The 144179-nt window shown below is 35.1% G+C and overlaps 4 protein-coding genes across 5 annotated transcripts; 1 reads left to right on the top strand and 3 right to left on the bottom strand.

Annotated features, from left to right (window-relative positions):
* The first annotated feature begins 356 nt into the window (after nucleotides 1-356).
* LOC149411449 (uncharacterized) lies at nucleotides 357-25818 on the top strand. The gene is made up of 3 exons (XM_089647023.1): nucleotides 357-1008; nucleotides 12898-13418; nucleotides 24516-25818. The coding sequence occupies exons 1-3, from the start codon at nucleotides 387-389 to the stop codon at nucleotides 24738-24740; spliced, it is 1368 nt and encodes a 455-aa protein (XP_089503149.1). The 5' UTR covers nucleotides 357-386; the 3' UTR covers nucleotides 24741-25818.
* On the bottom strand, nucleotides 13959-18953 carry LOC149411450 (uncharacterized). Of its 2 annotated transcripts, none has more exons than XM_089647025.1 (2): nucleotides 18912-18953; nucleotides 13959-15374 (listed from the first exon to the last, which is right to left on the bottom strand). In XM_089647025.1, coding segments are annotated over exons 1-2 (729 nt in total). In that variant the 5' UTR covers nucleotides 18913-18953; the 3' UTR covers nucleotides 13959-14646. The 2 variants fall into 2 exon arrangements, with proteins under 2 accessions (XP_089503151.1, XP_089503150.1); XM_089647024.1 differs by lacking the exon at nucleotides 18912-18953 and adding an exon at nucleotides 16564-17035.
* Nucleotides 25819-26584: 766 nt separating the features above from the next.
* On the bottom strand, nucleotides 26585-64458 carry Rsod (superoxide dismutase family protein Rsod). Its single transcript, XM_089646661.1, has 16 exons — nucleotides 64327-64458; nucleotides 58477-58609; nucleotides 56575-57466; nucleotides 55815-56083; nucleotides 55104-55290; nucleotides 52477-52698; nucleotides 51313-51486; nucleotides 50624-50797; nucleotides 49278-49449; nucleotides 48793-48898; nucleotides 46925-47076; nucleotides 46408-46620; nucleotides 32557-32782; nucleotides 31426-31609; nucleotides 28103-28386; nucleotides 26585-27019 (listed from the first exon to the last, which is right to left on the bottom strand). Exons 1-16 carry the CDS (start codon nucleotides 64456-64458, stop codon nucleotides 26895-26897), a joined length of 3645 nt encoding a protein of 1214 aa, XP_089502787.1. The 3' UTR covers nucleotides 26585-26894.
* Nucleotides 64459-64686: 228 nt separating this feature from the next.
* Mlc2 (myosin regulatory light chain 2) lies at nucleotides 64687-70022 on the bottom strand. Its single transcript, XM_089646978.1, has 3 exons — nucleotides 69896-70022; nucleotides 66415-66627; nucleotides 64687-65597 (listed from the first exon to the last, which is right to left on the bottom strand). The coding sequence occupies exons 1-3, from the start codon at nucleotides 69896-69898 to the stop codon at nucleotides 65178-65180; spliced, it is 636 nt and encodes a 211-aa protein (XP_089503104.1). The 5' UTR covers nucleotides 69899-70022; the 3' UTR covers nucleotides 64687-65177.
* Nucleotides 70023-144179: the final 74157 nt, after the last annotated feature.

The raw sequence follows: 144179 nt of genomic DNA on the forward strand, positions 1-144179 counted from the left end.
AAAACACAATTTTGGAACCACCAAGAACTCAGGATGATGCTATTATATTTAGAAAAAGAAGATACCTCAACCGCATGGAGGAACCATTCTTTGACAATAAAGACAATTTTGATGAAAAAACTATTACGCAAGACAGGGGATATTATGAAATGTCATCTAGAAAGAGTGGAATGAAAGTCAGAAGGTTTTCAGACGGAGACATTAACAATTCAGAAGAAAATACATACGAAGAGCTTATGTTCAAGACTCAAAAAATGGAAGCTACCGTCATAAGAGAAAAGAAAAAACCTGGTATTTTAAAAAGGGTTCTAGGAAAGCAAACTTTAAAAAAAGATAAAAACCAAAATAAAGACGACAATCAAAAACAAATTGATTCGAAAAGTACTATGAATGCTTCTCAGCGCATTGGCAAAATCAATGAAAAGGTAGTTAAAAAACTAAGTCCGATTTTGTCCAGTAATTATAAATTTAACGATGTAGCAAATGGAAATAATGGAAATGAAGTAAAAAGTGTGAAATATCAAAAGTATTCTGAAATTTTTGAAGAAAGTTTGAAAGATGTAAATGAACTTGAGCATATTTCGAATGCTGCTTGTATTCAAACGATAAACGATATTGTCATCCCACCACCTGGAGAATTTGATGCATGCGAAGCATTTTATGAAGACCCTGAGATAAATATAAAAACAGCATGTAAAAGAATTGAAACCAATGTAGCAAAACCTGAAAATTTCAATAACTATGACGTATTTTACGAAGATCCTGGAGAAGATTCTAAAACAGTGTTCAACGATCATTTGTACGAAGTAACTGATCCATTCATCAACTGTTATGATGAAGAAGAACTGAAGGGTTTTGAAGGAACTGAACGGACAATAGAAGTGGAGGAATATTTGGAGCCCATTCAACATTTTGACAGGACCCCAGAAGCAGTTATGGACAATCTGGCTGAAGAGATGATGAAGCTATTTGATGCCAGCATGCAGACAAGGGACATTCTAATAATAGGTAACTATTTTTATCCATTAACATACAAATTTTTAGATAAAATAAAAATGCTTTATCGAGATATCACGTATTTAGATGGGGCCAGATGTTTCACAAAAATTGAATACTTTATCATATTTCAAAGATAATATTCTATTTTTGTGAAAGTTCAAAAAAGTTTAAAATTTTAATCCTTTAACATATTAAGCCTTACCAATAAAAAAATCACTTCACAACCGTTAAACGGTGTTTTCATTACACATTGTACAAAGAATGTACAATTTTCTATTTTTAATCATTACAAATAAAAAATGTATTTAACTGGCTGCGAAAGAACTGGCAACATTGCATTTTGACAGACTGACGCATGCGCGTGATGCGCCTTATTGTGAGAAATTAAAAGATTTCACTTTTTAAATATTACGGTGTATTTCAAATATAAAAATCTAAAAGGCAATTTTTCAAAATAAAGAAATTATATATAAAATTTAAAATACCTTAGACATATTTAGAAATTCAATGAGAAATTATTATTATTTCAAGTTTATACAACCCTCCTTGGCTGGATAAGCAATTGAAGGTTACACCCGCCCTGTCCCACCCCGGTATAGGTGACTTATGGTCACCCCTTCGGAGCTCTCGCATGAATCTAATTTTTGAATAAACGGCTCTACAAAGTATATAAATAAAGCTAGACCTTCAATGTCCCCGCATACGGTGTTAGGAAGCGGTATGCGAGCGCTTACAGGTATTAATCCAAAGACAACACAGAACAATAAGCATCAAACAATCAAGTAACAAGTTTCAGGCAAATAGTTGGTGGAGGGAATCCACACTCCAGTACCTGTAAGCACAAAAAGAACAAAGTGAAATAATAGAGTGACGGGGGAGTTTCGCCGAGCCACGTCTGGCAGTCCTGTTGAGAGATTGGTGGTGGTTGGGGTGACTGGTGCAGGTCAGGACTTCCACACCCCTTAATAAGCAATGATAAGCTGGATAAGCAATGTATATATCATTCCGTTAACCATTTTATGTCATTATAGTGATATATTTTTGGGGTATTATGCTGTCTTGCGCTATCACCTTCTTCAGCCAACGTTTCAGACAACATTACAGTGTCCATCATCAGAGCAGATGTGGCAAAAGAAGAAATAATACTCCAAAAATAAATCACAATAAAACATTTGGCTGTGACAATCTTAAATCACTATTTTATGTCAGTTTCTATATTATTTAAGGCTTTCATATACATGGTCATTTATCAAAAGAATAAATTTTTCTCCACTTTTTTTTTAGTACCTACGATGATTTGCTAACAATATACTATCGGTAATTTAATCCAATATTGTCTTTGTATTCCTCTCTTCAAAGAAATGAATTAAATTCAAAATACGGGCGGACACAAATATTTCATCTTAGTATGTTAATGCATAACTTGAAAAAGTGTATTTTAATAAAATAATTAAATTAAAACCATCTATGAATGCGTAGATTATAAATTACGTTAAATTTACCCTTAAAATAGTTCCACTTTGCTCATTTATAATGTTTATTACATATATAATTTCGTAATTTGTTTATAAATATAAACGAGTATATAATATTTTTACATGGGACGCTACACGTTTGGATGTTTTTACACAGTAAACAATTCTGTATTTTTTATTTGTTTAATTATGTTTTAGTTGTTGTAATTTCGCATTTCTATAATGATTTCTGAATCACCGCTCCATTGCAAACCAAAATCACTATTGCATCAATAAATGAATAACATAAAAAAGCGCATTGACTTTAAAAAAAGGCAATAGGTATTCAATTTAAATAAAAATTTGATACGTTTATCCAAGAAACTGACTAGGTTACAAAACAATTCATTATAAATTTGTGATCATTATAAAAGGTAGCTGCCAAAAATATGGGAAAAAATGGTTGAAAGATAATATTGTTAATTCTGAATTTGAAATATAAGATCGAAAAATATGACGTTTAATAACTAGGTAGCAGTGGTCCAGTATTTAAGACGCTGTCCCGGTAAGACAAAAGATCCTGGATATGATTTCTAGATTTCTGTTTTATGTTTCGATCAAAGTGATCATGCACAGATAACGAATGCTAGCAAATAATACCATTTATTTAATTAACTACCCGTACCCCGCCACGCCTTGCTGTGGCTCAGTCTGTCTATGTATATAGAAGCAATAACGCATTTTGCTTTTACATCGAACAGGTGGCGCTGTTATCCAAAAAAACATGTTTGTCCAACAGATGGCGCTGTTTTTAAAGAAATATATAATATAGGTATATAAAAACACACACGCATTAAAATTCAACGTTGTGTCAAAATGTCAAAGCAATTGGTGAATAACTTTCGGAGATTTAAGATTTTGAACAAACGAACATTTTCATTTTTATTACTCGCATTAATAAAACAGTTTAATCTTAATGGCGAATGAAATAATGAGAATGATCAACTTGTTGTCTTATGAAACACAAGAGAGGAGAATCCCATACAAACACATATGATTTCTTTATTTTCTCTTGGAGCAATAAACCGAATGTTCTTTTTCTGGAGGCGCTTCCGAACATCTTGGGCGAGGGGCATTCTAACAGTGTAATAAAAATTTAATTTTTGATGCATTAAAAAAATAATATATCATTGAAGAAGAAGATAATACTACCAAATCTGAACGAAACGTGAAACAGAAATCTAGAAATCGAATCCAGGATCTCTTGTTTAACCGGGACAGCGTTTTAAATACTGGACCACTGCTACCTAGTTATTAAACTTCATACTTTAAATTCAGAATTAACAATATTATCTTGCAACTAATTTTTCCTATATTTTTGGCAGCTACTTTTTTTAATGATCATAAATTTCTAATGAATTGTTTTGAAACTTAGTTAGTTTCTTGGATAAACATATTATTTTTTTTACTTTATTGGATGCCTTTTGCCTTTTTCTAAAGTCAATATACTTTTATATGTTATCCATCGCCACCCACAAGTCGTAGAAGCAAAATAGTGATTCAGAAATCATTATAGAAAAGCGGAATTACAACAAATAAAACATATTTAAACAAATAAAAAATACAGAATTGTTTACTGTGTAAAAACATCCAAACGTGTAGTTTAGTTCCTTATAAAAATATTATGTATATTTAAAGAAAAATTAAGAAATTATGTACGTAATAAACATTATAAATGAGCAAAGTTGAACTATTGTAAGGGTAAATGTAACGTAATTTATAATGTACGCATTCATAGATGATTTTAATTTAATTATTTTATAAAATACACTTTTTCAAGTTATGCATTAACATACTAAGATGAAATATTTGTGTGCGCCCGTATTTTGAATTTAATTCATTTCTTTGAAGAGAGAAATACAAAGACAATATTGGATTGAATCGCCGATACTATATTGTATTTGTATGCCTTTCTCGAAGGAATTGTGTTTTTATACGGACAAAACTATTTATTCATATTCATATTGCGTATATGCAAGCGCAAACAAATAATTTGTCTTAATATTGCAAAGCAATACTTTGCAAAAAGCGTATTTATAAAAAAAAATAATGAACGCCATCTATGAACACGTAGAATATTACGAGCTTCGCATTGAACCTAAAGTTTAATAAATAAAATATATTTTATTATATTGTATTATTCATGGCTATTTTCAAAACTTCTTGAAATTTCAATTGACGTTATCTATTGGAAGGGAATAATCAGGTTGCTGAGACCGGTCGGTGGCTAAGTTGACATCGCGTTTGGGTCCCACCAAGGCGTAGTGTGTTCAATTCCTCGGCTGGCTAAGTCCTCCGTCACAACATAAGCAACATTTTCCGCTTACTGTGGTGGTAGTAGAAGATTTTCAAATATTATGAGGTTATTCATAACCCGGGAATGTTTGTCTTTCTTTTAAAAAACTAAGAAAAAAAATATTTCCAACTGGTTCATGGAAGCTTGCTTTGTGAATTTGTACTTGTAGTAACAAGAGGAACCCTTTGAAAACCTTATTACGTGCACAATCAGTTTTGAAGTGAGTTTTATTATCATAAAACGCTTTACTATCACAATAATTACTATAATCTAATCAAATTACAGTCTTTCATGTTTTTCATAATCGATTTCGGGATAAGTAAACAAACATGTCGATAACACGCTTATATTTTATATTATAATAATGTACAACGCATATTAGATCATCATCCCATCATTAACTATGAAGAGTTGTGCTTTTGGAAGGACCCTCACAAGATAAGAAATAAGCAAATAAAACGTGAAAACATTACAACAAACATTACCCCAGTATTATGGGCAAACGCATAGACACTACATGTATTTTGAAAGCTTAAAAAGTCGTATGAATAAATAAAATAATTGTTTGTGAGCAAGTGTGTACACTAAATTGCAGAAGTTAAATAAAGTGTTTGTGTTTAATTTTTCTGTGATACAAATTGCAAAGTGTTTATAATTCAAGTGTTGCGTGGGTATTGATAAAGTAGATAATATATTTAGATACGTGTAAAATGATAAGTCTCTAAATGGGAATCCTCACACTGATATAGTCAAAGCAAAAATCATTGAAATATTGTAATCTAGATAAATAAAGAAGAAAAAAGCAAAAGAGTTCGTTAGTTAGAAAAGTATCTGGAATCTACATATTGTAATCAGGCCATGGGCTCATTTTAGTTACGTGACTCCTCACAATAGTGACTCTGTCTGTATAGTGTAAAACAAGGGAACTATGTCGCCATCCAGTTGGGCAGTGTTATGAGACGGGTTAATGTAGGGCTGTAGGAAGGGATTTATTCATGCGGGTCTCGAAGACGTCCAGATTGTATGAAGGAGGAAAAACAGACGCCTGTAGCTTACACAAAAACGAGTCGAAGATTTGACCCGTTCTCATGAAGCGGGTGCACCGGAGATCAATAATGCTAGCTCCTAAGAGCAGGCTATACTAAAACACCTGTAGAACAGACTTAGCATGCCCACATTGCGCCTGTGCGTTAGAGATGGATATCGGTGTGTTAACAATGGATTGTCAATTATACAGATCGCCCTCCTTTGCACAAAAGCAATTAGGATTTTTTAGATTTATAGGGCTCCAGGTCAGAGGTGGCTCTCAAATTCCATTGTTGTGCGTACTTTAGATTTGTACAAGGTTAGCAGATTCTTCAATAGTCAATGCTTACCCTATACAAGACGACCCGTTTTTTATGGAGCCCCGATACTTGAGCATCTCAAAGGAGTACCTACTTCCATCAAATTGCACACAGACAGTCATTGATCTTCCTCTTTGCCTAAATCAGACAAGCTAAGGTTAACCTAAGCACGAACCTTCTCGAGGTGGTGATCGACTGTTTGAATGTAGCCTAGTCTAGATGTAGCCTAGATGTTTTCTGGTTCCACAAGATGTCTCTCCTGGTTTTTGTACCTTCTTCACTTTTAAGGCGATCCACCTCGACGTGTAACATTCGTAATCGGACGAAATCACGCACTCCTTAAGCAGATGGCGATAAGGTTGAACGATTTATACAATAACAACAACATTTGGAAAGTTTAGGCGCATTTTTTAAAATATTTTCCTCTCATAATCTAAAGAACTTAATTTTCCACAATATACAATAAAACTATATTCGAAAAGGGGTTCATATGTGGGAGATTTTGTACTTTTTATAAGCCAGTCCCTTTATTTTCTTCTAGGTTTATTTATAAAAAAATTTAATTTCTTTATATTATTATCAGAAAATATTTTATTGCATGAGTTTCACAAAATGTAATAGCCATTCTTTTGGCGATTATTTATTTACAAGGATCAAGACAGGTTTTAAGCGAGAATTTCAACCTTATCGCTATCTGAATAAGGTGTGTGTGATTCCGATCGATTCCAAATGTTAAACATCGAGGTGAATCACCCCATAGCATCTTTAGTTCCTCCATCATTACAACTTTGTATTTGCTGAAATTTCTGTTGTATTTACTGACGCGTTATTATGATTCAACAATTATTCGTTCTGATGTCTGTAGTCTGTATTATTTTCAAAACACTTGTCGGAAATCTAAATAATGCTGAAGTCTGTTATTGCTGGACCAGGAAGTTGATTTTTGGCTTTTCAAAACACTGAGTTGCAATTTTACGAATTTGCTTACAAATACAGAATTCGTTGAAACATCACAACATTTTTGCGAACTCAGCGGAAACAAGAAAACAATTGTTAAAATAAGTTGTTCAGTTCGTATTCAACTTTCAAAACCGTAACACGTTACACTTGGTCATTCAGTGATTTTTGTTGACAGTTTTTTTTTCAAGTGTCGTTGGTCAAAATTAATAACTATAATTGCGTTTCCAAATTTTTGGTTAGATATTGAAAAGTGGCCAGTTTTGATATATAATATCAAAAATATGCATGGGTATTTTCTATGGTATTTCTATTGAAAGTATCATAACTTGTGATGTATACTCAATACTAGAAAAATTCTAACTTTTATACCATTTGTCGTAATACACATGAAAAAAATTTAATTCTGTCCACAACATTAAATTTAAAACCTTCAAAATTTACAGTTAAAACATAACTTAATAACGTTAATGTGACTTTTAAAACCTTTTAATCATTGATCATCTTACAAGCCTTTTTTGACTTGTAATGTAGTGCATTCATAGAGTGATATACCCATAAATAAACCACTCTCGATATACCCTTAGAACATTAAACGCACTTTTTCAATACTGCTACCAACCGTAGGACCCAAAATGTCCGTCTAACTTAAAACAATACAAAAAAGTATTTATTTGTATGAATTAAGTTTAATTGTAATTCCAAACACACTCTCCTATCAATTTTGTGAAAGTGAATCCAGGATTTAAGTAGAAATTCGAAAACTAAAAGCCTGCGCCAAGTTCTTCAAAGTGGAGATTGTAAATAATTCCAAATTAGGTAACTTTTTTTTTATATATAATAGGTTTTTCGTACCTTCATAAAACATAATACATTTATATTTTTGTAACTAAAGAATCCTGAAAATCTGTAAATAGTCTTAATTAACTAAATCGTGGTGAGTTTTGTGAAAAAACCTACAGTGGTCAGAGCATTTGCCCGGAAAGTACTGAGTTCAAAGCAAGTTTTTAGTTGATGATTATTTTTTATTTTTTTACTATTTTAAGGGTATGTAAAATCCTAATCATAATAAATTTATAACTAACAAAAAAGTGTAAAGTATTTGTGAAAATTTGTAGAAAAGAAAAATAAAATGAAAACTGTAAAAAAAAAGTGCTGTGTATGTAAAAGAGCATAACGATAAAAAAAATCCTTTAAATATTTATAATTTTTTTTTTAAATTATGTTTGCATTCATCAAACCGCAGGATTTCTAAAGAAAACCTTGTAGCATTGGAACAAGAATAAAGAAATCTAGGATCTTTTGTGAAAGGTCGATCCAAACGCGTCGAAATAACCAGATTATATTTATAAGAAAACATTTGAAACAAGAAATCAAAAATCTGTGCCATTTTATTAGAAGAACCAAACTTATTAAATCACAAGTTTTGTAAGATAATTTCGGGACATGGACACAAGAATTAAAAAAACAGTTATTTTGCATCGTGTTTATGGAAGTTCATCTTCAACTGTCTAGAGCCTAAACTATGCTTTTTATAGCTTGTGATGAAATAGTGCCGTTGTGTAAAAACCTATAAGATACAGTTCCAAATTCATCAGACAATAAGAAGACCACTGCTGTAAGAAGAATATGTTAAGAAGACGTTGGAATAAGAACATATTGCTATAAGAAAGCATAGAAACATTGTAAGAAGTATCCAGAAATCTTTGGCGTATTGGAAGAATCGCAGCTCCAAACTCATCAGATCGGCCAATTTTTGGAAGACTGTAATACGAACATTGTAAGCTGACATTGGAACAAGATATGTCTATAAAAAGACCTCGAAACGTTGTGAAAATAATCCAGAAATCTTTGGTGTGCTGGAAGAATCTAACCTAACCTAACTAATCAAGGTTTTGAAAGGCAACCTAGAAACATAGACAGGAGAATCCAGTAAACAGTTCACGTTTCATAATCTAACTTATGAAATCATCAAAGTTTTGAAAGACATTAATACGAGAATCCAGGAAACTGTTCGCGTTTGTGGCTTTCCGTATTTTAAAATAATCATTGGAAGTATCTTTGCTCTAACCCGTGTGATGGGGCGCAACTCCTCGGTACAATGTGCTGGTGCGTGAAGATTACCTGCCCCTTGCTGCTGAACCTTGGCCAGCGCGCCTGGGCGGAGTTGGCCGACTTGCTGAGCTATGCCGTCATGGGGCAAGGCTCCAGCGCGCCGGCGTACACGCCAGACTATTGTAGCAGAGGTCTAACTTGTTTAATACTTTAGATGTCGTTTATACTAAGGCATTCTTCTTCTTCTTCTTCTTCTTCTTCTTCTTCTTCTTCTTCTTCTTCTTCTTCTTCTTCTTCTTCTTCTCCTCCTTATTCTTATTTTGTATTGTGCTATACATAGTGTCCGGAAACTAGTGCATCACCATGCACCTTCATATTATTATTATTTATTTATTTATTTATTCACTTTCGGGAAATCGACAGTTTACATTTAATCAGTTTTTACATAAGTAGTATATAGTAAAATAAAACCAATTATGGATTTCCTGCTTGTGACTTTAATTGAGACAGCGTAATATGGAAGGTTATTTAAATTTGTGAGAAAGGAAAATGAATTAAAAAAATTATACAAAACAAAAGATTATATAAAACGAAAAATTTACAATACAATACATTTATAGCCATGGAGAGAGGTTGTAGGTATAAATCAAATCATAATAGAGATATAAATAATAGAGACATAAACATTATTCACAAACCATCAGAGTAATATTCTTTTATGGACTTCTTGTATTTGGTAAGTTCGTAACTGAAAATATCAACCTTGGATAATACGCTATTGTAATTATTGCATAGTCTGTTCAGGCAAGAATTCTGCTTAGACGTATAGTTTATTTAAGGCGATGCACTACGTCGTGTAATATTTTAAATTGAGCCGCTATCAATAGCAACCCTTACGTAGATGGCGATAAGGTTTAAATTCCCGTTTAACACCATCCGCCTGTTTTGCTTTATGCAAGAAAAAAACATGGCCAAAAAGTGCCTTTTATTTTATTTTGTGGGTGTTCAGGCATAAATAATTTTTTTTTTTCGATCATTTTATAAATAACTTAATTTGCCACATTATACAATAAAATCAAAACCGAAAATGGGTTCGTAAGTAGGAGATTTTGAACTTTAAAGCAGTTTTCATAGGCCTTTACATTATTTTTTTCTGGGCTTATAAAAAGACTTCTAAAAAATACTCGATTATTTTAAAGACCAAGATGTATTCTAATCGCAGTATTTAATAAAAGCTTCTGAAACCTTTCTAGGCGACCAAATTTTCAAACCAAAAACACATGATTTTGCATCACTACGTATGGCATCGCCTTAAGGTAAGATCTTTCCAGTAAATTCTTAATTCAAACGTTGTTCATGTATGACAGTTAGATATTCAAAAATATATGTGTATGAACGAAATAAACGATAGGACGAGGCGGCATTTTCGTATTCAAAAGTTACGTCGAATACTACCTCAAGGCCGACTAGAGTACAGGCCTGGGCGCCTAATGGATTTTGAGGTGTCTAGTGCTCAAGTCAGTGACGTGCCATAATAGAGCAACAGCAGATTGCAAATGGCGGCGACTGTTGTTGATACTACTAATTAGTATGTTGTTTTGCCGCATGTATCTAAATAAATAGAGTAATTGGACTATTTCAAACAGTAAGGTTTACTTAACGACAGTAGTGACTTCGTAATCTGGCAGTTGCGCGCCCAGGCCTGTACTCTAAAAAACAAAAGAAGGAAACGTTATTTATTGGCTGTTAAAACATTTACTAAATAGTATAAAACAAAGTCACTATCAGCGTTTATCTGTGCGCTTAGTTCTTCTAAACTATGCAACGGATTTTGATAGGGTTTTCACTATCATTTAGAGAATTTCTTCCGGAAGGTTATAAACGGTGACCGGATAAATCATCACAATGATAATTCATCACATCTTTAAAAAGTTATATAAAGTCATGGAAAGTGATGAAACAAAAACTTTATTAACTGGGTTGAGTAGGTTAGGTTAGGTTAGGTTTTTTTTTCATTGTTTCTAATGACTTTATATCAATTTTTAAAGGTGTGTTGAATTGTCACTGTGTTGAGTTATCATGGAACCGTTAAAAACATATAAAACAAAAAATAACATATATCAAATTTGAGGCACGTTCTAGAGTGGAAGATACTCTCAGTATCGCCAAAGACCACCATTCAGCAATGAAACGTTGCTTAAAGTAGCTTTAGCCGTGTTTGGTGACCCAATATGAATAGCCAGGTACTTCCTCAACTTCCTCTTTACCATCTCCTTTCCCTCCCCACTAACTTCAGACTCACAACATAATCCAATCGGGGATCCCATAGTCTCACCGGCTCCAAACAATTGGGAGCAGTTGGGACTCTTAAGTGGTTTGATACAGCAAAACAATGCGTGTATAATATTGTTAAAAAAAAATTATTTAGATTTTCATTGTCTTTCAATGAAAATGTAATTTTTATTTAATACCAGGAAACGTAATGTTTTCGGATGATGTCATAAATGTCATAATCTCGTGTTCAAAAGAATGTATATTATTTTTCTACGAAATACAGAACTTTTGATGTTGAAAACGCAATAATATTCCATTTTTTTATGCCTTATTGAAAGCATAAAAAAATGGAATAGTTTCTCAGAATATGATTCTGAAATCAGTTTTCAAGAAAACATTGTTGAAAATAATTGTCAAAATGAAAACTGAGAAATGTTGTAGTTCTTAGAAATTTTAAATACATCTATCTACACATGAGGGATTGGTGTCATATATAAACATTTACCATTTTGTTTAAATAATACCATACCTCAAAATATTAATATAGAAATATATGAACCTGCTTATTGTGGTTTAAAGCCAAAGAATCCACCTCGATTTCACCAGTTATCCCATTTTTTTAGGTTCTATAAATTTGGCACAATATGACTAGCAATCGCTAATAACGTTTTTGCAAACTTGGCATAATTTTCCAAAAATCACTTTAGTGGATAAGTTCCCTACTAGAAGACTCTAAAAAAATTCTGGACCGATTTCACTGAAAATTTCAAAGTTTGTTCTTATTAGTGCCAGGAGCTTTTAGAGAGTGATTTGAATGGTATAAAAATTCTGGAATCCCAAGGAGACATGAATCAAAAAATATATTTGTATTAAAATGAGGCGTATGTTATGAACGAAGAATGAGGTGTAAAGACAATGTAAGACGTGGAAGTGAATAGTTGATGAAGTCCGGGAAGCCCGAGTAGGATATGGCACGACCAAGTGAATCCAATAATTATATAGCCAGTACAGAATAAAAATGTTCATAAGGTTAAATATATTGAAGGTTTTCAATTTATAGTTTTGAAAAGATTCTTTTTACAATTTGATGTTTTTTTTATTCCGTTCCATCAGTTCCAATTTAAATGGGTATAAATATGTCGATTTGTTATCAGTAAGAAGTTATGTTATTTACTATAGAATCCCCAATCTGAGGTGTATTGATCGCCGTGAAAAGTGGGATGAGGAAGGAAATAGGAAAAAGGAAGGTTATTTTCATATTTGGTTAACACACGGCTAACAACATTTCAATTAACGTTTCGATTCTTAACAGATGTCGAAACTGAGAGTATCTTTCACTCTGGAACATGGCGCAAATATATTGACAATAGATAATTTATTTAGTTACTCTTTAGAACTTAGTTATTTTTAAATCCTAAAATACAATGTTTAATTTATAGTTTTTTTTTATTTTCAGGCCCACAAGAACTACCATCGCAAACAACGTGTCCAAACAACAGACAGGAACACCCCTCCAAAGACAGAAATCATAGCGACGAATCAACGATGAACAAACCAAAGCCACCCATAAGTAAAAAGCCAGAAATCCTGCCAGTTTCAAAACAACCAACACCCAATCCAAGGATGAAACAAAAACCAACGCCCAACCCAAGGATGAAACAAAAAAATCAACTAACCCCTACAGAAGAAACAGTAAAACCAAAGCCAATAATTAAGAAAAACTCTTGTGATGAAGTTATGGATGATGCAGAATCAGCCAATTCTGATAGACCATTCGAAACGTTGCAGAAGTGGAACGAATCTCTGACAAACAGTGTAAAGAGAAAAAAAGAAGCTGTCAGGGTCAGTATGGAAGGAAGGCCATTACCAGTGCCAGTTGAGAATGAGTTTTACTATATGGAGGTTGGGAGGAAAGAAGCAGAAGATCTCCTGGAGGGGCATGCTGATGGTACATTCATTCTGCGACCGTCAAGTCAGGTGAGGCAAATAGTTTTTTATTCTTCTTTGTTCTACATGTGCTTCTTGTACTTGCTGTTATTTTGTTCTCTTTGCTCTTATTGTTATTTTTGTTCGTTTTTCTTCTTTTTGTTAATGTTCTTCTTGTTATGCTTTTTCTTATTCTTATACGTCTTTGTAAGTCGCAAGAAAAATTTTCTGAGAGAAGGGGAAGGGAAAGGCTTTTGATTCTCTTTGGAAGCTGGAAGAGTGGAGATTCTTCTACAATGTGTTCGGTTGTATGTATTCATTACGCATTAAAGAAACAGAATAACACAAGGTTGAACACCTCAGTGCCCATGATTTTAGTTAGGCGTTCACGATACAGAAATTCATTATTTCACACCCCACAACAATGCACACCTGCATGTTTGTTGGGAGCTTGCACATGCTCCTAACAAACATACTATATAATGCACACATCTGATCAGTTTAGCATAGATCTCATTGAGCACCTAAAGGTTCTTCTAGTCGGGTGTTGGCAAAATGACAATTCATTAAGACGCTTACATCGCACTCCACAATAAAGCACATCGCATGCGTAGTTTTTGCAGACAGTGTACGCTGCATATGTCTGAAATATTGGACCAAATTAAGTTTCCCAAACACTTTTTTCTCAGAGCATTTGGCTATACTAATAATTACTGTATTGCAATCCTTTGAATGAAATTTCAAATCTATGAAAATGACTGCACATATTTCTTGAATTTCTTAAACAAAATGTTATATTTTCAACGCCAACGCTTTTATAAAGTTATACATATTGTTGGTATATAATAATAATTTAATCCAGGTAGTTTAATGCGATTCAATCCATAATTCAGACTAAAAACATACTCAAAATTAAAACAGAAAAGAAGTGAAAAACATTAATTAGAAATTATGTAAATAGTCGAGGAGTCATGGAAGATATTTGACTCATCTCCTGTCTGGCCATCAGCGGAGATTCCATCCAGGCAGCCATGGCAGTAATGGTGGTATTCTTGGATTGCGTAGTCTGCGACAAAAGCTTCCCATGTGGTGGTGGAGAAGTGCTCTGAAATAGCGCATCTCAGTAGGCGGAATAGTTAGCGAAATACATTATAGCAGGTGACTTTTAGCTTATTTGCCATTGGGATGCAGTGTAATCTACTCACAATACTAATGCATACAGCGATATGCAGAATGCGTTGAATATAAAATTTATAATACTAATATGTTATTTAGATGATTAAATGGAAGAAGTAGAATCATAGCTTGTGGTAGATTCTGAAGAAGATTTGCTGCTTCCATAAATGGCTGAAAATACTGCCTGCTGTATCTTAATCTGAACAGCCAATCTCTTTGCTGAAGACAGTCTGTCCAAGTGAGGCAGAAGAGTCATCACAAAATGATAGTTCTCACTTCCCTTTGCTGTCTTTTTGTCTGCACCATCCGCCTTCAAATCCTCAATTTGCGAATCAAAATTCCTCGTCTCGAACGCTTTTAGCTTCTTCTTTGGAGGGCCCCGTAACGAAGAACTCTTATTTTGGCTCTTCATTAAAGTCTTCAATTTTACTCTTCTAAATTTTCCATCATTGTCATCTGAAAGTTGTTTAGCGGAGGTCTTCATAAGATCTCCGTGTTCTTCGATCAGATCTTTTGATGTTAGTTCTTCGAATGTGTTGTTTTCTGTGACATCTGGTTCGATCTCTATTCTTTCTATTCCGAATGGAGTGTTGTCAAATTCATCTGTTTTTTCAGTTTTGATCTCGTTGGTGATTGATGTGTTTTTATCTGTTGGTTTTTTGGGTTGGAATTGGTCTTTAAGGAACATCAGGGAGTTGTAATGAGTCCAGCAGACTCCATCCAGGGGATCGTTTTCGTCTGAGATTCCTTGGGACGGGTTCCCCTGTTCTTTTTTAAATTCCTTGCGAAAGTGATCTTTTAAATTCTTCCATTTTGTGCGAGCTTCCTTCACTAGAACAAAAAGAAAACTTATATTAGTTTTTTATACAGCAAAAATTTTACATCTTAAAAAAGGAGAAAAACGTTATACAACATAACCAATGAAAAATCTGACAAGATGGAGGACTTTGCTAGCAGAAGATCTAACCCCCCATGCTTTGGTGAAAACCCGATGCGAATGAAAACCCGTACAGCTCGACCAACTAACTGATCTGACGTCAATCATTGTATTTCCACACATTTTAATAAAAGTATCAAAAACATCATTAATTTAGTATACAAATGGCCAATGTAGGTACTACTGACCACAAAAATACATTACATTGGTGAAAATAAATTTATGCATAAATTATGCAAAAAAACACACATTTATTTATTAGGTATTTGCCGCAAATGGGGCTATAAATATTATGCCATTAAACATCAATATAGGTTAACATAAACATCAATAACGTAAACATCAATATAATCTCTTCAAGAACCATGTTCACTCCTTCCTCTCCTCAAAAAGACCCCCATACATCATCCCCAAAGATAACATAGGCCCTTAGGAAATTATTTTCCTCATGCAGGGTACGTACTTGACTTACTTCAACCAGTGAGTCCTTTCATTATTTGGAGTAAAAATGAAATTTTGGTCTCCGGTGACTGTTGATTTTTTTTTTTTAAACAATTTTTGAAAAAAATCACCCACAAATTGTCATTGGCTACTTCAGCCGAGTAGCCGTCAAAACTATCATATCAACCCTAGCTGTCCAATTCATTTACATTTTCTACCCCAAATAATGTCAAGAATCACTTGTAAATTTAGATCGAAATAAACCTATATTAAGAAACAATGCCATCTAGCGGAATAAACTCTAACCAACGAATAATCGATCAAAAATATCTAATCAAAGAAAAAGGTAAAAATGCTGTTTTGCAATGGTGTAGTTCAAACTAATATCGGTAGGATCGCTCTCGATTTAAAAATGTTTTCCACAACATTGTTATTTTCAATTCAATTACCAACAGAACAATAAAAATTCCCGCTTTTATAATTTAATAGTAGGTACCTTGCACAATATTATTTTTAAACAAATCGATTTAAATAATCGAAAAAGACATTATGTTATATGACATTGTATGACTGTCATTTCAGATAGGTACTTTAGTAAAAAATAAATTAATGCAATACTTTAAAATTATTATTTTGACTTACTTGAACAATCCATGAATGTTGCTATTTCTCCCCATGCTTTTTCCATATAAAATCTATTATAATGTTGTTTGCCTCTCCTGTCCCACAAAAACTTTCTTTTCTTCACTTCACTTATCAAAAGTTGAGTGTCCATTGTTTATGTGGAAACAACAAACACAATAACTTTTACACTGATAAACAAAATGTTTAAAAAAGTTTAAATCATCTGTCAAACCGAGATTGGTACCTGTATTCAATATTGTGAGAAGTGCCGTACTTCATAACATTTCATAACCGTTCGTAACACATTTATTATTATATAAACACCACGTTTTAACACTCATAACTAAATTCTTTTATGTAAAATCTATCAAGGAACAATTAAGGAATGCTGTCTGATATTTACTCATATTAATTTCGTTGTTTTTGGGCAAAATTCCGGGATGAAATTACTAATTCTGTTACTATAGAAAACGCTCTAGTGAACGCTTGTCGCTACACGCTAGTGCGATCGCTACGCTCACATAACCGCGCTCTGCCGCTTTGTGTAATATACAGTGCGGTTAGGAAAAAGATTGCTAAAATAAATAATTTACAAAATAATATTTTCATCGTACACTAGTAGTTCTGTGAACAGTAGACCTCGTGTCCAAAATAGTATGTTTCTAACTTTCTATTAGTTAGTAAGTGGATCAAAATAAAAAATTTACACAGAAATCATAAGATTTTCAAGTAGGTACTTAAATAACTACCTACTAAATTTTAAAGCATATAATTTTTTTTTTATTTCGAGTAAGGAATTATATATTTTTGCAGAGAAACGTCTCAATCTCAAATAAACTAAATTTTCAAACATTCTACAGGCAGGCTTGTACCATAATATTGAATGTCGAAGTTGGCCATCTAGTCAAAGTAAGGCTTGCTTGGATTTTAAAGTGAGCAGATTTTCGAAAACGCGAATCAGTCAACAATCTAGTCAAAGTTAGTCACCTATTTAAAGTAAGCCATCTCGTCAAAGCATGGACCTAAAAATTCCCGTATGGAGCAGTATCTCACACACAGACGCTTCAAAATCTCTGCATTAAAATCACATACAACACGAGACTCAGAACGAACTTGAAGAGACTACACGACTGAGAACAAATACCGACTTTGTACGAATTTACACACACTGACTGAACATTTTTTAAATTCAGACTTAGTAAAAATAAACTCATACAAGACATCGGACAACTTCCGACTCATAAACTCATACAAGACATCGACAATTTCCAGTGCAACTTTACCTTTAGGTACACACACAGACTACCTAATCATATCCTGATGGACCACGACCATGCCTGGTCTGACTCAGATTCAGACGCGGATGAATAAGTAACGAGCAATAGGTATTTCCTAATCTCCTGAATGCCCTCCCAAATATATAATTTTTATATATCTATAATATGTATATTATATTTACCAATATTACTGAAGGCCGCCTCTGTTTCAAGTTGACAGACGGCCGTTTCCTCCTGAGTATGGTTTTCTGCGAATTTCCATATCTCCATAGGCGAATGCGGAGGAACATACAAACAATGTACATACATTTGAAATACCAACGGTCTAGTTAAAAAAAGGACTTCGCGACGCTCAGTCAATAAAAAGCTTGTAAAACTTTTGTTGTAATGCCGCATTCAGATGCCTGTAATACAACGAACGACAATACGAACATGCAATGCAATTTACTGCCCAAACAATTCGCGTTGCGTTGCATGTTGCATTGCATATTGCATTGCACGCGTCTGCAAGTTGTTTTGGAAAATGGATAATATCTTTGGAATCACAAGACCCAAACACTACAATATTTTCGTAATATACTATATTTTGAGCAAGATTTTGAAAAGATTATGTTAAGAAACTACGAATTGATGGAAATATGTAGTACATCTGGTCTTGTTTCCAAAGCTCACAATCGTAACTGGAATCGACCAAAATTTGTTTCGTGATCGACCGACGTAACTCATAGATTTCACTACACTTCCAAGTGAATTTGAGTCAAGGTTAAAAAGCATATGAAATACTAGCCTTTAGTGGTAATATTTACTCTTTTCGCAGCATTTTTATCGTAATGATCTCCTGATCATCCTGTAATCTGTCCTGTCTCGCTCTGCAACCGCTCGCACCCGCTCTTACCCGCTCTCCGCTGGCAACGCCGCGCGCCGCCGCTACCAAACGCTCCGAGAATCGATCTCTCCTAACCAATGTTTGTGTAACGATATTAATTTTATGCCATTCTCATTCATTCATTATGCTGAAACGTGACCCGTGAGTGGTTTATTTATGCGTGACCCCTTGCTGTAATACACTGCTACATAATAAGTACTTACTGTAATGATGCTGCTTTACTGTTACCTACGTCGTTACGTCCGTAAATAAGCAACTCACGTAACGTCGCAATGCATTTTCCGTATTGGTCACATTGAAATTTTTCTACTGAGAATACCAGAAAATGCTTGCTTTTAAATACGTACATCGTAAGTGATTTACTTATGCGTACATTCACTTGAATTTCACTTTTGTTTTAGGAAATGAATGAATACAAATCTTGGAAGCGGAAATTAACCCACTTCTCGACTTTGATCAAACTGAAACTCGGCAGATAGAATCGTCAATGACAATGCATTTTATAAGCTTTTGGTGGCAATCATGTACACACACGCGGACATACACGCATTAATTTCTGTGAAATCCGTTGACATTACAGCAGTTAATATACGACATAAATGTTGGTCCTACCCGATTGGCATTTGGAGAGGGTGGTAGAGTTGTTGACTGCAGTACCTGGGTAGAAAAGTGCAATACTGATATAAAAATTAAGACATTTAAAAAAAACGTCGTTTTTTACGCGTTGATTTTTTATTTGCTTGTATGGAATGATCCTCTAATTTTTTTTGCAATAGGCGCTCTACAAATTATCCAATTATTATTATTATTATTATTATTATTATAATGATTGTGACAATTTTAGTTCAAAACTAACCTTTATTATTTTGTTGATACGCTGTGTCCGGGGGTAAAGTGCACTAACTTCGGAGGGGGGTGATTCTACATATGGCAAAATTGAAAAAGTTGAATAACTCTTTTTCGAAATTCGATTGTTTTTCTTCCCACACAAAAATAATTTTCCACAGAATTGTTTTCACAAAGCAATTCAGTTCCTTCCCTCTAGCACTGTGAAGCGATTAACTTCTAGAAGTAGAGATTTTAATCCGTATTTGGAGAAATCCGGATTTTTTGATTTTTCACAGTGGAGTCAGATATGCATTGTCATCGACGATGAGTTTATCTGCCGAGTTTCAGCAAGATCGAATGTCGGGAAGTGGATTAATTTCCCCCTTCCAAGATTCCTTCTTGTTTAGAAAACCCGTTATTTTTTCTCTTATAAAAATATGTTTATACAAAAGAATATATATTTTTCCGTACAAAAAATTTCAATTATTTACAAGAAAACTACTTTAAAACCTGGGAATTTCGATCAATGTTATGATTTATTTTACTTGTAGAATTACCTCTCGAAGTTAGTGCACTTTATATTATGCCTTATATTTAGAATATACATAACATAAGTAAGAAAAAATTATTTCAAATGTAAGAATGTGAAACAATATTAATAAATGTATAGAACAAAATATTGTTTTGTCTGAAACTGCACTAATTCATGTATACGGACAGGATATTTTATCATAAATTAGAGTGCTTAATTTGAAAAAAAAAATCAATGAGGCATCCTCTTTATATTCTAATATAATACCCAAAAAACGGTTTATCAGTTTTTTATATTTTTATTAATTTTGGTGTTTTTAATTTGACTTTTTTAAATCCGGATTTTAGTTACACAAATCCGGATTTTCTAAAATGGCTCCGGATTAGCAATCCCTAGATAGACGTGTGTTGTGAAAGTGTCTTTGTGCCTGAAGAAAGCTCAATTTTTCGTTGCTTCTGGTGAAATTTTTCACACATTTAAACCATCAAAAATCCAGGGCCCTTAGCCGAATACCGTTAGTTAGGTGGCAACATCAGTTTTCTTTAATCGGTATAGTCATACCACTTGGTAAAATGTCCCTTCACAGCACAAAATAAACATACCTACTGACAAAGGTGGAATAGGATCGGATCAGGATGGGAAGGCCCGAGGACCGAAGACGAATGGCGAGATACTGCAGCCAGTTGAGAACATTTGTGGAAAAGACCAATTCCCATCCAAGGATGTACGATGTACAGTTAATTTTGTTAAAAATAAATCTGCGAAATAATCATGTGCTTAGATCACTGACATAGATCATTGGAGGGGACCCACCCTTTCCCGACGGCTGTGTGAGGAAACTGATTGTTTAACCTCCTTAGCCGCACACGTCAGGACTCTAATTTTTTTTGTAAAAAGAAGTTAAATTTATTTTAAAACAATTCTAGACCCTCGAATGTCCCTGCATGCATGATTGTTAGTACGAAATAATGTATGCATACTTACATTAATAGTAACACAAAATAAGAAAACATCTGAAATGTGTTCGCCTGGTGGTTTGGCATCTAAAATTAAATAATAAATAAGGAGCACAATATTTATAAGTGGAAGTGTGATTGAAACATAAAAATATACAAGCCGCGTATCGAGGGCAGTTAACCCCACTATCACGGGGCAGTCCCGGCAAGAATGAGCGTGGCAAGCGGCCTGGCCACAACGATCCCAAGCACCCGCGTCCCTTAGCCAGTTTTCCAAGAGTACCCTCGAAGAAATGTAAATGGGGGGAGGGGGGGAGATACTCCCAAAGACCCTAGGGAATGAAGTGAGCCTCAGGTCACCGGAGGCAGGACGGAAGGGGACCGGGCTCGCGCAAACATTCCCCAGGCCCGCTCATGATGCCGGGGGAGGCACCCGTAGTTCGTGGGACAGCCGCACCGGATTAATGTCACCTTACTGGATGCAGGAACAGGGTCTATCCGCCCCCATGGTGGGGAAATGAACAACACAGTACGATAGAGTTCAGTTCGACAACCTATTCATAAACCAATTTGTTAGGAACAAATAAAAAGGCAAATAACAAACGTAGAAAATAAGTTGTGATCAACAACAAATTGACCGTTCATAATAGAAAAAAAAATAAGGGAAAAAAAGATTAACATAGTATTAAAGAGCTAAAAACACAAAAAGAAACAGACGTAGATCAAAAACATAAAACAAACTGACATAGATCAGAATTATTAGGCCTGCTCTAAAGCCAAATATGAATACCATTTCGATCATCTGGATCACGCCTGGAACAACCTATATTTGCCACCAGCGGGATTCGCGAATTTTCTAATAAGTATGGCATCATTCCTATTTTGGCTGGTGTCAGCATTTCGTTGTGGGTGGTTTATTTATGACTAGCCAACGTGTACCCGGCGAAGCTCGACTTTTCTCTGCTTTCAATAAACACAAAATCCATGTATTATATATAGAAAAACCTTCCAGAAGAAATTCTCTAAATGATGGTAAAAACCCTATCAAACTCAGTTGCATGGTTTAGAAGAACTAAGTGCACAAACAGACAGACGCGGATAGTAACTTTGTTTTATACTATTTAGAGATACCAATATATTGTCACGATGCGATGTCGGAATACGTGTTCCTAAAAAAACATTTTCGCATTTCGTCATTATATAGTATATAACAGGTTAATGAACAAAAGTTATATTACCTATATTATTACGAATTTACTAAAAGTTTATCAGGAAACGGCCTGTAATCCCGTTTTTAGTTCATTATGATCTGGGATGTTCCGGGATGTTCTGGAATGTTGTGAAATGCTCTCGAATATACTGGACTGTTCTAGAAATTTCTGGAGAGCGAAACTTTCAGCCCTTATATCTTCAAAAGCTTGCCCTTCAGGTAAAAAAGGGAACCTTCTTCATGCATGGCAGATAGAGGGCTCCAACACCATATAACTCCCTTGATCGTACCGCGACTCGTTTCTGAGTTTTAGTGGCACGCACATTGCACACTTACTTTTATAGTATACACGGTGTCCGGAAACTCGTAGTACAAGCGGGAAACTGGAGAATCTACACCACATGGGGAACCCAAAAAAACATAAAGTTTTTTGATTTGAGCATTTTCAAAAAAAAAAAAAAACAAAAAAAAATATTTTTCGGCTATTTTAGGGTTAAAGTTTTTTCTGGTGCTTAGGGTTGAATAACAGATGTTTTAACCCTGCAGAGCAGAAATATTTTATGATTACACCGGATTAAATGAAGGGTGATTTCAAAATAATGCTTCAAATCCGAGTTTCTTCATTTGTTTTACTTTCAAATAGTTTTAATTAGTTGGGTACTTTAATCTTCAGTAATAATTTATAAGAATTTGATTAAAAAAAAAAAAAAAAAATCAACTTCAAACTCGATTTACTCGATAACGAAAGCTCAAATAAAAAAAATATATATTACAAAATCGACTCCAAATGTGATGTAGATTCACCAGTTTCCCGCTTGTACTACGAGTTTCCGGACACCCTGTATATTGATTTCGTCCCTCGGTGGCAAAAAATCATCAAATGACAGAAACCTTATTCAGAGATATTTGCAATCAAAGATTTTTTAATATATGAAATGATCAAATCTTTTAGATGAAGGGTTTTCGCAAGTTTTATTTAAATTTGTAAATAAAATATTGTGTTTGATGAGTTTGTCCTTCCACCAAAAAAAATTGGGTATTATTATGTAACACACTTTGCAGGTCATAAGTCGCAGCTCCAAAAATTTTATCGCCTTTAGCCCGTTTTTTATCATCTTCTTTAGCAGAATTGCAATCTTCTTTTCTATTTCGATGGCTGTCAAAGTCCCATTCAACCACAGACATAGGAATTAATAGACGAGAAGATAATGGCGAGGGGTAAAATCAACTGTTGAAGAACGAAGGGAGTGAAGCTGACTGTGATTCGTCAATAAATCAATCTGACAGTAAATAGGCATCTCGCATTATAATATCACCATTTACTTCTTAAAAGTAAAATCTGCTTTTGAATGAATAGACATTTTTACACGGGAGCGCAAATTACTCGCCACATTATGAACAAATTTGCAAAAAAATTCGGTTCTATTTTCAGAGTCGAATATTTCGTTTAAGTATTTAGTTAAGACACTTTTATAAATGTTCATAATTTACTTCCCAGCAACCAACCAGCTTTGTGTTTCGCGTCCAGACGTTTCTCGATGTGATAGTAACAACTGATTCATATTATACGATGTGAATATGCTTAAAATAAAGTAAAATAATGCTTATATATGGAATGTAATACGACAATTGGGTTTATTCTCTTTTTCACATCTATTTTTACAAGTTTTCATAGTACAAGTCAACATTTTGCCGTGTTATTTCGTAAAATGAACCGATGATGCCTCGACCATAGTTCGCACAAGAATGATGACGTCACGTTTTCAAATTTCACTTGAGGCCATACGCGAGCACAGCCGGCTCCAATGGAACCGGTATGGGGAGTGGGGATAATTCGCTTTTAATCACTTAGGGCAGGTCTACTAATATTCATATGTCTATGCATTCAACATTTTTTTCTGTTCTTCATCTCCAAAACTCAAAAATCAAACCAGCAAAAACTCATCAAATTCTTGGAGATTTTTTGCTAGTTCGAAATGTGTGGGAATTGAGATGATGATTTTAAGAAAATCAAATACTTAAGTAAGGCAATAATGAACAGTTAGTAAAGATCTGCTGATTTTTCCTGAACAGACCACACTGAAAGGGATTCATTTTGGCATCTAACTTAAGGTGAATTTTGCTGCAGATGGACGATTTCTGAAGGAGTCCCAATCCCAATAAGTAATGTAGTGCTGTAATGATATATGAATATCAATTGGACGTCTTCCATCTAATAATGCAACCAAAGGATTCATCTTGTCTAATACATAGAATAATATAATGTTTTTGTTTCTTCCAGCCCACCCACGCCTACACCGTGACCCTAACCTACATGGGCCGCATCTACAACATCGGGTGTCGCAGGCGTGACGACGGCCGCCTGGCTCTCGGCTTCAGCAAGACCAACGAGCAGTCCTTCCTCACCATCAACCATCTCATCGAGCACTACTACACCGAGAAACTGGTGCTACTAGTGGAGGGAAAGAAGGTGGGCAGCACGGCGCTGAGGAAACTCAATGTTTGAGGTTATGGAGATAGAAATCCTCCAATATTCAAAACCATAACCTCAAACATCCATATCCTAAAACATTTAGGCATCATCAAAATACTTAGGTACTTAGGTAAAAATCCCACGACATCCTGCAGAAGTGGACGGTCCATTCGATAGATTCCTCTATAATTTTTACGCAGATGACAGTACAGTCCATGATAGCTTTTTGTTTTCAAACCTCAAAGAACGCACAAACTACAACAGCTTGGAAGGCTTTGAAGCAGAGAAGACGGTTACCTCGAGAGGGTTTCCTCTTAGGGTAAGAATAACATTGTCAAATTTATTGTTTCAAAGACCTTATCATGTCTGATTACATATAAAAGAGATCGAAATGACAATCTAGTCTCTTTTAACGGAAGTAATCTTCCCAACATGCATCGATATGCTTGGTATAACTCAAAGTGATCAGCTCAGGCACGGGGGCTCCTCAAAGCCAGAGTCAAGCTAGCCTTACAGAAGCTGGGCGTACTGTACAGTGCCAGCAAATACTAATAGTACACAACGCTGTCCCTGTAAAAATCGCAAGTGCAAGCCACCATTGAATTTGGAGCCACCTCTGGTCTGTAGAAATGGGCGGTCCATTCAATAGATTCTTTATTTTACCGGTAGAAAGTCTTAGTTTTACCAATATTTCGACGGAAGATACTCCTGGAACTAGTATCATTGATTCCTTCAGCAGTTCGGTTTACAAACACGCCAAATGGCTGACATTTGCAACATTAAAATGGATCATTTTTACGAATCGCTCGTTGTGTTCAACAGCTCAACTGTGAAATGATTTTCCCGACACTTGTGTTTCTTTCCTACCACAACATTGGTCTCTTCAAGACCCAGGTTCACTCCTTCCTTTCCTCAAAAAGAACTTCCATGGTTATGGTGCTGAATTCCTGAGATTACGGAGCTAGTGTTAGGGGCCGTAGAGCAGACAACTTAAGACCATGGTATTAAATGTGCGGGTTTTTTTTCTGAGGAAACGCAGTGTATTATTTGAGGTTATGTAGCCGAATGTTTGATGTTAAAACAATGAGCACATTTTAATGGTATTGTGGAGCTAAATGTCTGAAGTAATTTTATTTATTAAAACCTGCGAGGGAGATATACCTACATAATACCACTTTATTAAATTATTTTAATTTAAATACTGACCAATAAAAACATTTTTTTTATGTAATTATCAGTTTCATTTTTTTTAGAATAATTTTTAATACATTATTTAAAATTAGAAAATTATGTAGTAATTTAAAACAATGGAATATGTATGAAGATATATACAACCATATACTAAAGAGTAGTTATAATACCTCGGTCTTTTGACATTTCCCATACATTTGATGGGTGACCGGATAACTCATCAAAATTAAAATTCAACACACCTACAAAAAGTGCTATAAAGTTATCAAAAGTGATGAAACAAAAAGTAGGTTAAATAGGTTACATATATAACTATCGAAATGAAAATTCAACACACCTATAAAGAGTGCTATAAAGTTATGAAAAGTGATGAAACAAAAACTAGGTTAAATTGGTTACATATATAACTATCAAAATGCAAATTCAGCACACCTAAAAAAAGTGCTATAAAGTTATAAAAAGTAATGATACAAAAACAAAAAATATAACTATATAACCTAGTTTTTGTTTCATCACTTTTCTTAACTTTATAGCCCTTTTTATAAGTGTGTTGAATGGTCATTTTGAGGAGTTATTATGGAACCATTCTGATGGCAGTACGCTACACTAGCACCTCCTGAATTTTAATTGATTTTATCACCACCATCTTTATTAAAATACTGGAGATAAATTCATAAAAATTGTGGTGATTTTTTGGATGATTTTGCTATATTACGCTAGCGGATCTAGCGGCCAGAGTTGCCATAAAATACAAATAAATACTAAAAATATTCTAGGGTATTTGATACAATGGACATTACAAAATTATTGTTCTAATTTGGTAAAGACCTGTCTAGACAGGAAATCAATTTAAGCATTTGTAAGAAAACTGTAAGAAATCTTTGTCTATGTAAAAGAAGTCTAACCAAAGAAAACAAGTAAACGAAAACTATTTTTTATTTTTTTATTATAAAATATTTAAGTATTTTTATAATTTCACAAATTTGTAATTAGATCTTAAAGCACGCTGTATAAATAACATTTGAGTATTATAAAACCGAGTATTAGTGATGTAAGATGAAAAGTCTTTGCTTCAGTTGTCCCTGATGATAGGAAGTAGGGCCGGAATACCGAAGATGTCTCTGTAACAATAATTATTAATGTAGTATTATTTATGATGTTATTTTATTATACTAAATCTGTAAAACTTATCAAAAATAAATTTAAAAATCAAAATAATCAGCAGTTTTATTGACTGATCACTGAATAGATAAACCGAAAGAAGTTGCTGCGGACAAATCTGTGTGCTTAAAGTAAGCTCAAAGTTTCCTCATTTCTAATGTAAATTTTCGACATTAGTTTTCTTACGAATCCTTCTTGGTATCTATTCAGTGGATATCTACAAAAAATGTACAAATAATTCTAGGGGTTAAAGTCAAACAATGTTAACTACAAAAAAGACATTCTAAGGGCGGGTTGTTTCAGAAAATTTGACTAATTCATCAAATTTTCAAGTTCTGTCATTATATCAACATGGGCAAGTTGCTTCACAGAACTGAAATAATAATAGAACATTCACAGTCCTTGAAAATTAACTGTTTAATTTGATGAATTGTTCAAATTCTCTGAAACAAACATATCATAATAATTAGTATTGGTTTACTTTTTTATAGATAATGTTTGATCTCAAGCATTCAAATTAATAGTATGTTTTTTGATAACCTTGTAAAGTACAGTTGAAAACTACAGTTGTAAACTACAGTTGTAAACTATAGTTGAACTCTACATTTGTAAACTAGAGTTGTAAATTGTAAACTACATTTGTAATCCACAGTTGAAAACTACAGTTGTAAACTAGTTGTGAAATATAGTTGTAAACTATAGTTTTTAACTATAGTTGTTAACTACACTAAATTCTGAAATAAAGTCCTCAATAAGATTAAGATTAGTCCTCAATAAGATTGTAAAGTACAGTTGAAAACTACAGTTGTAAACTACAGTTGTAAACTATAGTTGAACTCTACATTTGTAAACTAGAGTTGTAAATTGTAAACTACATTTGTAATCCACAGTTGAAAACTACAGTTGTAAACTAGTTGTGAAATATAGTTGTAAACTATAGTTTTTAACTATAGTTGTTAACTACACTAAATTCTGAAATAAAGTCCTCAATAAGATTACATTTCAGACACCTAATATAATAATTAATTAATCAATGTTCTTACTCTTCTTCTCGTTGGGATCGCGCACCCCGCACTGGCGATACGAAAGCACTTTCTTGCGCTTCTGGTCGGCATATCCCGGCACGGAGATGCTGGGGTGGTCCAGCCTACCGGTGGTCATCAGCTTGGAGAAGTCCACCTCGGCCACCGCGGCCTGCGGACCCTTGAAGTGCAGCAGGATCTGGATACAGGAGCCGTGGTGAAGGGTCTTAGTCTTGCGGGTGTCCACCGTCAGCATCCATTCGGGCAGGCCCATCACTTTGCGCACGTCTTCGATGAACTGAGTTCTAGTTAGAAAATAATAACATATAAACTAGTGAGCAATCAAAGTTTTTATTCATTATGATTTCATTGTGCATTTTATTTAACCTCTTGGGTATTTTTGTGCCTTTTGGTACACAGCACATTGTGCCTTTTAGTACACAAAACATTGTGCCTTTTAGTACACAAAACATTGTGCCTTTTAGTACACAAAACATTGTGCCTTTTAGTACACAAAACATTGTGCCTTTTAGTGCACGGCACAAACTGAGACGGACTCATAAAAGTCGTTCTAACTCCTTTTGTATTACTGTGACATATATATGATTTAAGCAGTGTTTGAAAGTGGCAACACTAAGCTTCGTATTTTCATTTAAAAGTTTACCGTCAACGCTTACAAATCATTGTTATATATTCCAAAAAGTCATTGACCACCATTGCTTGCGTGTTTGTGAAAAGTTTATGAACTTTTTAATCATTATTTTGATAAAGGACATTTTTAATTAAATAAGTTCTTTTTTGATTCGTATAAAGTGGTATTTTTTACAGTTTACAAGAAAAAAAAAACAATCGGTAAACAGCTATAAATAAAATTCCTCTATTTTTTAATTCCAATTTTTTTTCTTGTTAAATATTACATATGTCCGTTTGTAATATCAAGTTTGTAATCTAAAGTGTTTCATCAGCTTTCAAAAACAGTATTTAATTTATTTATGGAATATGTTCAAAATCAACCAATCTAAATGAAAATTATTCTCAACCGGGAATATTTTTGAAGAAATCATGAATCTGACAAATGCTGAATCTTATAAAGTAAGTTAACATAATCTCAAAAGATCCCAGGAGTTATGTACACAATGATATGCTCATAGAATAATTACATTTGAAGCGAGAGGAAATGAAAATATGCAGCGAGTCATGTAACTCTAAATGATAACTTGTCTGACATACACATTGTAAGGTATGAAAAGATGATGCGCTGTGGCTCTATTCCTGAATCGAGGGCGCTCGTAATCGCCGTCGAAAGTACGTACGTTGGTCGTCGTTGCTATTCCCGAAATTGGTCGAAGGTACATACTTCGACGCCAAACGTCAAAAGTCATTCCACACGACAACTACTGGGTATAACCAGTAGAAACAGGGCAGCGAGTGGTAGGTTGTTGGCGTTTCTATGGAATTGGCTGTCAAAATCTAGTCTAGCTGTCAATTTTTTGTTTTACCGCGCGAACGTTCGGACCCGCAAAGAGGTTTATAAAGTTATACAATCCTAATTATTATTTTTTTTTTGATAAATTAATGTTTTTAAGACAAGATTTTATTTATGCATAGCACAAAGGATAACAATTATTTTTATAAGCAATAATTGTTCGCCTGAAACACTCATCCACATTGAAAAAATCTCCTGATAAAAAATACATGGTTGTGCGCAACTCTTTCGTACGCAATTGTGCGGGGGGTTGCGGTATTGCGGATGCGGATGCGATATAGACTAAGCCAAACAAAAACGAATTGAATTGCCTTAGTGTTTGCAAGAGGAAAATGAGTAGGAAAGGCCAAAGACTTACCCTGGTCTCGTTCTCCTTAAGCCGCTGGTTTTTTTCTCTTATCAGTTTGCATACAATTAACATTAACACTTAACACAAAACAAAAACACAGTGACATTCACTGCGGCGGGTAAAAATGTTTCACTGGACGATTGTGCTCCAAAATAATCACAGCCGAGTTCAAACATATGCGGGTTTCAATATGACACGAAATGTTCGCGGGTAAGATGCAACGATAACAACTGATAACAATACTCCTTGTCTCTGGCCCGGATCACGGAAAGGGGACAAGGGGCAAAGGGGGGTGAAGGGTACACATTTAAGGCTATTCAATTTTAAAACCTAACGCGCAACTAATACATGACGCCAACGGGACTCGAACCCGTGTTCATTCGATTTCCGGTCGAAAGCTCTGACCACTGAGCTATGGAGGCTTATCTCTTACCCGCGAAATTATTCAATATATGCTAGTGTTTCATTCAACAATTACTGCTTGTTATATTTTTTTCACCTGAGAACAACCAACTTTATTTTATATGAGAAAGGCATTGTAAGTGCTAACTCTCTCACTAGATGGCGTTGAGACAAATTGTCTACATTTTTTTTTAGGTGAAATACTTGAACTTGTCAAATATTAATTATTATTTTTTTTTGATAAATTAATGTTTTTAAGACAAGATTTTATTTATGCATAGCACGAAGGATAACAATTATTTTGATAAGCAATAATTGTTCGCCTGAAACACTCATCCACATTGAAAAAATCTCCTGATAAAAAATACATGACGCCAACGGGACTCGAACCCGTGTCCATTCGATTTCCATTATAAATTAGATTAGATTTTTATAAAATAAAGTTGGTTGTTCTCAGGTGAAAAAAAATATAACAAGCAGTAATTGTTGAATGAAACACTAGCATATATTGAATAATTTCGCGGGTAAGAGATAAGCCTCCATAGCTAAGTGGTCAGAGCTTTCGACCGGAAATCGAATGGACACGGGTTCGAGTCCCGTTGGCGTCATGTATTTTTTATCAGGAGATTTTTTCAATGTGGATGAGTGTTTCAGGCGAACAATTATTGCTTATAAAAATAATTATACAATCCTATTACAATTTTACAATGGCTAATTTACCAGCGATGTTGGCTACAATTCACCATGTTGAGCAAGCTGAAGCGGCTGCTTTGAGACCCATTTCTGTTTTGAATAACGAATAACTGTTGTCTGTTTGACAGTCACACCATAGAAATCCCAAAAACATCAGGAACATAGACAATATTCACAGGGGTGCCAATATAATCATCTCTTCTACCAACTTCGACCGTTCGACGCTCAAGAATACGTAAAATTGAAACATTCGAAAAAGTTAGTCGCGACGACTAGTAGTTTTTCAATCGAAGACGGCGCATACGAAAACGATTGATCATTTAACTCCAGAATCGCGGGCCTGAGAAGAAAGAAAACCCATGATTCCTTTTTTATCACATGCGCATTATTGGAATTGATGGTCACTTTACTTACACAACAAAGCGTGGAGGCTTCCTGATGTTGGCATACTTGATGATGTCGTTGTCGGGCTCGATGTTGGCGCAGGCAAATCTCTCGCTGCTGCGGTTAGCGCCCATGATTACGATGGACCGGCCCAGCGCACTCACCACCCCCTCCAGCGGCAGGTTGGAGTCTGTGAACATCTGCCTGCCCAGACCTGCAAATACAAGTAGCATGTAGGTAGACAACTAAGGATATGGTCTTGCTGCTGAGAGATATGTTGTACAATTTCTAAGGCACTTCTTACATAGCTATCTGATACTCCACAATTCAAGTAACTTGGCGACTACTGCCGTACACGCCTGCGCAGATGTTCGTACAGAGGAACATATAAAAGAACCTCTTTCAACATGGGTGGATTAAGTAAAGTTCCAGATGTTAACCTTTCCTTATCTGTGGTGTGTATTTACTACACATTTCTTCTAAGAACTTTAATAACTCTATAAATATAATAAATTCTGGGTTCAGATTTTAGGTATTCCTCCGTTATACATTTATGCACTGAATTAAAAAATAATATTTTACATAGTTTTCAAATTCAATTAAAAATCAGAGATTTTTGTTAAAAATCGGGAACAAATACACCAATACAATCAACCGTGTGATACCAATACGCGAAGAGTGTGCGAGGAAATGACACGCTATTGATGTCCCGCTTTAATTCGCTATGCGGGAACATGAGACATCCACACGTCTGCATTTGTCTTTTGATTTAGGCCATCGATACCTACGACCGCACAGCTGTGTTTGTGCTAGCCGCCAGCCGCTAACCAGTCGCCCGCAAATCGTCGTTAGATGTGGACTTCTCGCACGTTGCCGATGGTTTTTTCATGTTTTCAGCAATTAAATTACAATTATTATCACGTTTGATATAAAATATAATAAACATAATCGATTAGCTATGAATATTCATATTTTTCGGATATTAAATCGCTTATTTTGAGATGTGTATTGACTACACAGCACCGGAACGCGTGGATTTTTTTAGCACAGTAAGGGAAAGGTTAACTTAAAAATAGTTAAAATCAACTTAAAATATCCGGTGACTTTCAAGCTACAAAGCAAGTTTGTAAATAAAAAAAATTATCTGAAAACTTAACCTACCTATGTCAATAGTCCCCAGTCGCGATGACAGGTCCCCGACGTGGCAGCGCAGAGGGTTGTCAGGCCCGCACTCCTGGCGGTACAAGTCCTGGTTGAGGGGGTCCGCCAGCTGGGTGTAGTACGGGTTCCAGCGGTAGCCCCCGGCCACGCAGCGGGTGTCGGTGACTGCCACTGCCGCATCCACTCCTACGGGGTTCACAAAGATGGCCCAGTTGTGGTCTTGCGTCTGGAATTGGGAGGAATCAAGAATCAAAGAAAACATGAACCTTGACAAAAACTACTATCAGAAAGCAAGGAAGTGCATTTGAAATGCGAACATACCTTAAAATGCTGTGTTTATGTTTCAATAACATACAAGACTACTGAAAACATGCAGCAATTTTATTGAAATAACCTTTATTTAAACGTAAGACTAGAGAATATATATATTTTTTTTTTTTTGTATTAGGCAATTCACCCTAAAGAGAGTGCTATGTGCCGTTAAAGTTAAGGGAGATGGTAATAATTTTATGGGAAATCTATACGGGAATAGGAAATCTCAAATATTGAAGTCATTCAAGTCTATGAACTTGTATAGAACTGAGAAAATGCGAGAATTGTTGAGAGAAAGTAAATAAGGAATACTAAGGGGAGATTGGTTCATTACAAAAACATTTCAAAGCTTATAAAAAAAACTTACATATCTAATAAAAAACACAAAGGATGACTACTACAAACAAAAACTTGAATTATCTGGAAATGACAGTAAAAGGATTTGGTCCATCATAAATGAAATTGTCGATAAAAAACATTTAAAAAATAAAACAATCAACAGTGTAAACCATAATGATTCAAAAATCTGCTGTAAAGATAAACCTCTAGAAGCCGCAAATGTATTTAACAATTTTTTTGCTAATGTAGGAAAAAACCTCGCTAAAAAAATCCAACAAGGCCTTACCCCAAATGACCCAAATACTACAGTAAATAATGAGCATAAATTTGAATTATTTCAACCAACAACACCAGAAGAAATTGAACAAATTATTTCAGGTATGAAAGGAGGTTCTGCCCCTGGTTTTGATGGGGTCACAATACAAACACTGAAATGTATAAAATCACAAGTATCAAAACCATTAACTCATATAATCAATACAAGTTTTCAAAGCGGAGTTTTTCCATCCATGTACAAACAATCTGTAATTATACCAATATTTAAAACCGGCAATCCGGAAGAACCAACCAATTACCGCCCTATTTCTTTACTATCAAACATTGCAAAAATATTTGAAAAAATTGCCAAAAAAAGAATAACTCAGTTCATAAAGATTAATAATATAATTCACGAAAACCAGTTTGGATTCATGGAAAACAAAAGCACAAAAGACGCCATTGCTAAATTATCTAGTACCATACAAGACGCTTTAGACAAATCTTTAAAATGTGTTGGTATTTTTGTTGATCTCCAAAAAGCCTTCGACAGCATATCTCATGTCAAACTAATACAAAAATTAAAGATCGTGGGTTTTAATGATACAGCATTAAGTTGGCTAAAAAGTTATCTTCACCAAAGAACACAAGTAGTAAAAATTAATCACGCATCTAGTCTACCACTCACAAGTGATTTTGGGATACCACAAGGTACTGTTTTGGGTCCATTACTTTTTATCATGTACGTAAACGACATTTTTAAACAAAACCTCAGTGGAACAGTTATATCTTACGCAGATGATACAATTATCATAATTAAGGGTAATGACTGGAAAATTGTAAATGAAAATGCAAATAATGACATCCAAATCCTAAAAAACTGGTTCGATACAAACCTACTTACAATTAACGCAAAAAAAACAGTTTATATACCATTCACAATAAATAAATTCAAAACTTACCCCAACATTCATATAATAATACACAACAAAAAATGTAACAAAGATGTTTGTAATAAATCATGTACCATACTAAACCAAACAACTGAAGTAAAGTACCTCGGTGTAATTGTAGACCAACATATGAAATGGAACAGACACATATGTGAACTTGTCAAGCGCATTAGAAAATGTATCTATATATTCATTAGATTAAGAAATGTTCTCAAGCTAAACAACCTGAAAAAAGTCTATTACGCACTAGTCCAATCATTACTTCAGTATGGAATCATTGGGTGGGGAGGTGCATATGAAAAAAATTTAAGCTCTGTAAAAGTGGTACAAAAACTAATTATAAAAGTAATTTTGAAAAAAAAACCAACATTCTCTTCAGCATCACTGTTCAAAATTTTCGAAGTACCAACAATTGAAGACCTCTATAAAAAAGATACAATATTACAAATATATAAAGAAACTGTAATAAAAAAACTTAAATTTAACTCATCCTTAAGGCATAATTTTAACATCCAAATTCCTCTATTTTCAACACAACAAATGCACAATAATTACATTTACAAAGGCATAAGATATTTTAATAGTCTTCCCGAAGAAGTGAAAAAAATACCAGATTTTATTTTATTCAAAAAGAAGGTCAAATTTATCTTTAAAAAAAATTAATATCACCTATCAAATGTTATAACTTCAATTCATGTTACAACCAAAATTAACGTCACAATCCTCTTTTAAGTTTATATTTATTGTACCGTATTTATGTTAATTAGTGATATAAACATGAAATAATTGTCAAATAACTCCTACGCCAAGCTCAAGAGCTAGCACTCTTCATTGGAGTAGAAATTCAATAACTTATGTTTTTCACTATTACCTATGATCATCTAATTTTATGTAAAATGTAACAATGTTATAAGTTAAACAATAAAAAAAATAAAAATAAAAAAAAATTGGTGGGTGATTTTTATAAGTAAACGATAAATGCCTTTGAAGGATGAATGATTTTTACAATTAAAGAAAACGTGATCAAGAGTCTCATTTTCCATGCCGCACTGGCAGAGTGGACTATCTAGGACCCGGATTTTAAACAAATGGGATGCAATGGAGCAATGACCAATTCTCATTCTCGAGATACAGGATATAAATCTTTTGGATTTTTTCTTGCCGTGGAACCAAGGTTTACTTGGAATATGATTTTGTATTCCAGCATAAAAAGCACCAGTTCGGGTTTTCGTATTAGTCCAATTTTCTTCCCAGGAGCGGATCATGTTGGATTTAAGAATTGGGATGACGTCAGAGATAGGAATTCTAAAATCTAAAGGATTAGAGCCAGAAATTGTTCCAAGTTTAGCTAGAGAATCGGCTTTCTCGTTACCCTCAATTCCTAAATTGCCAGGGACCCAAACCAATATTGTCTCGAAATTTAATTCATTTAAAGATTTAAGGGTGTTTCTGATATTATAAATAATATAGTCTTCTGGTTTATGGATATTTGAGGAAATTTTCAACACTGCGCTTAGTGAGTCAGTGCACAGTAAGGCTCGTCGAATATTGAAAAGCTGGATTTGGCTCAAAGCTTGTTCAATTGCGAAGCATTCTGCAGTAAATATGGAAATTTCTTTAGGCAATTTATAAGACAAATCTAAATCGAATTCGGGAATGTGTACCGCAGCTCCACAATCTTTGTTATCAGACTTAGAACCATCTGTGTAAATGAGAGAAAATTCTGGAAACTTAGAAGATGTAATGTTTTTAAATTTTTCCTCAACATTTTGATTAGATGAGGTTAAAATATCAGTTCGGAAGTCTGAAGTTATAACGTTGGGGATATAATTGATAGAATCAAATGGGGTGGTGAAAATAGGAAGGATAGGATCTTTTTGTAGATTTTGGAGGGAAGAAGACAGAGATTTGAATGAAAGAAAACTTTTTAGAAGGAGAGGAAGTCGATTTTTATGTGTCGATCTTTTTTCGTTATTTAAGTAATTGAACAAATAATCAAGGCTTTGTTCTAAAGGGTGACGCGATATAGAAAAAGATTTAAAAATATATTTATCAGCTAGGAATTGTCTCCTTAAAATTAAGGGGGGATCAACACATTCTACCTGGAGAGAATTAATTGGAGAAGATTTCATCGCTCCAATAATTATTCTGAGCGCTTTGGACTGAATTCTTTCAAGTTTTTTGTCCAAATATTTAGGAAGAGGATCAAAAAGAAATGTTCCATAATCCAAATGGCTTCGCACTAGAGCACCATACATTAATTTAAGAGTAGTAGGATGAGATCCCCACCACACTCTGGAAACAGCTCGCATAATATTCAGCCCCTTTTCACACTTAGCCGAAATGTTCTGAATATGCGGGAGCCAGGAAAGTTTATGATCCAAAAGTAGTCCAAGAAATTTAATTTGCTTAACGATTTGAAGAGGGACATTATCAAAGCAGACAGAAAAGGGGGGTATTTTTCTTTTGCGCGTAAAAGCCACTACTTTGGATTTAGACGTAGCTAAATTCATCCCATTTGTCAACAACCAAACTTTAATATTATGTAAAGCCAAATTCAATTCCTTCGCAGCGCGCGATAGATTTTTGTGTGATAAATATATAAGGAAATCATCAGCAAAATAAAGTCGCTTGATAGATGAAGGAATTACACTGTCTAAATCACTTATATATATATTAAATAATAATGGACTGATTACGGACCCCTGAGGTAACCCCTTCCATAGTTTGCGATTTATAGTTTTTGAGGAAAAGTGGATAATAATGGATCTGTCTGTTAGTAAATTAATAATAAATTGAACTAGTTTTAAGGGAATTTTTATTTTAATTAATTTTTCTTTCAAAATGTTAATTAATACATCGTCGTAAGCTGACGAAAGATCAAGAAATGTGTCCAGAGTGCAAGAATTAAGGGACTGAGATATACGGATGTCTGTTGTTAACACACTTAAATTATCTATGGTTGATTTCTTTTTCCGGAAGCCATATTGATTAGGAGAGATAATTCTGTGATTTTCAACAAACCATTCCAATCTGTTCTTTATCAAGTGTTCTGCTACTTTCATTAAACATGACGAAAGAGCAATAGGACGATAGGATGAGATTTCAGATGGATTTTTGCCAGGTTTTAAAATCGGAAGGATTTTTTTAACTTTCCAGACTTCCGGAATAAATCCCGTTTCGAACATGTAATTAATTAGGGATAAAAAATATTCAACCGACATGTCTGAGAATGCTTTAATGAAACTATATAAGATTCCATCAGGGCCAGGAGAAGAGTCTGGAAGGGAATTGATTACTCGATTTAATTCACTTATTGAGAAAGGAGAGTCCAGCCATCTAGAGTGAGATGGATAAGAAATAAAGGAAGGCATTTCCTCACATCTGGCAACTGACGGAGTAGCTATCTTATCAGCAAAACCTATAATAATTTCTTCTGGAATATGTTTAGAACGCTGCGGAGTATATGACGAACCGAATTTTTTTAAATTGGACCATACGGATGACTGGGGAGATTCAGGAGACAAGCGTTCACAGAATTTTCGCCATCCAGACCGCTTTTTGTTTTTCAAAACGCGTTTCGCTTCTGCCTGGGCGCGTTTCACAGAAAGGTAATTTTCGAAAGACATACATTTACGGAAAATGGAAATTGCTTCTCTTCTGGATTTAACGACACTAGTGCATTCTTCATCCCACCATGGGGTGGAATGTTTTATCTTAATGTTAAGATTACGTTTTTTAAGTGTTTTTTCTGCAGCTTTTATTATCATGTTAGGAAATAATTCACATTGTAAACTAGTGTTGACAAGGGAAGACTTAGATTCTTGAACAATGGAGTCTAATTCTGAAGAAAAATTTCTCCAATTCGCGTCTTTCGTTTTAAATTTAAAACTATTGTTTATCGGAAAGGAATGCGTGGAAGATAGATGGTGGAAGGTAATTATTATAGGAAAATGGTCACTGGAAAGGGGATCTTTAAGAATGTTCCAAGAACATATGGGAATCACCGAAGATGAGCAAAGAGATAAATCGACTGCACTTTTCCGATGTTGAGGGGCAGTGAAACGAGTTGGAGATCCATCATTTAGTATACATAAATTATAGGTATCTATAAAATCTAATAGATTATGGCCAGAACGGTTTGTTAACTCACTGCCCCAAGACGGAGAATGAGCATTGAAGTCCCCAAGTATCATATACGGGGGACGAATCTGGGATATAAATGTTGACCATTCGTTTTCAACAAAAATTGTAGAGGGAGGGATATATATTGATAGTAATGTAATATCAGATATAACAGCAGCTACTATCTGAAAATTATTGGAGAGAGTGTGGAAAATAATTTGTTTAAAAGGGATAGAATTATGTATAATAAGAGCAGTGCCACCTTTGCCATCCAGTCTATCATGTCTTAGACAATGATATCCAGGAATATTAAATTGGTATGAGGGTTTTAACCACGTTTCGGAGATGGCAGCAACTGAAATATTATGTTCATCAAGTAACTGTACAAGATCAATTTTGTTGGCGAATAGACTTCTACTATTCCATTGAAGTATTTTGCTCATTTTCGGATACATCGGGAAGGCTAGAGAGTAAAGATTTCATATAATCGGCAGCGTTGGACGGTACTTTATTGTTATTTGAAAGAATAGTAATTAATAGGGTAATTAAAGTTTGAATAAAAGAAGAATTTTCAATCGTGACTTTAGGGAAGATATCGGAAATGGAACAGTTTTTTAAGGCAGTCCCATTGGGAGCCTGGGATTTATTATTCCCATTCGGGTTAAGTAAAAGTTCATTATGTAGTTTTTCATCGAAAGAAGGAATAAATTTTGGATTAGATTTTATCGGTTTGAAAATTGTTTCTTTGTGGGAAGATGATAGAGGGGATTTAGGGGGAGAAAAATGAAAGATAGAAGCGTTGGACTTTATCTCTGCAAAAGATTTTTTTGTAGGAGCGAATAATTTAGAGGCCTGAAAGTAAGAAATATTGTCTGCAGCCATTGACTGTTTGATATTTCTCTGTCTAGATAACTCTGGACAGGCCACACTAACAGCAGTATGGTTGCCCTTACAATTAATACAAATAGGGTTATTCGTTGTATTTTGACACTGTTCAAAGGGATGATCCTCTCCGCAATGGAAGCAACGAGGAGGGGAACGACAAATAGGTTTTGAATGGCCAAAACGGCAACAGTTGAAACATTGGATAGTCGGGAATCTGTATATTTCAACGGGAAGAGCGTTATAATAAATAAATACACGGGATGGTAATGTTTGACCTTCGAAAGTAATAACAACGGATTGTGAAGGTTTCCATATAGTGGTGCCGGTGGAAGTATCCTTGAAATTCAAACGACGTGCTTTTAAAACTTTTGGAGTTAATTGAGAGTCATTAAGAGCATCTACTATTTCTGTTTCTGATAGATCGGTTGGGATACCTCTTACTCTGCCCATTCTGGTTAAATTGAATGTAGGTATGAAAGATTTAAATTTATTATTTGAAAGAGAACCTATTTTTTTAACAAAATCATTAGCTAATGTGGCTGATTTAAATTCTATGTGTACCGGACGGTGTGTACCGCTCGCGGCGGCCGCTATTTCATAATGGTCGAAGCACCGAGCGGGGTCTTGGTTTTAGAACTTACGTGGGGCTTCGATACCTCGAGTCCCGCTCGCCCCCGCATCGCTTCCCCTCAACGCGGGCGCCCGGCTGGCCCAGGCGTCCGCCTGGGACCAATCAACGTGCCCCTAAGCAACGTTGTACGGGGCAATATTTTGAATTGATGATTTATTGAAATGTTTAGACTAAGTTTGAGAGAGTTTGGCCGTAGATATTACGAAATAAAATACATTGATAAAACGGCCGGACTCTCCTAAACATAATTAGTTAATAAAAATAAGTATTAATTTAGAATTAAGAAAATTAATTACGATTTCCCCTGAATATGTTGGGCCGGGGACCCCACACTGAATGAATGTATGTTCAAATGATTAATAAATAAAAATGCCAGAGAGGAGTGGTTAGGATCGATTAAAAGAGCATAAAGAGTAGAGTAGTTCTAAAGGTTGTGACCTCCGCTAATTAAATCTTAGCGGACGTCACAGCCCGCGGATCATCAACAACCCGCGAATGAAGGCAGCGCGTCGACCCCGCCCTCCCCAAAGTCGGGAGAGGGGGATTGCACAATAAATACGGCGCGCCAGCCTTCAGCTCGCTCTCTCTGCCTTGGACCGCCACCCGCTACTCTACTCTGCTCTTCCCGACCACTTCTCTCTGGATCTGAACTTGGATACTTCTTTGACTTGGCTCCCCCCTGGATTTCTACCCCTGCCTGCCTCCTCCCGCACCGAGGATAAAGCAGATTCCAGCCCCGAACTGAGCAAGGATAAAGAAGATTCCTGTACCGACCGGAGCAAGGGATAAAGTAGATTCCTTTACCGACCCGAGCAAGGGTAAAGCAGATGTCTACCCGGACCTAGCGGCCATCTACGGACTGACCGGCCCCCTATTTTACAGTCTGTGTAAAAGACCCAACTGGTCGATTACATAGTGGTCCTTCGAGCCGGATCTAGTCACCAGCCGCTACGATGTCCCGGTCGCTCCGCTCTGGCAAGGGCGCCCGTGAGGAGGGCGCTCCCGAACGAGATGACATACGCCGCGGCCCCGAAGTGCCCGGCCCAACCCCCGCAGCAGCCCCCGGCCCAGATCATGCCGGACCTGCTGCACATCAAGCTGAACTGGCTAGAGCACGAGCTGCCCCGGCAGCGGCTCTGGCCACCGCACCCGCCCCTACCGCAGTCTCCGCGGATGAGCGCCTCACATCAGATAGCGAGGCTTCCACAGAAAACACTCTCCGACAGCTGCAACGAGAACTGCGGGCCGAGAGAAAACGCTCCCGGGACTCTGCCCGGCAGATCGAGCAACTAATTGCCGCGCTCGGAGCTTCAAGGCTGCCGCTCGAGACACCGCAGCCGCTCGATTCATCGCGGCTGCCTGAGACGTCACAGCATGCCGCCAAGCCGACCGCAGCATGCGAGCCTCCCCGCCTGGAGGCCCAACCCCGTGCGTTCGAAGCACATCTCCCGCCAACCACGCCAGATCTTACAACCCTGGCAGGAGGCGGGCCATTCCCTGGAAACCCGATGGCGGATGAGACTGCCCGCCACACGCAAGATTGGGTAAACTCGAGACAAGACCCGTTCGCACACTTCACCGCGGCTGTGGTAGACGCTATCCGCAGCTCGCAGTCTGGAAGTACCCCGAGAGCCCAGGAGGAAGACAATCGTATGGTTTCCCTCATCGCCCGGCAATCTACAGCCAAGGACCTGCCGACATTTTCCGGGGACCCGGTAGAGTGGCCAACTTTTCACGCACAATATCAACAATCGACAACGACATGCGGGATGACGGCTGCTGAGAATCTAATAAGATTACAGCGCGCGCTGCGCGGAAAAGCGCGCGATGCCGTCAACCCTCTCCTAATGGACCCCGCTCAGGTCCCGGAAATTATCGACGTGCTGAAGCACCGTTTCGGCGGCGCACACGCAATTGCCGCCATGATGTACGATAAAGTGAAGAAATTGCCGCTCTTACCTGAAGATGCCTCCAACGAAGCTATAGTGGAATTTTCGGGAACTGTTCAAAATGTCGTCGCCTCGCTAGGTAACTTGTCGGACAATTACCTAAGCAACCCGGCACTACTCAGTGAGGTGGCCTCGAAAATGCCACTGGCCCTACGCATCGCGTGGCTCGACAAGGTCGCGGACAGTGCCGCCGCTGCCGATATCCACCAGTTTGCAGCGTTCCTGAAACGGCTGGCAAATGCCGTCCCGAGGTCGGGTCTCGTTGACCCCTCCCGGATTTCCCGGACCCGTCGCGACCAAGTGCACGCGCAAAGTACTTCGGCGGTGAGAAGTGAGAAGATAGCGGCAAACAGTGAAAATTGCGCAAAATGCAACAGTTTGCACAAATTACGGGAGTGCCCGAAGTTTGCCGCGATTGACATTCCCGCCCGGTGGGACTTAGTAAAAAGTGCGCGCGTGTGTCACAAGTGCCTGGACAAAGGACATTACACCCGGGTGTGTAAATTTTATACGAGCTGCGGCGTAGGCACGTGCCGCCTGTCACATCACAAATTACTACACGAACCCGCGAGGTATAATACAGCTCCCTTCGTCGCAAGTGAGACCGTGAACGCGATTTGGATCGGGCAAAGTTCGGTTTTGCTTAAGGTAGTTACGGTAAAAATATTTGGCCCGAAGGGGCAAGTGTCTACCCACGCGCTTCTCGACGAGGGGTCAACCGTGAAACCCATCGACGCCGAACTTGCGGACATGGTCGGGGTGCGCGGACCACCACGTGGACTCCGTATACATGGTGCCAACGGGATGTTCTCATCAAATAGCGCATCCCAGCGTGTTAAACTTTCCGTGCGTGGTGACGGGGCCGAATACCCCACTATCGCAAACACAGTGACGGGCCTAGATCTCCCGCGACAAACAGTGGCCGGCCACGGGCTAGCGAAACCACGGTTATTGATCGGCCAGGACAATGTGCATTTGATCGTGTCTCGGGAGGTCCAGGAAGAAGATGGCGGCCGCATGACGTCACGAACCGCGCTCGGCTGGATCAAACACGGAGGTACCCGGCGTGACGTAGACAGCGGCACCACAACGCGCCCCCTGAGTACGGGCCGGTGGGAGACCGGCCTACTATGGCGGGAGAATAACGCGTGGCTGCCTAGAGCGCGGGTACGCCGACCCCGCCATGCCGCGCAACAGCTGGCCCAGAGGGCGAGCGATCGAAGCCACGCCGGCGGCCGACGGCCAAGTACGAGCAGTCCGGGTACGAACCAGTACCGGAGAATACATACGGCCGGCGGTAAAAATCATCGTCCTCTCGTCAGCCGCACCACCGGATCCTGCAGCGGCATCCACAGTGGCATCCACCTCGCATCCACATCAAGGCGCCAACCATCGCGGACGCCGGCGCCAACAACCCCGTCCTAGCTGAATGGGGCGCAGACACCGCTGCGCCGGGGGGAGTGTACCGGACGGTGTGTACCGCTCGCGGCGGCCGCTATTTCATAATGGTCGAAGCACCGAGCGGGGTCTTGGTTTTAGAACTTACGTGGGGCTTCGATACCTCGAGTCCCGCTCGCCCCCGCATCGCTTCCCCTCAACGCGGGCGCCCGGCTGGCCCAGGCGTCCGCCTGGGACCAATCAACGTGCCCCTAAGCAACGTTGTACGGGGCAATATTTTGAATTGATGATTTATTGAAATGTTTAGACTAAGTTTGAGAGAGTTTGGCCGTAGATATTACGAAATAAAATACATTGATAAAACGACCGGACTCTCCTAAACATAATTAGTTAATAAAAATAAGTATTAATTTAGAATTAAGAAAATTAATTACGATTTCCCCTGAATATGTTGGGCCGGGGACCCCACACTGAATGAATGTATGTTCAAATGATTAATAAATAAAAATGCCAGAGAGGAGTGGTTAGGATCGATTAAAAGAGCATAAAGAGTAGAGTAGTTCTAAAGGTTGTGACCTCCGCTAATTAAATCTTAGCGGACGTCACAGCCCGCGGATCATCAACAACCCGCGAATGAAGGCAGCGCGTCGACCCCGCCCTCCCCAAAGTCGGGAGAGGGGGATTGCACAATAAATACGGCGCGCCAGCCTTCAGCTCGCTCTCTCTGCCTTGGACCGCCACCCGCTACTCTACTCTGCTCTTCCCGACCACTTCTCTCTGGATCTGAACTTGGATACTTCTTTGACTTGGCTCCCCCCTGGATTTCTACCCCTGCCTGCCTCCTCCCGCACCGAGGATAAAGCAGATTCCAGCCCCGAACTGAGCAAGGATAAAGAAGATTCCTGTACCGACCGGAGCAAGGGATAAAGTAGATTCCTTTACCGACCCGAGCAAGGGTAAAGCAGATGTCTACCCGGACCTAGCGGCCATCTACGGACTGACCGGCCCCCTATTTTACAGTCTGTGTAAAAGACCCAACTGGTCGATTACACTATGGATAGTTTGTATCGACCTTCCGGTTTTATTGATCCATTTATAATACCGAGGTTATTGAGTTTTGAGCTAAAAATAAATTTACCAAAATCCAGGGGATGAATTATTTTCCCCTGTTCAGTCCTTTGGACATTGACAATAAATGGAGCTGAAGATGAAATAGAATACATAAGCTCAATGGCTTTTGCTTCTGGAGGAATTGTATCATTATAACTTCCATGAGAGATTGGGGCTTCGTTTGATTGTGAAAGAGATTTAATTTTAAGAGGTACATTAAGGCAAAGCGGAGGACGTCGTTTTCGTGAAGGAAGGGTTACAGAAGTCTGGGTATCATCAGTATCGTAGTCGTTTACAATATTAGAAATGGGCTCAGGGTCCGGAGGTCGATTTTCATCTTCCTCCATTTCAACAAATTAAAAAAAAAATTAAACAATAATTATTATTTTAGAAATAATAAATGATAGAAATAATACACGCAACTTCGTCGCAAACCAATAACACAAACAAAAATAATGAATACGAAAAGGTAACAATAAATAAATCTTATCTGTACGCCGCGCCGCCGTCAAAGTAAGCCGTCAAACACAGAGCACTGGTAAACACGACTGCACACTACCGAAGTTCGGTGACTAATCCCCTAGAGAATATTAAAACAACTGCAATAGCCCTATAGAAAAATATTTAGACCTACACTAGAAAATAGATCATACAGAATTAACCTTCCCGTTGTTAACAGGGATACCCAAAATCTTCGAAATTAGTATCTTTTGTGTATAATTTTAAACAGAGACCTTATAGTTTTGGCATTTTTTGTATTCCTACAAAACATATAAACACAATATATTCTACCATTTAAATAACAAAAGTGCTAGATTAAATCAGAAAAATGTTTTTTAATCTGTATCATTCCTTGCCACAAATAATATTTCTTGCGTGCTGACTCCCTCGGGGGTGATGTGCGCCATCTCACTCACTTGCGCTATTACGAAAGCTGCATGAGGGGGTAATCTACATACCTCGCCCATCCCCACTACATCAGCTGTCGAGATGAAGAGGTTTTTTTATAAAATTAACTATATTATGATTTATTTATTTATCTATTTGTAAGAAACAAACAGCTTATGTAATAAAAAAATAAAAAAAGTTTCCTATGCTAAAAGTTGCTTAGAGATTAGGAGTTTTATTATGTCGTAAAACTGATTAGTAGGTAAATGGGAGGGAAGAGGAATATAGGATAAGGATAGGAGAGGCTCCCGATACATTTCATATTTATGTATTAATTTATGATCGTATGCGTTACTTCTGGTCGATTGTTTTTAAGGTTATTGCTAAGAATGTCCACATTGCGAAATTTTGTTGTAAATTGCACACTTATACGGGGAATTATGGATTTTTGTGTTACATTGCGCACATATACGGGAAATTAGGGATTTTTGTGTTATATTGCCTACATCTACTGGAAATTAGGGATTTTTGTGTTATATTGCACACATTTACGGGAAATTAGGGATTTTTGTGTTATATTGCACACATTTACGGGAAATTAGGGATTTTTGTGTTATATTGCACACATTTACGGGAAATTAGGGATTTTTGTGTTATACTGCACATATATACGGGGAATTAAGGATTTTTGTGTTATATTGCGCACATATACGGGGAATTCGGGATTTTTGTGTTATATTGCGCACATATTCCGGGAATCAGGAATTTTTTCGAAAATGGTTAAAAGAGCATTGTAAAATTCTGTAGGTCCCAAAGACTATTGGGTTGGACATTTTGAAAAGAATTCCGGATGACAGGACACTAAAATTATGACCAAGTGGGTTCCTCGGTGGAAGCGACCCAGAGGCACAGGTTGATTACAGCAGAACGGGAAGGAACGAGGACTGGAGGCGAATGGTGAGGGGCTGCAGCCAGTGGAAGAGAAAACCGACGACAATCTACTCACAACATTCCTATCCCTGACTCCAGGATGCCTCAGCTTGGTCTCTATGATGGTGTCGCTCTGGCTGCCGTCGTTGTACACCAGCTGCGTCATGCGCACGTAGCCGTAAGCAAAGCCAGCGGGGTGGTGGAAGGAGGCGATGGCGCGGAGTTCGCGCGCCTCTGAAGGACTGTAGCCACGCTCGATCTTGGAGCAGGCCCAGCGACGCCCTTTGTTCTGCAAATTAAATGGCCAATAATGATTTGATATGTCAGATAATTTGAAAGGTAACGGAAATAAGGGTACAATGTTATGATATAAGAGAATGAAGAATATATTGAAAGAATTAAATACATAATGCCTTAATAATAAATTTGTTTTAAATCTAGACAGGCCAATGAAATTGATTAATTGTTCAAGAAAGTACATTTTTATATTTGAAAATGTTTTTTACCAGAAGTAAGGAATAACTGAGCTTATTTTGGGCACAAGGACATGCCCACAACGCATTTCTATCAGTTTATCTATTCAGTGTGTGTACCTTTTTATGTAGAACGATAGATCTTCCCAAGATACTTTGTGATCCAAACAGAGGAAGAAGGGAATCATTATAGGACCCCATGTACTTTGAGCTGCCGTGGAAACCACCAAACTTTCCACTCAGATCTCCAACCTCATATTGATCTGTTGTACCTGCAAAGAAAAACATTAAAGCTTTGTCAGTTTGTTTTCATATTCGAAGGATATAGATCTAATCTCTAGCAGGGATGGGGAACCTGTGGCATGCGGTCAGCGAGGCTTTATGGTGCGGCCCGGGAGCACTTTCGATGCAACCTGCTGACTTAAAAAAAGGAGAATAAAAAAATTACTTATAGAATGCGAGATCTGTTTTCTTTCACGGTATTTCAGATTCATTTTTAAGACATTATTACAAAACCTAGAGAAAAGTATAACATAGCTGACAGGTACTTAAGTATACACCTCCATTACTAGAAAGCAGTTTAGACACAAATAAATAGGCGATGCAACATCCCGTTTTAATTTTACTAATAAGAAATTAAATGCGTAGTAAGAAATTATTTAAAAAAAATGAACAAAACACCTTTTGCATCAAATCCTAGGAAACACTTTCATGCAAATAGAGTAGTGGAAGCATGGAACAAACTTTCATGACATCTCATTGATGCTACAAATATAAATCAATGGATTCAATTGGATTCATATTTGGAGAGAAAAAAGAATGCCTTATTTCTTAAATACAGGGTTTTCCAATAAGAGGTGTTATTTTGATATTCAATCGTAAAAGATCAATGGTTTCGTTGCTTGTGTGGCACGTAGCGCCGTCTTGTTGAAAGTAAACGTTGTCCAGATCAATACCATCCAATTCCGGCCATAAAAAATCATTAATCATCTCTCGATAGCGCAATCCATTCACCGTCACTGTTGCTCCAGCCTCATTTTCAAAAAAGTAAGATCCAATGACTCCGCCGGACCATAAACCGCACCAAACAGTCACACGTTGAGGATAGAGAGGCTTTTCAAGAATAATTCATGGGTTTTCCGAGCCCCAGATGCGACAATTTTGCTTGTTGACGAAGCCACCGAGGTGGAAATGGGCCTCATCACTCAAGATGATTTGCATTTGATTCACTCAAGTGAATTTTAATAATTTCAATGCGTTGTTGAAGCGTGTATTGTTCCATTTTTATTAATGGGGTAGTTTTTACTTGTCAAATGTCAAAAAATTACAGCTTCAAAAGTAATATCTACCGAAATAGCAGGCTATTCAAAATAACACCTCTTATTGGAAAACCCTGTACATACATCTATTTGAATTTCACTTTTGTTTTCTTGAATGAAGTGGAATCTTGGAAGATGAAATTAAACGACTTGAAGACATTCGATCGAACTGAAACTCAGCAGATAGACTCATTGTCAATGTCAAAGCATTCTGTCAACTTTTGGTGCCAATCACGCATACACGTGCGGACATATATGCATTTCTCTAAAATAAATACTAATAACATGACTTTACAGACCGACATGAAATCAATGTCGGTCCTACCCAATTGGGATTTAGTACAGTTGTTAGCGCGGTTGACTCCAGTTCCTGGGGAGGAAGGATAAAACCACAATGTTCTTAGATTCAATTATTCTTTTTTTTTATGTGACACCACACAAGAGCGTCAGTGTACAATGTACAGTGTAAAGGTAGGGGAGCTACGTCACCATCCGGTTGGGCAGCCTTGCAAGGCGGGTTTAGATAGTGGCTAAGAAGGTATTTATTAATGCAGGCCTTGAAGAGGTCCAGATTAAATGAAGGAGGATAAACAATGCCGGTAGTAATTCAAATAAATAAAAAATTTTAATAGTCATTAACCACCTACTGCATTGAATTTCTGGACATACCTTTAGCAGATGGTGGAATGTTTCTTTCTTTGATCTTTGTAGGATTGTAGGTATCATAGATGGTTGAATGTTCACAGGGGAACTCCAAATCTTCTTCAATTGGCATCTGAAATGGACATTAACAATTATTATATTATAAAATGTGCATGAAATGAGTTCAATACATAATAATCATGTATCGCCACTGAACAGACATTCACTAGAAATTTGATCCACATCGTTTTGAAAGATGGCACTAATTTACCTTTTGACTGCAAGACTGCAGACAGACCAGTGAAATTGTTTAATTGCTCAAGGAATAACTTAGAATATTTCATAAAATTTTGCAGAAGGGAAGAAAATACACTCACATCTTAGGGAATGTTGAAAAGTACCTGGCTATTCACAAAAATCCAAGCAATGTCTTTATTTTGAATGTAGTTCGGAAAAAAGATTTTGTGGTCTGGCCTAAAGTTCTAGCCGGCAAAAAAAAATAGTAAACTCACGACGTGGACAGTGTAATCACTGACCCCCGCCAGCCCCTCCAGGTCCACGTCCACATTGGTGATGTCGTACTCTGTTTGCTGCAAAAATTCCACCTTGCCAGCGACCGTGAGGGGCTCCCCGTTGGCATGCCAATCCTTGGCCACCGCCTTCCTTCGGTACAGCCCTCCTATACTGGAATAATGCAGACAATTGTGCAATTAATTAAAATGAAGTGTGAAGAAGCTGGAGCCCTGCAACTGCAGTGTTCAAGAATTGTAGCCACGCACGTCACAAAGCACTGTAATTGCAGTGTCGACTTTATATATTCATTTTGCCTTTGGATATTACTTCTACTGTGTTTGTTAAAGACAAAATTCAAAATGTCACTTTATCAATTGTCTACATGTTGACCTTAACAAAAAAGTATTTTTATTCATTGAATATTCTTGCCGGCTCCAACGGGTTAGTGGTGCTATTTTTCCAAATAACTCCTGATAAAAGAGAGTAACCGTTCAATTGTGCCGAGGTACGATTTACCGGGAGTCGTACAAATACGGATCATCAACAAGAGCTAGCTCAATTATGTGGCTTGCTCATGAACGACTCATTGCTACTAGGGACGAGAGCATATCGGAGGAAATCAATAAAACATCTGATGATTAATCAAAATAGGCATGCGCCGAGACCTTCAAGAGAAGATAGACACCACAAAAAATTTTCATTATCAGATCTGTCTAAAAATTAATGCAAAACTGGAAATGGTGCCAAAATGAAATTTATTTATTTTTACATTATCTCCATAGATAATGATACGGCAATTATGTCATCTTTGGGGTGTTGTGTGGATGATATTTTTTAAGGAAAGGCAGTTCTAGGGAGGGAAAAGGTGTGAGGGGTGGGTAGGAATCTGGGGGTCAGTGTATCCAGGAGCGATGGAAGTATGAATCCATCGCTCCCACTGCGGTGCATTTGGTGGGCTGACGCATCAGCCACCAAGGCCCGGACAAACCTCACCCCATTAAGCCTAAGTCACAAAGCGTAGCAAACCACTTGAGATGACATGTTTGTTATCCAATTAATGGTTCCCGAGACGGTAGTACCCATACCCATCTTCCAAATGGTGCAAAACTAGAAATAGTTTAAAAATTACAAATGTTGTTGAAATGAAAACGGCGCAAAACTGCAAGTGATTTAAAACTGTAAATGATGCAGCTGAACTGGGTTCCGCAAAAAATATAACATTACATTCTTTAAAAAATTGTTACAGCTTTGAAAACAGAAATTTAATAAAATATTAAATGGCTCAGAAATCCTTCCTGAACAAAGAACAAAAAAATAATAACAAAGTGCAGTGAACGATACTTACATGGAACAAGCCATTCGCTCCCCCCTGAACACAGGTCCGTGGTCGTCATAGATCACCAGAGACTTGCCCACGATGGTGTTGGCCCCGGCCAGCGGCAGCGAAGGGTCGGTGAACATCCGACGTGCTATCTTCACTCCTTCGGCTTTCCTTCCCGCGACTCCTAGCGTGCCGTGTCTGAAAAATAAATAGAAGTTTGATTGTTCACTCACATTCCCAATCGATGCCTCTTTATTAACTAATTTACATAAACTAGATGTCTAAACAAACAAAAAAATTATAATCTTAACACACTTCAAGGGGGCGAAAATAGGGTCCCATTCGAGAATATGGATTTTGCTTTCAACTGCAATATCTTTGAAAATAACACATTTATTTTAATGAATTCTTTTTACATAATAATCATCACACCCCAAATTAAAGCCTATTTTTTAAGACAACTCCATAAACTGAAGTTAAAGTCAGTTTTGAGGTATAGTAGTATAGTTTCATTTTGATTAAATATTCTTCAACACAAGAGACTTGTATACATACACATATTTAAAGTTGGGACTGGGAAGTTACAAACAGATTGGTATACATTATTCATTTAGAATTATCGGACAGCAATGCCTTTACAGCCATTCAAGTAGGACCGGCGTAAGAGGTAGAACTACCCTTCCCACAGCAAACGTGCTAAGATAGTTATTTACCTTGTAGAAAGGTCACCAACTCTGCATTTGCCGATGTGACCGAAGCCACAAGTTTGTTCGGGAGCGGCCTTGTCGAAGTCCACCTTGAAAGGGTTGTACACCTGCCCCGCACTCAAGCACCGCCCCGTCCAGTTGTAGAAGTCCTGGTTCGGGGGGAACTCGTGGACTGCCCACCTGCAATTATAATAAACATGTGGATAGTGGAAGAAGAAGTCGGGGATGCCCGAGGAAGACGTGGAAAGATCAAATGAACCAAATACTTGAGTCAAAGTACGTATGAATTAGGCAAGACTGCCATGCTAAGACTGAGTTGTTTAACAGTCCGTCCTCTCTGCCTATCCCTGCGAAGAAACAGCGTGATGTTAGTTAGTTAGAATAATGGTTTTAGAATGTGTAGGGATGACGATAAATGAGTTTGTTAAAAGCACTTTCTTTCTTTTATAATAAATTGTATTCATGAATATCAAAGCGTATTTCTCAAAAGTCACCCGTTTCAGAAAAATAAACTTGAAAACGAACCACTTTTTAGTATTCTGTAGAAAATTTGCAGTAATCATTAATGCACCGTTATCGATCAATTTACAAGACTTATTTTGAGTTTGTTTTTGACAGTAAAATTCTTCTTTTTTATGTATAAGGGAAACACTTATTTAAAAAAAACACATTCAATTTTTTTTTATGTGAAACCGCACAAGAGTTTCAACTGCTCCAAACCGTCTGGAGCCAGAGGGACTATAGCTTCCCCAATTGGGGTACGTTTTGAGGCTAAAGGTAGTGGGGAAGGAAAGGACATGGGAAAGAGGAAGGTGGGGAAGTACCTGACAAATCAGATCTGGTCACCAAACACGGCCAAAATTGTTTCAAGCAACGACAAAATTGTTTTCAAAGCTGAATGGTGGTCTTATCTTCCACTTTGGAATGTGTCGCAAGTATACTATATTTATTATTTTCTAAGTTTTCTCTGTGAAGATTCATCAGTTTCCGTTTGTACCAGGATTTACCGGACACCGTGTAAATAAAAATTGTGTAAGTATAGAATGCATTGATAGTGAGCCACAAATAAAAAATTGAACTGTTATTGCGTCCATTATGACACTGATATGTAACGTAAGTATAAAAATAACAAAAAACTGTATTAGTGAAATAATATGGAAATAGTCGAACCTATGTGTGAAGGAATTGTTCAGACTAGCCCCGTCAGCGTGCACCAGATACTCAAACAGTATGGTGGTGTCTGTCCACGGCTGGCCACGGGGCTGACGTAGAATGACGCGCCCCACCAGCGGATAGCGCAGTATGACCTGCGCCGTAAATATCTGCGTCTGATATCCCGTGTCCTGGTCGTATAGCGCCACGGTGTTGCATATCGAGGGCTTGTTCTCGTGCCTAGAAATACATTTTTGGTAGGATTCAAAATTATTTGCAATTTTTTATCACTTCTAAAATATTATTACATAATAATTCATACAGCAAAAATATTAACTGTAATATCCTTGATATTTTAGTACATGAGCCCACCCATAGATGGCACTATATTAGTTTATTCGGTTACACATATAGATGGCATTAGCTGTCGAGAATAATAGGACAATAAATAAGGTGAGCACCTCAAGGTTGGGGTCCAGATTATTCAAACCGCCTGCTAATTAAGATATCAGGCCCCATTGTCAACCTATCACAATAAAGTAAATTATTTTGTTGAAGTTGGAATTTTTATTGAGAGTTTGATATAATTTCGCAGACTACCTACAGTAAATTAATATAAATTTAGAAAATTTATTGAAATTTAAGGATTGCATTTGTCAACAGTCAAAGGTGTTCCACAGAGTGCAGTAACAAAGACCTATAAGGCGATGCACTAAGTCGTGTAATATTTTAAATTGAGCTGCTATCAATAACAACCCTTACGTAGATGGCGATAAGGTTTAAATTCCCGCTTAACACCATCCGCCTGTTTTAATTTATACAAGAAAAAAACATATCCAAAAAGTGCCTTTTATTTTATTTTGTGGATGTTCAGGGATAAATATTTATTTTTTTTCGATCATTTTATAAATAACTTAATTTGCCACATTATACAATAAAATCATAACCGAAAATGGGTTCATAAGTAAGAGATTTTGAACTATAAAGCAGTTTTCATAGGACTTATACATTATTTTTTTCTGGGCTTATAAAAAGATTTATCTAAAAAATACTCGATTATTTCAAAGGCCAAGATGTATTCTACTCGCAGTATTTAACTAAAGCATCTGAAACATTTCTAGGGGACCAAATTTTCAAACCAAAAACACATGATTCTGCATTACTACGTATGGCATCGCCTTAATTTAATCCCACAAAGATTTTCAACAATATTTATTTTATCATCAAATATATTAATTTCGGTCGTCCTGTGTAACTCGATAGGTTTGATGAACTCAAATTTACTTTGAATTTAAGCGTGTTGTTTTCAAAATTGGAACTCATTGCGAGAAGAATTCAAACAAGCGATAAATTTGGTTGTCTGCATCCTGCGTAATTCCATAGGTTCGTTGAACTTAAATTTTCTTTGAATTTAAGTGTCGTTTTTAAAATTGGAACTGATTGAGAGAAGAATTCAAACCAGCGATAAAGTACCTACCTATAATCTAATATTTTAAACAGAATTTTTTTTTGTCATTTTCGAAATGGGAACAGATTTGTCAAGATTTCAGATTATCCAAAAACGAACGCACGGATATAATTTTTTTTTTTAATGTAAAACTGCACAAGCGTCCCAACTGCTTCCAACCGTCTGGAGCCAGTGAGATTATGGCATCCGCAGTCGGGGTATGTTGTGAGGCTGAAGATCATGGAAAGGGGAAGGAGATGGGGAAGAGGAAGGTGGGGAAGTAACTAGCTATTCAGATCTGGTCACCAAACATGCCCAAAGCCATTCCAACCAATGTTTCAATTCTGAATGCTGGTCTTACACCAGGTCTATACTGAGAGTATCTTCCACTCTGTAACGTTTGGCAAGCATACTATATATTATTTTAAATAATAATTTGTGAAATAACACAAATTAATCAAATAAAATTTACTTGCGCACGCCGGGATTTGAATGCATGACCTTCAGCTTGCCAGTCGAGAGCCTTACCGCTCGACCTCAACAAAGACCTAACATAATCTAATATTATTAATGTCATTTTCGAAATTGTAACAGATTTATCAAGAATTCAGATATATATATATACAGGGTGTATCGGCACGTACCCGACAAACTTTAACCAGCTATTCCTTAGCATATTTGGAGTAAAAAATCTTATGTGCACTTTGCTGTCCGGTAACGTTTTTTTTTAATAAAAAATTTATTATTTATATTTTCACCACATGTCACCACTGTTTTATCCTTTGTCAAAGTTTGAAAACCCATCTGGCAAATATTTTATTCGAATTCCGTTGAATAATGCACGTGTGTACCTATATTGGCGCACTTTTACAATCACAACGAAATGGCACGGCACCATTCGTCTCATTTTTGACTATTATTATTTAGTGTGTGCGAAAGAGCGAAGACGCTTTATGGCATACTTGCTTATAACAGCTGTTGAACACGAAACGCAGTGCCAATAACAGTGATGTAGTGTGGAAATTTTAAATTTTTTTGTTTTTAATTGAAAAAAAAATGCTACCGAACAGCAAAGTGCCCATAACATTTTTTACTCCAAATGTGCTAAGGAATAGCTGGTTAAAGTTTGTCGGGTTAGTGCCGATACACCCTGTATAAGAAAAGGTTTTTTTAAATATTAAATACATTATCGCTCGACCTTTTGACAAGCAAGCTCCTATGCACGATGCTATGGGGTCCCTGCAGCGGCAGGAACACATCCCAGTACGCCCCGCTAAGCTCATTACTGAGACCTGGCAGCAGGTATTTGTGGACCAGGTACTCCGTTCTGTCCTTCATCTTTCCCAGCAGGTCCCCAATGGCATATTGATCTTGGGTGCCCATACCTGGAAATAATTTAAATATGATTATCAAAAAATATAAATGTAATAGAGAGAGGACAGAGATGATTTACAAAAATATCAAGAGCTTTGAAAGACCGGCAATATGAAGAGAGACTCAAGGAAGTAAGATTACCAGCGTTAAAAGAAAGACGAGAAAGGGGTGAAGGGTGATTTAAAAGATTTACCTAGACATTATAGTTGCCCTTGCATTCAAGAAATCTTCACCACCAACAAAAACATAAATCTCCGTGGACATTAAAAAATTAATTAAACACCTTTTGCATGCAATCTTAGGAAACACTTCCTTGCAAAGAGAGTAGTGGAAGCATGGAACAAACTTCCACAACATGTCATCGATTCTACTAACATAAACCAATTTAAATCTCGATTGGATTCTTATTTGAGGAGAAGAAAAGATTAACTTATTTTAAATTTAACCTCTAAATTATCTATGAAAATGCATTTTTGTTTCGGCATTTTCATTATATTTTTACAAAATATTTATGGCACTAAAAGGGTTCATATACCTGCTGGTGGAGTTTTACTCATATCCACTCCTTTTGGATTATAAATACTCCCGGTGGAGTTACATCTATCAGAACCTTTCACGAAGTATTGTTTGGGCTCTGAAGGCAGCTCGTTGATGTTATATGTCAGCACGGATCCGGCGTATCGTAGCGACGACTCGTAATTGCCGTCCGAAGCGGAGATGTTGAAGTTGACCCAAGTCGGGTCGAAGCGGGACTGTTGCTTAAATTGTACCTCGCCTTTAATGCCGTGGGAATCGAGGAGCACCCTGAAAAAAGTTAATTAATTGATACAAAATCTGGATGATGTACGAGAGAGTAAAGTCCAGGATTCAAGCTGTCGAAATGAGATGTTTAGGATTGGCAGGAGTTACATAATGCGATTGAATAAAAAGCTCAACTATCCAAGACGTGTTTAACATCGAACCCCTACTACTTTGCATAGAAAAGTCACAAATAAGGTGGCTCGGTGATGTAATAAGAATTTTGCAGGATGAAAAATGTATGAAGTTTATATGAAGAGCTTATGAAATTTGTAGGAGTTTGGATGAAATTTGTTTTTTTTTTTTTTTTTTATATTTACTCCACAAAAAAGTGTGTTTGAAGTTTTTAGAAGCAACTTTAGAAGCTGTGCGAGGGAAGGTTGAATTAAGTCAGAAATAACTGCTTTCATGACATTCGTGCTCCCCGTTTGAGAGATATCTATAATGCTTAAAAATTGAATAACAGTTAGATAACTTTGACAATAAAATGTACTTACTTTGCAAGTCTTGAATGCTCATGCTTGATTTTAGCACAAGCCAAAAAGCTATCTGGGTGCTTAGGGTCAAAAATAACAATATATAGGGTCCTGTGAGGTCCCTCCAGATCACTCGGCAACAGGGTGAGTCCGTCATCCTTGTAAAGGGTCTTAGCCCTTCGTTTCGTAGGATCCAACGCCACTTTAACATTACCAAGTCTTGAATCTATATCTCCGATACCTTTTCCAGGCCCTTGATTATCTGGATCAAATACCAATTGTAAGATATTACAATTCTCTTCAGACTTATCTCTAACCGAATCAAAAATATCCGTAACATAAATCTTCCACTTATGCTCCGTAAACGGTTTGTAAGACTCTGAACTCGTAACGCTATATAGATCAGTTTGCACAAACGTGTCGGTGTGGTCAAACTCTTTCGAAGCAATCCATCTGAAGTATATTGTCCCAGCGATGGGGGAGTTAAATTTAGCGAAAGCCACGCGTTCAACCGAACGATCGTTCGAAACGATGTTAGCGCAAATGCGGTGATTTGTTTCCGGAGAAACGAGCACTAAACTTTTACCCCAGAAGCCTATTTTTCCAGTCAAATTGTTTTTGCTTTCAAATTCAGTCCTTTCTTTTTCTGGGAGTGTCAGAAAACCCAGTTCTTCTGTTAATTTGATGACTTCGTTGCCTACTTTAGATTGTTCACATCGTTCTTCGTCAATTTCTGAATAGTCGACAGGGAATTCGTGTATAGTCCATTGCCACACCTGTTCAGGGTATTCTAGGGTTGTTTTTAGGTTTGTTCTTATGCTCACTACACTTTCGGCCTTTTGAGAAAATTCAATTTCGCCGTGTAGACCATGTTGGGATATGTAAGCCCGCAATACTACGGACTCTACGAAACCTGAAAGAAAAACATATTAAATTAATATCAAACTAAGGACATTAACTGTTTGTTTAGGGGCCGTTCAAGTTTTACGTAAGCAGATTTATTACAATTATTTACCCCCTCTTCCCCATTGTCACCAAAAGTAAGCAAAGCTCTTACCCCCCCCCCCCCCCCCCCTCCAATGCTTACGTAAAAATTGGTACCTATATGCATTTTTCTGTTAATGTATTCTGTTTTTTAAGCGAGTACCTAAACGTATTAAATATTTGTGGGAATCCCCGAATATGTATTCGGTTTTCAAACATAGACAATGTGTGGGTTGCCAACGTGTAAAAAAAATAACTACTGCTGAGCAGTGCTGACGTAATCACTATCTCGACCCCCCCACCCCCCATGTCATCAAAAATAAGCAAAGCAAAGACCCCCCTGCCCCCCTATAGTGCTTACATAATACTTGAACGGCCCCTTACTCTTTTAGAAAACTTTTATGATTGCTGGCCCTGCACGAATGTATTTTAAAAAAATAACACTTTCAACTATTTACATCTGGGGGAATGGAAACTACTGCACTAAGGACGGGTTGTTTCGTAGAACTTGAACAATTCATCAAATTTCAACGTTCATTTTCAAGTTCTGTGAAAGATTTTTTCAAGTTCTGTTTTTATTTCAGTTTTGTCAAGCAACTAGCCTACAATGATATATTAACAGAACTTGAATAAGTCTTTCACAGAACCCGAAAATGAACGTTGAAATTTGATGAATTGTTCAAATTCTCCGAAACAACCCGTCCTAAAAGTTTTACAATTAAGTGAAATGAATATTTGGTTTTTTATGATCACATCAATATGCCGACATATGTACCTTACAAAAGCATATTTTCATTTCGCGTGGTCGTAATTTTAAATGCAGTATTTTCCATTCTCTGGGATGTAAATAGTAGGCTTTTATAGTAATTAAGTTGAATCAAAGTGTTATTTCAGAAAAAATCTTCGTATTGAGCGTGGCCAGTAAAACTAAAAGATTACCACTGTTTTTTATCACAGAAAACGAACACAAAACTAAAATATATTTTTCACTTTTATTGTTGAAAACTCGAATCTCAATCTTAGACTTGTCAGCAGTTGTTTGACATTTTTTACGATTTGACAGATAAAAATCCTACATTGTAAACATATTGTAAATAATGATGTGCTAAAAAAGCATAGACAAAATGGGAAAAAAATGATCGCGGTAAACAAAAACCAATGTGGTTTTAGGAAAAGAGGGGTGCGCGGGAGTAGGAAAGAAATGCTCAATAGCACATATAATTTGGTAAACTTTTTTTACAATGATTATTGATACATACCTAATAATAACAGTCATTAATAATAATAATATTTAGTTACTCATTTTCAACCTGTAAGACAAATAATTTGCTGTTATGTTTTTATATTCATACTCTCCTTTATCATTATGGTTTAATATTAGTATTATGGACAGCGACAAAGTAACTAAATAGGTAAATACGACATTCGTTATTTGTTTCGGTCTTAAAACCGTTAAGTTTTCGATTAACGAGCGGAATTGATTGTTGTTATTCTACTTCCTGTAATTCAAGGTTATAATATATAAAGAACTTGTTGGTCTGGTAAGTTTCTGCCATAAATATACCACTCTCGTTTCTGCTAAGTATCTGGTAGGTACGTACCTGTATTATGTTAATATATTATGGTTATATTGACCGGCAATACCTTTATTAGGTAGACACCTAGTACTTTAATAATTTTACCAACTTTTAGTATACATCAGCCATTGGGCTGATTGACTAATTTTATCGTGAAATGCAGGCAAACTCTTTGGGTAGGTACTGGAGCAAATAAAAACAATTAAAACGTGTTTTAAAAAGCAAAATAGAATAAAATTATTGTCAGACTTGTGACCTTCAATTTATACCACTCTCACAACTGGATCAAGGCTATTGACGACTTTCAACAAAATGAACACTGAACAAAATTAATTCCTAGAAGTGTGATGTATACCCATTTAAAAGAATCGAAACTCTTGAGCCTTAAGCCAATGACGTTACAATATAAATAGACACGTTATTATCTAACAAAATTAACCCAAAATGTGACAAGTAACAAACACTCTATCTTGTTATAGTACTTATATCAATGTTCTTAATTCAAACGTTCTTGTATGACAAAGATAAACATTCAAAGAATATGTGTGCATGAACGAAATAGACATAACACCGGACAGCATTTACGTACTTAAAATTTGCTTCGAATTACTACGTTCTACATCACGGGTGTGACTGAGATGGCAAGATATGAACGCTATACGCGATGACTTACTGCCAGTAGGTTGTCATATAAACATTGCATTTATATAGCGCAGTTTAGTGTCATTTCACTTCAAGTCATGAGGTTGTCCTTCTTATACTTGTGTGTTGCTACGTTCGCTCTCTCAGTTTATGCAATTTTTACATTGTCGTTTTCGGGTAGCTAAAAGCCTCGCGAAGAATTGTTTTCAGTAATAAGTTATGTGTGTATTTACGAATGGAAAGAACTCCGTGAGATCTGTTTTTCTGTAATGATTTTTGCACATCTCAAAAGCACAGGAAGGCATTGTTTTACCAAAGAAAGTATCTAGAGAGACGTATTTGTGGCTGCTGGTGACAGCTTGTCTGATAAACGAACTTATGTGCGATACTAAACGCAGTAAATTTCAAATGTGTCCACTGGACCTAGTTCAGTGAACCATACGTGTTATTTCGGTAGTCCATCTTCTATTTTAAAATTCATCTGAATCGCTTAGAGGTAAATTAAATTGATTAGAAGAGAAAGAGCTGACAATACATTTCTACAGGTTTATCGTTTCAGTTGTTATAACTACGAAAAAGATAAAAACATTTATGATAATACATCATAAATTACACATTATTCCGACGTTAGTTAACTCGACTTTTTTGCATTTCGTCTTAATTGGTTCAGTAAAGATAATTTTTTTAATGTGAAATCGTCATGTTTATTTGGACTTTTTTATTCGCATTTTTTCAACATTATGTAACCTAACCTTACCTAAACTACCTACCAGAAGAAATTTTGAAATAGTGACTATCTTTTCGACAAATTGTATTCCTTATTTATTTGAAGTAAAAAATGTTACTTAAAATATAGGGTTTTCCAATAAGAGGTGTTATTTTGATATTCAATCGTAAAAGATCAATGGTTTCGTTGCTTGTGTGGCACGTAGCGCCGTCTTGTTGAAATTAAACGTTGTCCAGATCAATACCATCCAATTCCGGCCATAAAAAATCATTAATCATCTCTCGATAGCGCAATCCATTCACCGTAACTGTTGCTCCAGCCTCATTTTCGAAAAAGTAAGGTCCAATGACTCCGCCGGACCATAAACCGCACCAAACAGTCAGACGTTGAGAATAGAGAGGCTTTTTAACAATAACTCTTGGGTTTTATGAGCCCCAGATGCGACAATTTTGCTTGTTGACGTAGCCACCGAGGTGGAAATGGGCCTCATTACTCAAGATGATTTTTCGATGGAATTCTAATAATTAATAATAGTTAATTTCAAAGCGTTGTTGAAGCGCGTATCGTTCCATTTTTATTAATGGCGTAGTGTCTACTTGTCAAATGTCAAAAAATGACAGCTTCAAAAGTAACATCTACCGAAATAGCGGGCTATTCAAAATAACACCTCTTATTGGAAAACTATATATGGTTCATCAATTAAGTAGGTAGGTGGTACTTACTTACAAATATTATGATTTCAGAGGAAATATTTGTTTTGATTTATCAAATAAGAGAAAACAAGAAACATATTTTTTGGACGCGAGGTCTACCCTGTTCACAGAACTAATGTACGAGGTTTGATTAAAAAATATGCGGAAATTTTTATGAAACAACAACATGTAAAAATAATCACTATAAAGACAGAAAACCTTCTTGTATGATGTCTGATGCAAAAAAAATCAAGAACGTTGGGTTCTGGCGTCGTGAAATTTTAACGGGTTTTTGTTTGGAAAGTTTAGGTCAATGGAATCATTCAGCTTACAAAGTAATTTTCGTACTGAGCAACGGGAATTTCAAATATCCACATAATTTAAGCGTTGAAACTTTTATGAAACGTACTACTAACGTTAACTACGTAAACTTTTTGTACGTTACTAGAAAAGTTAAACCTAACTTGCCTAACATATAATATGGTAGCAGAAGTCGGGGACGCCCAAGGAAGACATGGCACGACCAAGTGAATCAGATACTCGAGTCGGGCCATGTCAAGAGTCAGAATAATAGAAGAGTATGTATGAGACGATGTATGAATGTGAATGAGGCAAGGAGTGTGTGCAAAGACCAAGTTGTTTGGCGGTCCGTCCTCTCTGCCTACCCCAGCAGGGATACGGTGTGATGGTTAGTTAGTTAGTTAGTTAGCCTAACATATACATTTTAATTTGCTAATTATTTATGCAGAAAAACTAACCAACGAATAACTGCTCGTATGTTGGCACATTAACGTTATTTATCTTTACAATATCTTCAGTAGCGACGCCCCACAGTGTACAGATAATTTTTCACGTCTGTAAATATATGATAACATATATTTTTTAATTCATTTTCTTTATAAGCAGAGATGTGCTTTATTTAAAATAAATCCATTTCAAATGGAAATGCAAAATGCAAAATGGGTATTTTCCATTTTGCATTTTAAATGCTTTTCTAAAAACCATTTTGCATTTTGCATTTTAAATGCTTTTCTCAATGCATTTTCCATTTTAAATGCTTTTTGCAACATTCTTCCTACTATCTCCACTCATCTTTTTTTCATAAGCCCCAAATATCAGTCGGTCCTCATCCTCACTATGAGAGATAATTTACATTTGTCAAGTTGCTCCCTGGTAGGAGCCCTGGCAATTGAGTGATACCATTACAAAAAATATTGATTCAAATACTGAACATGGGGCCATGACGCTGTAATATTAAATGTTAGATAGCAGTTTCTATGTTTTTACATTGGCAACATTAGTCCCGCGCAAATTTTTTGTGGTTTCATAATCTGTAGTCGTGGTGTTTTTGGATTTACCATCATGTAATATGTTTGTTCTACATTGATATCCATTATTAAATGACAAAATTGTTTAAAAATTCTATAATTATTTTAATTGTTTGACCTGATAAACCATTTTGCATTTTCAATGCATTTTGAAAATAGGTATTTTGCATTTTGCATTTGAAATGCTTTTCTAAAAACCATTTTGCATTTTGCATTTTCAAATGGAAAAGTTTAGACCCATTTCCATTTTGCATTTCAAATGGTTTTGGGTACCCATTTTGCACATCTCTGTTTATAAGTTACCTATTATAGGTCGCGTAATTAGATTTAACCCAAATAACACAAACTTAGGATTATGCGTATTGGTGCATATAGATATAAACTTCCGACAGTGATTTCTTTTGGCAAACGTCACTGAGAAACAGCCGTGTAACTTGTTTACACGTTCTCAAACACAAATTTTTAAAAAGTTCTTTAATTTTTTAATAGTTTTCCGGTATTTTATTTTTATTAAGTACTTACCTACCTATATTAAAATAACTTATTTTTTTTAAATCTCTGGAATTTTATTTAATGAAGTAGTATTATAATAACTTTGAAACGAGATGTATGTAAGCAATGCATCTGCAACAGTAACTACTGTGTTCGAGGAAATTCTAATTGCGATACACACAACGTATTTATGTATTAAGTACCTGCTTCATATAAAAAAATATTATTTCAATGATATTTTACAGAAACAAAAATGTGGCTATCACCAAAGTCCCATAATATATGCGTCATTTTATAATATGACTCACGAAACTTTTGCAAGACAACTTTTTCCTGACGTTTCTAGTTTACTTATTAGAATCCAGAACATTTCACATAAGAATAAGAACACAACAAAATAATTAAAATGGACAGTACTTATCTATACCTATACAAATAATATCTATGGATTATAGTTAGGTAGGTACTATAATTTCTAAAGCAAAAATCTGTTATGAATTCGCTTTGCTCTAAATAAATCTTATAAATAATACGAAATCGTTGTACTCACAATAGTTAGAAAGTAGAACACACACAAAAACATAAATAAAACATGTATTTTTACGAAACATTATTAGAATTTGGACGGAAATATCACAGAAAAGGTTTATAAAACTATTTAAATCAAGTCATATCGAATTATTTTATATTTTCATGCCACTAATAACAACATAACCTCCATGGGCAACTTAGTAAAATAACTGCTGGAAACTTAAGTTCGTGGGTACCTCCATTCGTTAGTTACCTGTGAAAGTGTTATGAACTTGAAGCTGGAGGGAGAAAGACTTATGTAAGATTTAGTATGAAAGAAGAAACGGAATATAACCGTTAAACAGGTGTGAAGTTCGTTAGGAACAAATAAAATGTTTTGACAGGCAGTTTGACCAATGTAAGGAAAAATATTCAACTTTGGAGCGAAATTTAAATGAATATCATTTATAATGCTATATGGATAGAACAATAAAAGTTGATTCTGAATATTAAGTTTTATTGAACACCTACGCCATGAGCAAAATGCAAAAGATACGGAGTGACAAATGGCATAACGAAGATCGGTAAGATAATACTCGCTCGGGCGCTGATTTTCCCCATATTTCTATACGCTGTGGAAACATGGACACTTGGAGCTAGTGAAAGAAATCTGATAGATGACCTCGAAATTTGGTGCTGGAGAAAAATGCTAAGGATTACATGGACTGCCAGAATCCATTCTGGAAGAGCTAAATATCCACAATAGGCTTTTAACTGTCTGTCTACAACGTATATTAAAATACTTTGGACCCGTTGCTCACCATACTGAGAACTCCACCTGGAAAGCCAATGGTCACTGGCAAAGTGCTTGGCTGGAGAAGCAGAGGATTGTCACCAATGCACTGGAGTGACCAAGTATCACAGGCAACAGATAAAAACGCGTCAGACGCCATTCTGCCATGTTCGCAGAGCCACCTTCTTTTACACATGTTATACGAATATTTATTATTGCAGGTACTGCAAATCCCACCCTGGGACATTGAGGTATTTCGTCGATTCCCGGGTTAGTGGGATCTATATTTAGTTATTATCTGATTATGAAGATGATGCACGTTTTTTTGGTTGATTTCGATCCCCTTATTGTCACGCTACTAATTAATAATAAATAAATACAAACACTGTTTACTTAATAATTATTTTTATTTGTAAAAAGATGGAGATATTACAAAAAACGGTCCGATGACGGTTGACCGAAGGCGTGCTGGCATAGTTGGTCATTCTTCGTGCCACGCAAATGGGACATTATTTGCATACAATAATAACAAAATGGAAATTAATTTATTGACATTATAATTAGAAAAAAAAACAAAAACGAGATAACTAGGTACCACTGACGTGTCCATTCGATTATACATTTAAATAAATAATATTATTATCCATGACTTTACATTCAAAATACACCTTTGTAAGCATCCTTTTTTATAAAGTGAAAAATAAATAATATCAAAAGATGATGTGATGACGGTGTAGTTCAGCCTGGGTGATGTCACAATGCAGAAATGCAACGCTTCCCGCGTTTTATGAATCCCTCGATGTTGCCAGGCAAATAGGAACAGTAAATTGTGTCTTGCTGTTTGAGGGTGCTTGTCGGTGAAGTTATGTTATAGATGGATTACGCGGCTTCGCCGGTGTCCTCCTCTTCGGCGGAGGCGGTGAGGAGGGTGATCAGCTTGTTGGTGTCAATGAAGCCTTTGTCGTCGATTTCCATTTGGTCATAGGCATCGTCGACTTCCTTGGCGGAGAACTTGTCTCCCCAGGTCATGAGGGCGTGGCGCAGTCTCTCGCCGTCGATGAGTCCTTCCTCGTCGAAGGACTTGAAGGCCTTGATGACGACATCGTCTTCATCGGAGCCTCCGGCCATCCTGGCGGCGAAGAGCATCAGCAGCTGGGTGAAGTTGATTGGTCCAGAAGCCTCGTTGACCATCTCGTCGAGTTCCTTCTCGCTGGCCAGACGGCCGAGGGAGTCGAAGGTGGCGCGGAGATCGTTCTTGCCAATGATACCATCCTTATCGTGGTCCATTAGCGAGAAGGCCTGTAACAAACAATACGTTCAAGTCAGTGACTTCATTCAATCAAAATTACTGTGGGATTAGTGAAATGCTAACATGACTCCAGCAGTGTTAAAGTGAGAGAGAAAGAGTTAATTGCCCATAAGTAGTTGCATTTGGTAAAGCTCTATCTTTCTCATCCCAGATATCTCATAGAATAGACACTAGTCTCAGTAACCTCCATATTCATTGTACCTTGTATTTAATAAACCAATTATTGATTAAAATCAATAAATCAATTATTGAAACAATTATTATCCTACACTCTCATAATAATATAACAATTACACCACCCTTTATTCATCATGTAATTACCACTGTGCCATAAGTGGTTTGAAAACCTCTCATTTTTAATCAAAAGCAACTTTATTAAATTGGCCAATTTAGACTCGCCCAATTTAAGCTACATAAATTAAAATGATATATTTCCCGATGAACCATATCATTATTTGCTGCCTAATCGATAGTTAAAGTGAACAATAACTTTTCTTCTCTGTTATATTTTTTACCCTTTTTCTATTATGTTGTTAAGAAAATTACTTTCACAAAGAAACTGTTAAATAGTAATCAAAAATATGTTTAATTTTTTGCTTCCCATATGCCAAAAGCAACACATGTTTCGTTATTTTTGACTAAATCCCTCTTTATTTCTAGCTATTATTTAAGGAACCCATCTTTTTTGACCAGTAGGTACCTAATTTGACAAAAAAAGGTCACCAATAATTTTGGACTACTTGGACCAATTTAATTAGGTAGGTACCTACTTTCACCAGTATTTATTTAACATTTTATTTTCCTTACCTCCTTGAACTCAGCGACCTGCCTCTGAGAGAACATGGAGAAGACATTGGATCCGGTCCTCTTGGCTTTGCGGGATCCGCGAGACGATTGCCTCTCGGAGCTGCCGGTGCTGGCGGGTGCGGCTGGAGCTGGTGCTGGGGCCTCTTCGGGGGCGGCGGCGGGCGCTTCCTCTTCCTTCGCCTTCTTCTTCTTGATCTTCTTATCCTTATCCGCCTGAAGAACCAAAATAACAACACTTTAAAATACGATTTTTTTGTTATGATTTCTTTGATGAGTGTTAGAATGATTGTTTATTATTGACTACTTCGTTGTATATGTTGATGAATTCATTATTTGATGGTGATTGAATTTTTGGAGAATTGTCAGTTTATCATGATTAATTTGATAAGTGTAGTCTTTATTGAGTGCCTTGAGGAATGATCATTATTGAGTATTTTAATGAGTGGTCATTATTTAGTGGGTTTTTTTTATGAATGGTCATTATTGATTGTTTTGATCATTCACTCATTATTGAGTGTGGAGTATTTTGATTATAATTGACTAATTTAACGAATTTTGCATATTGCATAGTACATATATTGCTGCGTATTGCATTTTTATTATTTCACGGCATTGTTGCACATTTCATGGTATATTTTGATGAATTTATTAATTAATGGTCATTGTTTAGCGCTTTTATGGTTGGTCACTATAGACTTTGAGGCAAATGGTCATTTTTGAGTGTTTTGATGAGTGGTTATAATTGAATGTTTTCATTCATGGTCACTATTGACTCTTTAAAGAATGGCCATTGTTGACTTATCATTACCTCAATTTTTTTGACTAATTTGGCTAGGTACATTAAATTTAGCTTCGATTGAAAGTTGTCGATATTTTTCTTGTAACGATTAGTTTAACCAAAAAATTTTGAGTTTATTACGACATTATTGTCAAATTACGACTTGATTACACGATATTACGACTTATTATCAACTTGTTCGTAGACTGCCAATAGCGTAATCGATCAACATTAGCACAAAAATAGCTTAGGTGTATGTATATACATTTTTTATCTAATTTCAGGGGTGCCCAAATATTTGGATCCAGAATGACTTCGTTCTGTAATATTTACACTAGATAACCTAAAATGTATCTAAACAAAAAATATATTGCAAATTAAAAGAGATAATTTGTTTTTGTAATAAGTAGGTAGGTAGTAGGTAACGCAGCTTTATTAACTATTGAAATGGTTCAAATAAATAAGTAACTAGCCAATGTGTAAACGCAGCTTTATTAACTATTAAAATGGTTCAAATAAATAAGTAACTAACCACTGTGTAAACGCGGCTTTATTTCTATTAAAATCGCTAATAAATGTTTGAAAAAAGTAGCTACCTGTAAGATTTTTCTTAACGCACCATTATATCCAATAATATTTTAATAAAAATTTTAAAATATGTAATATTCAACAATTTCATCATATTTTTAAAAACACTACCGGTACCTAAGCATTGTGTAAACACAGCTTTATCTTCATTATTATTAATTTATAATCAAACGCTTAAATTAGCCAGGTACCTATCTATTCTTTCGTTCAAATGGTTTTGTAAGATACGGACTTCTAGTAAAATAATAAATAAAAATTGCGCAGATAAAAAAGAAATAAATTGTTTCCAATTGTAATGATTGTAATTCGATCTACAACCGCATTGTATTTCCTGGCTGGCAGATTTCCATATTAAGATCGGTCGCTTTTCTTGGCAACCGGTGCGGCCATTAACGAAAATAACCCGGTGTTAGAATTTCAGATTCAACATGGCGGACGGCGGTGTTCGAGGTTTAAATTTAGAATTTAGCGATTTGTTGTTTTTATTTTATTTTATTTGGCCAGTGGATTTTTCCATGTCGATGTAATACAAACAACTATGTATTATGTAATACAAGCATGTTACGAGTATTTATGGAATAAATATAATAAAAATTTGTTGACTGATGAAATAATAGTTTTTTTTATTGAAATGTTTTAGGAAAGCACACAGCTGTTTATCTACGATAGATTTTATTTTATTTGCACGAAGCAATACCAATTAAAAGTACCTGCTTATGTTATTATTTTACGGTAATTATTGAGATCTCGTGTTCCATAACTTTTTACGTACAAGGTACAGATGCACAAACTTAGATGTGCAGTCGGGGGCGTCGCTGCGTTTGGAATTTGTTGTTGTGAAAATTAAACGTTCGTTAGTTTCTTTGTTGTTTTTGTTTGCATTCACAGAAAAGTGTGCAAATGTGTATTTGGGAAGTATATAAAACCTTAATTTGAGCTTGAAATTTAAAAAAAAAGACAAAAGGAGAGGGTCGAACTTGATGACGATCTATTTAAGAGATAAGTAATCGATATTACCAACAAAATAATCCTTTTTGTAATAACGTTAAAATAAATTATATTTTTCCCATAATTACAAGTCCCCAAAAACATTTCCCTTATGTTGAAAACTTTGAAAGTACGTCACTGTCTTCAATTGCAATAAACTGTTTATATTTTTCATTAACTATCCATAAATGATTTTTTCGAATTTGTGAGATTTGTATATTGTCATAATGATGGTATAATTAGAAAAATTAAAGCATGAATGTATATGCATGGTATAATAAAATATGTTCAGTTTATTTTTAAGTTCAATAGCGTGTTATATTAACCTACCTAAACAATCTTTCAACAACACAGTAGAAGCGATACGGAAATCTTTAGTTAAATTTTTAAATTAACTTTCACAGAAGCAGTTTACAAATTGTTCGATGAAAGTAATTCACGCTCAGGTATTCAGGATGTTCAAATTTCAAATTAACATTAACACAAAGAAATTAATCGGTTCGATTTTCAAGTTAACATTCACAGAAGCGGTTTAAAAATGACACAATGAAATTAATCCATTGGAAAAAAAAATCAAAATTCAAATTAACTTTCAAGGAAGCAGTTTAAAAATGGTTCAATGAAATTATTCCACCCTTGAGCTCTATTTTTAAATTAACTTTCACAGAAGCAGTAAAATGATTCGCTGGAAGTACTTCACACCTCCGTTCAATTTTCAAATTAACTTTCACAAAAGCAGTTTAAAAATGGTTTAATGAAACTAATCCACGCTTCGGTTCGATTTTCAAAACTTTCACAGAAGCAGTTTAAAAAGATTCGGTGTAAGTAGGTACTTCACGCTTCCGTTCGATTTTCAAATTAACTTTCACAGAAGCAGTTTAAAAATGGTGCAATGAAATAATAAATCCACGCTTCGATTCGATTTTCAAATTCGTATAAAGCTCGGTTCACACTGCGCCGTTTATCACAAAAACAAATCTCGAGACAATTAAGTTGTTGTAGGTAGGTACTACACTTTTCACTGCATTTCCGGAGTGCGCGCACAGAACTTGGACTGGTGTTTTTTTTTATTTATTAGTTTTTTTCATGTGTTGGGTGTTTAAGTTATCACTTGGTGGCACAACTTACCATTTTGTGCTATTGAAGAATGACCGTTAACTCCTGAGACTGGCTACAGACTGGCGAGCTGGGCTGGCATGGGTTGTTCAGGTCGGTTCCCGACACCTACCCCTTCCTCTTCCCCCCAATCTCCCGGTGGTATAGGACAGCCATGAGCCCATATTTAGTCGGAGCAAAGAGTTAAATCCGTACCAGCTTCATTCCGTTTGATAATTCCAGTGGACTTCTCAAACTTAGCATATATTATCATCAGGAAGAACCGACTGCGCGGTTAATTTCACACAAAACTTAATTTCAGTTTTGAAGATTTTTCAAATGAAAATCGAAATCTTTAATGGCCTATAGTTTATAATTAAAAATACAAAAAAATAAAATAGCTTGCCTGCATGCTAGATATTTGCTGTACGTGCTAAAGGGACTAGAACCAAAAAATACTAAGTCAGTGCGTGGATCTAAAAAGCTATGAGCACTAATGCTATTTTTAATGAAGCCAAATGTAGGGTGAGAGGAAATTGCCTGGCAACCATCTTGTATGACAAACTTTTAAATGATTTCTATGCAAAGTGGTGCGTAATAAATTGTTATAATTTTATTTTTGTGTTGGTGATGCAGTTATAACGGATTAAGTTTTATTGAGTATTTGATGAGAAAAGGAATGGGATACACCAATAAAAAAATTTAATAAGTTTTGGTATTTTTTTATACGTCTTTGTCCTCACCGAATTCACGAATTAGTGGCGTCATTTTTTTCTGTTCAAATTTATATGGATTTTTATTATTATTTCAAGACATTTCTAATGTTCTTCCTTATTTTATGAACTCAGCTGAAGTCTAATTACTATATTCTATACCTACATGTATTCTTAGAATAACCATAAATTTTATCCTATTTGGACCCAAGGCCGTTAAAAATTTCAAGGCCAACCGAAGGTCTTCGTTTTTCCTGAGATTTTATTTTACGAAAATAAGTTTTTATTGGTTGTTTTTTAGTTCTGAAACTTATTCAGACTATTTTCCTATGATAATAATATAGTATCTTATAATTCTGAAAGACGAGAGTCGTAAAAAAATAGGAAACCTAACTTTGTAACTAACGCAGACCGTCAGTTTCCAAAAATAATTGCAGTGTTTCCCTTGACAAAGCATTGATTACACTTCCAATATGGCGTGGAGGTGAAAACTTCACTGGGTTCGGCGGCGGTTCCCGCCATTTCCAGATTTTGGCGGGCGACGGAGCGCAGGCGCGAGCTTTAAAAATGGAACCCGTCATTGTGGAAATTGTATAGTTATCGTCCTTTCGCTAAATTCCAAGATGGAAGATATATTTTGGTATTTTGTTTGGCATACCTAGAGGATAGATTATACGAGGTGGTTGTTACACTTGCTCTTGGCGACATTTCAGAGCAGAGACTTATAATATTAATTTTCGACAATTATATTACTATAAATCGGCGTCTCGTATTATTTTTTAAACATTAATGCATATTTAAAATCTATGAGGAACCATCACCAAAATGATGTTGCGAAATTAATATAATTATCTGATAAATTTTAGTTTTCCCTCATTTTTCGCATTGAACAAACAAACATTATTGACTGGTAGTAGCCGATTGGACAAATGTATTGGGATCACACCCAGGTGTAGCTGGATCAATCCTCTGCAAGCTAAGTCCTTCAGTATTGCAGTCCCGTTTATAACGACAGTAATATGAGGTTTTCAAATAATGTCATGTTTTGAATGTGTCTCTTTCAAAACACAAAAATAAATTGGATAAAAATATATTCTCCTTCGTGTATTATATTATGCATCATTTCTTGACACTTCAATGGATGTGTGAAATATTCACAGCTAACTGAAATTAACTCTGTATAAGTTCTCATATTTGATGATTTTAGACGGTTTTTTTTATTTGAATACCGCACAACAGTCTGCGTCTAACTGCCTGGAACAAGCGGGACTATGGTATCCCCAATTGGGGTATGTTGTGAAGCTGAAGGTAGTGGGTTAGTGGCGAAGAGAAATAGATAGCGAGAGGAACAAAAAACAACAGATAAAAAATAATTTTCGATAGTAAAAAGTCATTGGAAAAATGCCGACCTTCGGTTAGGTTTGAAATTTTTAATGACTTTATTTGTCCAAATCGGATAAAATTTGTAGTTCTAAGAATACAGTTAGGTATAGAATATAGAAGAGGTACTGAAATAACTGACTATTCAGAATTGGTCACCAAACACACGTAAAACCTTTTCAAACAATGCTTCTATTCTGAATATTGATCTTTCATCAGGGCGATACTAACAGTATAAAAAAACCATAAAAGCCATAGAAGTTCCTAAACACGTAGGGTATATCAATGTTCGAATTAAAATATGTGTAAGAGATTTTGTAAGAAATGCTGCTATAATTATTGTCTTGGAAAGAAAATAATCATACCAGCATTTGATTTTTTATTATCCTTGGCAATCTCAAATACAGTGAAATTCTAAAAAATCAAGAAACCGCTTTTAATAAAACTTCATAAAACTTTATAAAACTTTATAATGTGATTTCTTCAATAATTGCAAAATCACTTTGTGGCGTCATTTTAATATTAAAAAAATAAATATTTTTGTTTATACCACCATTTAATAAAAATATTTTTTCGTCGGGATAAATATATAATTTACTTCATTTATGTGGTTTTGAATGATGTCGATTAATTTGATTCTATGTGGTGTATAAAAAGTGATTAGTTTAAATTAATAATTTTAATTATATGCATTTTTTTAAATTACCTAAATAAATATTAGCAGTAAATTATTTAAACGGTTCCTTTGTTTTCAATTTTCAGATCATTTGAGCTAGCTAAGGGTATATTTTACAAATAAAAAGTTTATGCTATACTTAGTTTCTTTCTAAGTCTCATCTTTTGAGATAACAAGACATCTTATAATTCGAAAAATTACGAAAGCAAAATCTATTGTTTAGGTTCTGTAGCTTTTAATTAACTAACCATCACGACATTTCCCTGCAGAGGACGGACCGCCAAACAACTTGATCTTGGCACACACTTCTTGCCTCATTCACATTCATACAGACTCTTCTGTTATTCTGACTGTTTACATGGCCCGACACCAGTATTTGGTTCACTTTATCGTGCCTTGTCTTCCTCGGGCGTCCCCGACCCCTTCTAGCATTCTCTTGCACGTCAGATATTCTCATTACACTCATTTCTGCGTTCATTCGCTCTACATGCCCAAACCATCTATACGGAGAAAACTTGCTGGTGTAAAATATTACTAATATAATAAATAAAAGTCTTGTCCAATTTTTCGTATTCCTGTTAAAAACGGGACTGCAGGCCTTAAACGAATGAACAAGTTTCTAACTGTCGGTAAAACACGAACATGTGTTCAGTAAATTCTTATATTGTAACATTTCGTTATTATATTTATGAGGAAAAGGACACCTGAATTCTATTCTAAATTGACTAATATTTTATCAGTAAATGAATTGCAATCACGTTTTTAACCAGATTTCAATAAATCACCTCGCTTTTATCCATGTGAGCGTTTCTGTCTTTTAACATGTATAACGTTCAATACATGACATCTGTGTATATTCAATATATATTATAACATCTTCAATTATTTTATCTGACATTTCATCAGAGACGCTCACTTCATTGGTGTGCAATTAAAAGCTGATGACTCACCGGATCTGGTATGAGTGGGAAGTTTCGTAACGTGTGATGCCGAAACGAATAAATTAAAGTAATTTAGTGCCACTGGCGGTCAAATCTGCAGATTCTAGTCAATTACTGACAGATATCAAAATATAAATATACGCTTTCAAAAAGTGTTGCTACCTGAAAATGTTATCAAGTTCATCATATGGGTATAGCTAATCTACGTATTTATTTAGTTATTTAAATAGAAAATATATTACTAAAAATATTACAGTGTTTATTAATCCTAATTAGTTAGAAAAAACACATTCCGGGAAGGACAAATTTATAAAACAAGAAGAAAACTATTTAACTAGATATTATGGAAGAAAGGTTATTTTATTTATTTTTTTATTTATTTATTTATTTATTTGTTAAGACATACACAGTACAATTAGATACAATTAGATATTTTTAGTTATTACATAGTTGTAGTACCTATTACGTATGTCTAAAAGGAAGGAAGTGTGTGGATAATAATAAAAATAATAAATGAATTGAAAACAAGAATTATAATAAGCTCACTAATTGTAATTGACTGTTAATAAATAGGAGTTTTGAAAAATGATGTGAAAATATTTTTGAAATATGTCATGCTAAGAAATTTAATAAGTTAGTTTTGTATGTTAGAAAGGAATCATGAAAGATGTCTAAATGTAGTAATTTTTCGTAATGGGTGTATGTTGTGATTGCGCGAGTAATAACTGAATTATTTGCTGCATTGGTATTGTTGGCTTCAATATGAAATAGTGTAGTGTGCCTGGTACGCCTCGTTGGAACATTTAAACCAATGACGGATAGCAATTCGGGACTATCTATTTTATTATTTAGCAGATTATGTAGAAACAACAGGTCTGACAATGTGCGTCTTTTTTGTAAAGTTAACATATTATTTGTAGTATTGTTGTATTTCTTGAGTAAATGTTTCGAAAATTTATTCTGTATACTTTCTACTAAATCTATGTATACCTTATATTGAGGATTCCATATTGTGGAAGCATACTCCAGTGGACTTCTGACCAATGAACAAAACAACATTTTCAGAAATTTAAATTTCAGTCAAATTATATAACAAGAGACTCATACGTACCTAGACAACGGATTATATGCATATTTGCACAAACAATAAAAGCAAAGCACAACGCATATTTGAGCCTTTTTTGTGTTTAGTGCATATTTGGGCCTTTTTTGGTCATTAATGCATATTTAAGCCTTTTTTGGCCGTTAGTGCATATTTGAACCTTTTTGGTCGTCAGTGCATATTTCAGTATTTTTGCTGGTCAGGGCATATTTGAACCTTTGTTGGTCGTTAGTGCATATTTGCACCTTTTTGGTCGTCAATGCATATTTGAACCTTTTTAGAACGTTAGTGCATTTTTCAACGTTTTTGGTCGTTAGTGCATATTTCAGAGTTTTTGCTGGTTTGTGCATATTTGAGGCTTTTTGGTCTTTAGTGCATATTTAAACATTTTTTCGTCGTTAGTGCGCATTTGAGCATTTTTCCATCATTAATGCCAATTTATGCCATAAAATTCTTCAAAATAAAAAAACTGTTGAAATTATAAATGGTTGATATTCTCATTTTTTCTTAGCAACCAGTATTTTTAGGAACTGGAAATTTTTCATCTGAAATATTTTTTGAGGAACCTAACCCAACCTAACCACCCAAGTATTAAAAAAATGTCCATAAAATCTGTTCCAAGAGACATATTCCTGTTTTTTACAGTAAGTCTACATTTAGACATATAATTTAGCGTAGGTAGTGCTAGTGCATATTTTGACATTGATAGTCCTTACTATAAAATTGTCTACTTATAAGTTATGTGTATAGAGAGAGCATGATGAAAATACACGAAGAAAGTTTCTGCAGGGTTCCTTAGTTCAGTAAAATAGACTTTTTAAACTAACTAACTAGGCAGGCTGAGATGGACACCACAACTTAGTCTGACCGCACACTTCTGCTTCTTTCACATTTATCTCACAGGCTCACACATATTCTTGTCATGACCCAATTAAAGAATTTGATTCACTTGCTCTTGCCATAGCTTTCTCGGATGTCCCTGACTTCATATACCATTGACTTTTGTGTCATTCTCATGGCACTCCTTTCTTCGATTATCCGTTCCATATGTCCAAACCATCAAAGACATAATATTAGATAATCTTATTCGCTATGCTTTATTCATCCATACATTCGCAAATATATGATACTAATTTAAACATGAATATTGATAGCACAAGTGTTTCTTTTATTATAAGCCTAACAAAGCTGAATTTTCGATTAGATATATGCGATTGATAGATTTCGATAAAAAAAACAAGTTTACGAATTTATAAAACAATTTTTGCACCGCACAGAGACAACTGTTATATTTTCTTATTCTTTTAATTTTCTATTTTAGCAGTAGTAGGTAGCTTAAAAGTTCTAAATAATCAAGTTTCCTGCGCAATTAAATAAATTTGAAGTGTTATAAATAAATGAATACAGAAAATGCTTAAGCCGAATGATTTATAACATTTTTCTCTCACTTTAAAGGTTTTTATGTTACGAAAGAAAAGTTATTTTTGAAGATAATATCTGACTGTCCTAAAACGGGAATTCCTCCTAGTTGGGCAGTCAAAGTATTTTTTATCTACATGTGTCATTGTATCATCACCTGTACTAAATAAATAAATAAAATAAAATAAATAAATAAATCTACACTTTTGTTATTCCGAAAGGGTAATTATATGAAATTCCCTCGATAGAAAAAAAAATCGCTAATTAAGCTCCGAAAATGATTAAAAACACGTTTTGTTCTATTATTTAATATGTTATAGACATGAAAAAATTTACAGTATATCTTTAAATGCAACTAAAGTATTTTTCAAGAGAGTTTTGCTCTACTTCAAACGAGTTGTGTTTTATTAAATATTTTCACAATTTTCGCTAAAACATTATCATTTTTTTTATTATTAGCGCGGTCCTTCTAACGTTAGTATTTCCCTTTCAAACCATCTTTGAACGCTTACTACGGGGCCTTAAGGAATTAGATATAATTAGTTTTTCGAAGAAAACTTCTTCGAAAGGTTTTCACTTTGTGATGACATTATTTATTTTAATAATAAAATTAGTGTTACCTAAGAATTTTCAATACCGCTTTAAAGTTTACCTAAAAGGTTTTAACAATTCACTAACAAAACTTATTTTAGAGACAAACTACATTACAATGAGAATACGAGACACAAAGAGAACATCAGACATAGACATATGAATATTAGTAGACCTGCCCTAAGTGATTAAAAGCGTATTATCCCCACTCCCCATACCGGTTCCATTGGAGCCGGCTGTGCTCGCGTATGGCCTCAAGTGAAATTTGAAAACGTGACGTCATCATTCTTATTTTAGAGACAAACTACATTACAATGAGGATACGAGACACAAAGAGAACATCAGACATAGACATATGAATATTAGTAGACCTGCCCTAAGTGATTAAAAGCGTATTATCCCCACTCCCCATACCGGTTCCATTGGAGCCGGCTGTGCTCGCGTATGGCCTCAAGTGAAATTTGAAAACGTGACGTCATCATTCTTGTGCGAACTATGGTCGAGGCATCATCGGTTCATTTTACGAAATAACACGGCAAAATGTTGACTTGTACTATGAAAACTTGTAAAAATAGATGTGAAAAAGAGAATAAACCCAATTGTCGTATTACATTCCATATATAAGCATTATTTTACTTTATTTTAAGCATATTCACATCGTATAATATGAATCAGTTGTTACTATCACATCGAGAAACGTCTGGACGCGAAACACAAAGCTGTTTGGTTGCTGGGAAGTAAATTATGAACATTTATAAAAGTGTCTTAACTAAATACTTAAACTAAATATTCGACTCTGAAAATAGAACCGAATTTTTTTGCCGAATTTGGAGTTCGCAAATTTGTTCATAACGTGGCGAGTAATTTGCGCTCCCATGTAAAAATGTCTATTCATTCAAAAGCAGATTTTACTTTTAAGAAGTAAATGGTGATATTATAATGCGAGATGCCTATTTACTGTCAGATTGATTTATTGACGAATCACAGTCAGCTTCACTCCCTTCGTTCTTCAACAGTTGATTTTACCCCTCGCCATTATCTTCTCGTCTATTAATTGCTATGTCTGTGACATCAGACAAAAATGAACAAGACAAAAATACAGAATTGTTATAACTTTATACAAGAATCCTGATTTACATCTTGGTTCCCCATGAAATTTAAAATGTACGCATATTAAGCGAATTTAAAGAAAAATGATGTACGTAATGAGTGTAAATTAGAATGTAAAAGTATACCCGTGTAAATTAGACCACACGTGTGAATGTATTTTAAGTATAATAAACCAGCTGAAGTGTACCCAGCGTTGCTAGGGGTTATCCTTAAGAGATAGAGATAAAAAAATCCACAAGAGATACCATCGCGTACTTTTCTGTAGGTACGCCTTTTTAAGATATACAGGGTTTCCAATAAGAGGTGTTACTTTGAAATTCAATCGTAAAAGATCAATGGTTTCGTTGCTTGTGTGGCACGTAGCGCCGTCCTGTTGAAAGTAAACGTTGTCCAGATCAATACCATCCAATTTCGGCCATAAAAAATCATTAATTATCTCTCGATAGCGCAATCCTTTAACGGTAACTGTTGCTCCAGCCACATTTTCTAAAAAGTAAGGTCCAATGACTCCGCCAGACCACAAATCACACCAAACAGTCACACGTTGAGGATAAAGAGGCTTTTCAACAATAACTCTTGGGTTATATAAAATAGAAACTTTGCTTGAACAGTCTTTAGCCGTATTTGGTGACCAGATCTGAATAGCGAGGTTTTCTCACAACTTATCTCATTTTGTGATGTCATTGTCTCAATGCCTACAGACAGTTGGGACGTTTGCAGCAGTTGGTACAACGTAAGTCTACCGATCAAATAACTGATTCGAATGATACTATAATTTACGCAGGTAATAAATCTAATGTAATGACAACAACGAATCGTTTGTTATGAATGAAATAATGATTAATGAAGTCATAACTCATGTAGATTGGGCCGGATATTTGGCGTCGAGAATACTCTAGTTCTAGTTAGCTTCTAGCTCCGGGAGAATCTCACGTATGAATCACAGGTGTTATAATAGAAGTCATGCGTCACGGTTGGAGTTCTTCATTTCAGTATTTCAGGAAAAATGGAAATAAAAATAAATAAAACGATTTTGTCATTGATACATTGTGTGTTTTTAATGTAATCATTGACTTATTTACTTGGTCGTGACCATTAGTTCTGTGAACCGTCCAAAAAGGATGTTTCCAATTTTGTCTTTTTTAATAATTCAAAACCAAAATTTCCCCTGAAATCATTAGATTTGTAAGTAGGTACTTAAATACCTGTCTACTTAATAATAATAATATTTTGATGATTTTTATAGCGCCGTTTTTGTGCAAAATCACCTCAAGGGCAAAGGTTATTACTAACTATATATGGAGATAATATGCAGTACAATACTTACGTGGTAGGTCACTTGAGATTAACACTTTATTAACATTATCTGATTGTTAAGATACAGGATTGTTAAGATACAGGATTTAGGACACAATTGGACATAACTGAACTTTCTCTCAGGAATGGTATATTTAATTTAAGGGTATGACAGCTTAAAAAGGTAAGTTTTTAGTTTAGACCTGAATTCTGTTGGACTTGTTATGGATCTTAGTTCTGGAGGAAGTTTATTCCAAGCGTTTGGCCCAGATACTCCGAAAGCGCGATCACCAAACTTAATATTTGGCTTGCGCTTAGGTTCCATCAGTCTGCCTACAGCTGAAGATGTTGCTGATCCAAGAGTTGGCTGCCTCAGACCAGTGTTTTCCGGGACACATAGGTCAGAGATGTAGGGTGGGGCCATTTCATTGATGGATTTAAACACCATCCAGCACAATTTGTACTGGATTCTTTCAGGGCACTTGAGCTTAATTACTTAATTAATAAACACGAAGATTCAACGATCTTTTTTTTACATTAACCCACACAGGAGGCCTTGAGGATGTCATCTTTGGGGGATGCTGTGTGGGGGTGTTTTTTAAGGAAAAGAAGGAGAAGAAGTTGTAGAAAGGAAAAAGGTATGAGGGGTGGGTAGGGATCTAGGATTCAGTGTATCCAGGAGTGAAGGATGAATGAATATATTGTTGTAGAGGTCAAAGGGTTGCCCCAAATTAGCCTCTACCGATATGGCATGCCACGCAGGTGGTGGGCAGGCGCAACCTGAACACACCTCACCCGATGAACCCGGGCACCCCTGCTAAATCACCAAACGTTACGAACCACTTGGGGTGACCTATGGTAGAGATGTTGGTTATTCAATAAATGGTTCTGGGTACCATCAGCTACTGTGGCGCACAAGAGGTTAAAACGGCCACCATCTTTGACCTGAACCGGAACGTAACAAACAAATTTGCTGAAGGACGGAATGAAAACCCTCACGTTCAGTCAAATATATATATATTTCAAGTCACTGGTTGTATGTCTCAATTGTAAGTCACTAGCTATAAGTCACAGATGTATGTCACTAGTTGTACGCCTCGGAGCTTTTTTGCTAGTTATTTATAAGTCACTAGTAGTAGTTATGTTATTCCCAATCGGGGTATGTTATGAAACCGGAGGAATGGAAGGGAAGGAGATGGCAAGAGGAAGATTGGGAAATGAATGGCTGTTCACATCTAGTCACTAAAATCAGGAACATGAAAAATACTGAAATACATTTATAGTCATTTTTAACTAATTAACCCTCACGCCGTTTCCCCGCAGGGGTAGGCAGAGAGGACGGACCGCCAAATAACTCGGTCTTGGCACACATTCCTTGCCTCATTCACATTCATACATCGTCTCATACATACTCTTCTATTATTCTGACTCTTGACATGGCCCGACTCGAGTTACGAGGTACACTTGGTCGTGCCATGACTTCCTCAGGCGTTCCCGACTTCTGCTACCATTCACATTTGCATCGTATATTCTCCTTACAATCCTTTCTTCGCTCATTCGCTCTACATGCCCAAACCATCTAAGCGTCCCTTTCTTGATCTTACTCATTACACTTACATCAGCCTTGCACTCTTTGCGGATCTCCACATTTCTCACACGAACATACATAGTTTTTCCACACATACGCCTCAGGGATATCTTGTCTTATTTTCAAGAAAATTAGGACATTTGATCTATATTTGCAGAGCCGTGAAATGAGCTCTTCGGGAAGCTATTTGTGAACAAAACTGAAAACTGAAAATACATTGTGCAGTTCTACTAACTTCACTTGTATAAATTCAAGGAAAACGTTGGTTTGTCTTACAATAATTATGTTTTTATGATAATGCTCTTCGGTGGCGATTCGCAACTTTTGAGTGTAATATTAGAGAGTTAAGATTGAAAAATTATACATTTTTTATGTATTTTCAGTTTCTGAAATTCTGTTTTATTGTTCTGGAATCTTTAGTTTTTTTTAAATCTTCATACATAAAATCAATTTTGAAAACTAGCATAAAACGAGTCTAACTTTTAACTATAAAAAGGTTTTTCCGACATTCGAAGACATTATTTTTAGATAAGTATAATTTTCGCAGTTGATGGACGTCCAACTTTTTTTAGGTTAAATAGTGACTGACTTATGCTATGGACTCTATGATGACTATATGAGCACAAGCATCAGCTTTATCAAGAGAGTTTGTGTAATACAATATAAATCAATATGTTGTAATGAAATTCATGGAGAATTAAAAAAATATATATCTATCTATGATGGACTCTATTTATTTCAGCCAATATGATAAGACAATTAATAATATTATTCACATTACGAGTACAAGCTAGTGGGTTTGTGGCATCCTATATTTAAATGGAAAACTCTAATAGTTTTCTCTTTATCTTTACGTTACCCTAGCATTTAATTTCATCCATCTAGCGCCACGGGTTAGTTCCAATCTGCAAGTTCCAACAACAATTGGTGAAGTTTTACAACATTCACTGTTACTACATCCATATTGACCTAAATTTTAAGTTCTAGATTTGAGCGCCACGAGTGTGTTTTAGGATAAACCTCGGGAAACTGTAGTTTACCTCCATATCTTCATGTTATCCTGGGAGATGGAGACATCTTCTGTCTCCACCTAGCGGCATTAGTTGATTAGTTCCAGCGATATGAGCGCCACTGGTGACCGATTTTTAAATCTACGGTTCCGCTTTCTACCAGAGCGTCACCGTCACAGCATCCGTATTGATTGTCAGTTCCACTAGTGTCTTTTAGGGTTAAACCCGGAAAACTATGTTACCTAACTCCCTGTCTTCATGCTACCCTGATAGATAGACCTTCCTCGTGCACCAAGCGCCATCGGTTTAATTCCAGAAATGTGAGCGCCATTGGTGGACTTTTAAAACATTAATTCACTTTTTTACCAGACTGGCGTTACTCTCACAGCATCCGTATTGATTTTCTGTTCCACTAGCGCTATGTGGGGTGTAACCTGGAAACTATATGAGTTAACTCCGTATCTTCATGCTACCCTGGTACTGGGAGAAAGATGCATCTTCCAAGCGCCACCAGTTTCTCAGCAATGTGAGAGCACCATTGGTAAAAGAAATTTATAACGTTAGTGCCTATTTCTGCCCGTTTGGCGTCGCTGCATCCCTATAATTTAAAAATAATATTGATTCCAGCGCACCAAGCGTCAAATGGGGTGAATGAAGAAAAATACTTCATATTCTACGCTTCATGTTACCCTGGACCGTTCATATTCCTCCACCACCTAGCGCCACCAGTTTGCTGCGATTCAAGCGCCATTTGGTGACCGATATTCAAAATTGTAATACCTTTTTCAACCCACTGGCGTCACTGCATCATGCATCCGTATTGATTTTTATAATAACCTTGACTCCAGCGCACCAAGCGTCAAATGGGGTGAGTTTGTGAAAACTATCTTATCCTCTACACTTCATGTTACCCTGGTAGATAATATAACCAGCTTCCATCTTCTCAGTGTTGAGGCGCCATTGGTGGACATTTCGTTTTCATTCTACTAGCGACCATCACTGCATTCGTACAGATTTTATTAATAACCCCTGACTCCCGCGTACCAAACGTCAGTTGGGGTGAATCAAAGAAAACTGTTTACATTTCATGATACCTTGGTAGATACAGGCCATACACGCCACTTTGTGATTCAAACCCCATTGATGACCGGTATTTAAAACATTATTACATTTTAACCCTACTGGCGGTACTGCATCCAAATTGATTACAATACCGCGTTAATACAGCGCCACAGACGTCAGATAGGGTGAATCTCGGAAAACTGTGAAAGTCTCCCAATCTTCATATTTCCCTAGTATTTTTCTCCACCACCAGCGCCACAGTTTAGTTTCCTGCCACGTTTTTGTAACAATGAAAAACAACGGGATTTTATAATTGCACAATTTGTGAAGCTGAAAGTTAATTACGTAATGAACACATCAGCACAAGGACTAAGGCAGAATGAAGAAAATATATGTTCTAATTTATAGGTAGGTTACCTTTGTCTGAATGACGTTCATAACAAATCCATTTTCAATGAACCAGAGTTTCAAACAGTCACAGACAGATAATAAATATATTTTTGTAATAAGTTTATGAACAAAACCTTAAACTGAGAAATTTAATCGCTGAAGACAATATTAGCGACGAACATAGCGAAAATTTGAAACAGATCGGGACGAACTAAGGATACTGAGGGATAAAAATAACGACCCCGATAAGGCTGAGGTCCTTGGTTCAATTCCTAGATGCGACCCTATCTTTTTCTGTTTCAAATTTTCGTTTTGAAAGTTGCTAATATTGTCTTCAACGATTAAATAAAAAAATATTACTTGATGTTGTACAGAGATTTATCTAGCAAACTTTACGAATTAGAGAAACTATTGAATAATTCGCACATTCCAGCTCCTCTTGTAATAGATAAAATCAATAACATATTTTAAAATATTAATTATTCCTATATGTTCTAGTGGTTGTAGTGCACTTGTGCTATTTGGGGAATAAAGTTTTGCCTATAATATATAACCTCAGTTTTATGTCCAGTTTTCTAAAATACATTAAATTGTTTAATAAGATTTTCGATTTCGATTTTCTCATTCATTTGTGAATGAGAACACCTGATTTATTTAGAGCAAATGGGCGTTCATACCAGTACATATCTATTCTATCCTGGTCAGGAAACTTGAAAGGTGTACGATTTTTGGGGTGTGAAAAATGAGTACGTTTTAGGCTTATGTCCTTTTGAAAAATGATTGCTTTCAATTACCACCCTAAGAAAATAGTGAGTATTTCCTACGTCTATCCTGGACAGGACAACTTGAAAGGTGTACCTCAGGGACCAACTGTTGAACCTATTCTACATATAATTTTTATTTTAGTTATTTATGGCTTCATAATTTGTGATATTGTAAGCTTGAAGGAGGGGGTAAATGAATTTTTGGAAATACCTAACTATTCAGATCATTGTTACAAAGCAATTATGTCTCTATTTTATGTAATGTTTCGATTCTGAATGGTGGATATCATTAGGGCAATACTGAGAGGATCATCCAATCTGGAACATGGTACAAATATATAAAATTTTAATATAAATATTTAATTCATCTGAAAACACATGTTAATAAACCTCTGGGTTCTGAGCAAAAACTTCACACCTCTGCCACGGAGGTCATCATAATTATTATTTATATCTAGTTAATAAATATAATATAATAGGAGTATATATTAGTACAGACAGAAAAATATCTTTTTTGCTTGTTGTCAGATTTGAGTTTTGAAAATGTGCCAATTTTGTTTGGCTCACATGACAAAAGCTCTCAACAATATATTACAGGTATATAATGTAGGATAGATTATGTTCTAAAAATTAGGAAGCCAAATACCATAACTATATTAAACCCGAAGATGGGGAAATTATAAAAAAATATGAAGACAGCGTAAGTTTTACCAGCCGAGGAATTGAACACACTGAGTGGGACCCAAGCGCGATGTCAACTCGGCCACCGACCGGTTATTATGCCGTGTTGCGCTACCTCCTTCTTTAGCCAACGTTTCTGACAGCATCACACATCTTCCCTGATGATGGACACTGGAACGGACACTGACACTAGAACGGACACTGACACTGGAACGGACACTGACACTGGAACGGACACTGGAACGGACACTGGAACGCTGTCCGAAACTTTGACTTAAGAAGGAGGTAGCGCAACACGGTATAATACCCCAATGGCCCCACTTTAACGACCTCTTATCAAATTTAACTTCTCGAGAAGTGCAACTTTACAGGCTATAATAATACCTACATTTTTCTGAAATTAATAAGGACGAAAGCAATCTGTCAAGAGATTTTCATTATAAGCACTAATTGTGTAGTAATAATATAAACATATCGTGTGTATGTGGCTTCACCACAGTTTGATAATGCCTTCAATAAGTGAAACAGCTGTTACGCGTAATAATACTTACTTAGCAGAACATGTATTTTATAAATATAAAATTCAAAACGAAAAAAATCTTTCTTAAAACCTCTTCCTTGAGCGTCCCTGAATTATTTCACCATTTCTCTTTTGCGTCACATTCTTCTCCCTCTCTCTTTCTTATAAATGATTCACGCAACAGAAAGAGAGATTACAATGGAGCAATCACCGACAGGACGCAGGCGCAGGACCCCGACCTTGAGGTTCCTGCTTTATTTATCATACATTCGGTCTCTACGATACTAGCTAAATGCCATCTATGGGTAACCTAATGGACTAATATCGAATGCCATCTATGGGTGAGCTCTTGCACTAATATCAAGGATATCACAGTTTGTGACTTATTGAGAAAATTATATACAGTAATTTGTAGACTACTTATTTTTTTTTTAATTTCAGTTTACTTAGGAAACAAACAGTTATACATGTTTGCATTTAAGATGTTGAGTATAAAATAAGTCAGTTAAGTTCCATTTACAATTTTTTTACGGTTACAGATATGAAGAAAGTAGATATTTGAAGTTGTAAGTGAAATAACTATGAAAAGGTTAGACGAACAATAAAACAATAATTGTTGTGGGGTAAGTACATTGTAAGGTTAATTTGATTTCAAATATTTTAAGGGTACAGTGGAATATATCAATACCTCTTGGGGAATTGTAAGTTTTGCAGATACGTCTGAGTGAAGAGTTTTGGGAGTATTTTGATTTTAATTTTTGCTTGTGAAATAATGTATTCGATCTGGTATTGCGTTCAGGGCAACGAAATGCAATATTTTCTAATAGAGATGGTGGGTCATACATATATAGAAACAGTACGTCTTTTTTTTGTAGTTTGTAAAAAGTGATAGGGTAACATTGATGGATTTCAAAGTGATACGACAGGTGTTAAAAAAATTTAATTTTTTCAATTCGGTTAATATAAGTTTGGTATTATGAGGATTCCAAATGACGGATGCACATTCGAGATGAGATCTTACATACGCCATAGTAGTTCAAATGTAAAAGGTACATTGAATGTTTTGTAATGCGTATAATGAATTTGTTTGTAACCACAGACATAGGAATTAATAGACGAGAAGATAATGGCGAGGGGTAAAATCAACTGTTGAAGAACGAAGGGGGTTAAGCTGACTGTGATTCGTCAATAAATCAATCTGACAGTAAATAGGCATCTCGCATTATAATATCACCATTTAGTTCTTAAAAGTAAAATCTGCTTTTGAATGAATAGACATTTTTACATGGGAGCGCAAATTACTCGCCACGTTAAGAACTAATTTGCGAAGTCCAAATTCGGCAAAGTAAATTTTTTCTGTTTGCAGAGTCGTAGTTAGTTTCAGAGTATTTAGTTAAGACACTTTTACAAATGTTTCATAATTTACTTACCCCAGTAAAGAACGATGAGCACACTTGAGAATCGCTACATTGTGATGTGATAGTATATGTTTCTAAAACTGATCCATATAATACGGTGTGAATAAGCTTAAAATAAAGTAAAATAATGCTTACTTATGGAATGTAATACGACAATTGGGTTTATTCTCTTTTTCACATCTATTTTTACAAGTTTTCATATCACAAGTCAACATTTTGCCGTGTTATTTCGTAAAATGAACCGATGATGCCTCGACCATAGTTCGCACAAGAATGATGACGTCACGTTTTCAAATTTCACTTGAGGCCATACGCGAGCCCAGCCGGCTCCAATGGAACCGGTATGGGGAGTGGGGATAATACGCTTTTAATCACTTAGGGCAGGTCTACTAATATTCATATGTCTATGTTTGTAACCTTTTTTTTAATATGTGTTCAACGTGATCTTTAAATAACAATTTAGAGTCATGTAATACTCCAAGGGGTCTGATTTTTTCAAGTCGTTGAAGAGGAATGTGGTTCAGGTGGTAAGTATGAATGATTGGGTGACTTTTGCGTGAAAATTTTATCGCATTAATTTATTTATGTTTAGAAATAATTGATTTTCGATGCAACATTCATTAATTTTTATTAATATCTTATTTTTTTCCCAATCATCTACTTTGTTTATTCATTTGTATATTTTCAAATCGTCATCAATAAAATCAGAATGACTGAAGACATATTTGATGTCATTGAAGTACAAAGAAAAGAGTAGGGGCCTTAAACGGGAACCTTGAGGTGCCCCCGAGGGAATGCATATTATCTGTTTCATGTTACTTTTTAGGTCAACAGCTTGACTTCTATTTTAATGTAAGATGAGAACCATCTGCGGAGATTTCCACTTATACCAATTTTTTAGTTTATTCAAGATTTGTTCACCTTGTCGAAAGCATTAGGACGGGTTGTTTCGGAGAACTTGGACAATTCTTCAAATTTCAAAGTTAATTTTCAAGTTCTGTGAAAGATATTTTTAAGTTCTGTTTTTATTTCAGTTCTGTCAAGCAATTAGCCTATAATGATATAATAACAGAATTTTAATAGGACTTTCACAGAACCCGTAAATGAACGTTGAAATTTGATGAATTGTTCAAATTCTCCGAAACAACCCGTAAAAATCAGAATAGATGGAATCAAATCGTTTCTTCTTTACCATAGAATTAAGAACAAAATCGGTGAACTGCCCCAAGTTCGATTCAGTAGATCTGTCTTGAAAAAAACGTGTTGTTGGCGGTTTAATTAAAAACTTGGTCACAAACGATTTTTTTCTATGACTTTACCTAGGACGCATAGTTTTGATATAGTCCTATAATTTTCTATATTGTGTTTGACCCCCTTCTTAAAAAAAGGTGTAGCAAATAGTAGGAAATACGCCTTCTTTGATAGAAATTTGACAGTAATGTGACAGGGATAACAAGTTGTTCTGCACAATTAAATATAAAAATTGGATGTAATTTATCACATCCAGCGCTTTTTTTCGTGTCAATATTTTTCTGATATTTTAATAAGTAAGGGTTTATTAATATTAATCGAATTCAGATGTATTGAACTCACATTATTATAATTGATTACTATTTGTAGAAATGTTTGTAGTTAGAGAGGGGATAAAAACAGATTGAAAATGTCGTTTAAAAGATTGAAAATTTGTTGCCAATAACGTGAAGAAAAGTTTCTGTGGAATATATTATTAGGTATATCAGAGGAGGTTTGTTTCGATTTCACGAAAGTCTAAAAATATTTTACAGTATTTTTTATGTATAACTCAGCTTTACTTATATAGTTTGTGTAACATTATTTTTAGACTTTCGTGATGGGGCGTAATTTCATAGAATTTATTGGTAACTCCTGCCATGCACATTTTACAGAAAATATCTGAGCAGTTGAATTTTTCTAGATATATATCAATTTTAATATAGTCAGCGGAGTTAAATATTAAGTTAAGTATTATATCGATACGTAAAATTTATGATTGGAATCTTCCTAAAGATTGAAGATCTTTTCAAGACTATGGTTCTCTTATGCTATTCTATACGAGTCCCTCCGCACAGCATTAAAGAAATCAACATTAGATACGTAGGATTCCATCGCGTTTATTTGATAATCGTTCTAAAAATATCTGAAATAATGTCGGCCCCTTTCTCACCAGTTACATGACTAATTCCGCGGCTATGCGATTTTATTTTTAGGTTGAGGTCGGAACGTAACGTTCTATACCACACTCCCACATATCTTCTTTATTCTTACTCAGATATTGTGTCGGAAGATAAGTTCGCTACAAAATTTGTGGCGCTGGCAAGAACGGCCCTATGCGGGCGCAATTGGAACAGTACGCACCGGCCGGGGCCGACGAATTCCAAAGACGCTCATAATACCTAACCCAACACATCATCCATAAAAATCGCTTAACCCTTAAATGCATACTGTTGTAAAACTGCAACATACCGTTCAAACCACCTTTCACTCTTTGGTGTATACTTAATGCATGCCGTTTTAGAAATATCAAGTTCACGGTAATATATTTTATCGAGTGGCATCACCTTTTTTTTCTTTCGCGAATGTCAAATGTCACTTTTTCTTTAACAAAGTGAAGATTCTCGAAAATTGGTTGGAGGTTAGAATTACAGTGTTGTTTTGCTGTTATTATTTTAATTTTCTTAGGTAAGTAGATACAATAATACAATAGATACTTATATGTAATAACTCGTATTTTTCCGGTACACTTATTAGTTTTGAGAAATTTTTTTAGGTTTTTTATTTTTTTTTCATACGTAAATTGTTCAGATTAATTTTTATTAAATACACGGTGTTGTAAATCTGCAACAATTTTTTTAAATCAAATATCATTTAAAAAATTACAAAAAAAATAAATTCTTTATATTTCCTTGCATATGCATGTAAATATCTACAAAATATTTTTTTTTCCAGAAAAATTAATAAATCATGCATTTAAGGGTTAACACAAAAATGGAAGTCATCCAAATGTGAATGATTACATTGATCATCCACCTAGTGCACCTAGTCGTCTATTGGTTTTGACAAAAAATAAATTTTACGCGTTTTTTTTTTTTTCGCCTAAATTTTACTCAACCGGCTCTGAATGTAGCATTTTTTGTAAAAAAAATCATTCTAATGAGCATAAATGCAAGGCTTGGGTTTGGACTTTTTCACATGTTCTATGGTGCCGACCAGAATCATCGTCTCAAGTGGTATCAATAGCAAAATCGTTATAAAGTAGGTAGTATTAGTGGAAAAATATAATACAGGGTTTTCCAATAAGAGATGTTATTTTGATATTCAATCGTAAAAGATCAATGGTTTCGTTGCTTGTGTGGCACGTAGCGCCGTCTTGTTGAAATTAAACGTTGTTCAGATCAATGCCATCCAATTCCGGCACTAAAAAAATCATTAATCATCTCTCGATAGCGCAATCCATACACCGTAACTGTTGCTCCAGCCTCATTTTCGAAAAAGTAAGGTCCAATGACTCCGCCGGACCATAAACCGCTAAAAAAGGTCACACGTTGAGGATAGAGAGGCTTTTTAACAATAACTCTTGGGTTTTCCGAGCCCCAGATGCGACAATTTTGCTTGTTGACGAAGCCCTCGAGTTGAAAATGGGCCTCATCACTCAAGATGCTTTGCATTTGATTCACTCAAGTGAATTTTAATAATTTCAATGCGTTGTTGAAGCGTGTATCGTTCCATTTTTATTAATGACGTAGTTTTTACTTATCAAATGTCAAAAAATGACAGCTCCAAAAGTAACATTTACCGAAATAGCGGGCTATTCAACATAACACCTCTTATTGGAAAACCCTGTATTTTTTATTGATACGTTACAAGTATTTTTTATAAAACATTATTTGGTAATATGAGCCTCACATGGTGCTTTCCCTATTTTAGAATTTTATGTTATAAATTGTATGTAAATAAAAGTAAAATGGACTGCATTGAAATTATGTTAAATAAAATATTAAGTGATATAAAATAAAATAATTATGGTAAGAATTATGTATGTAATTATTAGTCCGGTTGTGCATGATACGTGTGCTATGTAGGTAATTTTTTTATTCTTTTAATTTAAAAAAAAAAACCTAAAAAAAATTATCGTTTTTTTTTGTAATAGGTACATTTTTTTGTTATTTAATTTTATGTTATGCAAGGCTTGGGTTCGAACTTTGAAAGCCGTTTTCTCAGCCCTGTGGCGCTGAACATACTGAAATTTTGAAATCGTACTAAGAATAATGATCTGAAGCAAAATCAATAACAAAATCTGCATAAAGTATTATTTGTGGAAAAATCATCAGTGTTACAAGAATTGAGTTCGAACTTTGAAATCCATTTTCTCAGGTTTTGTGGCGCCAAACGGACTGAAATTTTAGAATAGTACCTAGAATTATGGCCTTAGGTTAGGAGAAAACAATTAACAAAAACTCATAAAATTGATAAATGCAAAACTTGGGTTCTAACTATGAAAGCAGTTTTCTTGTGCTATATGACGCGGAACGGAATCTTAGGAAGTATGGTCTGGAGCGAAATCAATAACAAAATCTGCATAAAATACAGGAACAGTACCTCTGGGCGCCGATTTCCAAGGCCCTGGTTAAACCTAACCTAGCACAACCCATCCAAATATTATTGATTACAGTAATCACCCCACCTAGATGTCTACTGTTTTTGACAATGATCGCCAAAATTTTACTCGCGCCGTTTGGGTCAGTTATGCTTTAAAATATTAAGATGAATTCTTTGCTTGCGCCTGGGCATACGTACTATGGATCTAAATAAATAGTTTTGTTCGTATAAAAACTCAATTCTCTTCCAAGAAAGGCATACAAATACGATACTGGGCTAGCTGATAAAGGTCATCGGAAGAATCGCGGTAACCGCCAATGAAAAATACTCAAAAGATGCGAGCAGCCCACAAATGAATGCTGATACCAACACCGATTTATAGCAGTAACTTGCAGAGGAAGGATGAAAGTTGAATACCGTAGAGATGAGATCTACAAGGCTGTTCAACCATGCATAACCGTGTAATGTGGAGATTCGGGAAGAGTGCTTGGCCGTTGTAGGAATAATGGATATGATTAAGAAAGAGACGGTCTCCGGTAAGGGGCATGGTTGCGAGCAGTTGGGATTCTTGTTAACCTTATAAATTGAACGAAGGAAGAAACAAGTAGCACTACAAATATAACACGGCAGTGAATGGTAAAACAAGTCTCATGGCACGATAAAGTGCGCGTAATAAAATCTATTTGTGGTTTTAGTACCAATGAAAAACTAATTTTGACAATACAATAAATTTAAGTACCTAAAAAATATCTAATATTCCAGTTTGAATCACTTCTTTGTATAATATTTCTTTCATGATACAATATTTGAGTTTCCCGTTTCTAATAAGCGCAGATGATATTATTTCACCGACTTTACCGCCGCTGCGTCTAATCTCACAACTAAAAACTCTTCTCAGATATCTTTCGTTTGCTGTTCTCCTGGTAACCGCAAGCCTCCAAACCATGTGTTCTGGTAGTTTTCATAAAATAAATTGTATTTTTAAATTATTTATGGCAATCTTTTTTGTTTTCATATATTTAAAACCATTACAAAGGAATACAATATATATTTCGAATTGAAAACCGTACATAAAGAAAACAAATTACATACCCATCTTTAGGTAAGAATTAGTTTTTTTATAAAGAATTGAAACCGTAATAAAAAAAACTATTAAATTGCGCTATTGGGTGTTAGTTGATTTTCCTTCAAAGTGTTCATATTTTCTACCATAGTGCACAGACGTATAATATATTTATTATAGTTATAATGATAAATGTGCTCCGTGGAAAACGAAAAATGTTGAAAGCCGATAATGTAACATCCGATTTTTGTTGTTGTCGAATTCTGTACCTAATTCTGCATACTCCTCGGATTATAAAAAATTGTTACTAAACTTACAACGGCTGAAAATAACAGAAAAATTGACTTACCCTCTTCAAAATACCAAATAATGTACAGTTTTTATGGGAATGAGTGCACAATAATGCAAACTGCTCCCCCCTGAACCAATGGGATTAAATCAACTCATAGAATTACATTGAGCTTCGGATCTGGTAATGACATTAATGAAACACGACTAAAGCCATTGCAACATTTGAATTCAGAATGTTGATCACCAAGCAGGATTCTAACATTCTGATATTACGAAAATGGTGATGCCTAACAAAAATCGGCCAAAGGTCAAATGCTCCATTCTACACTGATTTTTAAACATAATATTCACATTTCTAGAACAATCTCTACGAGTGTTGCATGTTTCTGCCATTTGCTGGCCATTTTTTAGATATTTCTGACTTTTCAACTTTCAAAATCAAATCTGAAATAATTTAGACCATTGAAGATACATAACGGCGACATCTGTTGGCAAATATTTGAAGCAATAAATAAATATATTCTAAAACTTTCCTGTAAATAAAAATGATAAATTTATTAATCAACAATAGCTGTTTCGGCGTACGTTGGAAAGAAATAAATAAACAAATATGTAATATCATTATGTAAATTTATTATTAAGCCTAGTTCTAAACCACGACGTTAGCGCTACGTGTGTTGACATAGCTATGCACCATTTCATAATACCGGCTGCAATATCTCTTTTTTACCACTCTTGTTTCCTGTTACCCTGGTATGAAATAAAAACTCGTTGTTGGAAAACCGCGTATCTCACACGATATTTTTTGCCAGGTGGGTTTTTTGAAATGTTTTTTAGAATGGTGGCTGGAAAACGACTCTCTAAAACGGCTTATACTCCCTTTCGTATGTCATTCTCAGACTTCATATTTTTTGTTACCAAATAATGGACTATTATTTTTCAGTCTGCCTATTTTTTTTGTATTTGATGTAGGCATTCGACCATAAAAAATAAAAACATTGATACCCCATACAACCCACTTTTAAAACTTCGATCTATGATTATAGCGTTAATAACGGCTTTACACTATATTTTTAATTTAAAATATGTTTATAATACACACATCTGTAGAAGTACGGCCTCTTATTATCGTTATGATATCTGTGGATATTAACAATTAAATAAATACTTCATCTTGCACCAAATTTTCAACACATTTCACAGTGTTTTACTTATTCCGGGATGGAATGGTGGTTTGATGGCGGTGAAACTATACGCTCCGTGTTTGACGGTGTATATATTTCGAAAATTCCATCAAAATGTTTCAATAATGGGTCTATAGAGTAGAGATATCGTAGAATATCGACTCACTTGAAGCATTGCAATAATCTAAGGTAGCTCTACAAAGACAGTAAGTACTTTTTTAAAGATATTCTATCAAATTTAAAATTCTGAAATTTACCAAAAAAAATCCATAAAATAAATATTTCTCGAAAGCTCAAAAATTTTTTTGTCTATTTGTGTTTATCATTAGCAATTAAAGCAATTGCATTAAAAATAGTGTTTAAAATATACCCTTCACTTACTTCTTCAACGTTGCAAGTACGCCATGAATTAAAAAGTTGGAAAACATAATGATGTTGTTGATATTATTAGTTCATTAACACAGGATCAATGAGTATATTGTATAAACTATGTAAATGTTTATAGTGCGTAAATAAATTAATAATATTTTTCGTTTCTTTCATAAATTTTAACCCGATTTCCCTATTCTCTTTATTGTTGGTATTTCTTGGAAAATCTTCACAGCTCGGTGATGAGACGTTTTGTGATTTTGACTTCTTTCTAAAGGTTGGTGAGAACTAATTTTACACTCCCTCCATTTCAATAAAGAGTAAAATTTTATACTGAAAGATTAAACCGTTCCAATATAGTGTTATTTTGATCAAATATCCCGTGAAAGACACGAATATGGTAGGATCTTTACAAAGAGATTGGTTAAAAATATCGGATACTTCTAATGTTATTGAAAATAAGCTAGTGCTTTAGCGGAACAAATAGCAATCGGAGTATAAAGCAACGATTACTTTTGGTTTTGAATCGTTATTTTAGTGAGTAGTAATGAATAATGACTACTTTTACGAAACATCAAAAACACGATTTGTCTGAAACGACTCTCGTCGGCACAGTTCTCGCTCTATATTTTTTCTACCAGGAGATCATGAGACCAAAGTAGTAAATAAGTAAGGAGCATTCATTGACTTGCGGCAGAAAACAATTAATTTTATTGATAATATCTGACACGGTGTGGCGCTAGTGTACAGATTTAGTAAAATGAAAAGAATAACCCAAGTTGAAAATAATAATAATTTAGCGCAAAAGGTACTGAATAAATATTTCCTGGCATAATATTATTATATTAACATAGAATGTCATATAAATCTTACTATTTTCCTCATATTTTTACTGATTTTCCAACTTGTATTTGTATGTACGTACATTCGAGATTTTGACTTCTTTCTAAAGTTTGATGTGAAAACTAATTTTACCACGAAAATAACTAACCCAGCCTGTAAATAAATAACGAAATGTGCAAAAAATATAAACAGCTAAGAATTTGTAAGCTTTTTAATGTAATTTCGTATAAATTCTCCAATCTTTAAAATAAATATCAACTCTACTTTCATATTATACTAACCTCCTATGTTTTTTATTTAGAATTTAGAGTTTTATTTTAGATTTTAGAAGGGTGTGTTTTATTAAAACTTCTTTTGCCATTAATCTTGTAATAATTGTTGTATAATAAATAGTATGCAAATGTTAATATACAGGGTGTCCGGAAACTCGTAGTACAAGCGGGAAACTGGTGAATCTACATCACATTTGGAGTCGATTTTGAAGTATATTTTTTTTTATTTGAGCTTTCGTTATCGAGTAAATCGAGTTACAGTTGATTTTGTTTTTTTTTAATCAAATTCTTATAAATTATTACTGAAGATCAAAGTACCCAACTAGTTAAAACTATTTGAAAGTAAAACAAATGAAGAAACTCTGATTTGAAGCATTATTTTGAAATCACCCTTCATTTAATCCGGTGTAATCATAAAATATTTCTGCTCTGCAGGGTTAAAACATCTGTTGTTCAACCCTAAACACCAGAAAAAACTTTAACCCTAAAATAGCCGAAAAATATATATTTTTTTGTTTTTTTTTTTTTTTTGTGAAAATGCTCAAATCAAAAAACTTTATGTTTATTTGGGTTCCCCATGTGGTGTAGATTCTCCAGTTTCCCGCTTGTACTACGAGTTTCCGGACACCGTGTATAAGCCATCTATGAACACGTAGATTATTACGAATCCATTTTTAAAAAAAGAAGCCATTTTTTTTAATATTAGAACTCTAGTACCTATAGATGCATATGGTAGTAGCATCATCGAATATTTTTTTTTAATAACAGATCTCTTTTTTAGCCATGATCCAGAACTTACGAAGATCTGTGCTTTTTCAAATACCTCGAAGGCTCTATCAGACAGTTGTTTCGCAAAAATGCACATGTGACAAAATCATCAAATGGTTTTAAGTCCGATTCAGCTTTTGAACAAATTGTGATCAGCAGAAGAGGAAAACTATCTTGGTAAAATTGACTTAGTACCTTTCAAATGTAAACAAAAAGATAATGGCAATAATAATAATAATAATAATAATAAATTCTTAATAGAAATTTCCAAATTACTAGTATGAAAAGGGATGAGGTTTATAAGTATTTAGGATACCCACAATCAAATAGATTAGACCATAGTAGTATTAAAAATGATATTAGGATTAAATTTCAAACTAGGATAAGGAAAATTTTAAAATGCAATCTATCTGCTAAAAATTTAGTAAAAGCAATAAATACTTGGGCAATACCTCTATTAACGTACTCATTTGGCATAATTAAATGGTCTAATACAGATTTAGATAACTTAGAAAGATTAATTAGAACTACGCTAACAAAGTTTAATTGCCATCATCCAAATTCAGCTATAGAACGAGTTAATTTACCTAGAAATTTAGGAGGTAGAGGTATAGTCAAAATAACTTCTTTGAAACATAATCAGGTAGAAATGCTAAGAACTTTTTTCCATAGGAAAGCTCATAGCTCAGAAATGCACAAAATAATTTGCAAGGCAGATAGAAATATTACACCTTTAAATTTATACGATGAGAATGCCAACATTTTTATAAATCCCAACCAGGAATTATTAGATTCCTGGTCAAATAAAATTTTACACGCAAAACACTTCAATTATCTCAACCAAACGTATGTTGACAAAATTTCGTCAAACAAATGGTTGAGTATTGGAGAGTTGAGCGCAGAAATAGAAGGATTTATGCTTGCCATTCAGGATAGAGTCATTAATACTAAAAATTATAGAAAGCATATAATCAAAGATACAAATCAAATTGATGATTTGTGTAGAAAATGTTTGGCTTTTCCGGAAACTATAGAACATATTATATCGGGATGTTCTATATTAGCACCGTCCGAGTATACATTTAGGCACAATCAAGTTTTAAAAATAATTCACCAAAATTTGGTAATTAAACATAACTTGATTGACTGCCGTAATGTAGTACCATATTATGAATACGAACCAAATTCATTTTTAGAAAACGAATTTTATAAAATATATTATGATAAAACTATACTAACAGACCGAGCGATTAGTCATAATAGACCCGATATAGTTTTACATGACAAAATTAAAAAAATAACTTATATCATTGATGTTGCTATTCCAAATTCCTGTAATATTCAAAAATCTGTTAGTGAAAAAATAAGAAAATACACAGATTTAGGAAATGAAATAAAAAGAATTTGGCATTCTCAGACTATAAAAATTTTACCATTCGTTATTTCGGCTACTGGCATTATACCTAGCTCTCTAATTAAAAATTTAGGCGTATTAGATCTATCAAAAAATTTATATATAAAGATGCAAAAGTCGGTCATTTTGAATACATGTAGGATAACAAAAGATTTTTTAAATATTTATGTTGAGGGATCAGTAGGATTTATAGGCCCTGTTAGAAGTTCTACCGAGCCGAACCCTCTGATATGAAAATATCTGGAGACGGTGAATTTTTTTTCCCATTTGATATCTGGTGATTTGACGTGTTGTTGTTCTTGTATTGTTTTTGTATTTATTTTACTTATATAATGCACTTACATAGTGTTGATTGACTAGCTGATCATTTGTGGAAAAGTGAGTGGAAGGGTTAAGTTTTTCCTTTGGGGAAGACTTAACCCGGACAACTAAATCGGAAATTTAAAAAAAAAATAATTCTTCATATCCGTATATACGCAATATGAATATGAATCAATAGTTTTGTTCGTTTAAAGACTTAATTCTTTCGAGAAAGGCACACAAATACAATATTTTACCGATGATTCAATCCAATATTGTATTTGTATGCCTTTCTCGATAGAATTGAGTTTTTATATGGACAAAACTATTTATTCATATTCATATTGCGTATATGAGGGCGCAAACAAATAATTTGTCTTAATACTGTAAAGCAATACCTTGCAAAAGCGTATTTAAACAAAATTAATTAATTAACGCCATCTGTGAACACGTAGAATACAACGAGCGTTGCGTTTAACCTTAAGATTAAACGCGACACTCGTTATAATCTACATATTCATAGATGGCGTTAATTCATTTATTTGATTAAAATATGCTCTTTGCAAGGTAATATTAAGTTTTATTGTTAATTAATTATTACAATATTAAGAAAAAATATTTGTTTGCGCCCGTACATACGCAATATGAATTTGAATAAACAGTTTTGTCTTAAAAAAAAGTCAATTCTTTCAAGGCATATTGTTTGTATTTGTATGCCTTTCTCGAAAGATTTTTTTTTATTTTGATTTTATTTATTTTACAATTTAAACCTGCTTAACTGCTTTTGCAGTTTGTCAGCAGGTACATACAGACAAAACTTCATACACGGTTAAGTTAATATAACAGAATAAAAATATAGTTGCAGTATAAGCGTTATATATCAGACAAGTACAATTGCAACAGTCACATCGACAGAATATCCATATTTAGCATTCATAGGTAGGTACAATTTACTATATATTTTTAAGTTGTGAATCCAATTAGCTATACAAGGGCCTCAGCAGGGCATCAATATATATCATCTGTGTCCAATAGCCATTTTCTTAGATTATATTTGACTTTAGTGGTACATAAGGTATTATTTTTTAATGAATTTGGTAGATTATTAGATATCTTAGGCACAATGTAGTTTAGAGTTCTTTCTCCGTACCTATTGGTTTATTTCGGAACCACTAATACATCATTTTGAGTGAATCTTGTGTTATTTTTATTGCACTCTTTCCTTATAAAAGGAATCCCACGATCTAATTTGTTTACTTTATGATATTATACAACAATAATCCTCTCACAGGTAAAAGATTCAAACCTTATACATTATTTTGATGTTACTTCTGTGTGCATTTGTGTATTTATGGAATAATAATTTAATAATAGAGTTTTGTAACGTTTGTATATATAGCTTACAGCTTATAATTGAGTTTTTATACGAACACAGCGATGTGTTAATATTCTTATTGCGTATGTAAGGACGCAAACAAATAATTTGTCATAATATTGTAAAGCAATACCTTGCCAAAAGCGTATTTTAACAAATTAAACAATTAACACCTAACTTAACATGTAAATCAATACCTAAAATAACTGATTTAACACCATCTATGAACACGTAGATTATAACGAGCGTCGCGTTTAACCTTTTCCGAATAGTCTTGTTTTAGCTTAACGAAATCCTGTTTTAGCTCGAACGTTTGGCATTCTATAAAATTATTGGTGTGTTCCCTTTCCGGTTCAAAATGGTGGCCGTGTCGGATATTACATTTTTATCACACTAGAGTTCGCATTACCGTGGATACTACCTTGAGCTGTCAAATCGGAAGTCGGCTTGAAGAAAATTTAAAGAAAATTTTCATTGAGATATCACGTTACCTTGGAAAAATTATATTATTAATTTGTTTTAATTAAAAAAAAATAATACATTAAATATCTGCCTTACACTAAATGTTGTGGGTATTTAACTATCATTACTTGAGATTTACAAAATCTTGTTGACTTTTTTGGGGACCCCATTATTATCAAACGTCACCGATTTGGGGTCGCGACCCGGGGTTGCGGACCGCTGCCCTAAACTGCACGTAAAAATAATTGGTCCGGCTGAGTCTCCTTGTATTCATGTTTCCCTGGTAGACCAGACCATCTTCTAGCACTAGTTGGTTCCCACGGTTTACTTACAAATTTTTTCATTGGAACGATCGCAGCGCCCATTGGTGTGCAATATTAACATCTTCAATTCACCCTTCGGCCGATTGGCGCTTCACCGAGTCTTTTCTCACTAAAATGGGCGAATTTCAGCGCTACCTACGAGTAGGGAGTTTTGTTCACATTGTTCAATGGTAATAATTTATCTCCGCTATTCTCTTGTGCTCCTGGTAGATTGGGGCATCCTCCGTCGCCTTGTCGGAAGCGCCACAGGAAACGTTGAAACACGCCTTTTAGCTGTTTGGCGCACCGTGGGAACCATTCACAAATCATTTTAGATTTTCACCGCGGAAGTATAAATAAAGTAATTATTATCTTCCCATCTTTCTGAAGTCCTGGTAAATTGGGGCAGCCACCACAGCGTTGGACAGCCAAAATTTATTCGATTGCACGAAATCTGTTTTTTTGCTTATTGAACTCAAAAATTTGTTTTGATTTTAGTGGTAATTTTCAAAAATTGTAACTGATTGTGTTAAGAATTCAGACAAGCGATAAAGTACCTACCTACAATGTAACACTCTATCAGAAAAATACTTTAAGGCGATGCACTACGTAGTGCAAAATCATGTTTTTTTGTTTGAAAATTTGGTCGCCTAGAAATGTTTCAGATGCTTTAATTAAATACTGCGAGTAGAATACATCTTGGCCTTTGAAATAATCGAGTATTTTTTAGAGTCAAGTCTTTTTATAAGCCCAGAAAAAAATAATGTATAAGGCCTACGAAAACTGCTTTAAAGTTCGAAATCTCCTACTTACGAACCCATTTTTGGTTATGATTTTATTGTATAATGTGGAAAATCAAGGTATTTATAAAATGATCGGAAAAAATTAAATATTTATGCCTGAACATCCACAAAATAAAATAAAAGGCACTTTTTGGCCATGTTTTTTTCTTGCATAAATCAAAACAGGCGGATGGTGCGGGAATTTAAGCCGTATCGCCATCTACGTAAGGGGTGTTATTGATACCGGCTCGATTTAAAATATTACACGACATTATCATTTTTTAAATTGGAACTAATTTGTCAAAAATTCTATGCCGTGATTTTTCACGGGTTTGCGTTAGTCATCTAATAAAATAGGTTAAAAAAACATGATTTAGTATTACTGAAATAAGTAGGTACCTACCTAAATACTTATGTGTCTTTTATTTATTATATGCATATTTTGAATCTTGATAAATGAAGTGTTGGTTTTGAAACATATTGATACTTTATCAAAGTTTGTTAATAAATTATTCGATTGTTTATAATAATTTGCGACCCAAGGCAGGACCCATGTAATAAAATTATTAAATTAGTTATTATGTTCACCAGTATTTCCAAAATAGCGTGTCAAAACCTTTTCATCCATCTTTTCAGCATCTAAGCATATTTTTTCTCGTTCATCACGTTCAAACCTTGCCATTTCTACAACTCCATCTACTTTCTACAATAATATAATGTACGTCGTGGATTGCCTCAGCTAATATTTACGGAAGCCATTTGCACGGTCAAGTGAATCAAATGCCTGAGTCGGGCAATGTCAAGAATCAGATTAATAGAAGAGCATGTGTGAGACGATGTACGAATGTGAATGAGACAAGGAGTGGGTGCCAAGACGAGTTGTTTGGCGTTCCGTCCTCTCTGGCATCGGATGGTTAGTTACATTATTAAATGCTCCATATATTGCAGCTCGCAGCGCCATTGGCGTCTAATAGTTTCCCCAATAATTTTTATTTCTTACCGGCTGGCGCGCACTTGTCGAGTAACGCGCTGCGGTGTTCAACAGATGTGAGATTTCCCTAAACTATTTTTTTGTCGATTCCTCTGCAAATTCATGTTTCCCTGGTAGACATGGCCGTCTGCGAGCACCAGTTTATTCTCACGGTTTGCTTGTAACGAACAAAAACACATTGATTTTGAGGGATTTCCAAAAAAGGTTATCCAAAATCTAAGCGAATATTGTTTTGGTGATGTATTTTGCTGAATATTTGTTTTTATTATTTTTTCTTTATTTTTAATTTCCTTTATTACGAGAACAAAGCACTTCTAAAAACATTATCGAACTTATACACAAGCAAATGCTTTCAATTGAAGAGTAGTAAAAAACCCAAGATGTAAAATGAATTATGTACCATGTAAACATATTATTAGAAATAAAAAATAATTACGAAAAAAAAAAAAAACTTTTTTTCATATTGATGTCAACTTTTCCAACAATTATTTCAACACGACTGCAACGTACGTAAGCGGAATAATTCTTACAAAATAAAATAAAATGAAAAATAATGAAATTACTTAATACTTTTTTTAAATTTTATCAATCTACACGCAGGGGTGTCAAAGATACGGCCCGCGGGCCGCATGCGGCCCTCGGACCCTATCAATACGGCCCGCGAGCCGTATGCGGCACTCAGGTCCCATCATTACGGCTCGCTACCACGTGACAATATTATGTCGTGGAGGACAGAACCGTACTCTTTCATTGTAGATTTAAGATATTCAGAGGACAGTCGATGCCTACGCGTGTTTAAAATTGCAAGCGATTGATTTACAGTGTAATTTCAAGAGACGCGCGCATCGGACGCGGTGCGCCCTATTCAAGCTTTCATGTTAGAAAAATGCAAGCCAATTGATTATGACAACGACTGGTGGCTTGATTGTGCATTTTTGGTAGATATGACAAAACACATGAATGACCTCAATATAAAGTTAAAGGGTAAAGACTTGATCGTCACTCAAATGTATTCGCATTTACAAGCCTTCGAAACAAAATTAAGACTGTGGGAAATTCACATGAAAAACCAAACACTCGATCATTTCCCTCACGTGAAATCATTTGGCACAGTGAACCAGACAAAATTGGATGAGTACAGACAAAATTGGATGAGTATTCTCAACTTTTGCTGAATCTGATCACAGAATTTAACAGTCGTTTTGAAGATTTTCGCAAAATGCATAAAATGGAATTCCCACTTTTCAACAATCCATTTACTTTTGATGCTGCACTGGCACCAATTCATTTGCAAATAGAATCCTTAGATCTCCAATGCGACAGCATTGTAAAGGATAAATTTAAGGAAGTTAATGTTACTACATTTTATACACAATATTTCAAGAGTTTGAATAACTATCCAAGTATAAGAAATCATGCGGCACGTATCCTGTGTATGTTTGGTAGTACGTATTTATGCGAGCAGATGTTTTCCGTTATGAAAATAAATAAAAACAAACATCGCTCACGGCTTACGGATGAAAATCTCCAATCGATTCTAAAAGTAACTACGACGAATATGACACCCGACATCAATGAACTTGTCAAAAACAAGAGAAGTCAGGTGTCCGGCTCAAGATAATTTACCTTGTTACCCTTCTTTTTAACTTACTGAATTTATAATAAATAGGTATCTAACTAAATAAAGATTTTAACAATTAAGTATGGGTTTTATTTTTTAAATATTGAGTCCGGCCCGCTTACACACGCCAAATGTTATAAACGGCCCTTAAGAATATCCAGTTTGACACCCCTGATCTACAGGGTCGAATCTTGAAGTTGATATAGGAAAAACGAAGGCAGACCGAAAACACTGTAGAAAGATGTGTTACGATATTGTTTCCACCGATTTGACAATATCTGCCTTTATGAAAGCACCGACAAGGCGGTAGAGGATTCACCAATCTACCGGGGCTGCAGGAGGATGAGATGGTACATTATCACCCTTATTAGGAGCAACTCTCATCTATTTCAGTGAGTGTGTCAGCAGAGCCAATCGGCCAGGAGAGGTATAGGGGTAGGGGTAAAGTTGTGAATATTGCACGCCAATTGGCGCTGCGATCGCTCTTTGGAAACGCAAACAAACCGTGGGAATCGACTGGTGCTCGCGGACTGTCATATTTACCAGGGTAACATGAATTGAAGGAGCAGATTAACGAAATATTTTAATAAGTACCTTGCAGTAAGGAATTTATTTTATTATTATTTTATGTGACACAGGCCGTAGAGCATAGCTGGACTCCTTGCTCTCCAAACTGAGAACTACCTGAAGAAACTTATGGAAACTTAAAATCGAAGATTACATGATTCCGGAACGTTGGTGTCCTTGGATCCAGCGCTGGACCGCTGAAGAGTGGAAGAGCATTGTCCACCGAGGAAGTTGGAGTGGGGTCACAAGCAATGAGGAAATAACTGAAATAAGCACATAGATTGTGAAACATTGGGGGAGATGGGGGTGATATATATCTACATTGCAAAATGGTGTTGCGCCAATCGGTCTTGAATTTGTTTATATTGCATGCCAATGGACAATCCGATCGATCTCATCATTGAAAAAAGATAATGGGGTGTCCTTATGCCTGAAGAATGTTTTTTTATCGGTGAAAATCAAATTAATATAGCTGTGAATGAGGAATACTTGGAGCAGGTGGATGAGTTTGTGTATTTAGGAAGCATGTTTACGAGAGATGGGAAGGCTGACAGAGATATTGAAAGAAGAGTAAATGCAGGTAACTCCATTAATGGAGGACTGAACGCAGTTGGCGCTAACAAAAAATTGTCCAAAGAAGCGAAGTTAGCAGTCCACAATGGAGTGCTGGTACCTACCCTGATGTATAGAAGTGAGGCATGGAACTGGCAAAGAAAGGATGAAAGTAGATTGAATGCTGTTGAAATGAGATCCCTGAGGCGTATGTGTGGTAAAACCATGTTTGATCGTGTGAGGAATGTGGAGATCCGCAAAGAGTGCAAGGCTGATGTAAGCGTTATGAGTAAGATTAAGAAAGGGACGCTTAGAAGGTTTGGGCATGTAGAGCGAATGAGCGAAGATAGGAGTGTAAGGAGGATATATGATGCAAATGCGAATGGTAGCAGAAGTCGGGGACGCCCGAGGAAGACATGGCACGATCAAGTGAATCGGATAATCGAGTCGGGCCATGTCAAGAGTCAGAATAATAGAAGAGTATGTATGAGACGATGTATGAATGTGAATGAGGCAAGGAGTGTGTGCTAAGACCGAGTTGTTTGGCGGTCCGTCCTCTCTGCCTACCCCTGCGGAGAAACGGCGTGATGGTTAGTTAGTTAGTTAGTTAGTTACTTTTAGTTTTTTTTTGTAGTTTACATTTATATTTATTATAGAGTAATTTATTATTTTATTTGTATTTTACTCAAGCGAAACGATAGGAAATCCATCAATTTATCTAATGCATATTTTTGGTATTCATAATGTACACCAATTCGTTATAAAGATTAATCAAAATAGTGATTTAGCATTAAGCTTCGCCTTAAAGCGATATTAATTACCTGCATTTACCCTTCTTTCAATATCTCTGTCAGCCTTCCCATCTCTCGTAAACATACTTCCTAAATACACAAACTCATCCACCTGCTCCAAGTATTCCTCATTCACAATTATATTGCACACTGTTTTCGTACTCTCTCTTTCAAACACCATTACTTTAGACTTACTTACATTCATCATTAACTCATTCTTCATGCATACTTTGTTCATCCTAGACACGAGAGACTGTAGATCATCTATACTATTAGCAATCAGCACCGCATCATCAGCATACAACAAGCAAAATACTTTCAAATTAATCAAATTCGCGCCCAATCCCACCTCTTTCAATTCTTGCATACAATTATCCATGTATAGATTGAATAACCACGGTGACATTACGCAGCCTTGTTTAACACCTTTTGATATCAAACCACCCCGTAAAACCACCGTTTACCCTAACACATGCAACGCTTCCCTCATACAGAGACGCAATTGCCTGAGTCAGATTTGTATTCACTCCATACTTGGACAACACCTTCCATAGCTTTTTCCTGTCGACTCGGTCGTATGCTTTTTGTAGATCTACAAAGGCACAGAAAAGTTTCTGGTTTTTTGCCAGAAACTTCTCAGTGAGCATACGCAATGAGAAGATCTGGTTAAGTATTATAACTAAAAGTATGTGAGGATATTATGTCAGCGCTCTTTATTAGCAGCAGACACATGCCTGGACGGATGACGAACCTCGTTCTGGCACTGTTGGTGGACGCGGTGGACTCTCTCCGTGCAGCAGCTGGTACAGTTCCTTCACCACCTAGGATTCTTGCAGCAGAGTCTCCATCTTCTATCTTCATGTCACCTGTTCCTGTTCTTCATTTTACTTTACTTAACTTCACTTTATTTTGGTAATATTTATATATTTTTTTTAATACCTGCATCAACTGTATAGCGCCCCTGAGGTGATAACTCACAAAAGCGGCGCTATAAAAAAATTCCAATATTTATTTATTATTATTTAAAGCGTAAAGGAAACAACTTTTGAAAATACAGTATTATAGCTAAGATTAACTGTGACGGTTTCACTTGATTAACTTTTTTGCTTTCTTATAAAATTATTTACAAAATAAGTAAAAACCAGTTTTGTGCTTGAAATCAAACGTTTCTAGACTCCGTTTGTCAAGCGATTTTAATGCCTATTACCTACAATATAAGGTATACCAAGAATATACACAATTTTGGCTTGTAGCTTCCTCTTAATTCGCGAAAATATCGTTAATGGTGAATGGGTGTCTCTAATTAAAAGTGATTTTGCACACGTTTTAAAAATTATTGGAAGTCAATCGTTTAACTGGCTATTACTTACGGCCATTCAAACTATTGAGCGGTGAAATATTGAAGTGTCCATTTTGACGAGGTTTTTTACGACTTAAACAAAATCATTTGTCACAATATCTGTTAGAGATATCACTATATAAAGGTTCAAGTATTTTTTTAGACTGGTGTTTGCGCTATATACGGAAAGATTCGTGATATATCGTGGACGAATAATGTGGAAGTGTGTATACATATACACATACATTGTTGTATGTAGTGGTGAATTGAAGATTTAACTCTGAATAAAACAGAATTTCAAAGAGGCAAAAATACAAATCAGCGTGTTCTTTACAATTTCCTCGGTAAATTATTTTTCCTCTGTAGGCGGAATTGGAGCAGTCAGCTCCAGGGCGCCCACTTGCCAAGAAGGCGCCAGGGAAGAGGCGCTGATGGTTGAGGTTTTTAATAGGGACGGCCCTGAATTTCCTTAATCATTGAACAAAAATAGATTCATATGGATTAAAATTAAAAGAATTTGTAAATAACCAATAAACCCAGTTTGCCAAGTAAACCAAATACACCTCTTGGCATTGACACAATCAACTTTGCACGCGTCCAATGGAGACACTAATAAAATTCTTTATTACTTACTTACATAGGTGATACATTTTAATGAGACTCCTGTTAAATGATAAAATAATGAAACTGCAAAGATAAGAGTGTCAAACTGTGTGTCAAAATAAATTATATTTATAACAATAATGTTTGCATACTTTTTATGTGAATACATGTAGCCAGTGAGACTATGGCTTCCCCAACACGGGTATGTTGTAAGGCTATATAAGAGGGGGGAAGCACCTGGCTATTCAGATCTGACAAACATGGCTAAAGCCATTTCAAACAACGTTTCAATTCTGAGAGTTTCTTCCACTCTGGAACGTGACTCAAGCATTTAAAAAAATATATTTTATAACATACAATATAATTATTTAAATTTCCATAGTAAGAACATATTTAAAATTATAATTAAACATATTTATCTTTACGAGAGTCTAACACTCCTGTGTAAAGGGAAATATACTATACGAGTATATTATTTTTAATTGATAAATTGTGAAACTCCACAAACAAGCCAAATAAAATTTACTTGCGCACGCCGGGATTTGAACCTGCGACTTCCGGATTGCTAGTCGAGAGCCTTACCCCTGGCCACGGAGGCCGTCGTCGATGTTGATCATTACCCAATGCAGACAATAGACGATCTAGAACGCCAAACAGATTGCATCCACCAACAGTCAATAATAATATTTTATAAATATTAAGTAATATCACTAATTAGCTTGATGCTTTACAAATAATTTAAAAATACTTTACTAAAAACAGTTTACCAAATGCATATTCGAGAAAATTAAATAAAATTGTTGGTCCAGTTTCTTCACCACCTAGGATTCTTGCTGCAGAGTCTCCATCTTCTATTTTCGTCGTACGTCATAACGGTGCTGCCAAGGTCTGGTATCTATGTGTGGATATTGTGTCAGCGCTCTGTTAGCAGCAGACACATACCTGGACGGATGACGACCCTCGTGCTGGCACTGTTGGTGGACACGGTGGACTGGCTTTGCTGCAGAAGACGGTCCAGTTTCTTCACCACCTAGAATTCTTGCTGCAGAGTCTCCATCTTCTCTCTTCATCGAATGTCACAGCGGTGCTGCCAAGTTCTGGTATCTGTGTGTGGATATTGTGTCAGCGCTTTATTAGCAGCAGACACATACCTGGACGGATGACGAACCTCGTGATAGCACTGTTGGTGGACGCGGTGGACTCTCTTTGCTGCAGCAGATGGTCCAGTTTCTTCACCACCTAGAATTCTTGCTGCAGAGTCTCCATCTTCTCTCTTCATCGAATGTCACAGCGGTGCTGCCAAGTTCTGGTATCTGTGTGTGGATATTGTGTCAGCGCTTTATTAGCAGCAGACACATACCTGGACGGATGACGAACCTCGTGATAGCACTGTTGGTGGACGCGGTGGACTCTCTTTGCTGCAGCAGATGGTCCAGTTTCTTCACCACCTAGAATTCTTGCTGCAGAGTCTCCATCTTCTCTCTTCATCGAATGTCACAGCGGTGCTGCCAAGTTCTGGTATCTGTGTGTGGATATTGTGTCAGCGCTTTATTAGCAGCAGACACATACCTGGACGGATGACGAACCTCGTGATAGCACTGTTGGTGGACGCGGTGGACTCTCTTTGCTGCAGCAGATGGTCCAGTTTCTTCACCACCTAGAATTCTTGCTGCAGAGTCTCCATCTTCTCTCTTCATCGAATGTCACAGCGGTGCTGCCAAGTTCTGGTATCTGTGTGTGGATATTGTGTCAGCGCTTTATTAGCAGCAGACACATACCTGGACGGATGACGAACCTCGTGATAGCACTGTTGGTGGACGCGGTGGACTCTCTTTGCTGCAGCAGATGGTCCAGTTTCTTCACCACCTAGAATTCTTGCTGCAGAGTCTCCATCTCCTATCTTCGCGTCACATGTTCCTGTTCTTCATTTTACTTAACTTAACTTCACTTTATTTTTGTAATATTTATATTTTTTGTAATACCTGCATCAACTTGGACCCTTGCTTTTCTGACTCTTCATCAACGACCTTACATGTAAACTCCACTGTAATTTTTCTCCATACGCTGAAGACCTCAAGATATATAAAGCAATTAAATCTATGGAAGATTGTGAACTCTTACAACAAGACCTTAACACATTATCTGCCTGGTGTATTGTCAATGAAATGGAATTGAATATAGCTAAGTGCAAAGTTATAAATTTCACCAAGAACACCAACAAAACTCTTTACTCATATAGCATTTGTGGTCACAATCTGGAAACAGTTGAATCGATCAAAGATTTAGGAATTATATTCGACAACAAACTAACGTTCAACCAACACATAGAATACATTGTAAATAAATCAAATAAAGTACTAGGTTTTATTGTAAGATCAACTAAACTGTTCAAGAACTCTAATAGCCTAATAATTCTATTCAATTCGTTAATCCGTAGTGTTCTTGAGTACGGGTCAACAGTCTGGAATCCACATTACATTACACAGGTATCCAGACTTGAATCTGTCCAAAGAAAATTTACACGGATTTTGTCTTATCGATCAGGTGTCTACCATCTTCTAAATGGGTATGAACAAAGACTTACATATTTCAAATTAGAGAGTTTAGTTAAAAGACGAAATATAAATGACCTCTTAATGCTTTACAAAATTGTGAATAATCGTGTAAATAGTAACTTAGTCAATCAAATCAATTTTTACGCCAGGCCCAAACATAGTAAAAATATGAACATATTTTGGACCGAAATTTTTGCCAATAACACTGGATATTTTAATCCTATGTCTAGAATGTCTCGATCATACCTTGCATCGATAGAATGTCTCGATCATACCTCATATCTTGTTATAACACACACTGTCATAGATATTTTTGCAAATAATATAACTTGTTTCAAGAAAATATCTCCACGATTTCTGTTCTTAGAAAAAAAAAATAAAAAAGAAAAGAAAAATAAATAAATAAAATAATTGTTCAGTAGTTTAGAATTTTTTTAATATAATATACTCTTTAAATTTTTCTACTTATTATGTGCTTCAATCTTTGTAATTAAGTTTTAAGTTTTGTATATAAATACTGTCATTGTTTTACATGTTTGCTTATGTGAATGTGCAAATGTGATTGCTGCAGACACATTATTCTACGGAAATTTATAATTGTATTTTTATTTATTTTGTAATCCATAATTAATCTTTTTATAAATATCCTGTTTGTGTCTCGAATAAATAAAATAAAATAAAAATAAATCCGTAAAGCGCCCCTGAGGTGATATCTCACAAAAGTGGTGCTATACAAATTGTCCAGTAAATTAATTAATGAATACGTACCCTCTCCCCCTGTGTGTGTCGATAAGATATTTAAGATATCTCAGTTAATTTCATTAGATATCTAAGATATCTCAGTTATTTTCAAGGTGTTTTTATGTTTTTCTGTTTATTTATGTTTTTTTCTGTAACATGAATTTTATGTGGAATGCAACAAGTAAAATGTAATTATTTATATAAAATTGTATAACTGTTGGTTTCCCCAATAAACTAAAATAACGATGTACATATTTTATGTTATGGAGGTAAATAATTATAGCTGGCAGGTCCACTTCAAGAAATTACTTTCACTGTTTGTGATCATTTTATTTGTGAATGTAAATTTGTGTGTAAATCCTTAAAAAGCGTTTTAAAGTCATTAAAAGCGATGAAAAAATAACCTATTTAGTTTTTGTTTCATCACTTTTCATGACTTTAAATCACTTTGTGTGCTGAATTGTCATTTTTGATGCGGTTCACTAATTAATTTCACTCGGAATTGTCCGCATTTTCATCGACATTCGGCTCCAGATTGTACTATCTACCAGGAGAACAAGAAGTGAAAGAAGTAAACTCGTGTTTCACAATATTCAAATTGTTGTGTTCAAGCGACTTTAAGCAGCGGCTCAAAATGGTGTATTAAATACAAAATTTAACAAAAATGCAATTAATTTAGTATTGTTTTTTTATTACTTGCTAATAAATTATTGGTTTATGCGTTACGTCTTCCTACTTCGAAATAAATATGTTTCTCTGTCGACCGATTCGTGAACCTTGTAATTTTATCTCGGAGCTCACTCTGCGAATGTGTGTGCTCCTGGTAGAAATGTTAGGGAATATCGGCTTCGCCTTCCAAGTCGAAAATCTATTATAATTTAATTTTAGTCATCAGATAGACAACCAAAGCGATCGTAAATTAAATTTTTCTTTCGATAAAGAAGTTATAAATTTTATTTTATATACGCTATGGATTTTAGAGAATCGGTAGCTATTCTAGAATTATTACGAATTATCTCTACATATATTCTAAATAGTATAAAACAAAATTGCTATCCGCTTCTAAACTACGAAACGGATTTTGATAGAGTTTAATTCACAATCATTTAGAGAATTTGTTCCCGAAGATTAACATATATAATACATACATATTATATTTATAGAAAGTGGAGAAAAGTCGATGTTTTATAATCAAAATGTAAAAATATATTTTCGGACACTACATTGTTAACGCCGGCTAAACCTTATGAGGTAACATCAAAATAATGTACTACGGAATTGTATATCTTAAAAAGCCTTCTAATAATGTCTATGTCCTAAGGATAACCCCCAGAAACGCCGGGTACACGTCAGCTATACAGATATAATCGACAACCAAAGCTCTAAATCATAAATAATCAGCGATGTAATTTTAATAAATACCTCTTTCTTTCGATATTTTAATAAAATACGCCTTTTGCATAGATTGCAACGTACGTCACGTTTACCCTTAAAAACGGGACGCTCGTTATATTCTACGTGTTCATAGAGGGCGTTAATAAATTTATTTTTATTAAAATAATAATCACACTCGGCTCGTAACAAGACAACACACACAAGACACACTCGAAACAAGAAAATTATTAGTTAAATAAATATATATTCCATGCTTATTTCGTTTGAAAAAAAAATTATAATATCATTACAATACGTGGGCGTTACTCTTTGGTTAGGAAGGTTTAGTTTCACGTGAGAACTCGGATAATCTCTGCAAATGCTTGTGCTCCTGGTATATCAAACGCCCCTCTGCAATATCAATCACAACATTCAAACTTTGTTTTGAACATAAAAAAAACTTATCAATTTTTAAAAAGTACAATTTGAAGGTGTTTGGAGTCTATACAATGCGAATCTTGTCGAATGTAGGAATAATAAACACGTACAGGATTCACAAAATTATTATTATGTTCTCCATTATAATCAATCGCTTTTGTTTGAAATATTCGTTTTGTAGTAGCTTATTTCTACCTAATTATTATTACTTTTATGACAAACGGCGCTGTTTTTTTACTTCTCAAACTCATGTGCTCCTGGTAGAATGCGTTGGATAAGAGGTCGAAGAAGCGGCCGACGACAGGCCGAAATGAATTTCCATAGAAACCAACTAACTCTTTTGAAAAATCTTATTTCAGCTTGGATCAAGTACATTTTTTCACACCAAACCAACCCAATTTTATGTCGAATTAAAAATAATAATTTGTAATTTTTTAATCCCGTCAATTTTCCTTTGGTGTTTGTTGTTTTTACAAATTGTTTTGACGGTCGGTGTTGGACATACGTTTTCAGTTTCACATTGCACCATTCACCAGGAGCACATAAGGTTGAGTAGAAAAATAGGTGACGTTATACGTACGTAGAAAATTATGTGCGTATTCTCGACACAAGATGGCACTTGAAATTCAAGTACGTGTTTTTGACACAAGATGACGCTAGTAGTTTCAAAATGGCGTGATGGAAATATTGTTATAGTAATTTTAATATTAAAGATTTATTACTCTTTTAAAATATCAATGGAAGGGAAAAATAAATCCTACATTAGCACCCCATGCGTACTGCGGCCAGGATAAGAACTAACATCTTTATTGACTATTTTACTACTCGAGTCTCATGTTCTCCTGATATTAAATAAAAACTAAGAACACTAAAGGCGTATCTGCAAATTCTCTCCCGCTCACTCGGTTATCAATGTTGGTCGGTGGCCTAGTGGTCAGCTAACATGGTTCACAGTCCGGAGGACACGGTTCAAATCCTCGACAAGATATAAATTACTATAGAAATAGAAATTTTTATTTGAGATTGGCTTTTTTTCAAAAAAATTGATAATCTTTTAGTTCTCAATATTTTATTTTTAATTTATATTATTTATTGACAAGGACATAGTCCATATAGGTTGGGCAAACATGTTTTGCTTTTTTGTAATTTACCGAGTTCTACAGAAACATTTCATAAAATAATTTTGGTCGATACTCCTTCCTATGCGTTTTGTATCTAATGTGTTGATTCCATATTTATTTAGTTGTGAATTCTTTTTAAATATTTTTATTCTACGAGAAAGCGATTTTTTTTTTAAAATAATTTATAAAAACAATGTACCTATGATATAAGATTTCCATTTCATTTTTATTGTTTGCTATTTTGTAGGTAAACGGGAAAATTCTGTCGCCAAGTAAAACGTGAGAAAACGCCCCACAACTGGTGTTCGCAATCGGTCACTGCTACCAGGAGATGAAAGATGCGAGGAGATGTAGATTTTCCCAGCTTTTCCGATACAAATACACGTGCTTGCATTCTGACAGTCGAGAAATGAATAATTTCTAAGGAATATTCACAAAAACCTTCTAGAATTACTGAATCTTGGAATTATTTATTTATATTGGAGTAATATTGTTTACTCTTTGTTTGTTAGTTTTCTCTGAGAATCGCTTATTTGTTTTTTAATATGTCATTGTTATCGATTTTTCAATAGTTGGTGGTTTACCCACTTGCTCGCGTTCGGTCATTGATATGCGGAGCACATAACGATGAAGAGTGAATTTTCACAATAACAGTGAAATAATTTATACATTTTCCACTTTACTAGGAAGAGAAAGGACAGTAGTAGTATGCCCCTTACAGGAAAAGGGCAGTACTAGTATCATCGCTCTTATTATGATGTATATAATACACATTCATAAATAACTCTAATTTCCCTCTAAAGTTACATATATACTTTTACAAGTTTTAGAATCTTTTTACATCTCTAAACAGTATAAAATAAAGTCGCTATTCGCGTCTGTCTGTTTGTGCGCTAAGTTCTTCTAAACTATGCAACGGATTTTGATAGGGTTTCGACCATCATTTAGAAAAATTCTTCCGGAAGGTTTATCCATACAATACATGCGCATCATATTTACAGAAAGTAGAGAATAGTCGATGTTTTGTAATAAAGGTATTAAAAAAAATACTTTCGGGCGCTTACATTGCTAACACTGGCTAAAACTTATTAGAATTTCCCGTCTAATGACATTTTAATTCCTACTTTGAATAACCCTCCACCACCCTTACCCCTCCCCGCTCCTTCTACCTCTTCTTTCTAGACATAATTTTAATTATAACTTTAGTATACTTGTGCTCCTGATGATGTGAACTTGGTTCACGAAACATGTTGAGATTTTGTATCGAAATAAAGTGATGTAAACTAAGTTATTTGTGTTTTAATAAAAAATAAATAATGCCATCACAAAGTGAAAAGCAGTTAGAAGAAGTTTTCTTCGAAAAATTACTTATTAGAATCTTCAAAAAGCCTACAGAAAAGTCTGCACAGTTATTTGACTATTTTGAGTATTAAGACAAATTATTTGTTTGCGCCCTCATATACGCAATATGAATATGAATAAATAGTTTTGTCCATACAAAAACTCAATTCTATCGAGAAAGGCATACAAATACAATATTGGATTGAATCATCGGTAAAATATTGTATTTGTGTGCCTTTCTCGAAAGAATTAAGTCTTTAAACGAACAAAACTATTGATTCATATTCATATTGCGTATATACGGGCGCAAACAAATGATTTGTCTTAATATTGTAAAGCAATACCTTGCAAAAGCGTATTTAAGGTTAAACGCAACGCTCGTTGTATTCTACGTGTTCACAGATGGCGTTAATTAATTAATTTTGTTTAAATACGCTTTTGCAAGGTATTGCTTTACAGTATAAAGACAAATCATTTGTTTGCGCCCGTATATACGCAATATGAATATGAATAAATAGTTTTGTCCATATAAAAACTCAATTCTATCGAGAAAGGCATACAAATACAATATTGGATTGAATCATCGGTAAAATATTGTATTTGTGTGCCTTTCTCGAAAGAATTAAGTCTTTAAACGAACAAAACTATTGATTCATATTCACATTGCGTATATACGGGCGCAAACAAATGATTTGTCTTAATATTGTAAAGCAATACCTTGCAAAAGCGTATTTAAACAAAATTAATTAATTAACGCCATCTGTGAACACGTAGAATACAACGAGCGTTGCGTTTAACCTTAAACAAAATTAATTAATTAACGCCATCTGTGAACACGTAGAATACAACGAGCGTTGCGTTTAACCATAAAATTGTTTTTAAAATCAATTCTATATTTAAAATACGTATTTCTTTTGTTTAATTTTTTGCTTTTACTATGTTCATTCATTGAAAAAATACTTTAAATAAATACCAATGGATTTATCACGTTTCTTCTCTAGAAATAAATAAAAGGGGACCCAGCGCCGATCCTTGAGGGATTAATAATTGTCAACCATGAATGTTCGAATAAAAATTCTACTTTTCATTAAAATGAATGTTTATCATTAATAATTATTATTCAAATATAAAACATATAATTTGGGTAGTGTCTCTGTGTAACTGGGATTTTATTTTTGATGATAAAACAATTATTTGGTTATTATTAAAATATACACAAATACCAATATTAACATTAAAACTTCATTATCATTTAAAATAGGTTTATTGCATTTTTTGAGGAAAAAAAGCAAATATACCATTAAAACTTTATAACATTTTTTTATTATTTTTCTCAGGGCCTATGTAATCTATATAAATAAAAAATTTAATATTAGTTTGTTTAATCCTTAAATCTCCCAAAGTTCTCAACGTTGCATTTGAATACGCGTGTGTTTTTATATACCTGTATATAGATGTCACCTGCGACAGATAAAAACAGCTTTTTAAAAAAAACATCGCCATCTGTTGGACGTAATAGCAACACGCGCTATTTTTTCTACATCTGCAAAGACAGACTAGGCTACAGCAACGCGGGGCGGGACACAGCTAGTTTAAAATAAATCCATTGCACTATTTTAGTGAGAAAATAATTCTGGCAGAATGAAGCATCGTTCCCTGAGCGTTGTCCCGTGTTGCCATACCTGCTACGCAAGAGTCGTATTTATACCCTAGGCGCGCCAAAAAAAGTTTCACGTGAAACAAAATTCAAATAACTGTTCCAATCAAGTATCAATTAATTCAGTTCGGAAAGGGTTAAAAGTGTTGTAAATTCAACCAATCAAAAAATGTATACATAAGAGGATACCTACGTATACATATAACCCACACACGAGTAAATTTTAGTTGCAATAGCAGAAAGGTGTTCTCACGAAATAGTCAAAAACATCAGCTGAAAATGTAAAAGCCATCGATTTTTCAGGAAAGTCTGAATGAAATGCAAGCGGTCATTGCTATCCGGGGCGCAGAAAGTCGAAGGGTAAATTAAACTATTCGCTTTGTTGTGTTTCAAGTTTTCCACGCGAGTTCAAAGAGGCGCTGATAGCGCGGGGTTCGCTGGAAATGTAATTTTCATCGATTTCCCGACAACAAGCGGAACATCTTCCTCTGTCGGTCATCCCGACTAGGAGAACATACAATGAAAAATGTGTTGTTTCGAATCTAGAAGGTAGTAAATATTTTCCATCAGAATTAAACTTTTAATCAATGACAATTTCAAAATTAGAACCGATTTACGTGTTGAGAAAATTATTCAAATTATAAAGAGACTATTTTCAAAACCAGACAAGTTATTACCTAAGACCTAACTCTAACATACTTACTACGATTATTTTTATTATATATTTAAATTGTGTAACTAGAAATAAAATACAATACTCTCCCTTTTAACTGACTTATCATGTCATGTTAATCTGTATTTGTTCTGGGTTAGTTTGTATTTGTATTGGGTAAGGCCTACTGTAGACTGTAGGAATAATTTTAAGAACATGACCACTAACACTAAATTACTATTTTTAAGTTTGTATAGTAAAGCGTACTTGAAGTGAAATAACACTAAACTTGTATATGTATATAAATGCTATGTTATTGTTATTATAATCTTTAAAAAGTATCGTTAGTAAAAACTGGCCGTCGTTTTTGATGATAAGATGTCATTCATTCTACACATTGATGTATTGACGAAGAGTACATTTTTGAAATTTATCTTCCAATATATATTTGTTTATTGTTATAGTTAGTTTTAATAGTTAATAAAATTACAAAGTTTAATTTTTCGGGTCTCCCAATATCGCATTAAATCTGTGGAAGTTACCAGTGACGTCACCAGTCAAAAAGCCTTTTTTTCAACCGTTGGTGTATTTGTATTTTAATAGACTTTTTTGAAAATTTACTGCCAATGGAAACGAAATATTTACTTTTAACTTTTAATATTATTGTTTTATATAGAAAAAAAACATAATTTATTTGTTGTGCCAGCTTGCGAACTCACGACGCGTATTTAGAAAGTATTATTAGAAGGCGTACTAATGCGTATACCTACATTCAAATCGCAGTGTTGGATTGTATACTGTGTTATTTGTCGTGTACTATATTTTCTAATATACCTAGAAGTTATTTATAAAATTACTCGCCAATGCCAAACTATGAACCTGTATTTATTGAATTCAAAATAGTTGTATGTTTTTTGTACATATTGTGAATTTTAAAAGAATCTGTGTTTCACTTTCATTATACTTTCTGAAGAATTAATTTCTAAACTTCTAAAACCAAGCAAGTTGTTCCAATGATTTCCTGAAAACCTCACAGGCAACGGTACAATCTGTCAACTGTACCAGGAACGCATAGAGATGAACGTGCATTGATTCCACGCATTGACTCCACGATACCCTGCCGTGAGTGAAAAACATTTTCTAGATTTTCCAACGACTGAATGGCGGCGTACCGTGGGTCGGTCCAGCCATTTCTATTAGGAGAACAGAAATAGGAAAATGCTATAATTAAGACCTCGGGTTATAATTTACAATGCATAACAAAATATTTTCCATGTAATGAAACTTGGCAGCCACAATCTAATTACGACCGTGTTTTGATGTTTTTAATCCAATAGCATGAGAATATCGTAAGATTCTGTATACATATTCCGAAGATTGCGATGAGCTGGACGTGTTGAAAGAATCAAAGAGTGCCAGATGACAGGACACTACATTTGGTGACTTAGCATGCGACCCAGAGGCACACCGACGCACAGTGGGCTAAAAATCGCATTTCATAGACATAGAGACTTGAATTCTCAAGGGTATTTTTTTTTGCTAGAAATGGATTCTGCTAATCATTACTATGCTGTAAAATGTCGTACGAAGAAATTGCGTGTACAAATGAAGGAGTTATAATTTTTTTAAGAAAAATTTGTATGGCGCTGACATTAAAAATGAGGCTATCTCTGGAATCATAAGGTTGGCCGTTCTATATTTACACACAGATAATACTACTACTTATTTGTATTTTTTTTGACATACTTCATATTGTGGCGCAAGGTGCGATTATTTTTTTATAAATCCTCAAAGTTGAAAAAAACCCTTTTTAATGTTGATGATTCATTTTAATGCTTAAATGCTTTTAGGCTTGCAGTGTAAATAAAATATTGTAAACTAGACAAAGCATACTCATATGTAAAGCATTTAAGCATTAAAATGAATCTTCAACATAAATAAGTTTTTTTTTCAACTTTGAGGATTTAAAAAAAAAAATCACAAGTTTCGCCACAATATAAAGTATGTCAAAAAAATACAAATAAATAGTAGTATATTTGAATGTAAGGATATAATGGTCAACCTTATGATTCCAGAGATAGCCTCATTTTTAATGTCAGTTCCATACAAATTTTTCTTAAAAAAATTATGACTCCTTCATTTGTACACGCAATTCCTTCATACAAAATTTTATAGCATATTAATTATCAGCAGAATCCATTTCTAGCCAAAAAAATACACTTGAAAATTCAAGTCTCTATGTCTATGAAAGGCGATTTTCAGCCCACTGTGCACAGTGTTTTGGCTTGCAGTGTAAATAAAATATTGTAAACTAGACAAAGCATACTCATATGTAAAGCATTTAAGCATTAAAATGATTCATCAACAAAAAAAAGATTTTTTTTCAACTTTAGGATTTAAAAAAAAAAATCGCACCTTGCGCCAGTATGTCAAAAAATACAAATAAATAGTAGTATTATCTGTGTGTAAAGATAGAACGGCCAACCTTATAATTCCAGAGATAGCCTCATTTTTAATGTCAGCGCCATACAAATTTTTCTTAAAAAAATTATAACTCCTTCATTTGTACACGCAATTGCTTCGTACAACATTTTATAGCATAGTAATGATCAGCAGAATCCATTTCTAGCCAAAAAAAATACCCTTGAAAATTCAAGTCTCTATGTCTATGAAAGGCGATTTTCAGCCCACTGTGCGACGGAGAGATGAATGTGGGAGGATTGGAGAGATTAAAAAATTCAAAAAACAGTTTTTCAAGTTTTCTCAATAGTCCATCACCAAGAGCGCATAAGGTGGAACTTTCATAATTAAATAACTGATGAAAACTCAATTTTCACTAACATCCAATGTGGCACGTGCCTTATAAAATGTAATGTTCCATCGATTTTCCGGGAAAAGTGCATCCCCTCCTCACAGACATTACGGTCATTGCAATCCGGAGAACAGAAAATAAGGGTTGAGGGTAGGAATATTCTAACACGAGAAAATACGTTATTACGTTGAGCTGTGTGGCAACCTAAAAACCATAGATAACAGAAACAAAAGAGCAGGGCCATGAACAATTATTATAAAACCGCGGAAACGAAAGTGTAATAATCCCTCATAGTTCCGATATGCTACTCGAAATCATAGATAACATAGGAAATTTCAAAAAAATGTTTCCACGTACACCAAAAGCATACCCTTTCATTGACCACTTTGCTAGTCCGTGCATTTTGGTCATAGTTCGGCGACGGTGGCATTCGTCATTGGTTTTTATAATCACAAACTGAATACCAGAAGCTTCTAAAACATTTAACCCATTGGCCTCCGAATTGTTTAGCTAAAAAAATTGTCCTTCACATCCGAATTAATTTTTGTAACAAAAGTTTTAAATCTGCAGTGGTGTACTAAATCTAATATAACTTTTAAACTAAACGTGTAAACGTAACATTTTTTTTTAAATTTACTTGTGCATTGAATCAAGGTATGAGATTAATATATGTAGTGTTAAAACAAAAAAAAATATGTGATTAAACAAAACTGGGGATATAAAAAAACTTTATAATAAAAACCTTTTTTTTACTCTTTTTATAATTGGATTAAGAAAAGTTGTACATTAATCATACTTATTACCATAATATAAAATATACCTAAAATATATACCTAAAACTAAAAATGAAATTTAGTATGATAGTCCTCAAAGCATTCAGAATTCCACGTCCATTTATCAGGATTTGCTGGAGGTATGGAAGCCGACGGGCCTACTTCACTCGTTGAAACGTCCAAAACTTCCACTGTCTCCTCAGTGGATTCTTCGTCCTCAGACTCCGGATCTGGGGAATGAATCTTTGTGGTCACTGAGGTTATCGTCGTCAGATTCAGCCAATAATTTCTATATTTGGTCTGATGTTAGCCGCACACCACGCGTTTTACGATCAAGCTTCTCGATGTCACTCGTGTATCTCTTTTTCGTTTTTAATCCGACATACATCAGACCCGCCGGGACGGCGTCGTTTGATTTTAAGACACATCGCACACACGTCGGGACGGCGCGGCGTCGTTTGAGGCCAATGGGAAGGAAAAATTCTCTCCGCATCGGCAATGTTTTCGGTCAATGGTATCGGGAGCACAGAAGGATGAGGGTGTAATGTTGTGTTTCAGTTACGTTAGGGGTTGGATCTTCGATAAAATAGTTGGGATACATGAATCGGTTTAAATGTTTCAACCCAGGTTTTAAATTTGTTCGGAAATCGCAGACAATATTAATTTATAAAAAGTCAAAGTTTTGCAAACAGCGCCGAAAATCTGTAAAGACTACTTGTGAGGTTTGAAGATGGAATATTAAGAAAACGAAGTGCATAATGATCGCTAGTGCTTATTACAGGGCGGGTAAGTGTAGAACTTAACACATAAGCCTATTATTTCTCACATTTTATCGAGGATAATAATTTCACCTCCGATGATGTTGTATCTTTCGATAGTGCCATAGATTAATTCTGTCCAATCTGTCCAGGTATAACAACCGAAATTGTATATGATTTCAGATGGATTTAAGTGGACTGTAAAAAGTGTAATTTTAAAGTAACCTTTGGCGAAATAGTGATGAAATTAATGTAGTAACAAACGATTTAGATATATTGCATCAAAACTAAACGATGCACTTCCAAATAACACAAATAAACTGGATATCAAGTCTTGGATAACCAGCCGATAATCAACGATTTTTTTTAAAACCCCTTATTATCAATGTTTATCTTTTTATTTTGCATTGTAATATCGTTTGTAAACCGTGATGTGATATCTCGTAATATTTGTGTTGTAAACTGCGCTTGCGTTCTCAACAAGATTTTCATTACATCATCCTTATTTCAAATAAAGATGAATAAATAAATGTAAGAATAAAATGGAATGATAGGAAATAAATTCAAAAAACAATCATTTACCAAGAGATATCACGTTTTTTTCTAACTAAGCAGACATATCGTTGAATCGTTGTCTGTGTTGTGCAGCGTGATAATCTGATTCAATGAACTAAAATTTGCTTTGAATATTTTAATTTTAAAAAGTGTATCTGATTGTGTGAAGAATTCGCACGAGTGCTCGACTTCAAAAGAGATTTTTTGACTGCATCACATTGTCAAAGTGAAACATTATATATTAGGAGAGAAGGAAGTACAGGAGGTGATGCCACGTTATTCGGGAAGAAGTAGTACCAAATTGATTCAGTGTTTGCCAGGAGTTAGTAGGTGTTGTCAATCCAGCGATATCAGGAATTCAGAACGATTTGACAGATAATGAATGAGAGTTAAGGGTGGTACACACGCAAAGCTCACATCAACAGATGATAATATAAAGCACAATAGCGCTCGCCATACAATCCCATACAGACCCGACACACGTAAAAAGATAACGCGCTATAAGTGTGGTTCTGAACTTCGCTAACCGAATTTATTTTACGTAACCGCTCCCGACGCGATATTTGAAAAGTTATGCGTCCCCCTCTCCGCCGTAAAAAGGAGAGGGGGTCATTTTAATTACGGAGCTACCAACTAAGTTCCGTGTTCCCTTTGACAGCCATGACATAAGCAGCCTAATAATGCATTTCTTATTTATTATGTTAGCTCATATCGTCATGTGTGCTAGTAAATTTAGAAACATAAAAAAAACTTTATTTGGCAAACATACTTAACATATATTTAAAATATAAATATAATCAATATTTGAATTTGAAGTAAACAAATTTTCGCCCTTTCAAAATTAATCATATTTTTAATCTCAGTATGTTTATATGGTAATATCATTCGGTTTTTTGATAAAGTTGTTCGTTTGTTGATTGTTTTCAATTGTTTTCCTGGGTAATCTGGTTTGCTCTCGTCAGCTCTCGTGCTCTCTTCTCGTTCCCTGCCCTGGTGTTGGTCCTTGCCGCCTTTGCCTTCGACATTTTTGGAAATCGACGTGAGCTTATTTTACAATAATTTATTATATGTCGCTTTCGTCGATCGGCGTGCGAACTGCGAATTTCCTGATTCGACGGAGAGGTTATGTGAAAATGCGCTATTTACGCGCAGATTGTTTAAAATCTAAAAAGTTTATAAATAGCATTTATAATTATATAGTTGGCGGCATCATCATCTGAGGATGAGCTGTCCAACAGATCCAGCAATAGGCGACAAGTATCATCCATTTCGAAAACGTGCTCAAGCTTTCAGTAAGTAAAGTTGTCACTTTGACAGATGAAATTATGTTCCTCGGCCGCGGGGTCAGTTGATTTCATGTTTTTTTTATAAATTTTACTAAATATTCCCGAGTGGAATTGGCCTTACTTTGAATCGACAAAACTGAGGTACGTATGACGTCACACGTAGGTACCCCATAAAATTTAGAAAAGTATTTTAATTGTGACATCGATATTTGTAAAAATACTGGTATTTATTTAAGTTAGAAGGTGAACATTGAATAAAATACTGGGACCTACCTTACCTTATTGAACACTAAGCATGTTCAAAATAAAAATTATCGAAAAATAGGAAATATTCATGGATGTCAACTTAAATTTAAAAAAAATAAATGAAGTTAAAAAAATATATGACATTATTTTTATTATTTTTTAAATATTCTCATTTTTTCCGTTTTCGATAAATCTTGTATTTTACTATTTTGTTTCTTGTTATTATTACATTATTTTATTAGATTTATTTACACAGTGAACTAACTATATATATTTTTATTTATTGGATTTATTTACACTGTGAACTAACTATATAATTTAGTTAGTTCATATATGTTGGTAGGTAGTTAGTTAGGTAGCATATTTCCTTCTAAAAATAAAGCGAAAAAGACTGATTTCCGCTGTAATTTGATGCAAGAAAATTTACAACATTAAAAATTAAAGATAAAACCTATTCATTTATTGTTCTCCGTACATAATTTTATTGTTCTTGTTCAATGAATTTATAAGTAACAAAATAAAATAAAAATCTCTCCAAAGCCAAACATTCTAATTAAAATTGTTTTTATTTTTATTTTTTTAATTTTTATTGTCATTTTAGGAAAAATGCTGAAGTATGGTGTGTACCGATAATTTAATTTTTATTTATCCTTAAAATATTTGAATATGTATTATCTTTTGTTTAAATTTATTTTTCAATGGCATGCAATTTTTTTTAATTTTAAAATATTTGAACTTGAAAATAACTTTCACAGAACTTTGAAATTAACGTTGAAATTTGAAGAATTATTCAAAAAGAAGTTGATTTTCAAGTTCTGTTGTTATCATTATTGGTCAGTTGTTTTCACAAAACTGAATCTTCACAGAACTTGCTTGAAAATAAATAAATAAATCAACATTGAAATTTGATGAATTGTTCAAATCCTCTAACTAAATTAATTTTATGTGCGGCGGCGCTATGATCTGGTTTTTCTACCAGGAACACATATCCAATTCGGTTAAATTACACTAACATCCTAACAGTCGAGAGTTCTATTTAAATTTCACGATACGGGATGGCGCCAGCATCGAACAAACGGAATGCCGCGAAATAGAAAACATGTAAAAATCTAAATAATCGCATTTTTTATCAACAATATTATAATCGTGATTACTTTTGATGATGATGCCCTGTTACGCTGCCTTCTTCTTCATGCAATGTTTTGGACAGCGTTACATTGTCCATCATCAGGGCAGATGTGTAGATGTGGTGAAGGTGTATTTGTAAATGTTGTGGATATAGAACAGCCATTAATCACGATAATATTTTTGCCCTGACAATCTCAAATCATATCTAACGATAATAATATAAATTCGACTGACGTATAAATTTTAAAGTATGAATTTAAATACATTTTACGCTATATGTATGTTTTCAAGTATTTCAACCAAGTGATTTTAGTTTCATTTTTCATTCAGTTTTTCGGTCACCAAAAAACGAAAGCCCGCCGGTTAAACATTTTCCCCTGCATATCTTCTGCGCTCCTAATAACTTTTACCGAAGAAAACGATGCCTTCGTTTATCAAATGAATTTATTTTTATCAATATTATGATCAAATTCTGTTTCGTAAACAAGAAACACTGAAAAATTCTTGGTCGGGTTATTCGTTCGTTTATCACACATGTTTTGTATAAAACATAAAAATTATTTTGGATGCAAAACAAACTTTGTTTAGGCAGACGTTTTAGACAATTTACTTATTTTTTCTGATACGAATAGACAATCCAAATCAGATCGGTCAAGTAAATTTTGCTCGCATTCCAAGAGAAATGTATTTTTAAACGTTTGCGGTTTTCCATACAAAATGCAAATTTTCAGTAAAATTGATAATATTATCCTTTCCTACTCGGTATCATGTGCTCCGGATCACTTTGACCGAGCTTGTCTCTGAGGGTAAGTCACGTCCTTGTGGGCAAGGACACACACATAATTAACGATAACAAACAAAACAGAATGATGACAAAGCGTTCCTGTTTATTTATAAACCGTGAACTAATCGACATTTTAAATAACTTTTTTGACTACCTAAAAATAAAAATAAATATCTAGGAACATTTCATTTGTTGGAGTCATAGACTAAGTTGGAGTTGGTGAAAAATCACTGGAAAACTTATAACGCACGCAATTATATTTATCCTAAAGGGATGTGGACACGGTCAAGCGGCTTGATCGCAAGCACGTAGTTTATTGTCTATGGCACTTTGTGTCAAGCATTTTGACCGTGTACCGAAGCTGGCTTGCAAGCATTGCGCAATTCTACGTGCTTGCGGCGAGGCTTGATGCGAATTTATATTTTTGTGGGAATAGACAAACGACAATAGACAAATAAATATCACGTATCATAAACAATGATATAAATTGAATAAAATTGTTATAAAATAGGTACTTAGTTATTGTTTTTGTGTTCAATTTGTAGAAATCCATCTAATTTAAAATTTTTGGAAGTATTTTAGTATTTTTTAATAATTATGACAGCGGTTTTCAAGGTCATTAATAATCAAACTGTAGAATAAATAATTTTCTGAATTTTCAATGGAGAAAACATATTTTTTGTATGAATACCGCACAAGATATTCATACAAAAAATAGCTGTAGCCTGTAATACACTTTGCAAATGCTCATGGGTAAAGCGGTACCTTAACTTGTACCATTCTTGACACCAAATTCGTTTCTTTTTATTATTTTATTCAAACATAAAGCTAACGTAAGAGCCAAGAACGCTTTGTCTTTGACAGATTCCATTTTGCCGCGAGTCACGAAATGACAGGAAGGCATAGAAGTACATATACATAGACCACCACGAAATCACAGGAAGGCGTGGCCATGCTTGACGGAGAGGCTTGATGCGGGCTGTCAAGCCGCTAAGCATAGACAATAATAGACAACAATAGACAAAAAAACTACGTGCTTGCGATCAAGCCGCTTGACCGTGTCCAAGTCCCATTATGTTTTGTGTATAATCTATCTATTTTGTCATCGAGTCAATTTTAGGGCAGCCCAAACGGGGAATTTCTTGAGGCGAAAAGAAAACTGGGACTGGAAGGAAAAATAGATTTTTTTCTTCCACAATTTCACTGCTATTGGAGGTTCATAACAACAATGATAGCGAATGACTGAAGTATTGAATTCTCTGCTATGTAACAGATAATTTGAGCTTTTCTGAACATGAATGTGGAGAGGCCCAACTGCTCGGAGTGAAACATGGCATCCCTAATTAGGGGCTACGTTGTGAGGATGAAAAGAGTGGGGAGGGAAAGGAGATGGGAAAAACGAGGGTTGCCAGCTGAAAAATATTGAACACTATCATCTTCAACACAAAAAAACTGGGAACAAATCGCCGACTTTGAATGTAGGTCTTACCAACCTCGGGTTTTAACAGTTCAAATCCAAAGTATGCAAGAATGCGAATGCGCCCCGTTCCGTAGAGACTTTCGTAGTGACATCTCTGAATTCAAATATTTTAGAAATCAAGGTAGGTAGCTTCCTTGTAAAGTGACATCACAACTAAGGAAAGCAAGGCTCCTTGGGTGATAAGTCTCGTTGCTACCTCTGTGTACGAACACAAAGAACGCGTGTGTCGGCTTTCAGATTAGCCGGCGAGTAAGCGGCCGACTGGCGCAGGCGCGCCGACACGAATGTTTGTATCTAAACGTGTGAGAACGCACATAGTGAAGGCAGGTTCAGATTTGTGTCCGCGCGCTGGCAGGCCGAGAAGCTTTACCGCATAAATAAACCACTCTCTAGATCGATATCTTCGGGCTTTTTGTATGGCTCCATTTTATCATCATCTTAACCACAGATAAAATGGTCGTACGGTCCAGTATGGTAAATATTTCGTAGACCATAAATAAACCATTCATAGCTCAAGGCCATTTAAACTTGCTCCATAGACAATATAACTGCAACCAGCGAACATCGTTCATTCACTGACACAAAAAAATATTTTAATAATAAAAATATTGGAATTCAGGAAAAGGAACATACAGAAACAGAAAACACATCAAAATATTTTTTATTTTCAAAAAGACAATGGATAGTAATACAAAACAGGGTCAGTACAACCGATGTATTGAGCATTGATTTATCATTGAAGTAGAAGATAATACTAATATATCTAAACAAAACATGAAACAGAACAAGTCACAGAAAAATAAAAAGTAACGGTCTCAACTAGGAATCGAACCCAGGATTTCTGTCTTACTGCAACAACTTAATAGGATTTAATTTGACCTTGCACAAAAATACAACAATATATACACAAAATACATATTCAACGTGTTGAAAGATATTCATTATGTCAAATAATAAAAAAAAATAATTAGAGGCAGGGCCAACCCTGTGCGGGCGCAATTGGAGCATTCCGCTTTGGGTGCTGAATTTCCAAAGGTGATACCTAAACTAACGTAAGATTATCTTTCATAAAAACCGCGCTACGCATACATACAAATCATCAAAATATTATTGATTACAGTGATCGCCTATCTACTAACTAGGGCCTAGGCATCTACTGGTTTTGACAAGGAGCGCTAAAATTTTACTTGCGCCATGCGGCATTTGGCTCAGGGCCGGCCCTGACTAGACGAACAACAATAGTAACGCCTTTTGACTTTTACATGGTATAATTTAAATCATAATACATAAACCATAATATAAGAAATAAATATCGTGTACATAATAAAAGCTCGAAAAGAAATATAGCTTGTAAAATAACAAAAGATATTACAAAACAGAAGTTAAGAACATGTAATCAATATTTCTATTTTGGATACTAACAATTCGTGGTTGAATCCATTATCTCTAAATAGTATAAAATAAAGTGACATTCGCGTCTGCCTGTTTGTGCGCTTAGTTCTTAACTATGCGACTGATTTTGATAAGGTTTTCACCATCATTTAGAAAATTTCTTCCAGAAGGTTTAAATAAATAACACATGCATTAAAGATTATTTTTGGCCGCTTACATTGCTAACACTGGCGAGACCTTATGAGAATATCAAAATAGTGTACTACGAAATTGTATATCTTAAAAAGGCCTACAGAAAAGTCTGTTATTTATATATAAAAATTTTATATATATCGCAGCTGCCGTCTGGTCCCCAAAATCTCCAAGTGCGTCTTCTGTTTCCTGGGAGAAGGGGCTGTCGTCGGACCAATGCAGCTCAAAATGCCCTTCGTCTTACCTAGAAAAAGACAAAATTTGAGACCAATGAGTATTACTACTATTCTAGTATTGTACACTTATTTAATAAATTTCATGGATAAAATGAATTAAAAATATTTTAAGAAAAAGGGGACATTTATATTTCGCCACTAGTTATTGTTTGTGATAGATTGATTCACTGTCAAACTTTTGAACCTTCTTATATGGGAAAAAATCGTGTTTTATGCAGTTTCTGCAGAATTTGTTGGGACCGAAAACAAAACTTCTTGAGCGAGTTTCACTGTAATATAAATTATGTCAGAATATTCCTTCAAATGAGGATTCCACACTGTTGAAGTGTACTGAGATGACTTACATCTTATAAATATATTAGTTAAAGAATAACATATTTAAGTGTTAATTATTTTCGCCACAGCACTAGAAGTTATTCAAATTCTCCTGCAAGAGTTTCATATGATTTCCACAGCTTTGTCGTCAGCAAACATCATGGAAAATGCTGGTTAAATCTGAATAAGGTACTTACATGATGCAATTCTGGAGAGGTTTAAATGACCTTGTTTGATGTAATCGTGGCTTTGTTTAGTAATTTTAGCATCCTAATACGTGGTATAGGATCGCGTCGGAATACGGATAGGTTTGAAAAGGAAAATTAATTAAATTATTAGCCAATGAAGTACATTCAGGAATAATGAATATTGTATCAAAGAACGATAGGTTAGTACCAGTATTTAACAACGGGATCGGGTCCTTCTTTCAATTGGTGGAGATAGACCGGATATTTTATGATGCCTGGAAGATTAAGCGTTGGCAACGCATTCTTTTTTAATCCCAAAAGTACCGTATTTTTGCTTTCAATCGCGAAATGATACCCTCAAACAAACGTATTTCTTGCTGTTTCTTGCTAGCACCGGATTATCGAATCCGTCTGATCAACCTTTAACACAACACGACATTAATCTATCACCTTGAAGAATTCTAGCACGCAAAATTATTTTTAGATGGGTGAAAGAAAATTCAAAATATTTACGCTAAAAACGTAAATATCCGAAAACTTCAACTAACTTACCTTCGAAATGGCGTCTTGGAAATTACCGTTAATTTTTATCGGAGCGTAACCCATGCTTAGCTTCTCTTTCTGTTACACAAGTCGCTATAGTAGAGAGCGAGAGATCAAACTACAATTTTTGCTCTGAGCTTTCAGCCACAACAGCTTTGTCTATAAGAATTTGGGTTGGGGATAACTCCTCCCATCAGGGTTACAAGGTCGGATGGGTGATATACGCCCCTGCTTTACCGGAATGAATTCCTAATTCCTACTCGCCGGTGCGACCGGTTGGTGAAGCTTGTTTTGGAAGCTAGTGTCAAAACATAAATGTACAAGTCCTGTCAAAATGAGCGACTTACTAATTGCTGCTGTTTTTAACAAATCGCCGATCTGGGATAAAAGAAACAGTTTATATAGCAACAGAAATGTTGTCGACAAGTGCTGAAAAAAAATCAGTAAGGATATGAATGAAAACGGTACGAACAAAAGTGCGATCTGAGAAAATTTTATAATAACCTCAAATGTCACGAGTGAAATAAGGTATATTTAAAAAATCTTTCTTCGTCCGCCTAAAGCTCACTAAACAAGTTATGATACCATGACTTTTTCTACTACTATTAATTGGATGAATACCAATTGTTTTATTTCTTAATTTAAAGAAAGAATTCTCCAAAAGTAAAAAATCTTCTTCCGACGAGCTTGACATTTTATCAAAACTGACAGCTGCTATCAGGCTACCGCGCAAATGGCGCGGATTTTACCGGCGTTCTATGCGTCCACAACTCGGCGCCTATCTTCTCCGGCGGACTCAGGCACCGAGTGCTGGTAATCTGAAAGCCGAAACACGCGTTCTTTGTCACTTAAAATGGATTTCTTCCTCGGCTTTCGGTCGAATCAGCCCTCTCTCGTATGTCTACCCGGAGCACATGAATGAGAAGAGTAGTAAAACCGACGAGCTTGACATTTTGTCAAAACTGACAGCTGGCTGGCTATCAGGCTACAAAATGGATTTCTTCCTCGGCTTTCGGTCACATCAGCCCTCTCTCGTATTTCTACCCGGAGCACATGAATGAGAAGAGTAGAAAAATATCGAAGCGAACATTGGTTCAAATAGTTCAATGAAAAAACATGTCTCACTAGTTTGCACGGATTTGTAGACAAATTTTGTAAAACGTTTATTTATTTTTTAATTGTTTTAGAATAAATTTTAGATAATTGGTTGTAAATAGCTGGATCTATATATTTTATATGTAATAGAAAATATAGCCGTCACGAGACGCGTGACAGATAGATGTGAAACATCGAAATAGATTTTTCTTGAAGGAAGTAAAAATGTAAGTAAACAAGTCATTATATTTTTGGTAAAAAAACAATAATTTTATCGTTTTTAAAATATACACAAAGAAATATATTACAAATAAAAAATTCATCATCATTTAGAACAGGCCAATTTTAGTGAGAGACATATACTTCAAGCAGAGATGTACTTTATTTGAAATAAATCCATTTAAAATGGAAATGCAAAATGTTAAATGGGTATTTTCCATTTTGCATTTTAAACGCTTTTCTAAAAACCATTTTGCATTTTGCATTTTAAATGCTTTTCTCAGTGCATTTTCCATTTTAAATGCTTTTTGCAACATTCTTCCTACAATCTCCACTTTTTTTTCTTTGAAATAAGAGGTAATTCCAATTTTTTTTTAGTTGCTGAATTCGGGAAAATTATCAGAAAAATTCCATCACGTAAGGTTTTTCCGCAAAACGCAAAATACTGTGAGATTGCCTATCTTAAGGCTCAAAACGGGGTTTGTTGCCGAAATATATATTTTTTATTATTTACAACTTATTATAAGATAATTTTAAGTTTTGTAGACTGAAACAAAACATTTAGTAACTCATGACGATAAAATTAGTCAGCTTTGAATCATATATATTGGGATTTTCCATAGTAAGTATTATGAGAGAATGCCGGAATTCCCAAGGTGCCCACTCCCTTCTATGCCCTTTCATTAATTTATTTCTGTTCCAACTTTCGTAACGTGCGTTTCAAAAATGACTTCAACAATGAAGGTCGGAGAGAAAAACGTGCACTTTAAATCTTTGGTTCATCCTAAAAAGGTTCTTCTACCACCGCTCCATATCAAACTTGCGATAATGAAGCAGTTTGTGAAGGCATTGCCGATGGCGAGACATTTAAATACCTTTCAAGCAAGTTTCCTGGTCTGTCTGAAGCAAAGCTGAAGGAGGGAGTTTTTGTTGGTCCTGACATTCGTAGGCTGATGAAAGATAACAACTTTGAAAATGTGATGAACGATGTTGAGAGGTCAGCATGGAATTCTTTTAAAGATGCAGTTACGAAGTTTCTAGGGAATCAGAAGGATCCGGACTTTGAAAATATCGTAGAAAATATGTTGTTCAATTTTAAAAATCTGGGATGTTCGATGTGTTTAAAACTCCATTTTTTGAACTCCCGTTTGGATTACTTCCCGGAAAATGTTGGTGCAGTTAGTGAAGAGCAAGGTGAGAGGTTTCACCAAGATATCAAGGAAATGGAGAGAAGGTATCGAGGTCGATGAGATACAAATATGATGGGCGACTACTGCTGGATGCTGCATAGGGAAAATATAACGTCACACAAACGAAAAAGCACAAAACGAAGCTTCCAAACTAAAAAAGCAGATTTTATAAAGATTTATAATTGTATATAATGTAAACAAAATATATTAAGACTTAAAATTAATTAAATTTGTAGAATTTTATGATTTTTTTTTCTTTTGAACATTCCCTACAGAAGTTGTGTAAGGGCCCGTTCCCACTTCCGTTTTCAAATCGGAGGCGGGTCCCGTTTTAAAAACGGATGGCCAATGGCCCTGTTCACACTACCGTTTTAAAAACGGACCATACTCTACGAAAAAAAATTATTGTCGATTCAACAAAAACATGTTATTTGCTCATTCTTCAGTAATGGTGCGCAATGGACGACGATGGAGCTCTTGTTGTCATGTTGTACTTATTAAAAAGAAGGAAAAAAGTGAAAAGAAAATTTTGGGTACACCCAATCTTAGCCGAATGATTTTCTGTAGGAATTTTCCAAGTGTTAATTGGTGAGTTGAGAAGTGATGAACTAAAGTTCTTTAATTATTTGAGAATAATAATGATTGGATTATTTATATAGCACCGTTTTCACCATGAAAAATCACCTCAAGGGTGCTTAATGGCTTAAGAGAATGTCTATCACTTCCTTTAACCATCTACTGGAATGAGTTTCAGAGAACTTAACATATCAAAATACAAAATTGAGAAAGTGCATTTGTCCTGAAGAAAGGCTATCGATATTTTAAAGTAAGAAAACAATAACAACTCAAATATTTTTATTATGTGTTTATTAAAATAATAAGCTCTTCCGTGCATCTCATTAAAGCTTTAAAATTTAAAAAAAGTAAACTTAAAAAAATAAAAATAAAAATTTTGATGTACAAAAGTTGTGTACACCAAGTGTTTTGTTTTTATTTGGTTAAAGATAAAATATTACCATACTCTTTCTTCGACCAGTGGTATTAAATTTTCGGGATTTATTTCCTTATCCATTATTGTAGTTTTGATTTATTTACTTAACAAAATAACCAAATACAAGCACGCAGCGTGCCTGCTTCCTTGCGACAGGGAGCGGGCGGGGAGGGGTCGGGGTTTGGCGGGGACTCTGCCGGAACGACTGGACGACAAGTGTGAACAGCTCCATACAACACTATGAGCGAGCGTGTGCCGACACGATTTGAAAACGGACGCGCTGCGTAGGCGAGCCATCCGACAAAAAATGTCGGATCCGTTTTCAAATCGTGTCGGACAAGTGTGAACAGCTCCATACATCCACTACAGCCACTAGGGCATCCGATTTTAAAACGGGACCCGCCCCCGATTTGAAAACGGAAGTGGGAACGGGCCCTAAGGCGGGTTTTCCCTATATTTTAATTTCCACTTTGCGGAAAATCCTTACGCGATGGGTCGAAATGGATGGCATTCTCGAATTCAGCATACCGAAATACATATAATTCAACCATTATCATTTAGAAAAAAAATAAAAATGTCAATTTGCCGACCTGTGTAATTTACATTTGTCAAGTTGCTCCCTGGTAGAAGCCCTGGCAATTGAGTGATACCATTACAAAACATACTGATTCAAATACTGAACATGGGGCCATGACGCTGTAATATTAAATGTTAGATAGCAGTTTCTATGTTTTTACGTTTGCAACATTTGTCCCGCGCAAATTTTTTGTGGTTTTTAATCCGTAGTCGTGGCATTTTTTGATTTACCATCATGTAATATGTCTGTTCTACATTGATGTCCATTATCAAATGACAAAACTGTTTAAAAATTCTATAATTATTTTAATTGTTTGACCTGAGAAACCATTTTGCATTTTCAATGCATTTTGAAAATAGGTATTTTGCATTTGAAATGCTTTTCTAAAAACCATTTTGCATTTTGCATTTTCAAATGGAAAAGTTTTGACCCATTTCCATTTTGCATTTCAAATGGTTTTGTGTACCCATTTTGCACATCTCTGACTTCAAGGCATATTTATACCTCAAGGCAAGAGTATTATTATATGGAACGGTACCGCATTATTACTTATTTTCTATCGTACTTAACAATAATCACAATCTGCTGAAATGATCGATATCAAATGAAATGTCAAAACGATATCTACGATGGATGTGACTTGCGCATGTATTCTATGTGTGTCAAATGCATAAAATATCCGACAACAGATAAAAGGCGGTCTACATAAAATGAGGTAAATATAAAATGTGGCAGAACAACGTTTGCCCGGGCCACAAGTAGGTATATAAAAACAGACACGTGAATTCGACGTTGTGTCAAAATTTCAAAGCAAACGGTGGAGAATTTTCGTATATTTAAGATTTGGAACAAACAAACATTTACATTTTTGTTTACATGTGATATACAAGGTGTCCGGGGGTAAAATGTACAAACTTCGGAGGTGATTCCACAAGATAGTACAAGTAAAAAGAGGTAAATAGAGATTTTAAGGTAGTTTTCAGGTTTAAAAAAAAATTGTATTGTTTGTATGGAAAAAACGGAAAAAGCAACGGAATTTCTAAAAAAATTATGTATCTTTTTTACTCCTACCATCATGTAAAATCACCTTCCGAAGTTTGTGCACCTACTTTATAATTTAGAGGAACATTAAAAGAAATTAAAATGTGTAAAAGGAATTCTAAAATAGAACACACGCAAAATAATAATAAGGGCTAACATTAATATTTATTTATGCGGTATGTTATAGCCTTCTTGTAACTAAATTCATCTACTTTTCTGAGAAATTATTTACGCCTTTAGGTGGGAAGAGGGGTAGTTTTCCAAAATCTCATATGTATGGACAGTGACCTTCCTCTTGTTTAGAAAGTCAAGTGTGAAAAACTTCATCAATCTCAGGAAAAAAACTGTAGATTTGTATAAAACAAATCAAAAACACTCACAAGAAAGAAAGAAATCTCTGAAATCGTAATAACAACGGTAAACCACAGTTTCTTCCGAGCGTCCGGCATACCAGGAGCACAAGCATTTGAGGTGGTAAAAAATAATTCAATCACAAATACATTCCTTCTAAACCAAGTGTTTTATGTATCAATCTACAAATTCCTTGAATTGGTTCTCTAAACTTGCTGACGTGTACCCGTTGCTCGGGAACTTGGTTTTGGTTTGGGGTAAAGTTATGAGGTGGTGAATTCTAGAGTAGGTACCTGACAACTGGGTGCATTTTTAAGGTGGAAATGATATTGTTGTATTGTAATAAGTATTTATTTATTTCTATATAATATTTACAGTGTTCACATAATTATTTATATTTGTACATGATATATTTCAAACTTATAACTATAATATGTTGTGTGTAAGGTAGGTTTGAGAAGGTGAAACTGTATGTGAGTAATATTGTATGTTTCGTGAACACCTCACTAGGAGAACCTGTGCTGAGGTGTTTACGTGGTTATGTATAGGTGTGACAAGTGTTTATGTGTTGTAGAAAAAAGTTTTTATTTTTTTATAAGTTTTAATTTTAATTTTTGTTTTTTTTATCTTTTTTGTAAATTGAATATTAATAATAAATATGTAGAAAAAAAAATTAGTATATATTAACTTATATGTAAGTGCATTGTAAGTACAGTGGGTTGCCATATTAATAGGGACACCTATGGAAAATGTGTTTTTTTCACTTTGTGTTCATAAAACACAGATGTTTATGATTTTAGGTGCGGTTATTATTATTTATTTATTTAAGGACATTGAATTTTGAAAAATTAAACACCGTATTTGTCCTTAATCTATGATTATTTTTATTTTATTATTATTTTTAAACAATATCGAACAAAAAGTCAATATTTCGTAATTTCGCCTTTTGTCAATGTACAATTTTGAAGTAATCTTTAGGTCAGGAGAATGATGCCACACCCGGATGAGGGTTTCGATGAGCTGCTGCTTCGTTGTGATCACCTCCTTGGCAATCTCCCTCTTGGTGAGCTCCTACAGGTTTTTAATAGGGTTCATGTTAGGGGAAGTCCCCTGCCAAGGTAAAACCTGCACATTTTTTTCAGCCAGGAATGCAGTGACAGTCCTGCCTTTATGACAAGGTGCGGAGTTGTGCATAAAGACGTATTCCTGACCACCAGGGAACCATTCTCCGAATTGAGGCAGTAATCGATTTTCCAGTATTTGTCTGTACTGATCCTGCCTCATAGTCCCTTGCACGATGTGGAGGCGCCCCATCCCTTTGGAAGAGATGACTGACCAAATCATGATACTGGTAGGGTGTTTGATAGTCTCTACAAGGCAGTCCGGATGAAATTTCTCTCCTGGGCGTCATCGGACGAACGATGATTAATTCAACAAAATTTGGAATATGGACTCGTCAGAGAAGCACACTTAAAAAAGGGCCATAATCAAACTAATGGAATTTTTTGAAAGCTTGAAAACCACAAAAATGTTAATTACAATATTCCAGTTCTCTATAGTCATGTTTTGGTGCGCGTTGGCCCATTCCAGTAGTTTTTTCCTCATATCTACTGTGAGGCGAGGTTTTTTAGCTGGCCGATGACCAAGGGGGTTCTCCTCAGCCAATACCCTCTGGACTCTCCTTTGGGAGACTTCGATATCTTCTTCGTTGATCATCAAGGTCAGACGAGCCACACTCTTTTTGAGGTTTTGGAGACAGACGTCTTTGATTTCGCAGCCAGTAAGAGGTGTAGTGATTCGTTTTCTGCCACATTTCCCAATGTGATCCAATTCAAGGGGCAGGTTTTGATTGTTTTTTTTTAAATTTATCCTGTTAACCACAGATTTTAAAATACCTGTAATGGCTGCTATTTCCCTTTGGGAATGTTGAGTGTTTAACAATAGTGTCTTCACTTCCGGAAATTTTCTTGGGGACGTGTCTGAAGACCTAGCAATACTAAAAAACAGAAGATTGGACTCAATATGGAAAAACTATTCACTGAAATAAGATATGAAAAAAAAATTACAGAAATTAATAGATAAATAATAATTACTTACATATTTGTAAAGCTTAACTGTTAAAACTCGTAAATATAATTATAATTTATATTTATTTACCAGAACTTCAATCACGAATTTTCACAAAAATGCTGGCCACGTGCAAAAAACCTTAAATTTTCGAGGGATGTGGTACTTTGCGAGTGTTGCCACTTTTAAAAAGTGTCAGTGGTGATACCAGCAACAAAAATAACGAAGGAATGGCTATCATATCCAAGTTATTTAGAAGTAGAGATAACGTAAACATAAAAATCAGGAAATATTAGAACTGTCCCTATTAATATGGCAACCCACTGTATGAGTATAGTTGGTAAAATCTCGAAAAACGTGTTTATTTATTATACACTTTTTATGGTTTAGTTATGTTTGGTTTGGAGTTATTATGTTTTGAAAAAATAAAATATCTTGATTGTTGATCCAGGCTGTGATATGTGTTTTGTGAATGTTTGCGGATGTATTAGCAGTTAGTAGTTGCTTCAGAGTAATGGGCAGTATTGAAAGTGTCTTTGTCCGTGTGTGGTGTGTGTTATCTGTATGTTTAGTGTTTTATTTGTTAAGGATCTGGTTTTTAACGAGGTTTTTGGTTGAATTGGAATATGGGTTTTATTGTTATTAAGTTTAATTTGTAGAACTCCATTTTAATTTTTATTTTTTATATATTCAATAATATTGTTATTGACAGTTTGATAATGCCTTCAGAAGGCGAAACAGCTGTCACGCGTAATAATAATTACACAGCAGAACTGGAATATGGAGTTTGTGTTGGAGGAGGTGTAGTAATGCAGATTTGGCATAAAGTTGTCTTATTGACTAGACTTCTAATGTTTTGTAAATTTCGCTTGATTCTGTGTCGAATGGTACTTTTAGGATTATTTTAATTATCGCCTTTTGAATTTTTTGAATTGGGTCAGTTGTCATTATTGTAGCACTTCCCCAAGCTAGTATTCCATATATGGCAATGGATTGACACAGTGCAAAATATATGGATCTGAGTATTGTTAGAGGGAAAATGTTTTTGATGGACTTCATTAGAACATGACTCGTTTTAGTTTATTTGTGATGAAAGTAATGTGGTCAGTCCAGCGTAAGCGTGTATCAATAATAACTTGAATTATCATTATTAATTATAAATATGAAATACATAATCATAATACACAATGCATTGCCACAATTGAGATAACCCACAAGCAAGTTTTTTATTCATCAAATTTCTCTAGGATTTTGGAAAATAGATTTTTCCTCAGATCTAGGGAAATTTTTCCAGAAGTCGTATGGTAACCGAGTACACATGTGCCCAAATTACAGCGAATTAATTAGGAAACAAGTTCCTACCGAAATTTATCAATGGTTGCAGCCTATTTGATATTGCCAATATTTTACTGGAATTGGACGTATTCATATTATTGTGCTGCTAGTCCGTAACAATCTTATTTTGATCGGCCGCGTTACGATACATAAGGGTTTTAAAATCGCATTTTAAAAAAAAACCCGCCGGCGGTCGAAACAGGCGTGTTACCGTATGAAATGCCAGGAGTACAAGCGATCGAAGAGAAAACTAACCATGTAACATGAAATCATGTCAATGTCGTACAGTAAAAATGATCGTAAATAAAATCATAATATAAAAAATACCTACCGAATACTTATGATTGAATATGAATAAAGAGACCCTAAAAATAGTTTTTTTTTGTTAGAATAATTTAAAAAGTGAGAACCTACGTTTTTATGGAGTTTTGTTTTTCCGCCGAGAAGGGCTGACTGATTTCAGGATCAAAAGATAAATAAAAAAGTGGGTGTGTCAAGCCTACGCAAGACAGAAGTGAAACTTCTAGTATTCCTCTCTCTCTATTTTCATTTCATCATCTCTATTTTCTCTCTTAGGTTAGTTTGAAAATTAGAGGTTAAATAATTCAACGACGAAGCATGGATTTGCTTTTTCTAATATTTTCTTATAGATGAATGACGTTCGATTAATGTATAGTTCCAAAAATTTTCAATTTATTCACAAGTATACAATATTACATAAATAACAATATTACAATTAAAAATTACAAAGAAATTACAATGACAATTTACCAATCATGTGCCATTTTCATTGTCAATTTCATGAATATCATTTCCTAATGTCGTGATAATTGGGTTATGGTAACTAAAGTGCGAGATATATACATGAGCACTTAAATCCTTAATGAATCGTGCAAAAACTGCATCGATTGTTGTCCCGTGTCGGGAGAGAACGTTCGTGAGCGGCTCCCCCACCTCAACAAGCGCATATGGTGAGAGAGGGACAGTGAACGGTGAGCGGTGGTGGGGGTACCCGCATTTTCGTGTCGATCCTGACTCGGTTTTACTCCGTCCCCGAATTACGCGCCTAAAGAAGTTTCACTTCAATAAGCCGAAGCCGGTACAACCAAAATATCTGATAAAAGTATAAGTTTCTGATATAAAATAAATAAATAAATGTGTTCTACCATGAGCACAGGCGCATGGGAAAGTATGACCCGAATAAATCAGTAACTTTATGTTTGTACGTATTATTTTTGTTGTCATGCGGAAAAGGTATGTATTATTTTTAGGTCGTTTTCGTCGACGAAATTCAAGATGTCCACCGTCAACTTCGGGCGTTTCTTGGCGTACTCGCTACTCGGAGCGCAGAAGTTAGCGAAGTAAAATTCTGACAGAATAATGCGTCAGTTTAAACGAAAATCCGCATCGGCGCTAATGTCGCATTAAAAATACTCTCGGCTGTTTTCTCTGTGGGATAAATTGTCAAACATTTTACTGTATACACTTTGATTTGCAAATAATTATTTATACGAAAGAATTAAACTTATTTCGCGATGTGTAATGAACACTGAAGGAAACGCAAGTAAATGCAAATGAAAACTGTATCCAAGAAAACCTGATCCAATGGATCATTTTTATTAATTTATTGTTATCGTTGTTATGTCTACCTTTCTAACATTCTGCTACAATTTTTTAACCTATTATGCTTCATTCACTATCTATTATTTGTCTGTTGCACCATTGTATATCATTACATTGTTCATTCATTTCCATATTTACTTTTAATTAACTTTATTTATAATACCACCAGAGATGTGCTTTATTTCAAATAAATCCATTTCAAATGGAAATGCAAAATGCAAAATGGGTATTTTCCATTTTGCATTTTCAATGCTTTTCTAAAAACCATTTAGCATTTTAAATGCTTTTCTCATGCATTTTCCATTTTAAATGCTTTTTGCAACATTCTTCCTACTATCTCCACTCATCTTTTTTTCATAAGCCCCAAATATCAGTCGGTCCTCAACCTCGCTATGAGAGATAATTTACATTTGTCAAGTTGCTCCCTGGTAGGAGCCCTGGCAATTGAGTGATACCATTACAAAAAATACTGATTCAAATACTGAACATGGGGTCATGACGCACAGTGGGCTGAAAATCGCCTTTCATAGACATAGAGACTTGAATTTTCAAGGGTCTTTTTTGACTAGAAATGGATTCTGCTGATCATTACTATGCTATAAAATTTCGTATGAAGCAATGAAGGAGTTATAATTTTTTAAGAAAAATTTGGATAAGAATATAAATAAGGATATAGTGGCCAACCTTATGATTCCAGAGATAGCCTCACTTTTAATGTCAGTGCCATACAAATTTATCTTAAAAAAATGATAACGCCTTCATTTGTACACGCAATTGCTTCATACAAAATTTTATAGAATAGTAATGATCAGCAGAATCCATTTCTAGCCAAAAAAAAATACCCTTGAAAATTCAAGTCTCTATGTCTATGAAAGGCGATTTTCAGCCTACTGTGTGACGCTGTAATATTAAATGTTAGATAGCAGTTTCTATGTTTTTACGTTGGCAACATTAGTCCCGTGCAAATTTTTTGTGGTTTCATAATCTGTAGTCGTGGTTTTTTTGTATTTACCATCATGTAATATGTTTGTTCTACATTGATGTCCATTATTAAATGACCAAGTTGTTTAAAAATTCTACAATTATTTTAATTGTTTGACCTGAGAAACCATTTTGCATTTTCAATGCATTTTGAAAATAGGTATTTTGCATTTGAAATGCTTTTCTAAAAACCATTTTGCATTTTCAAATGGAAAAGTTTTGACCCATTTCCATTTTGCATTTCAAATGGTGTTGGGTACCCATTTTGCACATCTCTGAATACCACACTAGTTAAATATAAGATTACTATAAGATACATAGTACGCTCAGATTCATCCCAGATTTCAGTTTGGAAACATTCACAAGAGACATTTAACTCTGTTAAAACTCTAGTATAGGGTGTATCGGCACTAACCCGACAAACTTTAACCAGCTATTCCTTAGCACATTTGGAGTAAAAAATGTTATGTACACTTTGCTGTCCGGTAACATTTTTTTTCTTTTAAAAACAAAAAATAAATAAAATTTCCACACTCCGCTACTGCCCACAGTATAGGGGTAAAATAATTGGCAACGCCGCGCTACTGTCATCTCTTTCACACATATTCTGTCTCAAGTCCCGTGTGGTTCCCGCCACCCCGTCTCGTATCAGTGGTCAGTGCTGTTTTGGGAGTTCGCATGTCATCAAGTTTCTAGTTTCGTTTTTGTTTTGTTATCTAAGTTTTTACTGTTGAAATATGCCCCTCAATTATCCACCTGCCGAGCAAGCAGATATTGTTTTTGTTTATGGATTTTGCAATGGAAATTCACGAGCAGCCGTAAGGGAGTATCGCATGAGGTTTCCTGGAAGACGCGTCCCACACCATGCTACCTTTGTCCAGGTTTGTACCCTATCAATTGTTTATTGAAACTATTTACATTCATTGATAATGCCAAAAAGCGCTTTTGAAATTTAAACTGGGAACATTAAAAACATAACAAGGGGCCACCAACTTTAAAAATGTAAATTGTACTTTAGGTGATTTGTGTTCAGTGGTCACTAAACGGCGTTTTAAAAAGTTAATTAATTTTAATCTCTAATAAATGCATCATTCACTGCAATTGAATTCACTCCCTTTCTCACCATGGGATTATTTAAATTACTTGAATTCAATTTCACCCCTGTGAATCCAAGATATCAACCGTACCTAGTTAAGAAAATTATAATTTAAAACACTTTGTTATACATTTTACTATAAAAAAATGAAATAAATGAAGAGAAAACGTAAGTTTTCTGATATGTGCCTAAAATAAGTGTTCTTTAAAAATAAAATGAGTGAAAAAGCCCGCGATTGTTTATTTGACATTATTACTGAGCTGAATAATAAAAGCAGTTGTTATTTGTTGTTTTGTTTCAGATGTATCAACAATTGCGTGACTGTGGCATCGGACGGATTGAAGGCGCCGGCGGAGGACACAACATCGTTCCTGTGGCAGTTGAGGAGAGAATCCTGAACTTAATTACCGAAGACCCCACGCTGTCCGTGCGTCGGGTCGCTCTGATGATAGGACACAGGGAACACATGGCGGTATGGAGAGTTCTGAAGAAGCACGGGCTCAAACCTTTTCACTATAGGCGCTGCCAAGGCCTCATGGAGAATGACCACTTTTCCAGAGTCGTGTACTGCAGAAGAATGCTGCATAATGTCATAAGAGATGCAGACTTCATGAAAAACATATTGTTTACCGACGAAGCACAGTTCACTAAAACAGGAGTGCTAAATGTGCACAACTTGCACCATTGGGCTGAACAAAACCCCAAGCTTGTTCGGGAGTCGTCGAGCCAGGACAGATTTTCCATCAACATGTGGGCAGGAATCCTGGGAAATCAAATACTCGGTCCAATCGAGTTGCCTCCCAGACTAAATGGACCGATGTATTTGGAGTTCTTACAAGTGCAACTGGGCGAGATTCTGGAAGATGTGAACCTCGAATTACTACGGAGAATGTGGTTCCAGCACGATGGAGCCCCACCACACTATTCGATTGCCGTGCGGAACTACTTGGATGTCGAGTTTCCTGGTCGTTGGATAGGCCGTGGAAGTCCGGCCATTGCTTGGCCACCAAGATCACCCGACCTGACCCCCCTGGATTACTACCTGTGGGGGGCTCTCAAGGAAAAAGTGTATGCTAAGCCAATAGCCTCAAGAGAGCAACTGCTCGAACGAGTGATGGAAGCCGCTGCAGAAATTAAAGCAAATCCTGCAAACTTAAATAATCAAAATATAACAAGACTACACGCTTGCATCGAAAATAATGGTAGTCACTTCGAACAAATGCTCCAATAAAAAAATTAACATAAACTACATGTCCGCATTTTCATTTATTATTTATTGGTAAAATTCTCACAATGTCATTCATTTACACATCAATATTACCTACATATCAATATTTAATAAAATCTGTAGAAGAGTATGCCCGTCGGCATTCAACAAGTTTTTCGACAAGTGTGTCGAAAAGCGTCTTCTCTCTTTCCTACACACTAAATATTAATGGTTAAAAATGAGACGACTGATGCTTGTAAGCGCGCCAATACGTAAAAACAACGAAACTCGAATAAGAATTGCCAGGTGGGTTTTTTAATCGCTTTAATCTGACTTTAAACAATAATTAAACACGTAAAAATTATTTAATATAATATTACAGTACAGTACTTTGAACCTTCGCAATAAATTTATTTGATTTTAAGTTTAGTTTGTAGAACTCCATTTCAATTTAGAGATTTTTTTTATTTTAACAGTCTTATTAAAAAATTTATAAAAACAGTGTGTTTATAAACAAGTTCTGCTAGTTGTAATTATTATTACGCGTGACAGCTGTTTCACCTTCTGACGGCATTATCAAACTTTGGTAAAGCCACTTACAGACGACGTAAGTGATAACTTTCTTTTTTTATTATTCTGGCTTTATTGATTTCCGAGTAAATTGTCGTAAATTATTATTTGCTAATCCCAATATTATTTGCTAATGCTAATAATTAAGTGAAATTTTAAACAATGCAATAATAGGATTATTGCATTGTTAATTTCACTTAATGTCGTTGGTATTTCCAACTGATGACTCAGGGGTTTATTTCC

The sequence above is a fragment of the Hesperophylax consimilis genome, chromosome 25 (genome assembly GCF_061612785.1).
Source record: "Hesperophylax consimilis isolate HC1 chromosome 25, BYU_Hcon_1.0, whole genome shotgun sequence".
Taxonomy (NCBI): domain Eukaryota; kingdom Metazoa; phylum Arthropoda; class Insecta; order Trichoptera; family Limnephilidae; genus Hesperophylax; species Hesperophylax consimilis.

Bases quoted from the DNA above. Each gene is read 5' to 3' on its own strand.
- LOC149411449 (XM_089647023.1), top strand. From the start codon at position 387: ATGAATGCTTCTCAGCGCATTGGCAAAATCAATGAAAAGGTAGTTAAA. The intron at 1,009-12,897 runs GTAACTATTTTT...TTTTATTTTCAG, and splicing joins AAGGGACATTCTAATAATAG to GCCCACAAGAACTACCATCG. The intron at 13,419-24,515 runs GTGAGGCAAATA...TGTTTCTTCCAG, and splicing joins TTCTGCGACCGTCAAGTCAG to CCCACCCACGCCTACACCGT.
- LOC149411450 (XM_089647024.1), bottom strand. From the start codon at position 16,696: ATGGACACTCAACTTTTGATAAGTGAAGTGAAGAAAAGAAAGTTTTTG. The intron at 15,375-16,563 runs GTAAGTCAAAAT...TTTTTGTTCTAG, and splicing joins AACATTCATGGATTGTTCAA to TGAAGGAAGCTCGCACAAAA.
- Rsod (XM_089646661.1), bottom strand. From the start codon at position 64,458: ATGGCGTCTGACGCGTTTTTATCTGTTGCCTGTGATACTTGGTCACTC. The intron at 55,291-55,814 runs GTATATGAACCC...AATTATTTCCAG, and splicing joins GAGTAAAACTCCACCAGCAG to GTATGGGCACCCAAGATCAA. The intron at 50,798-51,312 runs GTAAATAACTAT...TTTATTTTTCAG, and splicing joins GTTGGTGACCTTTCTACAAG to ACACGGCACGCTAGGAGTCG.
- Mlc2 (XM_089646978.1), bottom strand. The intron at 65,598-66,414 runs GTAAGGAAAATA...TGTTTGTTACAG, and splicing joins AGGTCGCTGAGTTCAAGGAG to GCCTTCTCGCTAATGGACCA.